Here is a 144,179-nt window from a genome sequence, read left to right on the forward strand (position 1 = left end):
ACTAAAACTTAGCCTCCTTTGCCTTATTTGCACAAGCCCAAATGCACAATTTTTCTGTGAGTCCCAAGGTGTTTTGTAATTTTAGTCAAATACTTTTTAATTTTCTTCAGTAAATCATTGTAAGAAAAAGAAAATGAACATGAGCCAGGCCCGTTGGCTCAGGCCTGCAATCCCAAGTATATGGGAGGCTGAGGCAAGAGCACCCCAAGTTCAATGTGTTATGGTCTACAGAGTGAGTTTAGGCCTAACTTAGACCACGCAGAAAATCCTATCTCAAAATAAGGGGTGGGGCATGTCTTAGTGGTTTAGGGCATGGTGAGGCCCCAGGTTCAATCCCCAGCACTACAGAAAGAAAAAGGAGCAACATGCATCCTTCAGGTCTGTGTGATTCTGCCTTCTGTCTGGGAAGAGGCCCAACCAATCCTGTCAGAGCAGGTTGACAGATGCGCTAGCGTCTGAGTTATATGTGATTCTTCCCAGCAGCCTGCTTGCCACTGCTTGAACATGACCTGCCTTGTACATGTTTCAGGTAGAGTAAATTAGATATTTCAGTGTATTAGCCTGTCGTACAGAAACTGTTTTCTGGTATTATAGGCTGGCAAGATAACTGAAGAAGCACATCAGATGTAAACACAACTCCCTATCTCTACAAACCTATTTGTATTTTAGTTTTAAAGTATACTTAGCCATCAGGTCCTAGGCATTTTTCTCAGCTTGTACCATCCAGGTTATCGTATTGTCAATGTGCACTAACTTTGGATAGAGGTAAACAGTATTGACAAGAACATCAGTATTGCTTCAGAGACAGAACTGTTTGTTCCTGCAGGTTCCCAGCCACCTCCTCATAGAACTTTTGTTGCTTTTATTGTAATTTGCCTTTTTTCTTGCAGACTTTGAGACACGATCTCACTTGTTGAAAAATCAGCACACATTTTGTTTCAAGGTAACAAAGCACAGGTGTTGAACTTGTACACAAACACATAAGAATGTGTAGAGCACATGACGCAGGTGTCCCTTCCCAGGTGGGACAAAGCAAACCCTTTGCCATTTTATTTTTATTCATGCTTAGGACACAGAGTAGAGTTCAGTTGAGTCAGATTCCTGCTGGAAGCTTTAAGAGACATTGTGAAGGTGAAGAAGTCATTTTCCCAAAGAAGCCTGCCATCTTGTATAACTGTGTGTCCCAGGTCGACTTCTCCCCAGAACTTTTCAAAAGCAAAGTGAGGCCAGGTTTGTTTATGAGATGTGTATTGTAAGGCTCGATTCCAGTGGCCACTGTGCTGTCCTTGAGCTCTGCCCATGGTTTTCATGAAATACCTGGTTATTTTTATATATTTTTACTTTGCAGATAAAGAGCTGAGCCTGATTCAAATGATTTTTTTCTGGTTTTGTCCTTGCCCTTTTTAGTGTTGGTGTTATAGATTATCTTAGCTTCTTAGTCACTTATGTGTGGACAATCAAGTAAAATGTGAAAGTAACCACTTTTTGACCAAACACCTTACTTTTTTTTTTTTTTTTAATTCTTTGCTTGAAATATTCAATACTTAAGTCACTGTGGCTTATTAGGTTTTTGTTTCCTAATATGAGTATAGAAATTTAGACAGCAGTTGGCAAGTGCAGCCTTTGGATGTTTCAGAAAATTACACTGATTTGGCCGTTACACTTGATCCTTGGAACCAGCACAGAAAAAAATTGTGTTTTATTAAATGCTGTTTGTGGATCCAAGCAGTTCCTGTTGAACGTGCCAGGCCTAGTGCAGTTATTTAATTCTTGTTTCACTATTTGCACTTTCCATTGAACAATGGTTTTACTCGCTATTCACATAGAGAATTTATGCAGTCAGGACAGCTACGGTGTGTTCTGTGTGTATTTCTCCTCTCCCTGTCCCCGAGGGTGAAGCATTAAAAGTGGGCATAGCCACAAAGCTGCGGCCAGGGATGGAGTGGGAGCTTCTGTGCCTTGGTTCTGCGTCATCACCTGGAGAGCAGCGAAGGGGAGCAGCAAACAAAGGCAGACAAGACCACTAGAAAGAACCCAGAGATTATGGGGGACACTGGAAGGTTCCAGATCCTCCATGGAGAACTGACAGGGCTCTGTATAAAAAAAAAAACGAGTTGTAAATTCTACCTTTGGGTTGAACTTGAAGTCCCTAAACTGCAAACTCTAGGGAATTGGATGGTTATGGAGTGTTTAGGTTAGCTGTGGCACCAATTCTCATTTAGTCCAACTTGTGTGTAGTTTCTCTCATTTTTCATTTTTGGCACTGGGAATGGTAAAAATAAAACATGTATTGAAATGCAGAGGAAGTGAAAATGGCTTGAGTGTCAGTTATATTCTCCCAGAATGTATTTTTCTTACCTCGGCATGTACTGTAGTCACTTAATATTTGTATATGTTGCTAGAATTTAGGCTGTTGAAAATAGTGAGATTCTAATGTGTTTTTAATAAATTATATATATGTGTGTGTGTGTGTGTGTGTGTGTGTGTGTGTTTCTCAGATTATTTGGATTAAAATAAAACAACCTTGACACCATACTCTATAGAATGCCAAATTTCTCTATGTTGGCAACAGTTGCATTTTATGGCCAATATTTTTCTCTTCTTGCTCTCTCCCTTCCCTGTGCCAGCTCCACCCTGCTCAAGCCTGACTCACTAACGTAGTGCATGTGCACAGCCCAGCTCCTTACAGCTGTGTAGTAGAAGGGAAACACCCTATGAACAAATAGTCACCTGGTGCCCAGCTGGACACTGCCAGTGAGCCGGCCTCACTATCAGATCCCAACCAATCAGCAACTGAGTCACCCGCCTGTTTACAAGCTGGTTTTCAGTATTTCGTTTACTCTTCTTCTGGTATTTCACTCTTTATATGTACTCTCTTTAGGGAGGCAGGTTGGGTGCAAGTAATATCAACACTTCCAATAATGCTTACCATTCAAAGGACAGTAATTCTTCACTGACTGAGGGTTCTGACAGTATTTGAATGTGCCCTCTTATCTACTGTTGTTTCCCTTCCCACTGTACTCACATTAGCCTTTGGTTGTGCATATTAACAGTTGAAAGGGCAAACTTGCCCCAACAGGGCTAGCCTTTGTTTGTCTCATCACTTTTCTCTCATGTACCTGAAATGCTTCATTGAAGGCTAAAATTAGTCATGTGAAATAGGATATTTTTCCCATACTCAAATCTTAAGGCTTTACTTGCATTGTTTTACTTTTCTAATTTGCTTCAAATAAACGTTTAAATTTAGTGAATACATTAAACTGGGAAAGTAAGTTTTCTCATTCTTGACCTTGATAACCTTTTTTTGAACAGTTCAACTGACATACACCTTTAATCCCAGCATTCTGGAGGCAGAGGCAGGTTCAACTTAGAGCACAAGGCCAGGCTGGACTACATAGTGGTTTCTAAGCCATCCAGAGCTACATAGTCCCTGTCTAAAAAAACTTTGTTGTGTTTTATTTGAAAAATAGTGCTGTAGGGCACAGTGGCACATAGCTGTAATCCCAGAATTTGGGCAGCTGAGGCAAGAGAACCAAGTTCAAGGCCATCCTAGGCTACATAGTAAGAACCTGTCTTCCCCCACCCCCCCCCCCCACCCCCCCCCCAAAAAAAAGCAAAATGTCAGGATGTTCATCAGGGTAAGAGTGCTTTTCTAGCATGTATAAAGCTATGGTTTCCTCCCTAACACAGCAGGTTATTAGTGGTTTAATTAATTGCAAGGGGACTTAATTAAACCACTACAAACACCATGGGCTTCCATAGCCAGTGTGTTCCAGTTTTCTGCACCTGACTCCCAGTCACATGCCCAGGAATACAAATCTTAATAAACATCTCAAAATGGCACAAGACTATCAGAACTAGTGAAGTCAACTAAATCGCCTAGAACTCTTCAGATGAAGGAACTACAAAAGGGCATATTAAAATAAAACACCAGCTTGTTTTAAAAACAACATAATCAAACTTTACATGTTTCCCTGATATCTTAACTAAAAGGTTTTTTGTTATTTTTCATAAATACATTCATAGAAATTAAGCTGGTGGTTATAAATCACCAGGCAGCAACAGACTTAATATACATAATTATTTGATAAGTTCAACATATTTAAAAATAAACTAAACTTCGCAGTACAAAAATAAAACTAATACTGTTTAGCATCATCTTTTCAATCTGTATGGTCAATCTTGAGTCAAGTTGATTACCATTTTTTTCTGTATAATGTTCATTAAAAAAAGCTGTTCGGCAGTCACATTGTGATAGGCATTCTGAAAAAGAAAATGAAATAGGATTGGCATCAGTCCTACTATCCAGACATTATCAAAGATACTCTGCATGGCAAAAGTTCCTCACAATAAGCTCAGATGTCAGTAACAATTTACATGGATTTTGCTCAAGAACTTCCCCTAAGTCTCACTTTCCACCTATATTTCACCTGGAATAGTGAACTTTTATAGAGAGACCAAAAACTTAAAGTCAGAATGTGCAATATAAGAGTAGCACCGCCTGGTGTGGTGGCACACGCCTTTAATCCCAGCACTCGGGAGGTGCAGGCAGGCGTATCGCTGTGAGTTCGAGGCCAACCTAATCTACAAAACAAGTCCAGGACAGCCAAGGCTACACAGAGAGACCCTGTCTCAAAAAACAAAACAAACAAACAAACAAACAAAAAAACAGAATTTCTTATAGCCTGGGTGGGATCACACTTTCTGTGTGACCCTCCTGCTTCCACGTTTAAAACAACAAATCTGAGCCTGACACGGTTGTGCAGTGCATACAATTCTAGCTGTTTGACAAGGAGAAGCAGGAGACTCACTGGTGAAGGCCAGCCTGGCTTACAAAAGGAGTCCCTGCCCCAAGATATGTTTGAAGAGGTCAGAGATGTTAGCTCAGTTGGAGGGCATTTGCTTAGCCTCCTGAATGCCTGAGTTCTGTTCCTCATACTGCAAAACTAGCGAGTCTGGAGCTGGGTGTGAGGCTTAGTAGTTGAGTGTCTGCCTGGCACCATACAGCACCACAAAAAAAATTTTTTTTTTAAATCTTTTCTCTTGATAACCCCAGGAAGTTGCTTCACTATACTGGTCTTGTTTTAATATTCCACAAGTGCTGTAGGAAATTAGAGCTAAAGAAAAAGCTCAAAATTCGTTCCAAGCTTAAACATTTGGTTTCATGTAAGAGGAACAAAAGACAGCAGTAAAATCCAACATGAATATCACCTCCCCAGCTCTGAGATATTCAGGGGTTATTTAACAGGACTGATTTCGTGAGCTATCGCCATATACTTTATAGCAAATCACTCATATGCCAAGGTTTTAAACATATTTTTGTGTCATTTATGGTATATCATTAGGGACTACAAAAGTAGGAGATTCTTTCACATTCAAAACTTGACTGTCAAGGTCAAGTCTACCAGTATCAGTGTCTGACCAAAAGGATCATGACCTTATAAAGAGGTCTGCTGCAGGCTGGAGAGTTGGCTCAGTGGATAAGAGCACGGGCTGCTCTTCCAGAGGTCCTGAGTTCAATTCCTAGCAACCACCTGGTGGCTCACAACGATCTATAATGCGATCTCATGTCCTCTTCTGGTCTGCGGGTGTACATGCAGATAGGACATTTATATGCATTATATAAATAAATAAAGTTTTTTAAAGTCAGCTGCATTGTCATCTTGAAGACTTTAGTAGGGTCACATGTCTCTAGACCACCTTGTCTACTTAACTAGAAATATGAACATAATTACCATGGCCATAGTGATGATTTGGTGAGTTCCTGTGTCTCAGACACAACAGTTAATTATATTAAATATTGTTTTAAAAAAAAGAAAGAAATCTAAAATAAGACTCAGTCTCTATTGTGGGTTGATAAAACAACAATCACCATGAGGCTATCCAAAGAATCTAAGACCCACAAGTTAGAAACTGCTTCTGTAAGTAAAACGGCCTCTGGACCAGAATCTTGGTTTTAGCCTTTGGGAGGTCAAGAGTGTGAAAACCCATAGGCAGCTAGAGACAAAATTCAGGTGGTAAAGGTATACGCAAAGACCCGAGTTCCACCTCCAGCACGTGTCTAAGAAGCTAGGCATGGTGACTGTGATCATACTTGTGATCCCAACACTGGACAGGTGATGACAGACTGATCTCTGGCTGGCCAGACAGCCTAGATGGCTTTGTCAATTCTGTACCAGTGAGAAACTGTTAAACAAGGTGAGGAGTAACACTTGACATTGACCTCTGGCCCCTAGACACCCACACATATATGCACCTACAAATGTGAACGCAGTACACATAATTTTAAAAGTAAGGGTTTTTTTTAAACTAACAGAACAATTACCTGGCTCATCAAAGACATGGTGGCATTCCCATAGTAGTGTAAAGGACTGTTTGGGCTGTGAACATTGTACTTGAAACCAGCGATGTGAACTTCACTGCATATGTGAAATGCCATTGTGATGGCAATGATTCCTGTCGTAGGGTGTTTGGGTTTCTAAGGAGAAAGGAGAAGCTTAGAAATACAAGTAAGCTGCATTCTTCCCAAACCTAGTTGGCTGGCCTAGTCTGATGAAAATGATTTCTAAAGATTAAAAAGAACAGAATTAAGCCATCATTGCACCCTAAGACTCAAGCCCCACATTACTCTGAAAAGGACATACACTATGGTTGATCTCGTGGAAGGCCTCTAAGATAAACTACAGCTGCAGCTTTAGATCAGAGGGCAGCTGTGAAGTGTACTATGCTGTGTTTGAACAAAAAAGAGACATCATGAATCCAGCTCCCATGGAAAAGACAAAACCTTTGGAGAATTGAGAATATCAACAAAAAGTCAGGACCCTCCTTTCAGTAACTTTCGGGCTCGTGATCTACATTTTTTTTTTTTTTTCCCTCTCCGTCTTTCCAGCCTTTGGAGGAGAGCACTCTAACACACTCCCACAGTGGTGTGTCACCTTCCAACATATGATAGGAACTTCCAAAGCTGAGCTAAGAAAGCCACTTCTTCATCAGCGGTATACCTCTGGCATTTCATACAGCATGAAGTTCACTAACACAGAGGGCCTGAAACACTTCTTTGTACACTGAAAAGTTCCATGCTTGCCCTGAAGCTATTCTGCACACAAGGCTGCTGACCAACCCACTGGTCATGGTGGCCTTGCTCTACAACACTGAAGACGAGGCACTAAGAAATGAATTATTGGGCATTTTGGGGAAAGAGCTTGTGAAGGTTGTACAAAGACAAATGAAACCCAAAGTACACACTTCGTGATTAAGGGCATGTCTTTTCCAACCCATCGAACATCAGATAATATCCATCTGGTGTCTAATTTCAGGAATTCATTTGTAGTCCTAAGAAAATACCATCTGAGCCATGGTCCTTAGCAGTCCCTGAAAGCTCTAATGTTCCTTTGTGCCCTTGGCTGGATCTTTAATTTGAAACAATGTGATGATACATACGTACCTCACCTTTGGGAAACTTTGTGGGAAATTGGAGCAGGTGGTAAGCTGCTTCTCTGGTAATGTATGGATCTAATATTCTGATTTGGTATCGTTTATAGATCAGGTTTAAGGCTGGTTTCTTCCAAAAACCATTAGTGTTCTGAAATAAAGGACATGGAAAATGGGACGCTGCGAATGTATTTTATTTTAAGGGGGAAAAATATTGAAAGCAATCTGAAGCTAAATAGTTTTGCAGACTTACTATGTTTTTACCTATCAGTATTTCCAACAGCCACCTTAAATCCTGTGGCTTAAAAACAATGAGGACCGCTGTAGTATTGGGATCGTTGTGAGTGGGGTCCGAAAAGACAGACTCTGGATAAAAAAGCCTGAAGGTTGTTCTTCTCCCAACTTCCTCCTCATGTCCTAACACAGGACCATTATTCATTCTGTGGGTATTAAGACGACAACATATACAGCGTGAGTGGAGTACAAGCCTTTTTCACCAAGTCCTGGGGCTTCAGAGTTGGACAGGCATCATCATTATTCCTGCACTCTGGAGCCCCAAGACAACTGATTAACATTTTGCAGTAATGACCAGGGAAATAATTCTTTTTCATAAGACAGTCATCTGTACTCAGAAACCAATTGTAACATTCATTCAGTCTGACCTGCACATGACTAAAAGAAATGAGAATACAGAACCACAGAATGATTACAGTTGAAAGAGACCATGGTGGATAACCCACCTTGGCTTTACTGCTAATACCCCTGAGGTCCTGAGGAAGTTATATGCCTACAGGCTACACAGCCCCAAAATAGGTGGATGTACACCTACATGACTGATCGCATGAAGAATCACATCTGAGCCTAGCATGAAAACCCATTGAAATTGTGTTCTGGGCTGGATAGATGGCTCAGTGGTTAAGAGCATTTGGTGTTCTTCCAGAAGACTAAAGTTTAGTTCCCAGCACCCACGTGCTGGCCCACAACCAACCCTAACTCTGGTTCTAGCGGATCCCAGTGCCCTCTTCTGGTATCCATAGGGACCAGACATATACACTGTGTGTGTGTACATACATGCAGGCAAATACTCATAAAATAAAAGTAAATCCTTATTTTATTTGTCTTTAAGTATTCTGAAATTAACCCCATTAAAAAAAAAAAAATATGTACCACTCAGCACAAATAGATGAATGCCTTTTGCAACTGAACTAAAAACACTGCAAAAGATCTACTGCTGGGTTAGTGTAAGTTTATGGCCAAGGTTAGACACTCACTGTGCACACACTCTAAAAAATTGCTTTGTTTCTAAAACAATGTCCCCCTGGGAGGATAAATACTGTTTTACCCTTTTGCCACCAACTCTATGTAATGCAAGACACCCGAAGGGGCTTTCTTTCAGAATGGACTCATGGTATTTCCTTACGAAGACTTACCGAGGTTCTAAAATTTCTCAGAGTTAAACGTCTGTACGTGAGGAAATGAATAAATCCGATTGTTTTATACATTACTACAGCTTCTTCAAAAGAGTAATAAAGCAAAAGTAGGATGACCTTGCTATGCGGAAGTCAGCTTATGACCCAAGCAACCTCCAGACACACCGCAAGGCCTTCCCAGTGTACACTAGTACAATGGCTGCTTAAAGCTACTTCTAACGCGCACACATGTGCGTGTATACACACACACACACACGAGGGAGAGGGGGAGAGCTGGAAAGGGAGACTATTACCCAGAGTAGAACCTTATTTCTCTTCCATTCAGACAATAGAGGTAGGAGAGGTATTCCCTCCACACTCTGTATCAGACTGTAGCTCTAGCCATAGTCATAGGTCTCCTTCCCATTGCAGAAAATGAATCACCCTGGAGCTTTTACTCCTATGGCCTCTTTTTTTTATTCTTTTTATTAAATATTTTTACACATACATTTATATTATCACACACACACATACACACACATACACACACATACACACACACACACATATATACATATATAAAATAAACTACCTACATCAAGAAGAACCATGAAACGATCAGGAATTATATAAATGTTACATTCTTAGTGTTTTGGCTCTTTGTATTTGGCAGCCTTGAAGAAAACATCTTTCCTATCTTGGTGAGTCTAAAATTCTGAATGTAAATCAATATCTATCATATCTCTTCTTTATCAACTTAAAACATCCATCTAGACCTAAAAACATCTTAACCCCTAAAAAACTAAGCTTCATTGTAAAACTAACCTATCTGGTCTTCCACCCCAGAGACTTGAGAAGGAATAAACCTATTATCTGAGTAAACAGGAAGTGCAGGTTAGCAGCTTCCCTAGTGAGAAGATGACAGAGACAGTTTGCTATCTGAACAGTGACCCAAAATCACTATAACATTGGAGCATCATCTTCAGCCTTCAGGCTCAATATATCTGACAGACATATTTGTGAGGCAGAAACTAGTGAGGACTTGCTTAGCCTTGTCAAGAGTTTGACCATTGACTCTGCCTGCATCCAAGCTTGCCCTTTTTTAGGCAGAATTCTGTGGTAGAAATGAGGACATTTTGCCCAGTGGCTGGTTTGCTATGGCCTCTTTTTATTATACCAGGCTCACTATTCATTTCAATCGCTTTAACTGTATGCCTTCTTAGATTCTGTAACCACCTCCAAGGCCCAGCTCATTTTTAAACTACTCAGAACATTTCTCAGTTGTTGACTATAGTGGTTTGTCCCTCTCTTTTTCTGTCATTCTTTCCTCAATCCATTCCAGCTGGGCTTCTGGCTGTACAGGTTGATAATCCAGCTGAGCCTCTTCTGCCCTTGCATGATTTTTTATCATAATTACGACCCAGCTGATATCGCTTGTAAAACACTCAGCCCTCTTGTTGGCAACTGGGGTCACCTCATTTTCTTCATCCTTCACTGGTGGAGCATGCTTTTTTCTTGTTCTACCTCTAAGTCTTAAGAACGCTGGGCTGAAGAGATGTCTCAGAGGTTAAGAGCACTGACTGCTCTTCCAGAGGTCCTGAGTTCAATTCCCAGCAACCACATGGTGGCTCACAACCATCTGTAATGAGATCCGATGCCCTCTTCTGGCCTGCAGGCACACATGCAGGCAGAACACTGTAAACATAATAAATAAATAAATCTTTAAAAAAAAAAAAAGAGCTCCAAACCTTAGTGCCAGGCTGTGTCTCTCTGTCTCTCCCTGGGAAATATCACGAAGCCATTGACTGAAATAAAACTCATAGGCCACTCACTATTGAAGTTTAACTTTTTTATGTGACTGCCCACTTACCTACTACATATCTCAAAAACATCTCAAAGCTAATGTCATAATATTTTTTTTTTTTTTTAATTTTCTGGGGCTGGAGAGATGTCTCAGAGGTTAAGAGCACTGACTGCTCTTCCAGAGGTCCTGAGTTCAATTCCCAGCAACCACATGGTGGCTCACAACCATCTGTAATGTGATCTGGTGCCCTCTTCTAGCTTACAGGTGTACATGCAGGCAGGACACTATATACATAATAAATAAATAAAATTAAAAGAAAAAAAAAAAAAAGAAATTTTTACTTTCCTCTGAGCCTGAACCTGAGCTTAAACCTGTCTCTCACAAACTTGTTAAAGGATTCTGTAACCCTAGCCGATCGACGGGGCTGAAAACCTACAGGGGTGCCCTTTGCTTCCTTTATTTGCAGTACTTGTCACATCTAATAAAGCAGCAAATCCTGACACCCCTTTGTAACCTAGCTTCAGTCTGTCCACTCCCCCTCCTCTTCCATGACAACTCTGCCCAAGCAACTACACCCTAAATACCGCAACTTCCTTTGATGCCTCGTACCCTGCCTTGTCCCTCATGTTCCACTGTCTACTGCAGCCAGGATGCTTTCCAGACAGAACCATATCTCATTAACCTCCTACCTAGAAGGCTTCCAAAGCTCCTAACGGCCTTCACATTAAAATGTAATCTTCTAATCTTCAAAGTCCCACATAGCCTGTTCTTTGCCCGCATCCTCAGCCTCTGCTTAGACCGCTGTCCTAAGCTTGGGCTATCTGAGTCTCCGCCTCACGACAGCCCGCAGTACATATTCTCTCTGTCCTGACCACTCCTCCACTGTCTTCATATAGTTAGTCCTATATGGGCCCCTTGGTCCAGCTTAAACCTCTCCTCTACATGGTACCCTTTCCCAAGTAGTCATTTGATAATTCCTTATCATCTCTTTTGTCTATATTAAAGACATCTTCCTAAGTGTTTAATCAGTTTTTCCCTTTTCCTTTAGAATGTAAACACCCCAAGGTACAGGAATACGCTTATCACTCCCTGGTCTCCCCGGTGGCGAGATTTGTCCCTGGCATATTAACTGGACTTATTAGATATTTGCTAAATCAGTGACCTGAAATCTAATTTATTGGAGTCAGCAACCAAGGCAGAAAGCTGTACAATCAGCTGCACAAAATGGTCATTTTTGAAACACAGCTGGCCTAGAGCAGGAAGCTACATTGTTTTCAAGCAATTCTAGGTTAGCAAATAGGAGATAATTTTACCTTATTACTACATCATAAGAGTCGATTGTTGCTCCTAACGTCTTGTTCTTCAGTACTCCACCATTACCAACCACCACACATCTTTTACACGGCTGTCTGTTGGGCAAATAGATAAGTGAAAGATTGAGTAATGACATTTATGAAATGGAGTGATTACAAAACAATGTTCCTGCTTTCTGGGACTAAGTTAAATTTCACTGGACATCTAAGAAGAAGAAGAAGAACCAGCTGTGCCTCGGTCCAGAGATTCAAGAAAAACTGTCACGACCCCTCCAGTGGAATCTGTGTGACAAATGTTACCATAGAACCCGAGGCGATGACCCCTACCCAAGGGAGAGCCTCCTGGAAACGGGTCTGATGCCCCTGCCAGGAGTAACTGATTGCAGCTTTTTTTTTTTTTCATTGTTTTGGAACATCCTGGCTGTTTTCTCTTTCTGCCTTTGTTTTTACTTTCTTATCAAGGACTTTTCTGACATAACTGTGTTGCTAGGAGACCCTTAACTTGAAAATGCAGCCAAGGGCCATTCAGACAAGTTTATCACTAAGTTCCATCCCACTTATTAATAAAAATGTAGCTAAGAATTAATCATAGTTCATATTATGACTTACAAATAAAGTGTTTAAGTAAACTCCAGATAGTAGCGGAAGAGCTAAGGAAAAAAAAACTGTCTTGACTCACAGATGTTTGGCATAATAAGAGAATATTGGCCTTTGATAAAGAGGGCACATGCACTGATACCAATCTAATGACTTACGAATGATTTTTCAAGATTGATGATGACATTATTACTCTGCATCCTGTATTTTGAATTGTATGGACAAAAAAATGTAACCATGAAAAAACACTCCCGTTTCAAAATGTGTATAAAAACCTAGCTCGTTTGCCTGCAAAATACACTCAGATTCAAACAGCACCTCTGTTTGTCACTCGCCTATCTTCTGCCCACTGATGCTTCAAGAACTCCTGACCTGAAGAACCTATACCTGACTGAGCAGGTCCATGGCAATTATGCTACTGGGGAAAGTTTATCACTTTCATATTAACCCTTAGTGGCTCTTGCACATGTATATTTCCTTTTGGGACCCTTAGAATCACCAGTTTAAAGAGAAGCCTGATTATCTCCTGACAGACAAATGAAGAAATACATTTGCAAGAAAAAACAAGAACAACAACAAAGACAAAACAACAACAACAAAAAACATACGTAGCATTCAAAGTCCAAACTGCAATCAGGTGGAGCTAGCGTTGGGTTCCAAACTTCCAGGGTACCAAGATGTTCCATCAGCACGCGCTTGCGGGTACAAGCACAGCTCACATTACTTCGCTATCTACGTTTTAAGCCAGTACTCCCCACTCCTTATCTAGCCCTGGCTTTCTCTTGCATCACACAAGTGTGGAAATGGCCAGTTTGGAATGTGGTAGAGGAGGAGCAGCTCTCTGTACCCTGCCTGAGCTCACTTCACAGTCTCAAACACAGACTGCTTCTTGATGTTTCACCTGAACACGATGCTTGCTTACCCTGCTTCTGAAAGCCTTAAGGGGAGCACAAAGGGGACTTCTTTCTGCAGGCCACAGTCAACACACACACACACACACCGCCCCGGGGAACACAGAATGGACCCTCAGCTAATGCAACCCTGGCCTGGGGTTTTTCTTGCTCTGACCACTGTCCATTAGGCCCAGGAAATAAGGAACCTTCGCTAGGAGACAAGGCTGCAAAGAAGAGTCTGAAGGGCCCCTCCCTAGTCCTCACAGCAGGCCAAGTCTAAGAGACAAATTTGTTTCTCAAGACAGCAGCAGACTAGTCAACCTCAAAAGTTTTAAGGTTTTTTTTTTAATGTGTAGCAAAACTGTACAAATGGAGAGTAATAATTAAACGCAGAGAATGTCGGAGTTGGGAAACATTTTAAAAGAACCAGCCTGGGCTAAGAAATGATGTATGCGTTCTGTAATAGAATTCTCTCTCTCTCTCCCCCCTCCGCCCCCTCACCCTGTGCCCCGCTCTCTCCCTATCCCCCCACATGTGTGGTGGTAGTCGGGCACAAATATGATCAGAGGACAATTTATGGGGGGGGGGTCTCCCTCTCCATCATGTGGGTGCTGATGATTGAACACAGGTCACCATGATTGGCAGTGAGCACCTTTACCCAATAAGCCATCTCACCAGTCCCTCTCTCATGAACACCCTTAACACACTCTATCAGTTCTGCCTGCACCAGTGTCTGCCTCAGTAGATAAGAACAAGCAACAGCAAGTGGTTTGTTTGTTTTCAAATGGCTGTCGGACAGGGGACATTGCCCAATTTGTAAAAATTGTGCCCACAAAACGTCACATCATGGGTACTCTACAATATGTTCTGAAGGTGTCTTTTCCGTCTGTATGTTTTAAGAATGTAACCTGCCTCTAGAGGATTATATAAACAAGTATGACCTTAATAGAAACTGCAGGAAGCCCAGCTTACCAAAGTTCTCCTTTTCCCTGCTTGAAGGGGGGCCACCACTGGATATTCAAACACCTCCCCTCCATCAACCCCCTCCCCCCGCTTATCCCCAGGAGCTCCATCCCATAAATGCCCTCCACAGGGAGCAATCCCCTCTTGAGGACCTCAGGGTCAGTTTTTTCCCAGGCTGACCTGGTGAGGCTGGCTCTACCTCCCCGCTGGAAGTCCTAAGCAAGGCTGTGTGCCAAGAGGATGGCTCAGAACAGAGAGGGTAGGAACAACAGCTGTTTCCATGAGACAGCCTGAATGGAGGTGAGGAGGAGCATCTATCAGCAGCAGCCTAAGCCCTCTGCCTTCATGGAAGACCAGAAGCCACTTGCAACTCTGCTTCGATCCAGGGAAGAACCTCTTCCCTTTAGGTTCAGGGATAAACCGTTGGACTCCATCTTTTTGTTGTTCTTGTTGTTTGTTTGTTTTGTTTTTTAAGACAAGGTGTCACTGTGTAGCCTTGGCTGTCCTGGACTCGCTTTGTAGACAAGGCTGGCCTCGAACTCACAGCGATCAGTCTGCCTCTGCCTCCAGAGTGCTGGGATTAAAGGTGTGCACCCAGCGGGGGCACTCCAGCTTTTACCGTGGCCTGGAGTCCCTATCTGGTACCAGACTACCAGGCTTCACTGTACCACACACACAAGGGCAAGGGCTGCTGGAAGTGGAGGCTACCAGCATGGCCCTTGGGACTTACACTGGGGTCTCTACAAAGGATTCTTTCCTAGCTAATGAGCCCTAGCTCTGAAGCTGATTCCTAGAAGAGGTAACTTGGCTCAATCCCAAACTGGGCTAGCTCCATGGTGCTACAACACACTGACAAGTTGAATCGTAGTATGCCCAGAGGCTACCTTCTTATCTGACGAGATTATCAGTGGCATCATGACCTATGGATTAAAGATGGCCACCAGCTGTCATGCCACCCCGCAGTGGTTGCCCCTCAAAGTCCAAGTCCTGGACCTCCCACAGACCTACCATGTCACACCAAGAGAGCAAGGGATATGGGGTTCAGACAGATCTCTTCTACAGGATCCTCTATAGCTCCCTACAAAGTGGGGTCCCTGCTCATCACACTTCAGTGTGAAATGCATGTAGGAATTTCCACCTTCTGTTTTCTTCTTGGTCGGCTTTACAGGAGACAGAGGTAGAAAGGGCCTTGATTGGAGGAATAGCTTTTGAAGCCTTTCAAGGGAAAGTCGGTCAACTGGAATCCCACTTTTCCTCAACAGAAAGAATACCACAGAGACCCACATATTTTTATGAAGCTCACTCAAGCTACAGGGTATTTAGCATGGTCCTAGCATGGCTCTTTTCTGGTAGCAGCTTATGCACGGCTCCACCGCAGTACTGGCCGGTAGAAAATGGTACAGACTTTCCAAATCACTCATCTCAGAATTCATTTCTCCCAAACAGATGCTTATGTTCTATAAATGAACTGATACTTCCCACTTTTCCTGATGAACTTGACTTTGGAATATGGCTGCCCTGGCTCCTTAAATATAAGCAATGATTTCCAGAATCCTCTGGTGACTGCATGCGTAACTTCTTCCTGGTTACTTAACACCATCTTCACGCACAAGTGGCTCCAGTGAATTCTGAGCGCCTAAAGGAAAGAATTGTGTCATTTCTACCTCCTGTCATCGACTAAACTGCTCCTCACCTCCAAGTGTTTTCAAAAACACTTTGGTTCTCAAGGCTGGAGAGACAGCTCAGAGGTTAAGAGCACTGACAACTCCTCCAGAGGTCCTGAGTTCAATTCCCAGCAACCACATGGTGGCTCACAGCCAAATATAATGTGATCTGATGCCCACTTCTGGCATGCAAGTGTACATACAGGCAGAGCACTGTATACATAATACATAAATAAATAAATGCACTTTGATACTCACTTTAAGTGTGTGAAGCAGGTTTCTGTTACTCTACCCTGGGAGGAAAAAAGTACGGAAATACACAGGCCCCCAAGCCTCTTAACCACAAAGTCAAGTAACTGCAGAGTGTCTGAACTTGTTACCAAAAAAACCTAAACAGCTGCTGAGGAAATGGGGCTAAGAGTCACTTCCCCCAGATGAAAAGCTTGCTTTGTCTCAAATCAGGCAAAACCAACAGTCACTATTCAGGGAGGAAGCAAAACCACTGGCAGAGTCACTACCCAGTGCAGTACAGAGAAACTGCAGCTGCTGCTACTTCAAACCACCGTGGTTTAGGTATTCTCTTTTCACCATGGCAACATAATACATCAAAACACATCACTCTATCTTCAGTGTAAGAATCTATGGCAGACCCTACTGGTCACACTCCCAATAACCCAGGAGCCTACAATAAACTTTTGTAAGCCTACAATGGAGCTCATTATCCTTGACAATGACTGGGCTGTCATCTATGACCAATGAGATAGTAGGGGAGTCTGTCATATGCCTTCAGAAAGATTCTGCCCCTGTAAAGGGGATGGTATAAGTAAAACAATATTTTTGATCTGCCCCTTCCTTTCAGCTTAAGACATTGACACTGGGTGGCATAAGGTCGGAGGGGCTGCAGCCATCTTATACTTAAAGAGAAAAGAACCAGAGAGAGTCCGTCCTGGATCCTAACATCACTGAACCACTAATTCAACTGTCAACCAGACACACAGACAGAAGATGCTAAGACTCTGTATAGTCTAAGCCAATGGCTCTCAACTTTCCTAATGCTGCAACCCTTTAATACAGTTCCTCTTAAGTGTGTGGTGACCTCCACGGATAAAATTATTTCATTGCTACTTCATACCTTATAATTTTGCTGTGGTTATCATAATGTAAGTCCCCGATATCCAGGATATCTGATATATGACTCCTATGGGGGTCGTGACCCACAGGTTGAGAACTATTGATCTAAATTCAGGAAACCTGATTCAGACAGTTTCGGGTGTAAACTGGCACTCCTTAGGGTTGTACTCTTTACACTCTGTGATGCCATAGGCTGTCCACCCTACAGGAGGAAGCACAAAGCTGCAGATCAAAAACTGCACGAGCATTCAGTCAGTCAGCCTTGCAGCTAAACTCTAAGCCAATGTGCAAGAGACTGGAGATGGAGACAGGTTCTGGAGTTGTGCTTCCCCCAAAACCTCAAGGAACTTGGCTTGGTGATCTGACCTCTCATTTCCGTTTTTTTCCATTGTGTGAACTACAGAAATCACTGTCTCCCATGTTGCTCCATCAGACAGGGCCCTTTCCTCCAGCCTGCGTGGCCCCAGCTCTTCTATCTTTACTCAACATCTGCCCAGAGATAATAGAAAACAGGTGGTGGAGTGGTTGCACTGCACTCTTCCCACAAATGACCCATCTGTTGAGGCAGAATCGCTGCTTCCTCTTGCCCTCAGTTCCCTCCACCCTACAAAGGTTTTGAGGTAAACAACCTTTTCACTCAGCAGAATATGGAGTGTGGATGGGAGGCAGCTCCTGCCCTGCCTCCACTAATGGCCAATCCAACCCAGTTCTGTTGAGCTGACGTAATAGATTCCACTTCAGTGAGCAGCAAGGCAGCCTTTACAACTCTTCCCCCCATTTAGTTGCCAACCAACTTACACAGGTGCTTCCCTTAGAAAGCTATTTATAGGTAGTAGTTACTGTGTAACTACCTATGCTGCAGGACAAAGGCATTCTTTATCTCACGGGGCAGGGTGAGAAGCTAGTTTGTGCACTTTAAGTAGGAGCTGCAGTTCAGCATGTCAAGGTTTCTGGTGCTCCTCCTTGCTGGGGAGGGATGAAATTCCACTCGAGAGACAGCAATATCCCTGGGACCAGGCCCAAGTTAGAGCAAGGGAGTGACCTCAGCAGCAAGGAAGTCATCATCTCAGAATAGAATATGGGCTTGTCTTAAGTGTCCCTTACAATCGTCCTGAAATGATCATCTTTAGGGAACCTCACTGAGTACAGAAGCATGATGCTCACTGGGCTTGGGGCAAGAGAGAGACCTAAATCTGTGAGAAAGCAACAGAAGCAGCACAGAGGAGCTTGGCTGGGCTATTTGGCCTAGTTGCCTTCAGAATCCTCCATGACACACAAACACTTGGGGAACCAAAGAAATGACAGAGAAAGCTACTACAAAGAACCATCACCATGCTACCCTTGTCCCTTAAAATGGGACAGGCATAGTTCACTACATTTGTTTACTCTGTGCAATAGATAGCACTGGATTGTCTCTTTTCACCATATGGAGTCTGGAGATTGAAATCCAGGATGTAAGGCTTGGCAGCAAACACCCATATCTGCTGAGCCATCTTACCAGCCCTAGGACTCGCTGTTTTTAACAGTGAGCACACAATAACCTAAACAACAGGCAACATCTCCCATCACTTTTCCAGCCAGGTATGGCCGGGTGCCTGAGTTGACCCAGTGGGATGTCATCAGTGGTTGCTAGTAAGTGTTTAATGATCAATTTTGAGGGAGGGAGAAGGAAAGGACAGCCTGAGAAGCTCTGGCTTGTGAGACTTGCCAATTCCCATGATTATAAATAATGGTTCCATGGGAGATAACAAGCGCTTCCAGCCAAGGCTGCTAAATTTGGAGCTGGCAAGAGATACAGCTCTCCTCTGTTGGCACCCCTGGCCCTAGCTCCTCACTAGGTACATGAAACATTTTGTATGGCTTCTTGAGACATCCTTTAAAAATAAAAAGGCAAACCTCAAGGAGTGGCGCATGCCTTTCTCCCATTCTTCCCCTCTTCTGGCATTCTGGCAGGAATAAAGAGGTGATGGGGTGAGCTCCAGCTATCCTGTTGGACCCTAAGGAAGAATCCATGTACAGAGGAACAGCAGGGTCCAACACAAAGGCCCTGCTGACCACAGAATTGCTGGGACAGACTTCACACTTGTAAGAGAGAAAGGGGAATGGGGGAGGGGAAGGTTTACAAACTTAAGTGACACATCCATGCTTTTTTCCTTCCCAGCAGAATAAACCAAAGCATCAGGGATGAAGCTTGATGAAGTTGTCTGAGCCAAACTAACAGAGTCTTAAAGGGCTTACATTTGAAACAGCAACAAAAAGGCTATTTCCCCCCACCCCATGGAAATTGGAACGAGAACAGAGAGAGGATAAAATGAAGGAGAAAGGTTCATGTGGGTGACTCAGGCAGAGGCTGCTGGGAGTGGGAACATTTACAGCAATGAAGAGGAGACAGTGCAGACAGCAGACCAAGTCAGTAAAAAAGAACACACTCTAGCTAAGGCACAGACTAATAGCTGAAGACCTCTCTTTCCCAGAGATACCCTAGGAAAGCAACTGAATGCAACCGTCTGGTGGTTACGTTAAAAGCAGAGAAAAACCTGTCAAATGTCAGTTTGCATCTGCAGAGCTATTCTCAGATCCCTGCTGCAAACCCTATGGGGTCTATTACTGCGCTTCGCTCAGACATCAGGACACTGGAGTCAAGCTACCTGGGTACTTACCCTCACTCTGCCCTTTTCCAGCTATGCCAAGTTGTCTGTCCAGCCTAACTTTCCCCATTTGCAAAATCAAAGAAAACCAACCCAAAACACTTAGGCCAACCATCTTCACAAATCAGAACTCTAAAAAGAAAGCTATGTAAAAGTGAGGTGGTGGGGGGGGGGGGGTGGGGGAATGGAGAGATGGCTCAACAGTTCAGAGCATGGGCTGCTCGTTCAAAGGACCAGGGTTCAAATCCCAGCAACCACATGGCAGTTCATTACTGTCTCTAATTCTAGTTCCAGGGAATCTGACACCCTCACACACACATATATGGAGGCAGAATAGCACGTAATTTTTTTTAAGTGAGGTGTGTGTGTGTCTGTGTGTGTGTGTGTGTGTGTGTGTGTGTGTGTGTGTGTGTGTGTAAAATACTTGATATGCTCTGGCCAGTGATGGCACACACCTTTAATTCCAGCACTCAGGAAGCAGAGACAGGCTGATCTCTGAGTTTGATGCCAACCTGGTGTACAGAGAGTTCCAGGTCATCCAGGGCTACACAGATAAACCCCATCTCCAAAAACAAAAACCAGCCAAACAAACAACTCTTGCTATACAAAGTTGAAACTGATCAAGGCGGGGGGGAGGGGGGGGAGTATGGTTTTGAATTACAAATTATAGCAAGTGGCAGTACAGCAACATACCGTACATACTCCATACCCCCAAGTAGCACCACTGTGCTTTCGGACAAGAAGGGAATTCTACCATCTTAAGAATAGGTTTGATCTCCCTAGACCATCTTCATTTTTATACTGCCCCATTGTCCAAAGTCTAAATATTACCTTCAAATGTTTTTAAAAAGCTGGGCGGTGGTGGTGGCGCACACCTTTGATCCCAGCACTTGGGAGGCAGAGGCAGGCAGATCTCTGTGAGTTCGAGGCCAGCCTGGTCTACAGAGTGAGTTAAGGACAGTCAAGGCTACACAGAGAAGCTCTGTCTCAGGAAAAAAAAAAAAGGAAGAATTTGAAAATAATCCCACCTTTGTAAAAGTAAGCCTGTCTACTAGAACACCTAATTTTAGCAATGTGATTTCAATGGATTTTCTTGTCAAGGAAGTTTTCTACATGCTAAATTACATTTGTACTTAGAAAATATATACCTCAGTAAGACATCAGCTACATTCAGATGTAATTCCCAACAACAAAAAAGGAATGAAACTGTTTCCAAAGTCCAACAGTCAATATTTTAAATAAGAAACAGAGAAACACTATTGGGAATCTGTTGGACATGCACAGAAAGGACCCCACCATGGATGGAGGCTCTGTGCTGATAAACAGCGCAAGTGATTTCTTTCTTTACTAAAGACAACTTAGAGATGATTAAGATGGATTAAAAATGTCACAGGCAGGGGCTGGAGAGATGGCTCAGAGGTTAAGAGTCTATTCTTCCAAAGGTCCTAAGTTCAATTCCTGGCAACCACATGGTGGCTAACAACCATCTATAATGGGATCTGGTGCCCTCTTCTGAAGGGCAGGCATATGTGGGCAGAATACTGTATAAATAATAAATAGAATAAATAAATCTTTTTTTTTTTTTTAATGCCACAGGCAGGAACTAGAGTTTTAACAACACACACATCCAGTGGAATCATCCAGAGTAAGTACACTTTGCTTTTCTTGAGGCAAACACTTTGAGTCACTTTATATAAAGCTAAAAGTCAAGAGAGAAGGAAACGCACTCACTTGTCAAACTCGTTAAAGAGCTCACAATTCGGCAGGTTGGAAAGGGCGAATCGAAAATATCCCTCTGGAAAACAAAGAGTGTTAGGAGTAAAAGGAGAACCGCCCCTTCTTGGAGACAAGGAGTCACCCAGCTCCTCCACTTTCCAAGCCCTTCTTAAGCATGAAGGCCACATTGGAGTTAATCAGTGAAAGATTAACAACTTATCTACAGTTTGGTCACAGTACTCAAAAAAAGCCACTCAAGATAATAAAAGCTCTGAAGTTGCCTCCCAAGAGTGATGGTCAATACAAAAGCAGTCATAAGTAGTAATAAAAATTAGTAATATCACATGATTCTGAAACTTGCCATAAAATAGAACTCAGTGAATTTAAATCAATTAGTCAAAATCTCTGATACATACATACAAAATCTCCACTGTATGCATACAATTGTATATATACATATATGTGTATATATGTATACACATATATGTATAAATACACACACACACAAACACACACATATATATATAAAGAAAGAAACAGAGAGTCTCATGCATTGGCCTTGATGTGTATGTAGCTAAGGATGCCCTAAAACTTCTGATCTCCTCACCTCTACCTCTCGAGTGCCAGAATTATAGGTCTGGACTACAATACTTGGTTTATGTAAAGCTAGGACCTGAACCCAGGATTTCAACCCATGCTAGGCAAGCTCTGTCCCAACTAAATCGCATCCCTAGCCTTTGGCAAAATATAGATTCATAAACGTGAAACCTTCTAAAGCAAGATTGGTTGAAATAGTAAAACTGTAACAAATCATAATTCTGTAACCACTTACGTTTTTAACATCTCCCCAAAATCCAGGCTTCAGGGCTGGAGAGATGGCTCAGAGGTTAAGAGCGTCGCCTGCTCTTGCAAAGGTCCTGAGTTCAATTCCCAGCAACCACATGGTGGCTCACAACCATCTATAATGTGATCTGATGCCCTCTTCTGTCCTGCAGGTGTACATGCAGATGAAACACTGTATACGTAATAATTAATAAATAAATCTTTTTTTTTTTTTTTTAAATCTAGACCTCAAAGCTTTATAAGCCCTGAAAGCTCTCAGTGAACAGCGGGAAGATTGGTGTATTGTTAAGAAGTTGAATAAGTCCCTCTCAACTTCTTTTTGGTTGGTTGGTTAGTTTTTGTGGGGGTTTGTTTTGTTTGTTTGTTTGTTTCTTCAAGACAGGGTTTCTCTGTGTAGCCTTAACTGTGCTGGACTTGCTTTGTAGACCAGGCTGGCCTCAAATTCACAGAGATCCCCGAGTGATGGCATTACAGGTATACACAGGTCTCTCAACTTAATGAAAATAAAATCTACTGATGAAATTAAAATACTAAGGATCTAGATAAATGGTTCTCAACCTGTGGGTCACAATCCCTTAGGGGGTCAAACAACCCTTTCACGGGGTCGGAGGGATTACCTAAGACCACCAGAAATCAGGTATTTTCATTATTACTCATAACAGTAGCAAAAGTATACAATTATGAAGTAGCAACGAAGTAATTTTATGGCTGGGGGAATCACCACAAGAGATGTATTAAATGGTCGCAGTATTAGGAAGGGCAAGAACCACTAATCTAGACCTTGCTGATGAGACAGACAAGTAAAAGGAGAAATGGGCGTGGATCTATGTCTCAGTCAGTAGAGCCGTTGGTTTGCAAGTAGGAGAAGCTAAGGTCAATCCTGAAACCCATGTAAATAAAAGGGTGGCCTGTGCTTGCAACCAGAGCCCCGGGCAGGCTGTGACAGGAGGAGACAGGCAGCTCCCCATGGCTCACTGGCCTGTCACTCTAGCCTACTAGCTGACTTCCAGGCCAGAGGTTGTCCTTCGCCTTTCACATGTTCATATGTCCATGTACACATGTACCTGTGTACACATAAACACACATGTCTACCCATGCACACATGAACACACAAGGCACACACACAAAGGTGAAATGAAAGGATAGGCAAGAAACTATCCGTTAGGGCATCCTGCCAATTCTAATCTGGAATAAAGTTGGGCATGTGAGCCCAGCTAAGGCCCACTGTGACAGAATAAAAGCAAAAATAAAAAATAAAAAATAAAAAATAAAAAAAAAGAAGAAGAAGAAAAGAAAGAATTATTCCCTGAAGCTACACTGCCTCTAAAAGATCCTCCAATGCCACCCAAATTATCAGGCAGGATAAGAACCGTGTGACTGACCTGTTGCCTTTATCCCATAGGGCAAAACAAAATTATTGGTACCGTAGTCAGAAGTAACCTTTTCATAATCAGCTGCACACAGAAATGGGTAAAGCTGAGGATACCTGGAAGAAAATGATAAAGAAAATGATCTTGTCAAATGCCTCCTGTGCTTTTAGCCACCTGTGATCACAACGGAGACTCATGATAGGTATCCTTCCTCGGGTGTCCTGGCTTTCCTCTCTCGGAGAAGTTGGCATGCTCAGGGGAACGTCCTCAGAGAATACTGTCCAAGTGACACACACATCCTATCTGTCCCTTTAACTGTGACCTTAGATAACTGCAATCTCAGATACTCCCTTAGCAGTCTTGAACAAATAATATAAACCCTAGGGGACAAGAATCTCAAGAAAGTTGTGTTCTGCAGCTAATCATGCCTGAGTTTGTCACTGCTTTTGTTACCTACAAGTGTATGGCCCAGCCAACTACCAAAGTGGCAGTGCATGGGGACAGAAATGAATGGAGATGGAAGAGTAAGCTACAATATCTGGCAGCCATAACGATCACTCACTATTCACATTACATGTAGATCACTCATTTGCATTTTATGCAGCTCTATAAAAGTGAAGGACAATTTCTAATAAAAAATTCTAATTCTAAATTAGAATAAGAAATTCTAATGAGAGTCAAAAATAGAATGGGAGAAAAGGGAGTGGGGAGAGCTCAAGTTTTGGTTTTTTGTTTGTTTGTTTTTCTGATCAAATGCAAATAGGCCTCATCAGACTCACACATGTGAAAAGAATATCAGCTTCCTTAAAATATACCCAGAGTTCTTCCTGACTAAAGGCACAACAGCAGGCTATTCAAACTCATTGCACACTTTCTTACACATAGTGTCTACCCCGTACCAAGATTTGCATGAAAAGAGTAAATAGTGTGGAAAATGACCACAAACACATTCTGCAAATGCTGCATGGCCACAGTTTTGTTTTGTTTTGGGGGAAAGGGTCTATTTTTACCTCAGGAGAGAGATGAAAGCTGGCTGTTGTTTACAATTCTTGATGTTGTTTTTCTTCATTATTTCCAGAGGTAAGACCCTAGGAGAAATAGCAGCCATAAAAAACTAGAACAAGGAATCCTGTCCAAGGAGGTCCATGTACCTCCTGCCTTGGAGGCAAAGGACAAAGGCACGCCCACATGCTCACACACAGCCCTGATGCTTAACACAGCCTTCTCCAAATCCTCAGCAAGCTTAGAAATTTATGAGTGAAAAGCAAGGGAGAACGGAAAAGGCATCGTGACCTTTGGGGTTGGGGAAAGAATCAGTGAGTGATTCACAGGGAACTCTGGGCAGGATTACCTCACAGTGGAAACTAAAGCCAAACTCTAGGGTTTTGGCAGTGTGGGGAGGGGGTGTTTGTTTGTTTGTTTTTGGGTTTTCCGAGACAGGGTTTCTTTGTATAGCCTTGGCTGTCCTAGACTTGCTTTGTAGACCAGGCTGGCCTTGAACTCACAGAGATCCACCTGCCTCTGCCTCACGAGTGCTGGGATTAAAGGCGTGTGCCACCATGCCTGGCACCACACTCTAGTTTTAGTAGCCTTTAAAGGCTGGCAAAACCAAACACAGGACAACTGCACAGGCCTTTCATATGTGGGAGCACCTAGTGACAGCTAACGGTGGAAACACCTGACTGAGCAACCGCAATAGACCGTTGTCTTGAGGGTGTCACAAGCCACACCACTGAGATCCATTATCTCTGTCCTAGGTTCTTGGTGCCACGTTCCTGCGTGAAGTACTCGTGTCTATGACTTGAAGGGTTTTGTGAAACCCAGCCAGGAAAGTAAGTTGGGGGCAGGGATGGGTGATGGGAGGAAATAGCTGGGGAAGAAGAAAACAACTTCACACAAGAACTCATTGGTCATTGAGTATATGAAAAACCAATGCTTTAAAAATTAATTTAAATGACTGAATGAAAAGAGTAAAAAAAAAGTAATCATTTTTTCTACTATCAATAGGAATCAAGATGAATAGCCTGAACCTTTTATAGACAAATAATTTTCATTTATTTTTATAGTGGGAAATTTCTATAATTAGAACTAGTAAGCTATTGGATTCAGTAGATGTAAGTTCTTATAAAATGAGATATTCTGAGAATACTGCAAGAGCAAGGGCCTCTTGGTTTATACATAAAGATAACACACAGATGTGGTGGACCAGCACAGCTAAGCCACAAACCCTACATTATATTAAATGAGTCTGTTACTTCATTTATAAGGTTAGAAACCTAGAAGCAACACAAAAAGAAAATAAACATCTGTTTTAGAATATTATGAAGACAAATTTTAGGTGGATTTGAAAATGAAGACAATCACCTGTATTATTTTTTTCCTTTTTATGTGTATGTATCGTGTGCATGTCACATACATGTGGATGCACCATACATGTGTGCACATATGAGTGGAGGTCTGAGGTTGCTATTGGGAATCTCCCTTGATCATTCTTACTCTTTTGAGGCAGAGTCCCTCAGATAAACCCGAATTTCACTAAATGGCAGTCTTGTGATCCCAGCTTGCTCTGTCTTACAGGTGAGCTCCCACACCCTCTGTGCATTCTGGGAACCCAAATTCTGGCCCTCTTGCTTGAATGGCAAGTGTTTTAACTGCTGCGCTATCTTCCATTGGTTTTGTTGTATTTGTGTTGGTGTGGGCCAAAAGACAACATGGGTATGGTTCGCCTACCTTGCTGTCTCAATCTCTCACTGAGAACTGAAGTCTACAGATTAGGCTAGGCCCACTGGCCAATATGCACTACCACACCTGGCTGTTTATGTGGGAACCAGGGACCAAACTTGGGTCTTTGTATTTCTATGGAAAATATTTACCAGTTGAACCATCTTCCCCACCCCTGTTAACTGTCTCCTGAGTATAGGGAATGAAGGAAGCCCTGAATGAATCCTGAAGTCCCCAGTGAAAGTATGTTGTTGATATGGACACAGCCATATACCAAGGACCCCACAGCAAAGCTTTCCTTGCGGGACTGATTCTGAGTGTCGATGGGATATGTAGAAAATGTCCACCATGGCTTTCTCCCACTGTGTTTGGCCTGAAGACTGTTCGCCTACAGAGACTGCTCCTACCGAGATTAGCTTAACCTATCACTTTGATCCAGCTGTATATCATAAACCCTGCCTCCTGGCTTATGTGTATATATAACCCTGCCTTCTTTTCTAGCTGCACGCAATAACTTGGCCTCTCATTCCAACTGTGTATGCTAAACATGCTGTGTGTCCTTAGCACCTAAGAATACTCTGGCACCTACACCTAGGGTTCTAAGGCTTCTCTAGAAAAAAGCCCAGAGTACCCACCCAATCCAGGTGTCCATCTGTCTGTCTTGTCTTTGTCCCCTTGTTAACCCCATCAGGTCCATCCCTGAAGGCTATGTAAGACATTTCTGTTTCTTTAAGAAACACAGACATATTCTAAGAATATGTTTTCATCCCAGGTGTGGGGATGTATGGGGCTGTTTAGCAGCAGCTGACTATGATTTGCCTCGTGCTCTGTAGCAGAAGCATAGTTTTGCCAGCTGCACACAGTCTCTGCAACTGTGTGATGTTGTGAAATTCTGGAAACTTTTCAGAGGGTATGTGTATAATATGTGTGTGTGTGTGTGTGTGTGTGTGTGTGTATGCTAGAACCCTGAGAGACAGGCTTGGTGGTTGGTGGTCATTTAGGCGGTTGGCTAGGGCTTAAGAGTAGTCGTGCTCAAAGAAGAAACTAGATTCACAGATCTCTACCTTCACCTCATCCTTCTTTCTCTACTATCTAGTGATAGGTGGCGAAATGGGGGAGGGGGAACAAAGGGTGGGGGGAAACCCACAAAATAGCTAAATCCAAGTCAGTTCCCACAGACACATTGGGTGGCTCTCAACCATCTGTAACTTCAGCTCCAGGACCTCCAACACCTTCTTCTAGCTTCTACTGGGTATTTACACACGCATGCACATAATCACACAGAAATACACACACACACACACAATTTTTTTTTAAAGAAACAGGGCTCTTTAACAGGGCCCTTTAACAGGGCTCTTTAAAAAAAACAAAAAACAAAAAAAAACAAAACCAAAAACTCTTGTGTGTGCATTTGTGTGTCTATGTTTCTGTGTGTTTGTGTATGTGTGTGTGTGTGTGTGTGTGTGTGTGTGTCTTGCAGCTCTACCACTCTTCCCTTGGTTCTTTTTTTTTTTTAATTAGGCATATTTTATTGAATAACCGAAGTTATGGCAATGGTTAAGTAGTAATGTATACACATTCTGAAAAAATAACACATACACCAAATAAAATTAATTTCCAGGATAGATGAATAATGCACTATGTAAGGAAATTCATACGACTTAAAAAAACCCTGAGTCCCCACATTTAAAACTGATGCGCTGTAATAAACACAAACACGGCTCATCACTCATCAAGTGCTGAAGAGGCTGATACCAACCACACAAACACCCACGATCAGGGCTGTACATATTTTCTCAGTTTTCTTTCATTCATTTCTCTTTGAGCATATTTTCTCTGTACCTCTAAGCCATTTTCATTATGTAAGACTCCTGGTTCTTTCGAGACAGTTTTTCACTAAACATGGAGCGGAACCGGATTTTTGCCATCACCAGCATCTTCCTGTTTCCAGTCCATGCCTGCTCCCCAGTGTCGGGGTCACACACGCACAGGGCCATGCCTGGTTTCCACATGGGTTCTAGCAATCAACACCCAGGTCCTCGGTCCTCATACAAGTTCAGCAAGCACCCACCGAGCCATCTCCCCAGACAGCAGTCTATAGCACATTGGAATAGTAAAATCCCAGTGTCCAGTGAAAAGGTAGACAATAGCCAACATGCTACACTGTTACTCTGGAAGATTCTTTAAGGCAATGAGTGGAAGACTGGCTTGAAAGTCATGGTTGAGTGGTGAAAGTGAAACTTACCCATAGCCGTTTGTCCCCCACAGGATACAGTGTAGCACATAGTACAGGAAGATGGAACTCAAGATTATGGCCACCAGGTACGCTCTCATGGCTGGCCTGCCTGAAACGGGGTCCAAAGAGAGAGGACAGAATTACGCAGAGGTTTTTCACAATGGCTCAGATAGATGAATTAGTAAATAAATCTATAAGCGGAAAATGGCATGGATCTATAACATTGAAAATGCTGGCTGAACATACAGAAAGAACACTTCTGTTTAGTGTCTTAGTAAAAAAAAAAATGGCTGAGAACCATCGAAAGCATTTGAAATATATTTGCATGGTACCTCTGTTCTTTGCTTCAAAGACAGACATAAAAATCGCCTACTTTACTATGTGATTAAATGCAGAAGGCAGAGAATAAGTCGTTCTATAATGCATCTTTTTTTTTTTTTTTAATTTCAGTGCATTTGACTTTAAACTGGTATACTGTTGCTCTGCTTCCCTTACCAAGGCCCCAGATGATCTACACTGCACGTGGTAACCATTCCTTCCTTTCTTATCAATGTGTAGCAACCTCAATCCAAGCACCTGAGTATACAAAGTGAGGTCGGGCTGGAATTATTTGCAGTTCCTTCTAGGAGGAAAATAAGTTAAAGTGAAAAGGCTTTGTATTTAAATTTTGTGTACGTGTGTGTGTGCATGTGTGTGTGTGTGTGTGCTTGTGTATGTGTATGTATGTGCGCGCTCATGTGTGTATATGTGTGTGCTTGTGTATGTGTATGTGTGTGAGGATGCACGTGTGTGTGTGCATGTGTGTGTGTGCTTGTGTATGTGTATGTATGTGCACGCACGTGTGTATATGTGTGTGCTTGTGTATGTGTATGTGAGCATGCACGTGTGTGTGCATGTGTGTGTGTGCTTGTGTATGTGTGTGTATGTGCACGCACGTGTGTATATGTGTGTGCTTGTGTATGTGTATGTGTGTGAGCATGCATGTGTGTGTGTGTGTGTGTGTGTGTGTGTGTGTGTGTGTGTGTGTGTCCCTCTTTATTTTTTTGGCAGTGTCTAGGCTAGCTGGTCAGACAGCCCCAGCGACCTTCCAGTCCCTGCCAGCCCAGCACTAGAATCATAAATGTGTGCTACCATGCCCAGCTTCTTCACACGGATTCTGAGAGTGGAATTCCTGTCCTCATGCCTGTATAACAAGCCCTTTACTGACTAAGCTCACATGTCTATAAGCAAAAGCACACCCTCAGTGTCTGAGGATTGTCACACTGTCCTGGAAAGCGAATGACCACAGTCCGAGGTTGTCACCAAATATCTTACTTCAGTGCTCAAAATAAGCATTTAAATTTCCACTCAGAATAACACGCTTCATATAAATATCTAATGAAGATATAACTTACCAGCAAAAATAAGAGTTTTAAAAATAGTTGCACATGAGGGTCTAGAAAGAGCTGTCAGTATTTAGCATTCAGCATGCACACCTAGCCCTTAAAACATACCATTGGGGATAATTTTATAAAGCATGGCACTAGGTGTAACTGAGAATCTTGTTATTGTCTTGTTTTTCACTCACTAACATGTGGTTTAACTGAAAACAAAGAAGTATTTTTAAAACTTTCTTTTTCTTTTTTTTTTTTTTTTTTTTTTTTGCTTAAAAAAAAGTAAAATAAACCTGTCTTTGAAGAGGTGTTGTACACAGCACCTGAAAAAAAAAAATGAGGAAGTTTAGGTAGTTTCTAGAGTTTCGCGGCCAACGTAAAGCTTTGATATTCAAGGTGCAAAGTAGGCCAGGGCCAACTACGATATCCTGGCAATAAACATGTATGGTCCCTCTGTTTTTTGGGTTTTTTCCCCCCCATGGGAAAGAGCTTCCACAAATAGAATAATTCTCTAATTGTAATCCCATAAATGGAATGACTGTGTTGCTTTGAGCAAAAGTATTCAAAGGAAACCAGCCAAGATTTTATAGAGGACATGTGGCTTAAAAAAGCCATAAGGGTCTAGAATACAACTCTCAAGTGCCCTTCAAACCAGGGTGTCACAAAGCCACCACTACTTTAACATGTGGGCTGGGGCCTATGAGGGAGTTAGAGGGCACAAGCTGATCTTTTTTCAGTGCATAAATAATTTTCAAGTACCAAGTTAAGCTTAAACATGACAATAGTTTGTCTGGGAGAAGGGTTCACTCTGTAAAGTGCTTGCTATGCAAGCATGAGAGTTCAGACCTCCAAAAATGCTGGGTGTGGGTGTGTGTTTTCTGTAACTTCCGGGGGGGGGATGTTGGGGGAGTCCCTGGAGCCAGTATAGCCAAACAGCTGAACTCCAGGCTCAGTGAAAGACCTGGTCTTTAAAAATAAGGAGGATGCCAGGGCATGGTGGCATACACTTTTAATCCCACCACTTGGGAGGCAGAGGCAAGCAGATCTCTGTGAGTTCAGCCAGCCTGGTCTACAAAGTGAGTCCAAGACAGCCAGGGCTCTATTTACACAGAGAAACCTTGTCTCGAAAAACAAAAAGACAAAAATAAAAATAAGGAGGATGGGCTGAAGAGATGACTCAGTGGTTAAGAGCACTGGCTGCTCATCCAGAGGTCCTGAGTTCAATTCCCAGCAACCACATGGTGGCTCATAACCATCTGCAATGGAATCTGATGCCCTCTTCTGTCATGTAGGCATACATGCAAATGGAGTATGTATGTATGTGTGTGTGTGTGTGTGTGTGTGTGTGTATATATATATATATATACATACACACTTACACACACATATATACATATATAATAAATCTTTTTCAAAAACAGAGGAAAGCAATTGATAAAGACGTCTTTTAAAAAAAAAAAGACAAGACACCCAATGTTGATCTCTGCCCTAATCTACACACAGGACTAACACACACACACACACACACACACACACACACACACACACACACACACACTCTCTCTCTCTCTCTCTCTCTCTCTCTCTCTCTCTCTCTCTCTCTCTCTCCCCCTGCCCCCCCCCTTTCCTCTCTCACACAGTTTTTTAAGACAACAGCTTTCCTCTTCAGGAACTAATGAATGCACTGTTTGCATTGAGCTTCTAAATTCACAAACAGCCCATAAGTCTAGCATTTCCTTTAAGGATCACAATAAGCTTGATGATTGAGGAAAATAAAGGTTGTCTCCGTCCATACAATTTAAGAGACAGGAAGAGTTTAGCCTGCCCCTTAGAGATCTAGTCCAGTGTCACCCTGTCATCTCAAGATAAAAGGCAAGAGGAGAACCCAAGGGTGACAATGGTGATCTGAGTCTTGCACGGGGTGCTTTGCTGACCTTATTTTGGAAGTGCAGATAACACTCGAGGGGAGCTATCACTAGGGCAGAGACCAAGAGTCAGCCAGGCTGAGATGGGAGCCACATTAACAAGTTACCACCCTGCTAAGGTGACATTTGAACATCGCTGCTCTGGGATTCACTATAGAAACACGAGATAGAAAAAGAATATTATTGGTTCAGGTGGTAAAGTAAGTGTCCCCAACATGGCTTTAGGTGACTTGAAAGCAGGTGCTTCCTTTCTTATTTTACTCCTAGCACAGGACCTGTCACACAGACTTTGGTTGTTGGATGTACTTACAGGTATCAGAACTCAATGCCCTGTACTAAGTTTTCCCTGAAGTGCCTAGCATCTGGCGCATGCCCAAGAGATAATGACGGCACCCATTCACTGGAAAGTGAGCACTGGCATGTGCCAAATCATCAGGGAAAGGGTTCCGATGTATCACGGCTTATTGCTCTCACAAAGACCCTGAGAGGAAGTGGTAACCTTATACAGTTCCTATGTTAGAGATGAGAAAACGGAAGCACTGAGAGATGCTTTCCCCCTGACATGTAACAGAGCCATGACTCAAACCGTATCTGTCTCACAGAGTCCCTGAGAGGAAATGGTAACCTTACACAATTCCTATGTTAGAGATGAGAAAACAGAAGCACTGAGAGATGCTTCCCCCCCTGACTCAAACTCTATCTGTCATACCAGCACCCTTATACCCACTACCTCTCCCAGGGGCACCCCTTCGCAGAGAAGCATTTCTGTACTTTTGACCCCAGATTAAACAGTACACTATGTTTCCTCTGATTTTCAGTTCTACCCAGTTCTTCAGCAGAATTAGTTCAATGTCAGCTAGTAAAATGGAAAGTTCACAGTCTCTGACACAGATTCTGCTGGAATAAAACCCTATTATTCTCAACCCAGTTCCTTCCAACCCGCCCCTCCCCCTATGCTAGTATTGTTTGCAGAAACAAAGCTAACCCTAGAAAATGGCACTGGAAAATGACTTTAGTTTTCTTTTGGGGGGGTGGGGGGGAATCCTAATGTTTTCTCCAACCCAAGGGAGCTTCCTGGCGAATCTAAACAGTCATATAGAAGAAAGCATGTTCAACAACACGAGTTAGAACTCCCCAAGAACAAAAAAAAAACCCATGGATCTTGAAACCAATGTCAGCCAACAGCAGGGCAGAAACAGCCAGTGGTGGTGTTTACTTTTTTCAATGCTGGGCATTCAGACCCCTGCTGTCTGGTTTCTATGACCTCATTTCCTCTTGGCTTTTCTCCAGGGCCCTTTGAATGTCCATTTGTAGGCTAAGCCACCCAAGATCTAGTGCTGGTGTTGGTTCAGGGAAAGACCGCCTACAGAGCCCTGGGCTAGCAGCTCAACGGTTTGTCCAGGTTCCTGCAGATAGCATCTGTTTGCCAAAGCTGGTTCCCACATTAGATTCCTACATTAGATCACCCGGTTCCTAATATCTGAATTCATTTATTCATAGTCTCTCTAACTGACCTCTCCCCTCCCCTCCCCTCCCCCACCCCCCAACCCCTGCCGCAGCAGCTTGGCAGCTGAACTTTATTTTCTATTTTTGTAAGTTACTAAGGTACTAAGCTGTGTCCCCATGCTGAGGCAAAGCTTTCTTGTGCTTCCTGTTTGCTCAGTGATACATGACTTAACTGTGCACACTAGGCCTGATCTCATACCCAATGTTCTGCTGTTAAGACCTTACATGTACCTGCGGAAGTTAGAAAAGGACACCCCACTAGCTCCACACACATCCTTGTGGGCCCCCAGTATCTATGATTTTCAGCCCCGCTAGGCTTCAGCTATGACTTTCCTCTTACTCACCTGTGCCCATGGTTCAGCTCTACATACTGACATGGAAGCGCTGCTAACACCTGTGTCCATACAGCCAGCCCTTCCTCCACTCAGGCCTCTGCTCATCCTCAGCTCACACCAACACATGTGGACCCCACTTTGACAGAGGGAAAAACCTCAGTCTTCTTCAACTCGCAACCTCCTTATGAAGAACAGTCCTCACTTCTTCACCTGATGGTCCTGATGTGCACGGATGGCCCACTTACATACTTAGGCACTCGATCTGCTGGACACCTCAGCCATGTAATTGACAGCACAGTGTATTATACACATACTAAATGCATAGCATGGTATTAAGCAATTTTGTACATAATAGTTAAGTCAAGAGTTTTAAAATACTCAGTGAATTTGTTTAGTACTCAAGACAGTGGTTAGACTTCAAACTGCCAATTATCTGATATCATAGCCCACAGTTTTAAACTATATACTAAGTAAAACTATAATAATGACATTTAACTGTAACACTATGAGCTATAATAACTGTATTTTTAACTTTAACACTATGAACTTGGTGGCACATTTTAAAGTTAAAACAAAGAAACTGGGGTGTAGCTCAGTAGCAGAGCATGTGTTTAGCATGTATAAGGCCCTAGATCCAATTTCCAAGGCTAAACAAATAAAAAATAATGTTATGATACACATTAAGTATGGGTTTATTAAAATTTACCGTCTTAGAAACACTAATCTGTCTCACAAAGGGACAGTTTAAGGCACTGATGAAACTTCCTGCTATAAACACCTAAATTTTTTCAATATTTCACAATTAAAGAACTAAAGCACATGAACTCTGGTGTCCCATATTTGACCACATCCCCTGGGTGGGGAGGCCTGGTGGCACTCAGAGGAAGGATAAGCAGGCTACCAGGATGAGACCAGATAGGCTGTGACCATATGGTGGGGGAGGAGGTCCCCTTCTGTCACAGACGTAGGGGAGGGGAATAGGGTGAAAGAGGGAGTCAGGGAGGAACAGGAGGATACAAGTGAGGGGATAATAATTGAGATGTAATCTAAACAAATTAATAAAAAAAGAACTAAAGCACACACACACATGTAAATGTGCCGTTTATGCCAAAAGAAGCTATCAGTTTGTGAAGTTATTAGATACTGATGTTTAATTCAAAATATTAAGATGGGAAAAACACCTGCAAACAAACCGAAAGAAAAGTATAACTTGATTTTTCTCCCCTCCAAAATATAATTTTGAATTGTCTTAACAAGCTGTCCCCAACTACATAAATTCTGGCCAACTTCTAAAGCCACAGCTGTTTTTCCTCCTTTGGGCAGAAAGGCAACATCGCGTCTAAGTTTTTGTCTCCTGTCTACCCACCGGTTGTTTGGATGATGCGTTAGTCTTCAGCCACACATACTGCTCTCCTTCAATCTGTGCAGAACCAGTGCTTTGCCAGAGAGATTTCGTCATGTGCATATGTAGAGGGCTTGTTTCATCTACTTGAATGTAGGCTGTCCTTGCCACAGCAGCTGAGCAAATGCCCACACTCCCCCGCCCCTATCTACAGGGGACATGCTCATGGCAGACATGAGATGCACAGAGATTACCATCAGCAGAACCTTTATATTTAACAGCACAGCTGGACACGAAAACTACTCAGCTAACAGCAACTGTGCTAAAAATAAGTGGACTAAAGTTTCTGTTTTTAGATCCTCTCACTGGACGCTCCGCTACACTCACTGCACATACACAAGGAAGATTTTAGGAGGCTTCTTATGCTCCCTCTAGGTACTCCTGCTCTCTCTCAGGGCCTGTCTCTCCTCTCATCTCTCGTCTCTCTCAGTCTTTCTCTGTCTCTCTCCGCCCCCCTCTGCCCCCCGCCTCTCCCTCTCTCTCCTGTCTGTCTGTCTCTGTCTTCCGTGCCCCCTCGCCACCCTCAGGGACTTATCCTCCCATCCCTCTCTCTCACATTTTGTTTTTGTTTTGTTTACACAGGGTCTCTCTGTGTAGCCCTGGCTATCCTGTCTGTTGACCAGGCTGGCCTCAAACTCAGAGATCTACCTGCCTCTGCCTTTCGAGTGCTGGGATTAAAGGCAATGTGCCACCAATGTCCAGCTATCCACTTGTATTAGAGTGGAATTGTTTTTTTCTTTTTGAGACAGGGTTTCATTTAGCCCAGGCTGGCTTCAATTTTACTATTATAGCAGAGGTTAAACTTGAACACCTGGTTCTCCTGTCTTCACCTCACAAGTGCTGGGATTACTAGCCTGAGCCATCACAGCTGGCCTGCTTTCCTGTTTTAATATTCTATTGGGAAGATACTAGCTGCAAAAAGTATTTGATAATATAAATGTGTAAGTACTATGCTTAATTTTTAAAAATAGCTTTATTATAATGGAAATTACATACTCTAATCTGATTTGTTTGATTGTACAATTGGATGAGGTTTGGCGAATGTAGCCAATCCTGTCACAATCGCCAATGTGAGGATACCAAACATTTTCAGCAAACCCCAAATTTCCTCTGTTGCAGTCAGTTCCCTGGCCCTTTTTCCTGATCTCGGGCAACTTGACGACACCACTATAGTTTCTATACATCTCTAGAATATGCACATACACTCATATATATCACTATATAATTCCATAGATATGCAGCCACACCGGGTGAATCTTATTTATGCTAATATAATGCCTTAAAATCGCATGCACTGTAGCTGCTTGTACCAAGTTTCTATTGCTAGGTAGTATTCCACTGTGGCTAGGTATACAGGAATTGATTTACATTTCCCTGGAAAGAGATGTTTGACTTCTCTGCAGATCTTTGTTTACTGCAAATAAACTAGAGTGAACATTCAAATATAGCTCTTTGGGTAGGGACATGTTTTCATGGACAGTGTATGTGCTAGTTGGTTTTTGTCAACTTGACACAAACTAGGGTCACCCGTGAAGAGGGAAACTTAAACGAATTAACTTCATCAGACTGGTTTCTGGGCATGTCTGTGAGGCATTTTCTTGATTGCTGATTAAAGTGGAAGGGCCTGGCCCACTGTGGTTCTGGGTTATATAAGATGTCAAGCTGAGGAAGCATGTGTGATGGCTAGTGTTATGCCCCCCACCCCCACTGGATTGGCCTGTGGGTGAGTCTGTACGGCATTTTCTTAATTGATGATTGATTGCGGGAGAGCCCAGCCCACTGAAGGTAGTACTGAGCAAGCCATGGGGGGGCAAGGCCATAAGCAGTGTTCCTCCATAGTCTCTTCAGTTGCTGAAACTGTGATTTCTGTCTGCATTTCCTTCCTTGGGTTCCTTCAGTGACTGACTGAACCTATCAGCCAAACAAACCTTTGCTCCCCATGTTTGTTTTGGTCAGTGTTTTAACACAGTATAGCAAATATGTTTTAACTTTATACAAAGACTTTATATTTCATTCTGATAGCTATTTTTTTAAACAACATATTTGCTTCAATCAGATAAAGAGGAAAATATACATAATTGCTTTAAGTTAATGGTGCTACTGAATAAGACAAAAATCAGTGAACAAAGAAGCTCTAAATGCATTAATGATGATAATACATTGATTATGTACATACAGTTAAACATGATGCATATGTACCCAAAGATATGGAAAACAACACTCAGTGTGGTATTGGAATTAAACTATACAAGTTCAAAGATCATGTTGGTGATCTGTTACTGCTAAAGAAAAAAAAATTCATTTCCCTGGCACTCCAGTGTGGTCCACAGTACCCATCACCCTGGCACTCCAATGTGGTCCACAGCACACATCACCCTGGTACTCCAATGTGGTCCACAGTACACATCACCCTGGTACTCCAATGTGGTCCACAGTACACATCACCCTGGTACTCCAATGTGGTCCACAGTACACATCACCCTGGTACACTAATGTGATCCACAGTACACATCACCCTGGTACTCCAATGTGGTCCACAGTACACATCACCCTGGTACTCCAATGTGGTCCACAGTACACATCACCCTGGTACTCCAATGTGGTCCACAGCACACATCACCCTGGTACTCCAATGTGGTCCACAGTACACATCACCCTGGTACTCCAATGTGGTCCACAGTACACATCACCCTGGTACTCCAATGTGGTCCACAGTACACATCACCCTGGTACTCCAATGTGGTCCACAGCACACATCACCCTGGCACTGCAGTGTGGTCCACAGTACACATTACTCTGACACTCCAGGGTGGTCGAGAGTGCACATCACCAGGAGGAAGGTAACAGAAATGCACACTCTTGTCCTCTCTGATCCTCTGAGTTGGCATCTGGACTTCTGCAGATGCCTGGGTGATGTGTGCTTACAAAACACTGCTGGAAGTCAGAGGAAAGGGAACAGGACCCCCAATGAGAGGGTCAGGCCTTCATGCAAACTAGGTGTTTTAAGGTTTTAGAAGTTCCTCCAACTCCCATGCTTCAGCCTTTAGGTGTCTTTCAAAATAGCAAATGAGCAAAACTTTTTCAGAAGCCAAAAAAAAAAAAAAAAGACATACCCTTTGAGAATAAGAGGGATGGAAGAAAAGACCTGCTCGCCACAGCAAGAAGGGAACGTCTGGTTTATTTATAAATGCACCAGACACAGTTGTTCCTACATAGTAGACAGATCTATCCCCTACCCACTACCACTATCCCATAATACTACTCATGCTTTGGGGAGGAAATACATAGAACCCTCTTGAACCTGAGTTCAATCCTCAAGACCCACATGGTGAAAGGAGAGAACCAACCTCCACAAGCTGTCCTTTGGCCACTTGTCTAACGTCCCCCCCGCCTACACACACACACAGACACACACACACACACAGACACAAACACACTAATAGACACACACAGAGAGAGAGAGACAGAGACAGAGACTAAACAAACAGATAAATAAATGAAAATATAATTTAAAAGTGTTTTTTAAGTGCCAAACACATCACTATTCAAATGTGACAACAGCACTTCCAGTTACTGCTATGTACAACTGGATCCAGGAATTTCAATCTTAGAGCTAGGATGGGTTCAAAAGTTTAGGACACTCACTTAGACAGAATGAGGCCTTAGACATAAAACCACAGTAGAGACAGCCAGGATTGTAATATACTAAACCACAGTAGAGATAGCCAGGACTGTAAAACAAAACAAAACAGAACAAAACAAAAGCAAAACAAAAACCTTTAAAACCTGACAAAAGTGTTTAGCCTTAAATAAGCGCTGAGGCATAGCATAGCATCTTTATGTGGATTAAAACTCCACCCCTTAGCACAACTCCTATTTCATAGTGAAGGTCAAGTAGTGCTTCCTTATTCAAGAATAAATAACTCAATAAGAAAAGAATGATACTGGTGGCATCACTAGTCTGTCTTTTTTTCTTTTTCTTTTTTTTTTTTTTTTCTCTCCACCCCCAAGACAGGGTTTCTCTGTGTAGCCTTGGCTGTCCTGGACTCACTTTGTTTTGTAGACCAGGCTGGCCTTGAACTCACAGAGGTCCGCCTGCCTCTGCCTCCCTAGTGCTGGGATCAAAGGCGTGAGCCACCACGCCCAGCCGCCCAGTGGTCCTTCTTTTGTCCCGGTGTCTAATCTCTCAGGTGTTCACATCTGGCCACTTCTATCTGGTTGGTGCGGAGAGAGCCTTGGTTTCATGTCACTCCTCTGCCTGTGCTGCTGGATCTCCACGCCCACCTCTGCCCATCTAGGCTCAGGCTTCCAGGCTGCTGTCTCCATCCTCTTTCCCAAACCTACATTCTCATTTCTGTCTCACGATCCGTCTTAAGGATCTCTAATCTTCTCTTTAGACCAGCTCACAAGTTAAAACTGACATAAAACTCTCAAAGTGCATTCCCCATCTTGGAACGCACCTACATTGAAACTCTCACTGGCTATCTGCCAAGTGCACATGAAACCAGGAGGCCCAGAACTCTAGGCGTCTATAGTTTGGCCCTTTTAATTCCTCCTCTTCTTCATGCAATTTACAGTTTGTAGGCAGCAGTGTAACTGGGTGGTAAGATTACCTGTGTGGCAACTTAGCCTCTTAGGTTTGAGTCGCGGCAATTCCGCTGACTCCTCAAAATACCCTGGAGATGCCTTAGCTTCTTTTTTTTTTTTTTTTTTTTTTAATGTGTGACTTTTTTTTTTTTTTTTTTTTTTACTAATTTATTCTTGTTATATCTCAATGGTTATCCCATCTCTTGTGTCCTCCCATTCTTCCCTCCCTCCCATTTTCCCCTTATTACCCTCCCTATGACTGTTCCTGAGGGGGATTACCTCCCCCTGTATATGCTCATAGGGTATCAAGTCTCTTCTTGGTAACCTGCTGTCCTTCCTCTGAGTGCCTCCAGGTCTCCCTCTCCAGGGGACATGGTCAAATGTGAGGCACCAGAGTACGTGAGAAAGTCATATCCCACTCTCCACTCAACTGTGGAGAATGTTCTGACCATTGGCCTTAGCTTCTTTATGTCTCATTTTCCTCTGCAAAATGGGGAATAATGATGCTACATAACAGAAGTATTATTAAGTAATAAGTGTAATTTAAGCATCTCGCAAACTGTAAGGACTTTTAAAATCTTACTTTAATTTTTCTTTTAGAATTAGTGAAACTGTCCATACACCAAGTCTTTACCCAAAACTATATGGAAACACAGAACGTAAAGATCTTACAGAACACAAGACTAATGATAATAATAGCTTCAAAAAGTGAGGTTTCCATTACCACAATAACTACTATGTCTATACACTAATTTGACATTTCTAAGTGTCTATTGACCACGCGCTTCTGAATGTAAAATTAAAGGCATTCCCTACATTAGTAGTAAATCTTTGGCCATATTCAAATTTAAATCCTCCTTTTTATGCTCTTCATAATAAAATCACACAAATACTGAGGGGGGAAAAAGATGGGCGTGGTGGCGCACACCTTTAATCCCAAGACTCAGGAGGCAGAGGAAGGAGGATCTACAAAGTGAGTCCAGGACAATCAGGGTGACACAGAGAAACCCTGTCTCAAAAAAAAAAAAAAAAAAAAAAAAATAGGGCTGGGGGTGATGGCCCATGCCTTTAATCCCAGCACTCGGGAGGCAGAGGCAGGCGGATCGATGTGAGTTCGAGGCCAGCCTGATCCACAAAACAAGTCCAGGACACACAAGGCTTCGCAGAGAAGCCCTGTCTCAAAAAAACCAAAACAAACAAACAAAAACAGAAGGAAGGAACCCAGAAGCAGGAGCTGAAACAGAATCTATGGAAGAATGCTGTTTCCTGGTTTGCTCCCCACAGCTTTTTCATATGACTCAGAACTACCTGCCCTAAAGCAGCACAGCCCACAATGGGCTGGACCTGCCCACAGGTGGAGGCCATTTTCTCAGCTGAGCTTTCCTCTTCCCAAACTACCCTAGCCTGTCAGGTTGACCACAACCCACTAGCACACTGTGTAACTGAGGACAATAAATGGCTAAAACTTACCAAACCCTTAACTGGCAAAACTGTTCTGAACAGTTTAGATATGGAAATCTTCAGTCATCAAAATCACCCCCTAAAAAGGTTTTTTTTTCATCCCTCTCATAGGGATGGAGACACCACCCAGAGAGGGTAACACCAGCCCCGGGACACTACAATGTCTGCAGCAGAAATGCAACTTGAACTGATGTTTTCCATTATTATGAGGACTCTCAAAATCTTATCTCCTTGGTGCCAGAAAAATGTAAAGAGTAACAGGAAGGCAAAAATCAACATTACAGGCCATACTCCATTAAGAGGTTGCCAGCAGGAAAAAACTGAGGATTTATTTATTTATTTATTTATTTATTTATTTATTTATTTATTTTTCCAGACAAGGTTTCACTGTGTAACTGCCAAGGCTGTCCTAGACCAGAGCTTTGTAGACTAGGCTGGTCTTAAACTCACAGAGATCCACCTGCCTCTGCTTTCCAAGTGCTGGGATTAAAGGCGTACGCCACCACGCCTGGCTGACACTGAGGATCGTATCTCATCCTCCTAATTCCTCTAAATTCAAGATAGTCAAGTGTAGTTTAAGTCTAGTGACCTAGGGGTATCCTGGTGTCAGGGGTGGGACTATGAAACACCGTAAATAATCTCAGGATTAATAAACAAGAAACTATCAAGAACCAAATCCTAAAACCACAGTGAATATTTAAATGGTCAGTGCTGCTAAACCATAATATTTTCTATCAAGACGTGTCCTGCACAAAAAGACCTCAAAGAAGACGGTATACTGTTGGGCCAGCAAGATGGCTTAGTGCAGTGGTTCTCGACCAATAGGACTTGACCTCTTTGGGAAGTCATATCCTGCATATCAGATATTTACATTATGATTCATAACAGTAGCAAAATTACTTATGGAATAACAACCAAAATAATTATATGGTTGGGGGGGTCACTACAATATTAGGAACTATATTAAAAGGCTGTGGCATTAGGACGGTTGAAAACCACTGGCTTAGGAGGTAAAGGTGCTTGCCACAACGGCTGACATCCAGCATTTTATCTTTAGGACCCACGTGGTAAAAGGAGAGAACTTGCTCCTGCCAAGTAGCCCCCTGTCCTCCACACATGGCATTTGTATGCTGGCATACAAGCACTCACAATCACTCTCGGGAGCACAGAAACACACTTTAACAAAACTTAGTATTTTTAAAGGCCGTACTGTAATGCATTTGCTAGTAGAATAATCCTTTCGTGATGAATCTTAATGGATCCAAGACTACAAGAGCTCATGGGGGGGGAGGGGGTTTGTCTCTTTTTAAGTGGATAATTCCTGATGGATATTTTTGTTTTAAAGCTTTCTCTGAATAAGTGATGAGGCGGTTACGAAATGTGTGCAAATAGTGGGGAGACTAGGATTAAAATTTTCATTAGGGTGGTGTAAAGATATCACTATTAATTCTGTCTTTAAAGACAGAGGGAAATAGAATCTATCCAGAAAACCAGGCACAGGATGAGTAGGCCTCTTGCCCAAGGTTTGTTAACCATGACATCTCTCAATATTTGTCAAGAACATAATGTCCTACTTTGACCTCTAGAGTTTTCTTCTTCCTCCTTTCCACATTGACTTTAAATCAGCTCCAAAGAAAGCACATTCAGGTTGGCTATAAAAATTAGCTTCCAAGCCTCCACAGTTTGACTTCTGGATACGCTGAAGAGGAACCAATTGGGTTAAGGCTCCTAGGCCTTTTGGTCACATGCTGAACTTGAAAGAAGGAAAACAGCTTGAAGCTGGAAACAGACCACCTGCACCACATTTCCGGTGTTGAAATTCACATCTAAGGAACCTGAGCCAAGACTGGGTTGCCTCCACTGCCCACCAACCTGTGCTTTTAAGGTGTTTCGAGAAGGCCCTCTCTTCCTGAGGGGAGGTGGAGGAGGATGGTACGCCTCAGGAGCCTACTGCCGACATGTGGAGGTCTTGATACAGGAAGCAATCCAAGATGAGGGGGTATGCTGTGGCTTCACTTGTGAGTGCTGAAACAAAACACAACGATGTGATGTTTAGAAAATGGTTAAGCCACAAGAAGCTGAAGGTATTAAAAAAATATATACTAAGAACACTGTACTAGCCAACTCAGTTGTGATTCCCTAAAAGTTGCTTTGTGGGGTATTTAGATGAGATTACCAAACACAAAATATAAATGAAATAAACACAAAAACCCAACAGCCAAAAACACAAACAAACAAGTCTCAACAGCCAAGCAAGCCTCACATGACATTCCTCTCCTTCCAGACTGGCTCTCCAAAGGATCCAGCTCAATCTCTTTCAAAAATAACATACCCAGCTAAACTAACCGAAAGCAATCTGAAAGTGAAAAGGCCACTGTCTCACCTGTTGGGTTACACTCACACAGCTTCACTGTTAAATGCAAAAATGAGAGGAGAAGCTACAAGCTGTCAAAGCCTTAGGAAGTTAGGAGGAGAAGAAAGGAAAATGGGAAGGGGGTGGGAATAAAAACAGAGGAGAATGAGCAGGACAGAATCATGGCACAATACAACAACAACCAGCAGCCAGTGTCAGAATGTGCCATGGGCCTCTTCCTAAAACAGAGAGGAAAAAGGCTGCAAAGAAAATTTGTGGCTGCTCCTCATACAAATTTTCTTATACAAAGTTAACTGGATCTCTTCAAAAACAGATATACAAGGCCAAAATAGAATGATGTTTATTTCTGAAGTCAAGGCAAATAACTATCTTGTTATCAAATCATGGAGTGCCAGGCAAAGATAGATTACCACAGGGTGGTGGTGACACATGCCTTTAATCAGAGCACTTGGGAGGCATAGGCAGTCAGATCTCTGAGTTCTAGGCCAGCCTGGTCTACAGAATTTTCCTCCATGAATATATAGGACATGGAGTTTCTGGATCTCTGTCACCTACCACCAACTACTACTCAAGACTGACTGGAGTAAAAAAAATCCAGATTGCAATGTTGGAAAGGCTCCTTAAGGTTATTTAGTCTGAAAAGATCATAAAGAAAAGGCGAAAAGGCCGACAATGTCCTACCATAACTAGATGGGAGATGGATATGTAGGTACACCCAGAGAAAATAAGCCAGAAGAAAAAAGAGCCCAGCCTTATTATGTTCAAAGGATCCTCAGAAGAAGAACTCCATGATTTAAAAGCTATTCACAGAGATAGCTCCTTCTTAGGAAAAATGTCCTGAGATTTTGGATACCTAAAGATAATAACAGGCTTCATCACGGGTTATCAAGGATACTTATTCTGCTCTTTGGCAGGATTTGCAGAGAAGCACTTAAAACCCGTTGGCATCAGCTGGACACGCTCATTCTGAGGTCTGAAGCAAGACCCCATTGGTCTTCCTTCCAGCAGGCTCCCAGGTGACGCCAATGTCATTATTCCATGGCCCTACAGTTTTTGTAGAAAGAATAGACTATGCACAAGAACAAGTGTTTCCAAAATGTAGTCCTGTGCTATGGTTTTACACACACACACACACACACACACACACACACCCTCCTTTCCAGCCCTGATTTGCAGACAAATGATTAATATCAGGTTAAGAGGATTAACGAGGCCACACCAAGTTCCAGAAAACGTGTGACATCATGCTACCCTGAGGACCTTACTGTTGTATCTTGAGCAGTTATTACGCACAACTGCAAAGATGTCGTTCACTTCTATTTTTAAGAAATGGTGCTTTCATCCTGAGTTTAGAAGGTAACCACAGCCAGTAAGTTAGCAGCTTACAGTGAAACAGAATGTGAAAAAGAAGGCTCTAGAAGAATTCTGCTCATGACTTCTATAAAACTGTGTGGCCGTAAAAGGAAACGCAGTCTTTCAAAGCCACAGACTGTAATCCTTGTACAGGCTTTCTCTTCTTTTTCCCAGCCCTGACATTTCACTAATACTCACCTGGATCATCAGTTGGTCATATTTTGTTCTGCTCCTCAACCCACCTAAGTTGGGCTTTCCATCCGTTATTAACCTTTTGTGAAACCTTCCCTGGGGAAATATACAGATCTGAATGTAGCCCTTTCTCAAACCTTAAGCAACAGTTAGTTTCTCTTCTGGTGAAAATAATACTACAGCCAACAAGGGCCAAGCCGGACCTGCCGGTCCAGGTCTGTAGTCCTAGCTACTCAAGGGCAAAGCCAGCCAGCCTGGGCAACTTAGTAATATCCTGTTTCACCATAAACAAATAGCAATGGGGTTGGAGAGGAAGCGCACTAGGGGAAGTGTTTGCCTGGCACCTGTGAGGCCCCAAGGTGTTTCCCAGTACTGGGCGAAGAAATGACAAAAAAGATAGTGTTGCCTTCCTGAAGTTATAAACAGTAACATCTGATTCACAGAGGTCCCCTTTCAAGTCACCTATCCTGTCAGTATTGTTGTTGTTGTTTTCTGAGTGAGCCTAAGTCATTCTGTACCTTCTACCTCTTCTCTGTCAGCCTCTCTCTGCTCTTTGGCTACCTTTAAAATAAAGAAATGAATTGGGCTGAGGGAAAACAGAAATCAAACTGTAAGATTCCAGCGTTAGAAATTGTCCTGCTTTTCAGGCCAAATCCATGTGACAACATATCTACCACTGTCCTGTAGAAGGTCTCCTAACCCAAGTTACAAATGAGAGGCGGGTCTTAATTTGGAGTACTATCTATTTCATTATTATAAATAAACCTTTAGTTATCTGTTTTTATGAAACCATATATCTTAGATTTACATCCAAATGTCACTATACTAATAACCCTTGTAGCCAAGAGTGCTGACTAAAATCCAGTATCGGTAAAATTAACTCTCAGCATTGTTTCATTTCTAGTGATATTTTTGGTACCAAATAAACAAATAAACAAATTCCGACTGTCTACAGAACAGCACACATTGTTCTAGCCAGCAGGGATTCAGTGCCTCAGAGTCATACTACAGCACGCCACTTGTGAGCATTTATCTAATTATAGTTGAGAGCTGTCAGAACTAATCCAGGCAGGGAGAGGCAGGAAACACTTTCTGAAAGATGAGACTGAGTCTCATGAAACAGGCTAAGAAGGAAGAACATCCCAGACAGAGGATGAGAGCACCTGCAAATGTTCCAGTGGCAGCCTGAGAGCGTTCACCAAAAACAACATGATAGAAGGACAGAACTGAGTGCCACGACCTGGCTCTGACCTTCACACATGTGCAAGGCATGACCATGCATGTGCATGCAAACAGACACACACAAACAAAATCCATGAAAACAATCTTAAGGTAATAAATTCCTAATTTATAGTGTTAACAAAAAAGCATCCTAGATGGGCGGTGGTGGCGCGCGCCTTTAATTCCAACATTTGGGAGGCAGAGGCAGGCAGAGCTCTGTGAGTTTGAGGCCACTCTTGTCTACAAACTGAGTCCAGGACAGCCAAGGCTACACAGAGAAACTCTGCCTCGAAAAAAACAAAGAACAAAACAAAACAAAAAAAGGATTGTAGAGTGTGTTCTGTGCAGAGATAATGACTCAGTGAAATGTCTGAAAACTATTAACTACAGACAAGAACCTTATTTGCATTTGCTGCGTTTTTAGCTCAAAGACATTAGGATAAAGTATACGGACTGTCATGCATAAATTGAAGTCAGAACTACAAATACATTAAGACTCATCTGTGGGATTCCTGCACCTTCAACATTGTTTTTATAAACAAGCATCTGGGAAAAAAAATACCCATCCTCAAACATTAGATATTTCAAAATATATATAACTATTTACTAATGCCCACATTCTTCAAAAGAAGGGCCTTTGTCTTGGGAGGGTGGGGGCCAGGGGTGGGGAGGTGGAGTCGAGATGACTTACAATGAAATACAACATCTTCCCCAAAGAAAGGAAATAAAAAGTAATCTATGTTCCCAATGCAAGAAGTAATGCCAGCACATGGGAGTCTCCATGGAGTCCATCTATTTGGTGCCACTTTCACAACTACAAAAAAAAAAAAAAAAAAAAAAAGCTTTAGCACATTCCACAGACAAGGCCAGGAGATGGCGCCTCTGCTCAGTTCCTGGCGGAAGTCCAAAACATCCAGGCTGAGGAAAACCCTCCCAGCCTTCAGGAGACCCCTGGCCTAACTCAACTGAAATCCCTTTAGTAATTTGGTAAGAAAACTGGCCAGATCAAAGAGCTCTTACCATCTGTAGACTCACCCTTTCATCTTAGATTTACTATCCATCTATCAGGCACCACAGGATCTCGGGATGCAACGGTTGAGCTTAAATTGTGGTCAGCTGACAGGCAAATCCCTAGTCACACACTTAAGACAATCAACCATAACATAAACAGAACCTGTTGTTCCACTGATGACCTCTTAACTGCTTGTTCAAGGTAAGCTACTTTATAATTTGTTACAATAAATATGTATTTTCTGAAAGATAAGAGTAGACTAAAATTCCTTTTTCTCCAGGTACAAATGCCAAGAACTAGAAGCTGAAAGACTCAGTGGACTGAGAAATCACACACACACACACACACACACACACACACACACACACACACACACACACACACACACACACACACACACACACACACACACAACACACACACACACCCACACACACAAACACACCCCCCCCCCCCCCCCCCCCCCCCCCCAAGAAAACAAAATTAACATTACTTTGCTGGGGTTTGGTTTGGTTTGGTTTGGTTTTTCGAGACAGGGTTTCTCTGTGTAGCCTTGGCTGTCCTGGACTCACTTTGTAGACCAGGCTGGCCTCAACCTCACAGCGATCCACCTGCCTCTGCCTCCCAAGTGCTGGGATCAAAGGTGTGGGCCACCACACCCGGCTAAAATTAACATCACTTAAACTCCTGAAAGTTTTACATTTTTGGTTTTTAATTGCCCTGAAGATGTTCCCATAGCTACTGACAGCACAGACAGAGAAGGGAAGCTGGAGACTGCATCTCTACTCTGCAGCCACTCTAGACTAAACATATGAAAGGAGACTAAAATGCAGTCTGTGCTCAGAGCATGTAACAGAACTGCTGCCTGCTGATTCTCTAGGCCTGGAAACCAGGACACCAACACAGAGCACAGAAATTGGGCAGAGTCTGTGGACTCGCCCTGGGGATTTCAAAACAGTACCTTCCTTGTGATCACACTAGAAATTTAGACACAAATAAAAACTAGATCCAAGCCGGGCGTGGTGGCGCACGCCTTTGATCCCAGCACTCGGGAGGCAGAGGCAGGCGGATCGCTGTGAGTTCGAGGCCAGCCTGGTCTACAAAGTGAGTCCAGGATGGCCAAGGCTACACAGAGAAACCCTGTCTCGAAAAAACCAAAAAAAAAAAAAAAAAAAAAAAAAAAAAAAAAACTAGATCCAGTAGTAAGGCAGTTTAGGGAAAAAAAAAAAAATCAACCTTTGCTCAAAATAAAACATCCTGTAGACTCATAAGCCCTGCACAATTCCTTACTATCGAGAATCCCACTGTCAAGCTGTTTTTCAGCAGGTTATATTTTTCGCATATGAAAACCATTCTTCAATTTGCCCACGTGCAGCAGAATGAAGCATCTATTCGCAAGACAGCACAGCATTCAGGAAAACTGGGCCTTCATTTTAAAATACAACATGCTGGTTTTTGTTTTTGTTTTTCTTTCAAAGATTTTTTCTGGAGCGGAGAACTGGGAAAACTGCACCCCGCAATAAGGCTTCAGCCTGGGTCTGGGGAAAGGCCTGCTCAGAGAGGGCCAGATAAGTAAAAGGATTAATATTCAAGGTTCATCCTGTGTCTTAATCAGGACTTCAAGAGCTGAGTAGGGAAAAGGAAAAGTCACACGGCAGCACCAAACCCATCATCCCACGAGGCACTTTCACACCGGAAGGAGCAAGGGGCCAGAGAGCAAGCCTGGGGAGTCAGCTCACCGGGGGAACTTAGGCAGAGACAGCCTCTGCCTTCTCCGTGAGGCAGTCCTGAGACCCAAAGCGAGGTCAACGCCCGTGGTATCCAAAGAGAGGTAGCACATCAGTCCACTGCAGACCCTCTCTGTACAGTGTCTAGGGCTTCAGGAACTGGAGGGAGGTGGGAGGAGCTTCAAGCAATCAATAAATGCTGTCTCACACAGTTCCGAAGTCTGGAGGGAAGATGCTGGCAGGCCCCACGTTCCCTCCGGGAGTCAGTCGCTTCTCTCGCGCTCTGTGAGCTTTGCAGGTAACCTTACAGCACGCAGTGCCTTATACATTCATCCCGGAAGTCTCTACCTTCACCTGGTGTTTTCACCAGGCCTCCAGCATTACATCAATTAATTGTTTTAAGGGCCCATCCTATTCCAATATAACCTCATCATAATTACATCAGATTCAATTCTATTTCCAAATAAGATTACAGGCCTGGGCGAGGGTGGGGGTGGGAGAGGCTGGAGAGATGGCTCAGCAGTTAAAGAGCACTAACTGCTCTTCCAGAGGACCCCCGTTCAATTCCCAGAACCCACGTGGTGGTTCACTGCTGTCTGTAATTACAATTCCAGGGGATCTGACATCCTCACACCAATGCACATAAAATTAAAAAAAAAATTTTTTTTTTTAAAGAACCACAGGTTTGATCATGAGCTGCATGCTAGAGTTGACAAGAAGTGAGCAAATGACACCTTCAAAGGGAGGCCAGGCCCTCGTGCTCAGCCATAGACCCTGGTGCCATGGAACCTTCAGAATCCATAGGTCTGTGTGGCTATTCACACCAACTCAAGTGGCAGGACAGATACTTCCTTTGTAAACTGTGTAAACCTTCAAGACTTGCAAGTAAAACACACACACACACACACACACACACACACACACACACACACACACACACACACACACACACACATACACACACCCTTCAGTGGCTGGTCCACAAACAGACTTCCCTAACAAAAAGATCCCACCAATCACACATAATCCCTCCAATGCCAGCCCACCTGGAAAGCTCTGCCCTCCCCCTCGTCTCAAGAAGTCTGTGTTCCACCCAGTTCCCTGCTGTTTCTTGTGGGAGCAGAGGTAGCCAACCTTCTGGGGTTTTTCTCTCCCACTCCCTATAAATGGCTTGCATGAAGTTTGCTGCGTGGTGTGGCTTTATGGTATTACTTAGCTTCAGACTGCCAGGATACCTTTCCACCTGAGCTGTAATGCGTACAGTGCCAACAGCAATGCCAAAAGGATACAACCAAGACACTATCAACAATGATGAATGTCAGCACAAGGGTCTCATCTAAGGAAAGCAGAAGTGACTAACTAGGAGCAGGCAGTGCCCTCCTGACCTCAGGAACATTCTATTGCTTCTTCCAAGGCAGCCAACACTCTGTTAAAATTATAAATTAATTCCTGTTTTTTTTTTTTATTTTTTGAAACAGGATTTCTCTGCGTAGCCCTGGCTATCCTAAAACTCTCCCTGCAGACCAGGCTGGACTAGAACTCAAGAGATCCACTTGCCTGTCTTTGCCTCTAGATTGCTAGGATAAAAGGAGTGTGCCACCAGTGCTAGACATAATCCCTCCCCACGCCCGCCTTTTTTGTTTTTGTTTTTTTTCAGACAAGGTTTCTCTGTGTAGCAGCTCTGGCTGTCTTGGAACTCACTCTGTAGACATGGCTGGCCTCAAACTCACATGGATCTGCATGCCTCTGCCTCCCAAGTGCTGGGATTAAAGGCATGCACCACTACTGCCTGGCACACACGCATTCTCTCTCTCTCTCTCTCTCTCTCTCTCTCTCTCTCTCTCTCTCTCTCTCTCGATTTATTTACTTATTATATATACAGTGCTCTGCCTGCATGTACAACTGCAAGCCAGAACAGGGCACCAGATCACATTATAGATGGCTGTGAGCCACCATGTGGTTGCTGGGAACTGAACTCAGGATCTTTGGAAGAGCAGACAGTGCTCTTAACGTCTGAGCCATCTCTCCAGCCCCCATAATTTCACTTTCTAGTATGCATATTTGTTGTGGATGGTGCAAGCGTTGAACTCTATGGCTCGTGCATGCTAAGAAAGTCCTCTGCCAGTGAATCATATCCCTAGATAATTTTCAATATTTAAGCATAGTCAGCCATCCATAACAGGAGTTGGTCAACCTGTGACGTTTCTTATCCCCCAGCTTTGTCCTGACCCCACAGCAGCTCTGCTTTTCCTCTTCTTCCAGTCCAAGTTTCCTCCACTCTCTAGCAATCCACCCCACTCTGGCAGTTCTGACAGAGAACTTTTTGTACCCTGGGGCACTAACTTAGTAAGTGGTACCAAACAGGTATCTAGGAAACACCAGAATTATCAGTTGAAACTTGATAAGCAATGAAATTATGGCCTAAAAAAACTGCTTGCTTGCAGAGTGTGGGGTGGGAATGGAATTAAGGGGAGTTGAATCAAACTATGAATAAATAAACTTTCTGGGGGGGGGGCTTCATACATGTTATGTGACTCAACTTTTGAAACACGGACTCGTTAAGTTATCCATACTGGCCTTGAACTTTCACCTTTCCTGTTATCACCTTCCAGAGCAGCTGTGAGGAGAGCACTGAGTGACCAGGCCTGTTGTTGAGCTGTCTTATTCCTAAAGAGGCAATTACCTTTGCTGTTCATGTTGATGGCACACTCATTATTGCAGCCACAAACTTGACTAAGCCAACACAAATTATCACCAACTGGGAATTATGAAACTGTACTGAGAGTTTGCTGCACATGAAAACAAACATCAGAACACTCACCCGCTGGCATCTACACACCCATCTCTCCCAGCTAAGTACACCGTAATTTTCCAGAAAGAAAATGTATTATTCTCTACAGTTTTAGGTTTTTTGGGCTCCATATCCTTTGATGGATTGTTTTGTTTTCAGAGATGATTCTTTTATGTACCCCAAACTGTCCTCAAACCCCAGATCCTCTTGACCCCACATCACAAATTCAAGGGTTAGAAGTAGATGCAGCCAGAAGGGCATGGTGTCACACCCCTTAATCCCAGCACTCAGGAAGCAGCATTCACAGAGATCTCTGTGAGTTTGAGGCAAGACTTGTCTACAAAGCAAGTCCAGGACAGCCAAGGTTACACAGAGAAACCCTGAAAAACCAAAAGAAAAAGAGAAAAAGAAAAACCAGGGCTGGGTGTGGTGGTGCACGCCTTTAATCCCAGCACTCGGGAAAAGAGGAAGGGGGATTGTTGTGAGTTTGAGGCCAGCCTGGCCTACAAAGTGAGTCCAGGACAACCAAGACTACATAAGGAAACAAACAACAACAACAAAAAAAACCAAAGAAGTAGATGCAGCCACCATACCCAGCTTAGAGTTTCAACAAGCATGAACAAAGTATTGGGGATGAGCCTGTTTTCTCTAGTGGGAGGAGCTTTTCAAACAACACACCGGTGATCATAAAAACTACCAGGATGAATGCTGATATGTGACAGTTGTGTAACTGAGCTAATATATGAACATTAGCCATTGTCTAAGCATTAGATGGTGGACGGCTAATTTTGGTTATCAATTTGACACACCCAGGAAGAGGAAATCTCAATTGAGGAATTGCCACCATTAGCTCAGTTCGACCTGTGGACCTCAATTGTTAAATGACGTGAGAAGGCCCTGCCCACCTTGGAAGGTGGCATCCCTGGACAGGTGGGCTTGGCTGTATGGAACCAGGACCTGAGGGAGCCGAGGGAGGAGGCCGATAAGCTTCTTCCTCCAAGGTTTCTGTTTGAAGGTCCCTATTGAGTGTCCCCTCAATGGTGGACTATCAGGCAAATGAATCCTTTCCTTCCTGTGTTGCTTTCGATCATGGTGTTTATCACAGCAACATAAAGGAAACTAGAACAGTTGTGTTGTCTGCCGACCGTTTGCTACCTCTCGGTGTTGAACAGTCTGTTCTCGCAAACAGAAGTGAATTCTAGATTTTATGCCACTTAAATCAATTGAAAGAACAAGAATACAAAGCTGAGTACATGTACTCGAGAGGCTGTGGCAGAAAGTTCTGACCTACACAGCAAGACCCCATTTTAAAAGAAAAAAAATAGTGAAGAAAAAGAAAAAAGGCAAAAGTAAGCAGCTTATGGATAAGTGACGAGAAATAAACATATCAAAGAATCTCAAAAGCAGCTGGGCGTGGTGGTGCATGCAGAGGCACGCAGATCACAGTGAGTTCCAGGCCAGCCTTGTCTACAAATCGAGTCCAGGAAAGCCAAGGCTAGCACAGAGAGACCATGTCTCAAAAAAAAAAAAAAAAAAAAAAATCTCAAAAGCAATTTTCTCTCTAAAATCCAGGCCAGTCTTTTCCAGAGAGTAATATGCAGGTCACATGAGACCTCCTGGAATCAAAGAATAATTGAAGGTTTACAGGAGGTCTGAGCATCTCTGATAAGGCAGAAATAATAAATCCCAGATCCGTGTGCTACTCTCACATTTCCAAGATCAAGCCTAGAGAGAAATGAAGAGGAAACTGCCACAGGTATACTGTGTTCCCATGACAAACAGACAAGACTTCTGTACAAAGAAGCCATAAGACAAGCTACCAAGAGGGTAAGAAACAAGTTCAGGGAGGCCAAGACCTTTGTGTGATTTAGAATTGTGCCTCTCTCAGCAGCAGCCTGTCTTGCCTATTGTTTTCAGCCATGACTTAATTTAAATAGATAATTAACTTCTGGTATCCGGTTTCAGATACGACCAGCCAACCCGAAGGCTTCAGAGACACAAAACATTCAGTCCACAGAACAGTTGAGAGTAATGATAGAGTTTTATGCATGAACCTGAAATTAAGCAAATACGTGAGTTTTCTTCAGAGGCTCTGGGGAATCCAGGCAGGTTCTCTGCACCCTGCCTCTGTGTATACATATGCCTGGCACTGGATTGGAATGAAGGCAGAGCTCAGTGATTGGCAATGAGTAAGTCCCCCGGAGGCTGCAATTCTGTGCAGAGTGGGGCGTGATCTAGTGTTCACTGGCTAAAGGCGGCTCCAATTAAGTATACCCAGCAACTTTCCAGAGAGGTTTGATGGCACCCTAAAAAAATCTGCGGCCCCCCCTCCTTCTGCATCTTGAACTCCATCTCCCACTTCACTCTCTGCACTCTTCTAGAGCTACACATTACCCCATAATCTCCCCCATACTGACCTCTCCTTTCCCCAACACTCCAAATCCATGCATGTCCTTGAACCTTTGTAGTAGCTGTTTCCTCTTCCTGGAATAATGCCCTCCCTTCTGCCCTCCACAGCTCTTCCCTGGAACACCTCTTGTTATACAGGCATACTAAGTTAGCTTTATTGTGCGTAAAGAATATCCTACCTTGCCGGGTGTGGTGGCGCACGCCTTTAATCCCAGCACTCGGGAGGCAGAGGCAGGTGGACCGCTGTGAGTTCGAGGCCAGCCTGGTCTACAGAGCGAGTCAAGGACAGTCAAGGATAACACAGAGAGACCCTGCCTCGAAAAAAACAAAACAAAACAAAACAAAAAGAATATCCTACCTTATGGATGACAGCACAACAGGTCACCCAAGATTCACTGGAAGCTACTTTCCTCTGTTGCATCGCCTCTTAGGGCGGGCAGCTCCCTTCCCCTTCATACCACCAACTCCAGGTCTACTTCCTCAACGTGGAAGGCAAGAATGATCCTAAAGCGTTGGAGAAATCTCTAGCTTTCTTGCATCTCACCATGTTAAAACCTTAACCAGGCAGTGGTGGCACATGCCTTCAGTCCCAGCATTCGGAGAGACAGATGCAGGTGGATCTCTGTGAGTCTGAGGACAGTCCAGGACAGCCAAGGCTACAGGGCTATAAGGAGAAACAACAACTTCCATTCTCAAAGAGATAAAAAGCACATGAACAATTATAGAGTCTTCAAAGTGTTTACATGCTACTGAAAAAAATGACGTCATCTATATACTTTATCTTGGGCCACATATATGAGAAGGTGAGAGAAATGGAGAGAACAGGACTTTTTTTTTTTTTTTTTTTTAGTATTCATGATAAGGAAAACTTCCTAAGGGCCAGTTGCTTTCCTTCCACTTTTTCCCAACTTCCCACGAAAGGAAATCCCCTGGCAACCGATCAGAACGTGTAGCAAGGAAAGACAGCCTAGCAACTCTTATTCTATGACCAAGAAAAGGAATTCAGACACAGGGGAGAAAACAGATCCTCCTGCTCCTTACTCTCTCTAACTCTCACAGCTTCACACCCAGAATCTTCCTTAGCCTGAGGGGACCAGCAGTCAAGTTCTTGATCAACCCTGAAGTGATTACAATGGTAGGTGTCACCACCAGGAGAGCTCCTGCCACCCACAGAAAGTGAGACAACCCTGTTTCTAACACCTTGATACAGAACCATAAAAATTGACACATATAAAGCCTTTGTGGACTATTTTGTCCCACACACCAAGCTTGCTCCATGCCATAATTCAACTTTTGGGATTGGTCCTCACCTTCTACCATAATGGGTCCCATAAATCTCTCTTAGGCTTGATAGCAAACCTTTACCCATTGAGTCATCATCTCTCAGCCTCTGATTCTTTTTCAAATCCTACAAGTGTTAACTCAGAACTGTGAAGGATGCCAGTATCCACAGCAGTAGGCATGCACAAGAGCAAAAGTTCATTTTACAGCGGAGGATGAGGATGTGTCTCTGGAAGACTACACACAAGCGAGACAGAGCTGGCCTTGGAGGAAGTAGGAACTTCAGAAAAACTTTATCTTTAGGAAGTAAGGAAGTTTAGAATATAACCCAGGTCCCAAGGAAATCTTTACTTACCAGGAAAGTGGGACAGAGGGAAAGACTTCCTATTGGGACTCTAGGTGAGAGAATCAAGGAAGAATGGGGAAATAGAAGGACCCAGAGGGTCCTAGAAACCTACAAATAGATCATTATGATGGGCGGATCTGGGCCCAGGGGTCCTGCTCAAACTATGGCACCAGCCAAGGACAATACATGCAGAAAACTTCGAACCCCTACCCAGATCTAGGCAATGGACAGGACATTCTTCACAGTTGAGTGGAGAGTGGGATCTGACTTTCACACGAACTCTGGTACCCCATATTTGACCACATCCCCTGGATGAGAAGACCTGGTGGCACTCAGATGAAGGATAGCAGGCTACCAAGAAGAGACTTGATACCCTATGAGCACATACAGGGGGAAGAGGTCCCCCTCAGTCACAGTCATAGGGGAGGGGAGTAAGGGGAAAATGGGAGGGAGGGAGGAATGGGAGGATACAAGGGATGGGATAACAATTTAAATGTAATATGAATAAATTAATAAACTATGTTTTAAAAAGTAAAAATAAATAAGTCTAAAATAAATTTATACTTAAAAAAAAAAAAAAGAATATAACCCAGGGGAGACAGCGCGCTCCCTAGACTACCCAGATATCCTACATCCAACGGTGTATTAAAGCTCTGCAGTATATAGAAACAAAGTGAATGTCTGAAGGTGTCAAAGGGAAAGGACACCAAAACATACAAGATATCTCTCTAGGAAGTCTCTCTGGAATGAGTGGTAATTAGGAAGTCAGTAACAACCTGACCAATCTATAACTCTGTGTGTGTGTGTGTGTGTGTGTGTGTGTGTGTGTGTGTGTGTGTGTGTGTGAAGACATAAACAAAGAATATAAGGCTTCCATATCACAGGATTCTACTACAACTCAAGCTTAGGGGCGTCTTCACTTCTCATGGCTTTAAAATGAGGCTAAAACTTTTGTCCCGGCATTGCTGGGAATATTAAATGAAATGACTCGTGCGAACACACCAGGAATCAGCATGAGCACTCACACTCACTCCATGCAGCCATGCCCTTTGCAGTGGACGTGGCCATCCAGAAGCAGGTAAAGATTCCTAATTTCCACAAAAGCCGCCTGGACTCTGCATGCTGGGCTGACGAAGTTGATCATGGAAATGGAACCAGGGCAGTGTTCACCTGTGTTTCATGGACGTGGAACACAGAAATATCTCTGACAGAAGAAAAGGACTGTGCCACTGAGTTCCGGAGTGGGAAACTGGAGAATTTCAATTTTACAAAAGACAGCCTGGTGCATTTTGATTGCATTCTTCTGTCAGGTCATCTCCTCTTTGGTGCTCAACTTTTGGGGGGGGGGCGTAATTGATTTTGGACATGAGGGAAAAAGGTACCTGCCATAAGGCTACTAAAATATTTTCACAATGGCAGTCCCATTAAGTTGTACCACTAGTACATCAGGACACAATTGGATCTAAAAATAACACTCATGACTATGTTAGGACATTTTTTCGTGGAAAAAGGCAATTAGGCAATGAGTGACCACTCTGCCTTGTCTACATTAACCTTGGAGGCGCTTGGAAAAACAGATCAGATTCATACAAATAATTTCCTTGATCCAAAGCTGCCGTAATCTAAGGAAGCTCTGAAGCACATGTCCTTATTCAAAGTCAAACTAACCAGCTATAGTTTTGTTTCCTTCTGATCCTGGTTTGAAAAGCAATCCTTGGTGATTTCTAAAGGCGGCAACCGAAACTAATTAACAAACATCAAATCACCGTGCTCTTAGATGAAAAATAAGTGGGCACCTTGATCAGAGCCTCCCAAATATTTAACACCACCGTGTAAATAAAAAGATAGCTCCATGGTCGGTCAGGAGCTGGGAGAGAAAATTGGATTTGAAGACCCAGAAAGTCAAATAGTCAGTGGAGTCTAATAGAGGCACCCATGGCACTCTGAGGAAACGTTAGTGGCCTGAAGGTCAACAGGACAGGGCACGGCAGCAAGGAAGGATCTGCTGATCCATCCACTAATCATGGTGCTAAGGTGATCCTCCTAAAAACAAATTTGACTTCTGAATTTGGAATGTGTGGTTTCTAATAGGCTAGCACCTACCACGTCCTTCCCATCCCCACCCCCACACAATTTTTACATACTACCTTTAAAGAAAATTCTTCACCCCCAAGCCTGCCCTTCTCCTGGCTTCCTCTGGAGATCCTAAAGGGCGCTTCGAGTTTCTTCGGTTTCTAGAAATGGCTTTTTATAAATTTTCTTTTAACTCACCCAAAATAACAGCACATAAAAAGGGAGCTGAAGAAAGTCTATGGGAGCTCCCGAGGCAAAAACCGCAAAACAGCAAGTTGGTTTTCTCTCTCTCTCTCTCTCTCTCTCTCTCTCTCTCTCTCTCTCTCTCTCTCTCTCTCTCTCTCTTAAAAATTCACAGCAGCCAAAACTGCAGTTTTCTCACTGTAGCCCTTGGCTCCAAACAAACTGCCTTGGTATTTTGTTAGGTTTAGTTTTATTATGGCAAGGAGGATTTCTTGGGAAACTTTGTTGAAAAAAAAAAAAAGAACCTTCTAGACTCACTCGCCTCTCCACGCTTACAGACCCTTTAACAAACAATGGTGAGCTAGGAACCATGTACCCCTGTCGGCCTCCCAGCTCACAGATTCCGGGACGACCAAGGAGAGCAGTGTCCCCGCGCCCCTGGCCGCTACACTCCCGGGGTCCTCCATAGCAGCTCCAGGACCCTACAGGAGAGCCCCCGCACACCAGGTTGGCTAGAGGGTCTCGGGGGACCCTGTAGTTCCCGCACTGCTCTGGGGGAATGGCAGGGGACGAAGGGACCGAGAGCGCGCAGAGTATCTTTTTCTACTCTCAAGCGGTTGCAGAACCCCAGTATCTGGGCAGCACCCCACCAGCCTCCCGCTGGGCGGGGAGACTCCCCGCACCCCTAGCCAAGCCGACCCACAGCCAAGCGGCAGAGAGTTACCGGCCGAGGCCCGGGCGCGGCGACCGCAGAGGCATGTGCATGGCTCTCCGCAGCGCGCTTCTGTCTGTCCCGCGGCGTGTGCCGCATCGGGTCCCCGAGCCGGCTGCGAGCGAAAGCCTGAGCAAGGTGGCACGGACACGGGGGTAGCCGGGCAAAGCGGTGCAGGGCGCCGTGTCGCCGGGAGTCTGAGACAGCCACCAGTCCCCTCACTGCCCGCCGGCACCCGGCTCCGCGTCCCCGGCCGCTGCGTGCGACGCTGCGGGAAGCTCCTCCTTGTCGCTGGCGCCAGATGCACCGTGGCCGCCTCCCCCAAATTCGCGCCGAAAGTGCAGTCGGGAGACTGGAGAAGGGCTCCGAGACCCCCGGGGGCGGCAGGCGCGCTCCCAGGTTCCTACCTTTAGGGCGGGGCAGTCACCAGCCGCTCGCTCTCGCCTGGAGTCCAGGACAGGAAAATCACTGGTGACGGAGGGCCGGGAAAGTGAGGCGGGTAGCTTCAGGACAAGGTAGGAGGATTGACTTCCAGAGCCAAGAAGACACTCCCATCCCGCCCGGGTTTGTTTGGAAATCCACGGGAGCAAAAGCGGGAGGCTCTGAGGGATTCTCCTTCCTGGTGCTTACTGGAGGCAGAAATCAACACAGTTTGGTCGCAGCCCGGACTGTCTGTGACATCAGACACAGCGGGCATTTTGGTCCCCAGCAGAAAGGGAGGGGTGTTCACAAAGCTACACAATTTCCTGACTCTGGTCTTCAAAGACAAAAGTGTTAGTGTTAAAAGAAATAGCTGTAGACATGTAGTACATTTTTTTTATCTTTAAAGGGGTGGGGCTTCCTTCCTTTCCTCTCTACTTCCCTTCCTCTCTTCCTCCTTCCTTCCTTCCTTCCTTCCTCCCTCCCTCCCTTCCCCTCTTTTCTTTCTGTAGCTCTCCCTAGTAAGAAGTCTGTATGAATAATGCCCTCATACTTGCTTAACTCTGGATGCTTTTTAAATTTCAGTGTTTGTCAAATAACTCATTGTTTAGCATTCAACTCACAGCCCCAGCCTTTGGGCTCTGATCAAATAATCACATGCAATCAAATGACCCTCCCCCCCCCCCCAGGAGAGAAGAGCTCCAGACTAGGAAGAAAGGAGTTGAGTGTAATTCAAAGCTGACCATGCACCAAATCCTGTAACAAAGTCCCTCATCTCTGATGGAACCTCTGGTATTTTTCTTTTTTTTTTTTTTCTTAATTATACCAACAACACTAGGAAGTAGCACAGATCGTTTATAGTCTCTCCTCTTTCTACAAGTTGACTTTGACATAGATTTTGTAATTATAAGCTTGGCTCTTGGGACAGCAGGGTAGTCAAAAAGATTCCTGGAATTTGTCCATCTAGATAAAAATTTGTGGAGAATTCCCATATACTTTTAGCTTCTGTTGAGTTCCTTCTTGTTCTCTTCATGATCTTCAATATTAAAACCGAGTTGTGTTTTATCCCTTCTGATCCTCTAGGTTTTGTGTATTCAATTGGATTTTGACAGCACCTCCCTGTGTAATCTAGGCTGGTGGGGTCCCCTTTTTTACACTCTGAAGTACTGGGAGTACCCATCTATGTAGTGGTGGGATGCAGAGGGGCATGCCTAGACGTGTGTGTGTGTGTGTGTGTGTTGTGTGTGTGTTGTGTGTGTGTGTGTGTGTGTGTGTGTTGCTGCTGCTATACAGGGCCTTTAAAAAAAACAAACAACAACAACAACAACAACAACAAAAAACCAGGGCCTTTTTAATCTTGCTGTATAACCCAGGCTGGCTTCTCTGACTCATGACAATCCTGCCTTACCCTTCCAACTGCTGATACTGCATGAATGCTCCTAGTTTTTCTTGTGATTCACCATGTAGTTGCTGGGAATTGAACTTGAGACCTCTGGAAAAGCAGAGAGTTTTTTTAACTTCTGAGCCTTCTCTTCAGCCCCATATGGCTACTTTTTGTTGTTGTTGTGTTGTTTTGTTTTGTTTTGTTTTGTTTTTTTCCAAGACAGGGTTTCTCTGTGTAGCCTTGGCTGTCCTGGACTTGCTTTGTAGACCAGGCTGGCCTCGAACTCACAGCAATCCACCGGCCTGTGCCTCCCAAGTGCTGGGATTAAAGGCGTGTGCCACTAAGCCCGGCCCACTACATTTTTTAATCTGCAAAGAAAGATACTAAGGGAGAAGGCCACTAGCTGCTCTAGGTGGCACCATGACTTTTCATGTTCTGCGAAAGCTGGCAGGAACAGCTCCTCACCTACCTTGGAATGCTGCCTGCTGTGTGATGTTAGCTAGGTAGTTGCTCCCTTCACTTGCTTCCGTTTTGATTAACTGTGGAGTGAAACAATATAAACATTTTAGTGCACATTAAAACACAAGGGTGGGCCAAGCATGGTAACGCACACCTTTAATGCCAGCGCTCAGGAGGCACAGGTAGGCAGATCGCTGTGAGTTTGAGGCCAGCCTTGTCTACAGAGTGAGTCTAGGACCACCAGGGCAACACAGAGAAACCCTATCTTGAAAAAAAAAGAAAAGAAAAGAAAAGAAAAGAAAAAAGAAAAAAGAAAGAAAGAGAAAAAAGAATGAAAGAAACCCTTGGGCTAGAGAGATGGCTCAGTGGTTAAGAGCACTAACTGCTCTTCCAAAGGTCCTGAGTTCAATTCCCAGCAACCACATGGTGGCTCACAACCATCTATAATGTGATCTGATGCCCCCTTCTGGCCTTCAGGTGTACATGCAGACAGAGCACTATATACATAATATATAAACAAATCTTAAAAACAAAACAAAAACCCATAAGGGTGGAAGGAAGTCCAGACCCTGTGTCCTCTCCCAATCCTATACCTCAAAGCTTTCTTTTTTCTTTTATTGTTTCTATTTGTTTATTTATTTATATGTTTTATTTTATTATTTATTTGTTTGTTTATTTTGGTGTTTCTTTCTTCTTTTTCTTTTTTGGTTTTCCACAGGGTTTCTCTATGCAGCCTTGGCTGTCCTAGACTCACTTTGTAGATCAGGCTAGCCTGGAACTCACAGAAATCCACCTGCCTCTGCCTCCCAAGAGCTGGGACTAAAGGCGTGCGCCACCACACCTGGCTCTAAGCTGTTGACTTTTAAATACTATATCCTCCAAGGCTGAAACTGACTGGCCAAGCTGATTCTATTTCCATTTAATCCTTCCTTAGCTTAAGGGAAGATGCTGCCAGTTCCATCTTCTAACTGCCATGGAGTCTTATCTCCCATGAGCCCTAGTTTTGAGAGCAAGTGCTTCTCAGAAAGAGTAAGCCACAACGCCTTAACCATCTATATTATGACTTATAGCTATGACTACAATGTGGGAAAGCTATTACACTAGCAAAGAACTTAGGTTTTTATGGAAGCACCACACTTTCCCAAACCCTATCAGACCAGGGTCTTACCTGCATGGGTAAGTATCTGATGTAATGATTTTGCCAGTTTGAAGATTTCACACATACACACAAAAGGAATTTGAATCTATAGACATTTTTACTCCATAAATGAGAGTGTCATTGTATTGAACACTCCAACTACAGTTTTTAAGGTTATAAATAACTTAGTCTCAAGAACCAGATTTTTCCCTCCCTCTACAAACTAGAGAACAATTCCAACACTTCCCAGATCTGTAATATGTGGAATATCTGGTTGGTGGAAACTATAACTAATACAAACAGGAAACCATTGCTACTTAATAAGAAATAGGTTAATATCCAGGAAATACAAAGATTTCTTATGGATTCATAAAAAAAAATTAAACTCTTAAGACACAGCCTTCATAACAAGTAATTCAGATAATTAATAAAACGGTTCGCGAATGCATAAAATTCCCAATGTTCTTTTAATTACATTTATTTATTTTGTATGTGTGTGCAAGTACTGTACATGGGCATCAGAGAGCAGCTTGGGGAGTCAGTTCTGTCCTGCTATTACACAGACCTGACAATCAAGCTTGGACACAAATACCTTTACCTACTCAGCCATCTCGCCAGCCGTCTTGGGGTTCAATGCCCTCGGACTTGGATGGTTCTATAGGCTTTTTGAATGTCAATATTCATCAAACAACTCATTGTTTTGCATTCAACTCACAGCTCCAGCATTTAGGCTCTGGTCAAATAATCACAGGCAGCCAAATGACCTCCAGGAGAGAAGAGCTACAGGTTGAGCGGGGACAGATTGAATGTCATTCAAAGCTGACATGTGCCAAGTCCTGTAGCAAACTTCCTCATCTGTGATGGACCTTGTAGCATTTGTCTGAGTTATACCAACAGCCCTAGTGTTTTGCTTGTCTGTATGTATGTAAGTGCACTTCATATGTACATGGTGCCCAAGGAGACCAGAGAGGGCACTTAATCTTTCTGGAACTGGGCTTAAGATGGGTTGTAATTCACCATGTGGGTTCTGGGAACTGAACTGGGGTCTCTGAAAGAGCAACAATCGCTATTAATGACTGAACTGTCTCCTCTTTAAATTTCTTTTTTTCTTCTTTCTTTCTTTTTTTTTTTTTTTTTTGGTTTGTTTTTTGTTTTTTGTTTTTGTTTGAGACTGGGTTTCTCTATGTAGCCTTGGCTGTCCTAGACTTGCTTTGCAGACCAGGCTGGCCTCGAATTCACAGCGATCCGCCTGCCTCTACCTCTGCCTCTGCCTCTGCCTCTCGCCTCTGGCCTTTGCTGGGATTAAGGGCGTGCACCACCCAGTCCAGCTCCTTAATGGTCTTATATGCAAACAATGTTTAATTAAAAAGATGAACAACCAGAAATAAATTTTATAGACTCTATAGGATTTCTGAGGTCTAGTTTTGTCCAAAAGGTGTCAGGAAAAAAAATCCACATAACTACACAGTGGCACTTCCTTTTGAGAGAACCATTTGGTGATTGCTATCAAAATCACAATTTACTTCAGGTTGGATTTCAAATTCTCCCTTAAAGTGCCCCTTAGAAGACAGTTTGGCCTCAATTCAGTAGACAGGCTAGAATTGAGGAGGCGGGGGGGGGGGGGGGGGCAGGGGGAGAGCTTTGTCTCTAAGAGGGTGTCTAGCTACCCTGACCAACACAGGAACAAACTTTCTAGTTACTGTGCAGCTCTTCCTCACAAAAACTAGGAAATGCGAGGATCCCTTCCTAGGGTTGGAGGAGGGAGGCAATCCTCAAACCAGCAACACACAAGGTGCCTTGCTCAGAGCTTTTATTCAGTTACGAAAAAGGCATTCTTCAGGAGAGGGGAGGGAGGTGGTGGAGCCTCGCTCTGATTTCTACTTTGGTCCTATGGCCCATGTTCTTTTAAACTGTTACAAATGTGGCACTTGGGAGACAGAGGCAGGTGGATCACTGTGAGTTCGAGGCCAGCAACTCCAGGACAGCCAAGGTTACACTTAGAAACCCTGTGTCAAAAAAAAACAAAACCAAACAGAAAAAAAAGTGTTACAAATGCCTCCGTGTTGAATATTTACCTAGTTTGTTTGTTTGGTTGGTTGGTTGGTTTAGATTTTTCTAGACAGGGTTTCTCTGTGTGGCCTTGGCTGTTCTGGACTCACTTCGTAGACCAGCATGGCCTCAAACTCACCGAGATGACTTACCTCTGCCTCCCGAGTGCTGGGATTAAAGGCATGCACCATCATGCCTGGCCTTTACCTAGCTTGTTAATACTTAACAGTATTTGTCTATACCTTTCTTTATCTCTCATCATAAGTAGCTTACAAAGCTGGACTTACCCTATTTTATTTTTAAAAAAAATTTTTTTTTCTGGATATTTGAGTTTCACAATAAGTACCTATTAACTTTTATAACTGAAAAAGAAAGAGTTCTTTGTTTATTTACTCAAAAAGCATTTTTTCACTTTAGGTATCTAAGCATCCAAGTGCTTGGGAACATACCTAATGCAATTTTACTTGTGTTTATATTTTTTGTTTTGTTTTGTTTTGCTGTTGCTTCTGCAACCACTGGCAGCAGCTGCCTCCTTTTCCTCTTCTTCCTCTTCTCCCTCCTCGTCCTTCCCCTCTTTCTTCTCCTCTTCAACAGGGTCTCATGAAACCCAGTCTGGCCTCAAACTCAATATACAGCCAAAATTAGCCTTGAATTCCAAATTCTCTTTCCTCCACCCTCCAAGCCCTGGCATTACAGGTATGATGTAATCCACGGTCCCAAATCTGATTTTGTTGTTGTTGGTGGTGTTGTTAAGAAAGGGGAGTCACCTGTCAGAGAGAACTAGACATCAGCTGATGTAGTAAAGACCTGTGTGCAACATCATGGGAACTTTGACCACGTCAGCATTCAGGGCGTCTCCTGTATGAGTCTTAGGATCAGAGGGACTTACCCATATCTAAACCTGAAGTAAATTTTCACAATGCCTTGTATTTACCCCAGTATCCTTATATTTACTAAAAGGCCTCTTGACAGGCTGGGAGATGTTGACTAAATACAAAGTTGTTACTGGAGTATCTATCAGAAACTGCTCCTTGTGCATGCCTTGATCCCTCCGAGCTTTCTTCCATTTACCCCTTAAGATAAAAAGAGGAGGGGGCTGGAGAGATGGCTCAGCGGTTAAGAGCACTGTCTGTTCTTCCAGAGGCTCTGAGTTCAATTCCCAGCCACCACATGGTGGCTCATGACCATCTGTAATGGGATTTGATGCCTTCTTCTGTTATACATGCAAATAGAATACACACACACACACACACACACACACACACACATGTTTTTTCAAGACAGAGTTTCTCTGTGTACTCCTGGCTGTCCTGGACACACTTTGAAAACCAAACTGGCCTCGAACTCACAATGATCCGCCTGTCTCTGCCTCTCAAGTGCTGGATTAAAGGTATGCATCACTATAACCAGCCAAATAAATTTTTTTTAAAGATAAAAAGAGGGTGGTCAAAGAAGAAACAGCCAGTGGGGTTGGTTACAGGATACACTCAAATGTAAGCTAACATTTATTATATTCCTTTATGTAATGTTTTTGTTTTTGTTTTTCTGTGTAACAGCTCTGGCTATCCTGGACTCACTTTGTAGACCAAGCTGGCCTTGAAATCACAGAGATCTACCTGCCTCTGCCTTTTAGGATTAAAGGCATGTGCCACCACGCCTGGCTCTTTATGTACGTTATTACATGTAGAAATTTTGTAAGCTAACTACCACAATCCCCATTTTTCAGATGGTGAATTGGACATTCAGAGAACTTAAATAATTTACAGAAAGATCTGCAGCTAACATGTGTCACCAATGGGATGATACCAGGTTAAGTATTAAAAGCTCTTATTTCATACCTATGATACAATGTCTTATTGTTAAACCAGTGATTCATATGAGAAAAATTAGTGTCTGCCATTCTGGAGTACGACATTTCTGGTAAATATTTATAACTATGGATCCTGTAAAACTCAGATGAGCCTCTGGTATTGAGCAGAAGATTATAGAATAAAAAGGAATTAGTGATTTCTCGTTCCCATTGTTCTACAACCAACTCTCCTAACTCAGAATGTCTTCTCCAAGGATGAATAAAACATAGACTAATATAAGCATGTTTTCAGACTACCAGCCACCCCTCCTCATGGCAGGTCCAGTGCCATGACTACACTTTAGGCGTGGTTCCTGTTCTTAGGGTACAGCAGCAACTCAACCGCAGAGGAAGAGTCCAGGGCCTCCCCAGAAAGAGGAAGCCCAATGCTTGAGCATCTCTACTCCTTACCTGCAAGTGTTCACTGCACGATAAGACACGGCTAAGTGAACAGAGGAAGAGATACCCAGAAGCGTTTTTAATGGAATGTGCCGTGCCCCCGGCAGGTTCATGAGTTGAACCCTGAGTGTGAAGGTATTAAGAGGTATGGTTATTGATCTGCAATTGTGCAGTGAGGGTGGAGCCACCATGCATGAAAATTAATGTTCTTGTGAAAGGGGTCCCAGAAAACTTCCTCACCTCTACCATGAAAGGCCACTAGGCAGCTGACTGCAGCCAGGAAGAAGGCATTCAGAAGCTGGGCATGGTGGCGCTTGCCTTTAATCCCAGCACTTGGGAGACAGAGGCAAGTGGATCTCTGTGAGTTCGAGGCCAGCTTGGTCTACAAAGTAAGTCCAGGACAGCCAGGTTTATTACACAGAGAAAGCCTGTCTCAAAAAACCAAAAAAAAGAGCCGGGCGTGGTGGCGCACGCCTTTAATCCCAGCACTCGGGAGGCAGAGGCAGGTGGATCGCTGTGAGTTCGAGGCCAGCCTGGTCTACAAAGTGAGTCCAGGATGGCCAAGGCTACACAGAGAAACCCTGTCTCGAAAAACCAAAAAAACCAAAAACAAACAAAAAAAAAGAAACCAAAAAAAACAAAAAATAAATTTAAAAAGGGCATTCAGTAGGCCCTGTTTGTGATGTCTCCCTCAACTCAGACTTCTAGCTTCTGGAACTAAGTGTCAGTTGTCTGTAAATTACCCAGTTTGTGAGATGATGCTTTTCAATGGCATCCCAAACTGAGTACCCCACCAGGTGCAAAAATCTGAAGCATAAGTAAGTAGAAATCAGTCTGACAGCTGTTTACTAATGACAAAGGAGGAATCTGCTTCTTTTTATAAAGATTTATTTATTTGTTACTTATACAGTATTCTGCCTACATGTAGGCCAGAAAAGGGCACCAGATCTCACTACAGATGGTTGTGAGCCACCATGTGGTTGCTGGGAATTGAACTCAGGACCTTTGGAAGAACAACTAGTCTTAACCTCTGAGCTATCTCTCCAGCCCCCGGAATCTGTTTCTTAGTTTTAGCTTTTGGGGTATTGTTAACATTTTATTTTCTCTCTCTCTCTCTCTCTCTCTCTCTCTCTCTCTCTCTCTCTCTCTCTCTCTCTCTTTTTTTTAATAGCCATTGCACCCTAAGAAGGACAATTTCTGTAAATCCTGCATATTAGCAAAAGGACTGCAAACTGCCACAAGCCAATTAAGTAAGTGTTGGTGTACTGACATCCAACCAAAGGTCTGCCATGTGTCAGAACCTGCAAATACTAGTGGCTTTAACTTATGCCATTATTTTAGTATTGTCCCATAAAATGGAAGACCTTCTGTATGCTTGTCTAAGGGCCTAAAAAGAAGCCTATGCACTTGTGATTTTGCCTGCCAAAAGAAATGGGAGTAGTCAGAGTTTAATTATATGCCTCTGAGTTTATCACATGATAAATTAATGCCTTTTAACTAGGTCAACTATCGCTGAGATTTTTGTATGTTCCCTTTTGTATAACTGATAGAATATTTCTTTATACAGACTGTAGATGACAAAGGTAGTAAATATTCTGACTTTTCCTCTGCCCTTTAAAGCCAAGAGTCCTGCTATTACAATATCTCTCAATCGTAGGGACAAAATTTTAGGCTAGAAAGTAATAAAATGTCAATATTGGGTATTTAAAAGGCTCACTCATACATGGCTTAAGAAAAGAGGTGTGGGAGGCAGAGGCAGGCGGATCGCTGTGAGTTCGAGGCCAGCCTGGTCTACAAAGTGAGTCCAGGATGGCCAAGTCTACACAGAGAAACCCTGTCTCGAAAAACAAAAAAACAAAAAAAAAAAAGAGGTGTGTTATCTCCACTCACATTTTCTCTCTACCTGCCATCTCTTGGAAGGTGCACTTCCAGCCATAGGGACTACTTTGTTAACTAAATCTTCTGCATTCTGTTCAGTGTGTACTTAGCAGCAGCCTACTTGTTCTATGTGCTTTGCTGTGTCAACAAGTCTAAAGCCATCTCTTTAGCCTTCCTGCCCTGCCAGCCTTATAGTGCCAACTCTCCATCCACCTCACTCCTTACCTGTGAAATCTCTGGTCATCCTGGCTTTACCCTTCTTTCCCCAAGCCGCCGAATATTCATCCTTCGTGTCATTTGCACACTCCATACCTATGATATGTTTACCATGTGCCAGCTGTTTGCCAGACACAGGTGTGCTCAGTGCCAGGGCAGTTAGAGAAAGAGAGAATCCATTGCCTGCAGAACCTGTGGTCTAAGTGCTACTGGCTCCTGACTGAAGGAGCCTTCCAGCCTGCCCCTTGCTGATGGATGCCTTGTCTGCATTTCAACTGTGCTTTTTCTCACTTAGCATTCCTTTGCTTCCCCAAGGCTTCCCAGCTGAGATTCCAACCCTGGGGCTGATTAAGAGACTGACAATTTATCTTTCTACTGCTCAGCCTAAGGCCAACTTCTTCAACAGCCTGTTCTCTTCCCTATCCAACCCACCTTCCTTTCTTACCTTACCATTCTCTTGAACAACTTCCTGTTCCTGAACTCAACTCTCATTCTCACTAACCAGACCAAATGGTAGACCACGGTTCCAGACTCAATTCACCTGGCTTTCTTTTCGAGCTTTTAAACAAAAACACCACACATTGGGTTAACGTCCATATACCTGAAAACTTTTCTTTCGCTCTAACAAGAAGTCACTAGGCCACCAAAACAAGTGCAAAGTTTGCATTACTTCCTCGAGATGGAAAAATATTTACAGCAGTGGTAAGTGAAACAACATAAAGAGAGTTGAGGACTCTTCGTCATCTGACCACACATCTGTCTGCACAAGCCCAGTAAGAAAGAAGAAAAAGCCTCAGGCAGACAGACCTCAGGTGTCAGTCAAGCACTGGGTATGAGGGAGGAGACTTGGCAATAAGCCTGGCAGGTAGGTATGAGTGAGATAATACAAAACAACAAAAACAGTAATGGAGCCGAGATCGAGTTGGGCCAAAGCCACAGCACAAAACATCATGTGACAGTAGGTAGAGAAGGGGTGGGACGCTTCTCAGGGGGAAGCCCTCCGTGGACATGGGCTTTGTAGCGAAGAAAATTATTTACAGAATGTAAGTCAACAGGCAGTGATACAGCCATACCAAAAGGTTCTGATGACGGTGGGCAAACAGACAACCCTCAAAAAACATGCAAATCCAAAGCCACCCTGGAAGCATGTCACTGGAAAAAAGTCGCCACCAGCTGGCAGGATCCAGGTCCCCAAAGCCACATGTGTACCTCCTGAGCATCCTGTGCATGGGCTAGGTTGACTTATAAAGGGAATTCCTCCCATCCCCCTGCTCCTCTTTCCCTCATATGTCTCCAGAGACTGTCTATGCATTCCCTTCCCTAATAAACCTTTCACATGGATCTGCCATGTGGCATGATTTCTATTTCTCCCTACAGCCCCGCCACATACATTGTAATACAGAATTTTTAAGCTTCATAAAGTAATGACTTGCTTGTTTCTTTTTCATTTCAAACTAGCAGTTTTTCTTTCTTTCTTTCTTTCTTTCTTTCTTTCTTTCTTTCTTTCTTTCTTTTCCTTTTTGGCTGGTTACTCCTGGGAACAGCCTACTGCAGAAAACCATAGTCTGAGGCTTTTAGTTCAAGAAGGAATCAACACTTTAAGTAGCCTTTCCCACACTGTCCTATGAGAGTTACTAATTTTGAGTTCCAATAATAAAAGATTTTGGGAAAAAAAAAAAAAGATTTTGAAGTGGCTCTCACCTTTAATCTCAGCACTCAGGAGGCAAAGGCAGACAGATCTTTGTAAATTCGAGGCCAGCGTGGTCTACAAAGCAGTTCCAGGACAGCCAAGGCTACACAGAGAAATACTGTCACAAAAATAAATAAATAAATAAATAAATAAATAAATAAATAAATAATAAAGGATTTTGAGGCAAGAAAGATGAGAAGGCCTGGTTAACTAAATCTAGCCGACTCCCTGACAGGCTTTAGTTTCTTGTTAGCTCGGAGCAGGCCTGAGCCTCCATTCTTCAGTAATGAGCTCAGTGGTTACTGGGAATACCACAGATAACAGGCAGCCAATCAGGAATGGCCTAGCCACCTGGTCTGAGGAAGGTAAGGTTTCTCAAGGTTAGTTTACCGGCTAGAAATCTTTCGTCTTATGACTAACTCATGACAGCTGACTAAGGTTGCCCACACCTTTCCAGTCTTGTCCGAGCTTTTTCAGTTTGAGTGCTCCAATCATTTTAAAGGTCACCAAACCCTTCCTTGGAATTCCCCTGAGTGCCTTTAAAAACAGCCTGCGAGCTCAGCTTGGGGTGGCAATTTTGTCTAAATGGTGATCTCTGCACACTGAGCTTCTGCAGAAATAAAGGCCCCCTGCTTTTGCATATGGCTTGGGACTCCTGGTGGTCTTTGGGGATCTAGCCATAACAAAATATTGAGTTCTCACAGTGCCTCCAACCAGCACACACTGCTAGAAACATGCAATGAGTAAAATAATAAGTATTATAGTTATAGTAATACTGAAAAAGTGATAATATCTAGGGATCTTGGTCAGGTATATCTTCTCTGCCAGCTAAAGAATTAAAGGGGAAAGGTATTTATTGGGATGAGGAAACACACATTTGGCAGACACACAGAGAAGAAGACCTTCTGAAAGCAGAATGGGGATTCGGAAGGCCAAAGCATCCAGATTCTTCCAGAAGACAACTGATTTTAAAGCAACCGATGAATTTTCCTCTCCTAATTTAGGGCTGGCTAGTTAGAAGAAAGTCCGAACGGTTGGTTGACCCAGAACTGCTGGATAGCATGTCCTGAGCAGGCCTTGCACTTGTTAAGGCAGTTTGTGCACAGGGGGCCTGCTGGTGGGAGACCACAGTTTAAAAGCCTTTGGCTTAAGGGAGCAGTTCTCAACATGTTGGTCGAGACCCCCTCCGGTTCACATATCAGATATTTATATTGTGATTCTTTTTTGTTGTTGTTGTTGTTGATTTTCTTTTCTTCCAGGCAGTGTTTCTCTGTGTAGCCTTGGCTGTCCCGGACACGATTTGTAGACCAGGCCTGGAAATCATACCAATCTGCCTGGCTCTGCCTTCCGAATGCTGGGATTAAAGGTGTGTGCTACCACGCCCGGCTTACATTATGATTCCTAAGAGTAGATATATTAGTTACAAAGTAGCAATGAAATAACGTTATAGTTGGGGGTCAGCACAGCATGAGGAACTGTATGAAAGGGTCGCAGCACAGTTGAGAAGCACTGATGCAAGCTCTCAGGCTTTTGTCTCATGTCAGGAGGGTAAAGAAGAAGCCGGCCACCTTAGCCATGGCCCTTCCGCTTAGTAGGGAGCCTGGAACTCCCAGCACTCAATAGCAGCAATAGGAAAGACGTTGAACTCTACCTAAGAGTTAGACAAATCTAATTTTAACACGGTTGAAATTAGGGACATGTATGTTAGGTTTCTTTGTTTCTTTTTCAGAAACAAAGGTGGGTTTGCCCTTTTTATCCCGGGCAGGGACACACCTGTAGCTGGCAGGTGATGATGTCATAGGTTACTAGGCAGCCTGGGGGCAGGTATGCTAACACCTTGTCTCTATCTCCTAAGGACAGAAAATAAGCATGCATGCCAACACTGGGAAGGTAGAGGCAGGTGGATTTCTGTGAGTTTGAGGCCAGCTTGATCTACAAAGAGAGTTCCAGGACACCCAGGGCTATTACACCCTGTCTTGAAAGAAAAGAAAAGAAAAGAAAAGAAAAGAAAAGAAAAGAAAAGAAAAGAAAAGAAAAGATATGAAATAAAATATTTCTTAAAAAGTAAAAGAGAAAAAGAAAACAAAATTTCCCCAGATTTGGTTCTTTTTATATCCAATTAGAGAACCATGTGGTTTGGAATCTTCTTAAGAAATCAGCCAAGAATATAAAAAATTTCATATGAAAGTCACTTCCTGAGAAATATGTTTAGAAACACATTGCGTGGCAGACTTGCAGAGCCAAGTTCAATATCAACCATTATTTATTGTTCTTGGAAACGTGTATACTACCGTTCCCTAATATTTTATTGTGCCAAATGTTTACTATCATTGGTCATTATTTTAAATTGTTTTAGTTCAGAATTCATAGAATAGATTTTTGTCCCTGTTTAGGTTAGTGGCTGAAATGACCTTCTCTTTGCTAGCTAGCTTGTTCTCATTCTAGCATGTGCAAAACACTTTAACTTTTTTTTTCTCTGCGTAGCATTGGCTATTCTGGACACCCTTTGTAGACCTTTGTAGCCTTGGACTCATTTTGTAGACCAGGCTGGCCTTGAACTCACAGAGATTGTCATGCCCGTGCTTCCCAGAGTGCTGGGACTACAGGCCTGCCCCACCACACCTGGCTTAGCTTTTTTTTTTTTTTTTTTTTTAATAAACAAATTATTGCAACAGAAATTCTTTGGCACTTACCCAATTTTACTTATTCCCAGAGAAACTTTATAGTGTACGAAAATGTGCATTGGCTATGAGAAGGGAATTTGGTGTGTATATAATGGTTTAATTCACTTATGCATTTATATGAGAACCCATTGCACACCCAGCACACTGGTATACTGGGCACTGAACATACAGAATTCCAAATGTTGTTTTTTCTGCTTTGACAAGCAACATGGGATAAGAAGGTTCAGATTGCAGATGCTTGCTGAGATTCCATTTATGGCCTGTGATGTTACGTCTGCTTATCTGGAGGCCACAGTGGTGGTCTGTTCCTTGACTTTCCCAGATGAGAGACCATCTGCATTCCTCAGGTCACATCTTTTTATACCCCCAAAGCCAGAAGCATAGTACCTCTTGTGTCTGTCACTTTAAGAATACTCTGAAGGCATTGGTTCCACCTGGCTAACTATCTAGGTCTTAAACTTGAATTGCTTCTACAAAATTCTCTTGGCCATAAAAGGTAGTATATTCACTACTTCTAAGGATTAGGATATAGTCAGCTTTGGGGGACATTATTTTTCCACATATGCTGTTTTTTTAGCCAAAAAAAATTTTTTTTCAAGAATAATATGAACTCTTACTAGCATAGGTTGCCAACCAAAGCAAAATGCCTTCGCCTTTGTCAACACAAAACCACTGGTTCCAGGGATCTTTGGCACATAAACTTTAAGGCAGCCTGGGTTTTCCTCCAGACACTAAGTGTAAATCAGTGCCAACCTGAGCTATCCTGTGGTAATCATTGCCTTTGTCATCTGAGGTTAGGAATGGGCATGGGGAACAATTGCCAATGAAGCAGGAGAAGAAAACATTTGGGAAATGTTTTTCTTACCTCTTAAAAAGATAACCAGGGTCTAGTATGGGTAGACTGAGACCAGGGGGCTTCTGTGAGCTTCGGAAGCTAGCTTGGACTATACAGTGGACAACTATATCTAAATAAATAAATAGCACAAACGGGAAGTCAGGGGCCCTCTCCTCTTTTGCTGGTGTGAGATGTCAGTGGTCAAAGATTCTAATGCGTGAGTATAGCATTTTTTTGTGTTTATTTATTTATTTAGATGTGCTAGGGATGGAACAGAGGGCCTGTTGCATGCTGGCTGAGTGCTCTGTCACTAAGCTATCTCACTAGCTTGCACCCCTCCTACTCTTTTGAGACATATATAGCTCAGGCTGGCCTGGACCTCTATATGCAGGTGAGGTTTCTCTTTAACTAAAGGTCTTCATGCATCAACCTTCCCAATTCTGCAATTACAGGCATATGCTATCATACCAGACAATTTTTTTAATCAGAATATTTTAATTATATAAAATAATGGATTGGGTGTATTATTTTCATGTATCCATATTAAATACCTGATCAATTCACTCTCCATTCCCTCTTATCTTCAATCTCTTGCCTATTTATATGTCTTTTTTTTTTTTTCCTAAATTCCTTTTATGAGAGAAAACATGATATTTCTCTAAGAGACTGGTTTACTCTGTTTAATATGATGACAGCTAGTTTCATCTATTTTCTTACAAATGACATGCTTTCTTCTTTCTTGTGGCAGAATAATAATTGCATAGACACTGCATTTTCTTTTCTTTTCTCTTTTTCAAGACAGGGTTTCTCTGTGTATACTTGGCTGTTCTAGACTCACTTTGTAGACCAGGCTGGCCTTTAACTCAAAGAGATTTGCCTGCCTCTGTCTCCCGAGTGCTGGGATTAAAGACATGTGCCACCATGCCTGGCTTTACATTGCATTTTCTTTGCCCATTTATCACTGGTAGGCATTTGGGTGAGTCCATAGAAGCTACTGTGAATAATGCCATGGTAAACACAGTGTGTAGGTACCAGTATAGCTATTGTATGCTGCCTTGGTTCCTTTAACTGGATATCAGGAGCAGATGTTCAGTCTTTTGAAGAACTACCTATTTCCATAAGTACTATACTTACTATTGTTATTATAATTTTTGAAAGAGATTCTCTGTGCAATAGCCCTAGCTGCCCCAGAACTTGTTTTGTGGACCAGGCTGGCCTTGAACTCACAGATATCTGCCTGCCTCTGCCTCCTGCGTGCTGAGACTAAAGGTGTGCGCCACCACTGTCTGGCGATACTATACTAACTTAAATTCATTCTCACCAACAGTATATTGAGTGTCCTATCCCATCTCCACATCATTTTGTTTCCTCATTGATAGCCATTCTGGCTTTTTGGCTGGGGAGCGATTTGGGTTTGATTTGCATTTTACTGATGGCTGAGATGTTGCAGTAGTGTGCATCTTGAAACAGTCAAGGGCTATCTAGGATAAACCAACTTCTAAGTGATGATGGGCAAGAAGACAGAGATCTGGTTCTAACAAGCCTGAACATGGCAAACATGGCCCTGGTAGACCTTGCTTTTCCCCCATTCTCCCTATCTCGTTAAACTGTTAGATTGCATTCCTAAAGCTAGACATCTGATATTTGGCCACTTCCTCCTCCTGAGGCTGACCACCATGGTCCAACTATCCAAGTGTTGAAATCCAGTAATCAAGAGGCCCCCTTTGACTCACCTAATTAGCATGCTAAATCAAAGCAAACCAACTCATCCTAACACTGAGGTTTCCCCTTTCCCTTTTTATAAACTTCTGATTGCCTGTCTCCTCTCCAGAGGCAGTCCTGTGTTCCTGTGGTACAAACATCCCTGCTCCCTTCTCCTTTGTTTCTTTTTCCTTTTCCCTCATTCTCCGTCTATCTTTGGCCCTTATCCTCTGCCCTTTGTCCCTCTGGAGCAAATCTCCTTTGTGCTGAGAAGCTGGTCTTGCTGTTGTGTTCTGTGCCCATTCCTGTACTTTCAAACCATATGTGTAGAGGGGGTGAGGCAGTATCTGAAGAGTCTTCCCTCTGGGGTCCAAGGCTTAGCTCTTAGCTAATCAAAAGAAAACTACCGCTGTTAAGAAATGGAAACCAGCCAGGCGTGGTGGCACACGCCTTTAATCCCAGCACTCGGGGGTCAGAGGCAGGCAGATTGCTGTGAGTTCGAGGCCAGTCTGGTCTACAAAGTAAGTCCAGGACAACCAGGGCTACACAGAGAAACCTTGTTTTGGGGGGTGGGGGGGGGGAAGAAAGGGAAACTTTGTGGGAAGTTAATGAGTTGCTTGAGCAGAATTCACCTGAGAAGAGACAGATTGGAAAGCAATGACTCAAACCTCTTCGATAATACCTCCAAGTGACGACTAGCAGTTGACAATTCACTTCTTTCTAACTTTCCCCAAAAGCCAGGAGAAGGGCTGGTAATATCCCTCCCATCCACCCTGAACTATAAAATTCTTCATTCCATGTTGACTGACTACTCCCAAGCCACTATCACACACACACACACACACACACACACACACACACCAAATCAACAACAACAACAACAACAAAACCCTATCATTTTCTTTGGTATCATCACCAAAGGAGATGTTTTCAGAAAAATTTCACCAAGATACATGTTACTTGTGGATGAGCAAGAAGCTACTTATTCTTTGATTCTCTCTAAATATAAGCAGAAAGTGGATTTCTTTCCTTAACTGAATTTAAGACCAACGATTCATCATTCTGATAATGAAATAAACATCAGTCTTTATGTTGAGTGAGAATAAGGTGGCACGATGCTGTGTGAGCAGTTAGGCACACCCTATACCCCATTTTCTTGAGATCCTGAAGGACAATTGTAAAATGAGGCTCAGTGGCTACAGCATCTAAGAGGCCTAGGTTCAAATTTCTACAGGGTTTCAAACTAGCTGGGCCCTTGAACGAAATGCCTTCCTCCTACAGAAGAGTGCAGGTACTCTTCTTGATCTTGTGGTCTGCCATGAATGGTCATTCTTTTGTCTTTTTTAAAAAGATTTATTTATTTATTATTTATACAGTATTCTGCCTGCATGTGAGCCAGCAGGCCAGAAGAGGCCACCAGATATCTTTATAGATGGTTGAGAGCTACCATGTGGCTGCTGGGAATTGAACTCAGGACCTTTGGAAGAGCAGCCAGTGCTCTTAACCTCTGAGTCATCTCTCCAGCCCATGAATGGTCATTTAGGCCTGAGATTCAGTCTGTGATAATTGGAGACTTGTCCTTTCCATCTCATCCACTGCTAAGACCTATGATGCAATGAGGTGACAGCATTGGTTTGGATGGAAATGGCTCAGATTCTTGTACAGGTGGTCTCCAGTGGGTGGTGCAGTTTTATGGGGTGTAGAAGACTTGTCCTTGTTGGAGGAAGTGTCACTGGAGGCAGGCTTTGAGCACTTAAGGACTCACACTGATTCCATCTCTCTCTGATTCCTGCTTACAGTAAAGGGTGTGAGTTCCCAGCATCCTGCCTCAGCCTCCATGCCTGCCTCTTGCTTCTGTACAGTCCTTCTCGTTATGGACTCTACCCTTCTGGAACAGTGAGCCAAAATTACCTATTTCTTCTATAAGTTGCTGTGGTCATGGTGGTTTATCACAGAGGCAGAAAAGTAACTAGGGCGGTTGTCAACAACTGAAGGCCTTACAGCCCACGTATCCTCCTACTTAAAGCAAAGAAACCCACCACCTCTTTGTTATTGTACAATTTGCATGCAAACGCTACCATCTGTGGTTAGTGTTATTAAGTGACAAAAGTACCTTTAGTTTGCAGCTGGATTCACTGTTATTTGTACAAAATATCTCAGGTACAAAACTGAAGCCATCTTTGAACAAGAAATCTCTAGACAGAGAAAGAAAAATATGACCTTGTAGCCTGTGACTGTGATTAAAACGGGACCCGTATTTGTGGCTATAGTAAACAGAATCATAGATTGTTGACTAATCATAGCTAGGTGATTTCTAATAGTATAATTAACTTTAACAAGTATTTGTATTACATATGCATAACCTTTGGTCTGGCTATTAGCCCCAGGAGCCACAGGAACAAAACAAGCTAGAGTAGCTACACTATTAGATACCTAGCACACTCTAATACCACTGCTTTATAGCATACAGTTATTTTTGTTTGTTAATTGGTTGGTTGGGGGTTGTTGTTGTTGTTTTGTTTTTGCGAGACAGGGTCTCTCTGTGTAGCCTTGGCTGTCCTAGACTGAAGGAACCAGTCCCCTTAAAGACCCCCATTAAGGCCAAAGTCTAGAAAAAGTCAGCCTACCCAGTCCTCCCTTAAGGACCCCCATTAAGGCCAAAGCTTGTAAATTTCTAGAGGGTCCAGCTTGAGCCAAGGACGGACAGATATCAGAATCACTGTGTGTGTGTGTGTGTGTGTGTGTGTGTGTGTGTGTGTGTGTGTCAGGGACAGGAAAAACCTTGAAGAGCCCAACTTGACTCAAGGTCTCAGTCTGTGCTCAGGGTCCAGCTGGACTCAAGGACAACCAGCTGTGTTTAAAATTTCCACTACCCCTCTCCAACTAAAAAAGTTCCTAAATGCCCCCTGTGACTGCTTCAACCAATCTTTTCCATAGGTCAACTTGCCCCCCCACCCTTTATCCAACCATGAAATGCCAAAGCTTGTAACTCCCTGCTTGCAGCTTTTCTGCCCAAATGCCAACCAATCACATACTGTAAAACTCATTTCTTTGTCTAAAACCTATAAAAAGCCCATGCCTCTGCCTCTCAGGGTCTGCAGCTTGAAAGAGCTGGGCAGACTCCGTTGCATCAGCTCAATAAATTCCTATGCATTTGCATCAACAACCGACTCCATCTCTTAGTGGGGACTCCAGGAATAGACCTCTCTGGAGGTCTCAGTCTTACAGGACTGGCTTTGTAGACCAAGCTGGCCTCGAATTCACAGCAATCCGCCTGCCTCTACCTCCTGAGTGCTGGGATTACAGGCGTGCACCACCATGCCCAGCTTTAGCATAGAGCTATATAACACACACACACACACACACACACACACACACACACACACACATCAATACAATTTAGTCTACAATAGATCACATATGTGATGGTAGTCCCATAAAGCATTATAGCAGAGTTGAAATTTTTTATTGTTTTGCAGCATTGCAGCCATTGTAACACCTTGGACATTATATTTACTCCTGTGTTCATGTTGATGCAGGCAGATATAGCTAAACCCACTGCACTGCCAGACATCCAAAAATACAACATCCAAAAATATAGCACTATATCTTATCAATGCAGTATCCAGCATTCAAGAGTTTGAGGCAGGAGGATTCCAAGTTTGAAGGCAGTCTACAAACCTAGCAAGTTCCATCTCAAATTTGGAAATGAATTGGATTTTGCCTTAGGCTGTGTGAGGCCTTGGGTGTGGATCAACAGTAGATAATAAAGGAGGAAGGGGAAGAAGGGGGACAGAAGAGAAAGGGGGGGGAGTGCTCTGGGAGGTCAAGGATGATCTTCCCCTGGTCTTTTTAGGGCCTGGTCTGCACTGGCTGCAACCAGTGTAAGCTAGTCTGGTTTGCAACTGAGACCCAGGGAGTCATCCTTCTCCACCTCCCATGTTGTCTGGGTTGCAAAGCAAACACTTTAACAGTTGAGCTGTCTCCCCAGCCCTCTACTTATACTATAAGCTTAAGTGCTGTTATGAAATATGTTAATATGAAATACGCCCAAGTGTGGCAATACACTACCATTGATTTATAATTAGGAAAAATATTTTTTAAATGTTTGTCATTTATAAGGTTTGCCACAAGCCATAATATTGCCTTGGGCTTTGCTTTCGTGAACTGTCCTGTCATTTGGAGCATTCAGAGCAAGTTTGAGACCTGTATACTGTGTTCACAGGAAGTACCCTAGCCAGTACCTAGCACCATAATTTTATTGTGCCTTTCTAAGTGTAGGTGTGTTTAGAAAGAGAAATCCTTACTGTTGTGTTGTAGTTGCTACAGTACTTCATATGGTAACACACTGTACATGTTGGGAACCCGGAAGCAATAGCCTGTGCCATATGGCCTAGGTATGTTGTGGGCTTGGCTATCGAGTTTGCAAGCCTATAATCTCCTAACAACACCTTTATCAGAATGTAGCCCAGTTATTAATCATCATCTCAATAGTGTACCGATCATTTTATGGGAGAACAGATGGTTAAAGTTTAAAGCATTTATCTAAGACTTTACAGTAGGCTGACTAAAGATGAGCCTCCAGGTCACTCTTTCAGTGGAAAAAAGGGCCAGTTTGGAGAAAATGTAATGTTATGAAAGTGATGGGACAAGAAACTACTTAGAAAGTTGTAAGCAAAATGTTCACTTTACCAGGCAAAGTAAATTACAAGGGTCAGACTTCAGGCCATATGTGAAACTCTGGCTGTTTCAGACTTTCCTGGATTTTGATTCATCAGTAACTTTTGGACTTGGGTAAAATTGTGCACTATTTGTAAGTCTTTAACATAAAAACCAGGAATTGATATATTCTAGTGTCTATGTATGCTTTGTTTGGTTGGTTTGGTTTTTGTTTTTTGAGACAGGGTTTCTCTGTGTAGCCTTGGCCGTCCTGGACTCACTTTGTAGACCAGGCTGGCCTCGAACTCACAGTGATCTGCCTGCCTCTGCCTCCCGAGTACTGGGATTACAGGTGTACAATGCCATGCCCGGCTGTTTTTGTTTTTCAAGACACCATTTTTTTCTGTATAGCCCCGGACATCCTGGATCAGGCTGGCCTTAAACTCAGTGATTCTCCTTCCTCTGCCTCCCTAGTGCCCTCATGTAACATAAATTGTGTGCTTATGAAAATAAAATGTTTTATCAAATGACTTTGAAATAAAAATGTAATTTGTAGCTGGCTGTGGTGGTGCACTCCTTTAATCACAGCACCTGGGAGGCAGAGGCAAAGGCAGAGGCAGAGGCAGAGGCAGAGGCAGAGGCAGAGGCAGAGGAAGGCAAATCGCTGAGTTGAAGGCTAGCCTGGTATACAAAGTGAGTCCAGGACAGCCAAGGACACATAGAGAAACCCTAACTCAAAACAACAACAACAACAAAAAACAATTTGTCTATACCTTTGTACAAAGAAAATTAAAAGCCCTCCTGTTTAGATTTTATTCCTAATATAAATGAACAAAGAAATGGTGTTCTCTTTCTTAGATGAACATTGTGTTGCAAACTTCTATGTAAGTGTGGACTATGAAAGCCAAAAGTCCATAGTGTGCTCTTAGGTAATTCTTTTAGCATAATATCTAAATCATAGTATTTTCCTTATATGCAACTTGAAGTTTATGTCATGAACATCCTAGCATTTGCCATGCCCATAGTCAGGGCATGAGTGTTAGATAGGGGTTGCAGGCACACAGGATTCTATTCTGGATGCAAGTCATTTATTGTGTGTTCTTGTCAAGGTCCCAGATGTAATTTTGAGGGAGCCTCATTTTCTCTATCGAGGTATATGTGTCTCCTCTCTCTCTCTCTCTCTCTCTCTCTCTCTCTCTCTCTCTCTCTCCTCCTCTCCTCTCTCTCTCTCTCTCTCTCTCTCTCTCTCTCTCTCTCTCTCTCTCTCTCTCTCTCTCCCTTCTACCCTCCATATGTATGTGTGAAAGAGAAGAGAGAGGCATTGTAAAAGTGTGATATGAAATGTGGCAAGATCTCCACACGTGAGCTAGCTGGTCTTTGACTGCATGTTCAACCCTACAGGACAACTGCTCTGCAGCACCATAAGTGAATATGCTATTATTATCTCAAGAGAAAATCATAAACTCCTTTCTTTCTCAGTTACTAATCTGTGTGAGGCTAGACTTTCCTTTTATGTCTTAACCAGAACAGTATATGGTTAACCAATGAATTTACTCAGAGAGCAGATAGGAGATCTCATTTATCTATTAACCAAATAAATGACACTCTTCTCATTCTTTTCTTTGTTTTAGAAAAGCTCTCTAAAAATGCATTATTTAAACACATAATGAGCTTATTGTTATACTACATAGCCCAGGCTGGTATCAACCTCATGATTATTTTACCTCAGCCTCCCAATATAAACATTGTAAGGTGTAAGCCAGACACCGTGGTGGCGCACGCCTTTAATCCCAGCACTTGGAAGGCAGAGGCAGGCAGATCACTGTGAGTTCAAGGACAGCCTGGTCTCCAAAGTGAGTCCAAGACAGCCAAGGCTACACAGTGAAACTCTGTCTTGACAATCTAAAAGCAAAACCAAAACATTTTAAGATGTATGAAAAATCATAAGTAATATACCTGTCTTGACCACATCAGATAGAATAGTCAGTTGGGCCATTTTCACATTCTTTAGAAAAGCCCAGTTTTTGAAAGTGATTTTGGGAAAGATGTTTAACTCTACATACTACACCGAAAGGTAAACAAAGTAAGGACAATGGCACGTGTGTCTTCAGGAAAAAGAGAATTAGATAAGGTGCTAAGATGAAGATGTACTTGAAGATGATGATTCTCCACGATTCTAGAATTCTGTGGCAATTCTAATAAAAACTTACTGGATGCTTAGCCATTAAGATTCCATGACATGCTGGGCATGGTGGCAGATGCCTGTAATCCCAACACTCAGGAGGCAGAGGCAGGCAGATCTCTGTGAGTTCGAAGCTAGCCTGGTCTACACTGCAAGTCCAGCACAGCCAAGGCTAAACAGAGAAACCCTGTCTCAGGAAAAACAAAAAACAAAACAAAACAAAACAAACAAACAAACAAACAAAAACAAGAAAAAAGATTCCATGACACTAAACTGACTATAATCTTCTTTCTCAGAGTAATGAACCTCCCTCCCCACATTTCAGCTCACACCACAGGTGTCGTCCAGAAGGTAGGACCAAATATGCCTGCTAGGGTAAACACTACCTAGCTCACATGAGCACATCATGTGGACCTGGGGGAAAAAATATTTTTTATTGTAAAGGTTAAAAGCAGAAGCATAGGAATTGCTGTTACATAGAGTGAAATAATCCATGAAAGTAAGAAATGTATTCATTAATGCCAACTCCTGTGAACATTTTATCTGATGTTTAAAAATTAGATAAATGTTTACTCAAAGTCTAATTTGTGCTAAATACCAACTATATTATTTCTCCTAATAACACTCAAAGGAGACTGATTTAAATATTTCCTTCTGAAAAATACCTTTTTAGCAGAGAACTACATGTCCCCCCACACAAGCTTCTTCCCTCTTTTTCTTCTTTTTCTTTATTAACTCCTAGCAACAGTTTTTATATTGGTTTGGCTATAGGACCTGGTGCATGCTAGACAAGTGCTCTCCTACTACAGTATTGCCATATTTCCAGCCTTAATTTAACTTTAAAAAATATTTAAGTTTTTCAAGACAGAGTTTCTCCTATCTGACCCTTCTGAGAAGTTGGGATTACAGGCCTGAACCACCAGGCTGGGCTCCAACACTGATTTACTTTAATATGATTAACTCGGTAACATCTACCTGGGAGGCAATCTACCTACTTGGCAATCAAGTCTTTGTGATCTTCAAACGGTATAGATTCGTTCCATGACTTAGAATGCTCATAACATATATGGTTAATGTCCAAGCCCTGATCAGAGAGTTGCCGCAACGAAATTATAGGCGACTATCAAATGGCATAAACTATGCATAGCACAAGGGTGGAGGCATCTCTTAGGCCTGGGTGATATATGCTGAGATCCAGAAGAAGGAGAAAGGGCCTTGTGGACTTGACCCTGAGCTAGGAGAAGGCAGTGGTGGGGATGTGGGAGAAGCACTCTGGGTACTGTTGTGAACTTGGCCTGGATTGTCCCTAGCTTGACTTTCTGTGATAGATTTTTCACACCAACCTATTCTTCTTCTTTTCTTTCTTTCTTTCTTTTCTTTCTTTCTTTTCTTTTCTTTTTCTTTCTTCTTTTCTTTCTTTTTTCTTTCTTTCTTTCTTTCTTTCTTGTGTGTGTGTGTGTGTGTTTTGGGTTTTTCCAAGACAGGATCTCTCTGTATAGCCTTGGCTGTTCTGGAACTCACTTTGTAGACCAGGCTGGCCTCATATTCACAGGGATCTGCCTGCTCCTGACTCTGTCACACCTTGCCCAGCTTGTTTCCATTTTTATGCTTTATAAATGTATGAAATTTGACTTTTACCAAAACCCAGCACTAATTCTTCTTTTACCTTTTGCCTGCGTTCTGTCCTATCTTACACCTCTATAATGTCAACACCTTCCATGTCCTCTCAATTTTTAGCATGCTTGCTTATTTTAAAGGATAATTGACTCTCTCACTTCTCCTACCTCTTGTCAGGTCCTCTGGTATTATATTTCAGTATACATTCCTGGAAACCCACTTGACTGCAACAGAGAGATATTCCATGGGTCAGTGGATGGACTGTTTGTCTGTTTATTTGTTTGTTTCTTTTAGATTTTTGTTTTGAGACAAGGTTTCTCTGTGTAGCCTTAGCTGTCCTGGACTCACTTAGTAGACCAGGCTGGCCTCAAACTCACAGAGATCCACCTGCCTCTGCCTCCCGAGTGCTGGGACTGCAGGCGTGCGCCACTATGCCCAGCTCAGTGGATGGACTTTTAAGACAGAGACAGCTTACCAGAACCTCTCCTCTTCTGATGGGGAAGGTAAGCTCCAGGCTGACTTGCATTTGGTATCACTTGGCAACCAGGCCCTTCCCAGCAGAGAGAGCTGGCTGAGGAGGTGCATATAGTTGTCAAAAGAGTTGAGTTTAGTGAAAAATGTGGATAGATGACAGGATTCTGTGTGGAAACCCCAGCCATTATGACTCCATCTTGTTGCTAGACTTCACCTTAGGCCTATCCTTAGGCCTGTCCTTAAGGTCACCCCAGTTACTGCAAAACCCCCAAACTATTCCAGGAAAAGAAACACCCTAGGCCTGAGCCAATCAGGAGACAGCAGGAGAGCACCAACCATCCCCAGATGTTAAGCATTTCGTGGTCAGGCTCGACCAAGCCTTTAGCACCAAGCCAACCTTGCTAAATGTCAACCCATCCTGTAACTGCCAAACTGTAAACTGTTCTTTGCCATAACCAGGATAAAAACCCTGCCTGAGGGTGGTTTGGGACTCTCCTACTAATCTGCTGTTTAGGTGAGGTTCAAGAACCCTTGGGACAGACCCTTTGTAGCTGGGTGTGGTGGTGCACACCTTTAATCCCATCATTCAAGAGGCAGAGGCAGGCGATCTCTGTGAGTTCAAGGCCAGCCTGGTCTACAAAGCAAGTCTAGGACAGCCAAGGCTACACAGAGATTCTCTCTCTCTCTCTCTCTCTCTCTCTCTCTTGATTTTTTTCAAGACAGGGTTTCTCTTCCTTCCCAAAGTTGGACTGTTTCATATCTAGCTAGTGTGCTCATCCCTTTCTTTAGCAAAAGGGTTCTGAAACAGAGACCATAGACAATCTCACGTTGTGAAGAGCAGTATTACGAAGTCACTGTCATGCCCCATATCCTTTTCTCTTTACATGGCAAATGGGAAAGACTCAGAAGAAATCCTTCCATCCTCCCTGTGAACCTTTGTGGCATGCTGCACTTCTTCGATATAAAACGCGTGGGGAACACTCCGTATTTTGAACACCCTAAAATGGGAATCATTTCCTCCACCCACAAAAGTCACTCCCACCTTGGACAGACGTTCTAACCGTCTGCATGAATTGAAAGTCAGGGCATTTGCTTCTTTTTATAAGATTCTAAGTTCTTCAGAATGACTAAGGACATGTTCACGCTTTAGGCATAGTGACTCAGCTTTTCCGTTTTTAGTAAATGTTAAAAAACCTTTCCCAAGGCTACATATCTCAAGTCCAATTTGACATGCAAAGGTGAAGGTGGGGGCTGTGAGTTCCTGAGTGCAGCCGTCCTATTTTGCTTCAGTCAGTTCTTCCCCAACCTTTAGCTCTTACAATCTTTCTGCTCCCTCTCCCTTGATGGGCCCTGATTGTATTTTGGTCCTCGTGGTGTTTTCTATGAAAAATGTTCCCCAAAGGCTTGGGTGCTTGAACATCAGATCTCCAGTTGGTGTGGCGGTGTTTGGAAAGGTTTTGGGGGAGGTGCAGCCTTGATGCAGGAAATACTTCATGAGAGGTAGGCGCTAAGAGTTGAAAGCCTCAAGCCACTTCCTGTTTGCTCTCTCTGCTTTGGGCCTGCAGCTAAAGATTCCTGTTCCTGCTCGCCATCTTACTTACTGTTTGTAGACTTGTCCTCCCACCAGGATGGAGCCTTAAGCCACAGGAAACACCTCCTTGAAGAAGTTGCCTGGGTCAACTTCACAACAACAGAAAACTAATACACTAGGAATATGTTCTACCTCTGACCTATGCTTTCAGCCTAATTCTTTTTTTTTTTTTTTTTTCTTTTGTTTTTTTGAGTCAGGGTTTCGCTGTGTAGCCCTGACTGTCCTGGACTTGCTTTGTAGACCAGGCTGGCCTTGAACAAACAGTGATCCACCTGCCTCTGCCTTCCTAGTGCTGGGATTAAAGGCATGCACCACCTTGCCAGGCTCAGTCTAATTCTTTTTTTTTTTTTTTTTTCTTGAGACAGGTTTTCTCTGTGTTGCCTTAGCTGTCCTGGACTCACTTTGTAGACCAGACTGGCCTCGAACTCACAGCAATCCACCTGCCTCTGCCTCCCGAGTGCTGGGAATAAAGGCATGTGCCACCACGCCATGTGACACAGTGTAAATCCCAAATTGGATTGTAAACTTGTTGATAGTGGTAATGACAACAGAAATGCTTCAAAGCATTTGCTGATTTGTAGAAAAGACAACAACAAAAAACCCTTTACAATTCTTTTGGGCTGAAAGATTACTGTCATTCTAACCCTGAAACTAGGAAGCTATGTGTCTTAAAGCATTTGGCAGCTTTTTGGGTCCTTATCATCACCTACATTTCCACGATGAAGGTGATGGTTTAACCACCTTGTCCACTATGGATCAGCTGGCGTATAAGGGAGTCAGAATGAAAAGCTAGGGCTGTACTTCTTCAAGTCTTTCCGCTTTATAATACAGTTTTATAAGTGTTATAAATTCATGTCTTATACACTTAGGGTTCATTAGATAATTTATTTTAAAATCTTCATTTTTTTCAATCATCTTTTTTTTTTTTTTTTGTCTCAGATATAACTCCCAAATGCAGCATTGGATTATTAAAGTGTTGTGTGGGGATATTAGTAACTTGCAATGGCATAAAGTAAAATAATCCAGGCAGGTGGTGGAGGCACACACCTTTAATCCCAGCACTTGGGAGGCAGAGGCAAGTGGATCTTTGTGAGTTCGAGGACAGCCTGGTCTACACAAAGAGCTCCAGGACAGCCAAAGCTGGTACACAGTGAAACCCTGTCTCAAAAAAAAAAAAAAAAAAAAAAGAAAAGAAAAAAGGTAAAATAATCCTTCTTTGTTCACAGTAATGAAAATTAAGCTAAAGCATTTCTCTTCTTTTTTGCAGGTGTTTGGAATGAGGTGGAAGAAAGAGCTATCATGAAGCGTCAGCCTGTACATGGCCTTGGCCTGGTCATTCGGACATAGGAATGGATGCTTTCTTGTTCAAGGATGCTGTGTCTCCTAGCACCGATCCAGAGGGCACAGGGAGGCTGACAGGTTCTCTGTGTATACTGTTCTCTGAAGTAGGCTCATGTTTCAACTACCAGACTGGCAGGGCCTTTCAGTGAATATGACAGCTGCTTAGCATAGTTGTCTATTTGGCTCTAGTATGGAGTCCTTAGGGAAAGTGTGTACATCCCTACCTTCCTTCCAGGGCGAGCCCCACCCACCACAGGCAGGAAGGATAAGGGTGTCAGGTGGGAGAGGAGAGGGCCCGACATGGAAAAGACATGGTGTTGTTGGGTAACCAGGATAACTTTTGGAACGTATCCCAGAATGGGCTGAGGAAGCATATCTCAGTGGGCTGGAAACTGTTCAGGGATTTTGTAATCAAGTGCCTTAGCTTCTGCACGGGGGAGGGAGAAGGTGAGAGCAGCGAGGCAATCAGGGCGGCAGTGTCTGCCAGGAACTCTAAGTGAGCGAGCTTCCAGTGTGCTTGAGAAGAGTTCGAGGAATTACTCCTTCCATCTTAGTCTTCCTTCCTTTCTTCCTTTTTTTCCCCACTTACCTTTGACACTCAAAAAAAAATTTTTTTTTATGTCATCTTTAGAACAAAGGGGCTATGATTGCCATTTGCTTGAGGGCCCAGACTAAACTGCCAGAAGAAATGTAACATTTATTTACAAACATTTTCATGCATAGTCCACAGAATATCCTACTGGAAAAGGGAGTTTGTTTTGCTATGTGAGTCAAGCCAAGAGCTTTTTATAGTTGACTAATGTGAGGAACTACATTTAGCTAAACTTCCTGAGAAACGCCCCTCCCCCCAAAAGTGCTTAATTTTGTGGGCTAGATACTCAGAGGCAACTACCGGAAGAGCTGATGAAAGCTTATACAGATCAGAGTCAGCTTGATGAAAAATTATAAAAACAGGATGTTAGCCTGACCTCAGCATGGCTACCTATGCAAACTGAGTGACTGCTGAGTGTAGCTCTAGTTCATTTCAATAAATTTGAATATCTTGACTATCTGCCATGGCTTTGTAGCCACTTGTTGGCTACAAGCAGGAATTCGAGTATCTTTGTCTTGTTTGATTTCCGTATTATAGGTTTACCCCTTCCTTTGATGATCATTTCCTGTTGCCCCTAGTAGCATTTAATATATGATTCTCTGTATTGCAACCATATGTTCAGAGTCCCTCTTCTATAGTTTACCAGCATAAATGTGAAGAGAATCTTACCATTTCCTACTTGCAGTTTTGCTATTTGTGAAATTTGAATGGTAGTAGCTACCTCTGGCATCGTGCTAAGGTTTAGAAAGTAAGGCCCGGCATGATGGCGCACGCCTTTATTCCCAGCACTCAGGAGGCGGAGGCAGGCAGATCTCTGTAAGTTCAAGGCCAGCCTGGTGTACAAAGCAAGTCCCAGACACCTAAGGCTACACAGAGAAGCACTGTCACAAAACAAAACAAAGCAAAACAAAACAAAACGAAATAGCTGCTAAAACCTGTGTCCGTCCCACACAGCCAGGCATTCCATGATGAAAAGGCTATCTGTGGTTTGGAGTACAGAACACATCACCATTTGAAAATTAAAAAAAAAAAAAAAAAAAACTATTATGAAACATATGCAGGAAATATTAAGTGTAATGGGGACTGTAAATGTGATAATTTTAAGGCATAACTGCTGTATTTGCATAGGTTTTTATGGAATGTGGGTACAGCTACCCAGCAAGCAGTCAGGTGCCAATCCAGGGTGCTAAAGAGTTGTGTGTGTGGCGAGGAAGGGCTGTGATTTTCTGGAAGAATACTTGCATGAACCTCTCTTCTCCATCCTTAGCACTGCATGTAATTCCAGCATTCTGGAGGTAGAGACAAAAGGATCAAGGGTTCAAGGCTCAAGGCTGGCCTGCACAACATAGCAAGTTTGAGGCCAATCTAGGTTGCACACAACACTTCTCAAGAACAACAACAAAGAAGACTGGGTGGCAGCTCTGTCTTCGGAAACTTTGAGTTGCTCCAGGAAAACTGTAAACTGTCCTCCGTGTGTCTTGGCTGGTTTTAAAAACCATTTTCTATTACATAAAGATGAATGTGTCCTGGCTGACTTGGAAAACATAGAAACTTTTAAATTAATTACTTTGTTATCTAGCGTCTATCTATCTATGATCTACTTACATATTTATTGTGACAGGGTTTCTCTGTGTAGCTCTCTGTTTTGGAACTCACTCTGTAGACCAGGCCTGCCTCAAACTCAGAGATCCTCCTGCCTCTGCCTCCCAAGTGCTGGGACTAAAGACTTGTGCAACCACAACCACTGCCCAGCTAAATTTAATTTCTTTCTTTCTTTCTTTTTTGTTTTGTTTTGTTTTTTTGTCTTTTCGAGACAGGGCTTCTGTATGTTATCTTAGCCATCCTGGACTCGCTTTGTAGACCAGGCTGGCCTCAAACTCAGTGATCCATCTGCCTCTGCCTCTGCCTCCCGAGTGCTAGGATTACAGGCGTGTGCCACCACTTCCGGCTAAATGTAATTAATTTTGTCCTTAAGTTTTCTACTTTTCAAATCTGTAAATTGGAAAAATAAATCTTAAAATTAAGCTATTGAATCTTAGCGTAATCAATAACCGATGTGATTTGACACTAATTAATAGCACTTGGAAAATGCTTTAACTATGTGTCAGACACAGTGATCGCTGCCATGAAAATCCATAAAATGGATGCAGCTGCCTTTTGATCATCTCAATTTGGATTTAATCGTTGACTGTGACACAGAAATATTATACCAAAATAATGATGCATAGCCTTCACTAATTTGTCAATTGTAGATGGTTTTTTGTTTTCTCTTACCCAATATCATATCTCTTCATTGATCTATCTATCTCCTGTCTTTATGAAAGCAATTAAGTCAATAACCATAACTAGTCTGTGAGCAGTTTTCCTAGCCAAGGCATTACTAACCATAAATATCACTAATGCTAAAGTTCTTTATGACTCCTTTAGTGCATTCTCTCTTATTTTTGTTTTGTTTTTTGACTCAGGGTTTCTCTGTGTAGCCTTGGCTGTCCTGGACTCATTTTGTAGACCAGGCTGGCCTCGAACTCACAGCAATCTGCCTGCCTCTGCCTCCCGAGTGCTGAGATTAAAGGCATGTGCCATCACATCCAGCTCAATTTTCTCTTATTTTTGATAACCTATACAGTCGTAAGATCTTGGCAGCATATTGCCCAAATCCTTCTTTTACTGATCAGAAAACAAAGACAGAAGAAATTATGGGTTATGGGCTAAGACACAAGAAAGGGATCAAAGACACACAATGATGAATGGAGGCTATATTACAACCTACCTGACTACCAGCCTTAAGCTCTTATAAGATGAATATTGAGGTCATTAAAAATGCAATAGCAGCCACTTTTCCTACTTAGCCTTTATGGGCTTTGGATTTTCTTTAGTTATTATTAATTTATTTTAGACAGGGCCTCTCCATGAAGACCTATCTAGAACTCACTATGTAGACCAGGCTGGCCTTGAACTTACAGAGTCCATTTAGTGTTGCTTACATATAAATGACTTCAAGGTTGAGTACTTGGCATTGGATAAGGGCTCTTCTCTGGCAAAGACTACTTCTCTCTCAATAGTCCCTTTGTTTTCCCATGGGTTCAGTGCCCCAGCCCGCCAGGGTTCGACTAATGCTCAGGAGGAAAATTTTCCTGTATAGAAACAGAACACACAACACGAAGAAGGGGGCAAGTCTGGATTCTGATCAAACCCCGTTATTGAGAAATTTCACAGAGTTTTTATAAGGCAGAGGGCAGGGAAGCATAATGCTATGGCAACCCAGCAGTAGGCTATCTCAAGATGCGAGGAATTCCAAGCAGGTCACAACATCCTGCCACACCGAATATTTTGCTATCTTTATCTAATCTAACTGTTAAACTACAACAGGGTGGCTCCATCAAAATCTTATCTTTAGTCTAACTGCTGAACCACAACAGGGTCAGTTGGTGTCTAGTAGATGGCAGACTGCTGGAGAAATAAGAATCTAGGCTCTGACAAGATGACTGAACATTGGCTATATAGCCTGTCCCCTACAGTTCAGAGCATGAGACTCAGGTCCCCAAGCTGGCAAGGCAAGCACTTTGCCACATGAGCTCTCACCAACCCCTGCCACTCCGTCATCTTCTTTCCTATTTCTTTGGCTTTTCCTTCATGTCCTTTTCACTTTTGTCCCTTTTCCACTTTGACCTTCTTTAACCTCTTCCATTCTTTTCCCCCTCATCATTTTCTTTAAAGACTTCTTTGCTGGAGCTGGAGAGATGGCTCAGAGGTTAAGAGCACTGACTGCAGCCAGGTGTGGTGGCGCACACCTTTAATCCCAGGACTCCGGAGGCAGAGGCAGGTGGATCGCTGTGAGTTCGAGGCCAGCCTGGTCTACAAAGTGAGTCTAGAACAGCCAAGGCTACACAGAGAAACCCTGTCTTGAAAAAACAAAAACAAAACCACAAAAAAATACCAAAAAACAAAAAAAGCAACAAAATTTCTAGATTATATAGTGAAGGGGAAGGAAAAGTTCTGCCCTGAAAGTTAAAGGTGGAGGGCAGGCTATGTCAGCCATGTTCTGCGGCAGATAAGGACAGAGGAGTGCTGGGGGAACCTGGAATTGTTTGTCCTGGCCTGGAGCACACCATTTCAGCCTTTTGCAAATGGATAAGGGGTGAAGTAATCTTAACTACTTCCTGCTGACAGTAGGGCAGCAATAGGGGGTTTAAAAAGGCTGAAATGTTGGCCAGATTCCAGAAGAACAGGCTGTTGCATTTGCTGTCAAGGGTCTGAGAACATCTGCATCTGGGAAGGGCAATATAGGTCCAGCTAGGAGGAATAATGCAGGTCCAGCTAGGAGGAGCAATGCAGGTCCAGCTAGGAGGAGCAATGCAGGTCCAGCTAGGAGGAGCAATGCAGGTCCAGCTGGCAGGATCTGTGAGGTTGGACAGGAGCACTTGTGAGTAGCTTTGATGATGACCCAGATGTAGGAAGTCTGACAGGATATTGGAACATGTGTGTGGGCAGAAGACAAAGTTAGTAGGTTGGGGAAAAAATCTCGTTTAGGGGTACATTTGAAACTCTTGGGCGAGCAAAGAGAAAAGGCAGGACACAATGCTGACAATGTATGAACATTTTGGGAGAGCAAAGGAAAGGTCTGGATATAGGTAACTTCCTTCCATTTTACCCTAGGAAAGGCTTGAACATGGGAAAGCAAAGAAAAGGTCTGGATATAGGGAGCTTCCTTCTATTTTACTCGACTGTTGGCAATAATCAAAATGGTTTAGTTTTGGATCCATCTAAGTTTGGTTGCAGAGGCATGTAAGCTTAGAAGCCCTTACTGTGGGATTTGAAATTCTCAGAAGGCATCCCAGAGGAGCCTGGAGAAGTACCAGATGGACTATTTTTCATGGGGCAGTGGAGTCAGTAATATTGTTTTTTAAATGACATGTATTATCTATAGGCCCAGCTAGCAATCAAACAAGACACAGACATATTGTTATATTTTAAAATAGCTTTAGTTAACCTGGGGTAGGGCAGATATCAATCCTCTAAACTACCTCCCATAGTGGGACCGGCATGGGATCACTGCCTCAATCCCATGCCATCTGCTTCTAATAACCTCTATCAGCTACCTCCAATCTAAAATCACAAATACTTGCTCATGTTCTTCATCTGGGCCGGATTCTCCATCCACGCAGGCCATGTGCTTCTCCTCCACCTAACCCATGGTGGCCTTCCTCTCTTCACTTCAGGTCTCTCTCCTTTCTCCTCCTGGCCCTCTTTCTTCTTCCCAGGATTTCTTTCTCTCTAAGCCCCACCTATCTCCTTTGCCCTGCCCAGGTGGTATGGCTTTTTATTAAGCAAAAGGTGGGTCACAGACAGCAAGCAGCAATTAGCATCAAAATACATCAGACCATCCCCCAACACAGTAATCCATTAGGGCATTCAAAAAAAAAAAACCAACCAACCGAAACAAAACAAAAAAACCAAACCGGACAGTGACCCAAGGGACAGGTACAGACTGGTCAGTGGCTCTTCATCCCTGATCAGTGACCAAGAGTGCAGCTCGATGGAGGATTGAGCTGGCCTGGAGATGTAACCACCCAGTGCACTGGGATTTGGGCAGCGGCTACAGACGGCAAGGACAGCTTCAGGAAGGAAGCTACCTCTGAAAGCTCATACGATGTGAACGAACCTGGTTGTAGGTCAGCGAAGAGGTTTGGGGTTGGGTCCCTCTGCTCCCAGTGAACCAAAGAGGTATTGATGGTCTCTTGAACAAAAGTAAATGTTTATGGAACTAGGAAGGGGGAATTTAGCTGATGTTGGGTGCAGAAAGGTGGCAATCAGGTAGTTAGGGAGAGGGGAGTCCCAAAACCACTGAAAAAGGGAAGGAATCCCACTCTTAGATATAGGCGATAGGTGAGAAACTTAGGCTTTGGTTTGACGGTACTTATCTGGATTCCATTTGACCTGAGAGGTGGATTTTTTTTTTTTTTTTTTGTAGCTTACAAGAATCATAAGTTCAAAAAGGGAGATAAATTTAGCATCATCACTGTTTGAAATCTGCAGTGAAATACATATGATTAGATATGAACACATTGTAGGGAAAGGCAGTAGACATAAAGTGTAGCAGAGGCTTGGGAAAAGACCTTTGTGTTAAAAGCACAAATGGTCTGAGGTAAGCTTAGGGAAGGCAGAAGCCTTTCTGGCCTCTGTGGAACAGTAACATGGGGAGGACAGAAACCTCCTGAGAGCAGAAGGCAAAAGCTCACTTTAGCATTAGTACATATCATGAAAAGAGAGGCTTCTTCCCTGTAGAAGACTGGAGGAATATAGTGGTGAGCACAGCTGCCTTCCAAGCAGTTGACTGAGGCCAATGCACCAGTTTTATGATTAATAAAAAGACAGTAAGAGAAGGTAATAAGGTATATAATTTTAGTACAATGAGAGACATTTTAACAAAAAGACAATTGAAAAGAAATTTAAAATCTTGGAACTATGATAGGATCGTTTAGTGGAATGTTTTACAATAGTTAGATTACTAAACTAGAGCACCATTGATCAGTGTGCACACTCTGAATAGTTAATACAACAATAGCATAGCAACAGGATGAATAAAACATCTTTTTAGACATTTTAATATCCGTAACTTGTATTTGCCAACTTAAAACATGTTCTTAAAACACCTTCTTGGAAGCTTTAAGTGAAATTGCTGTACGTAGTCACTGTCCTTTAGCTAAAAGAACGGGAAGGCATCCGAAGCCTGATTATCTTTAACCTGAGGTCGGTAAGACAAACCTGTTTGCCCTTTTAAATAAGAGATCTAGATCTAATAGTCTTAACTAGCTAATGAGTTGACTAGCTATCAAGCTAACATCAGCTTAGCCGTCAATGTGATCAGAGACCTGAGAAAGATAAATTGTATCCTGAAGGAATCTACGATTAATAAACATGACAGAGATGACTAGTTAGTCATATCCCGGTAAATAGACAGTTGCCCCAGTTGTCTCCTGTGGCAGCATGGGCAGAGCCAGTCTTGCATTAGGCATAGAGGACAAGAGGCTGTTTCTGTGGAAGGTAAACATGAACATGGAAGAGTCTGACCTCACCTGTGTTCAGCAACGTGAGACAATGACTCTCTGGGTGTCCTCGGGTTGATCCATAGCAGATGTTGAGGGCAGTTTTGCTCCATGGCCAGAAACCACAATCCATGTTTGAAGTCACCTGCCCTTGTGTCCAAGTCTTCTGAGACCTTGGGGAACTACTCTTATGATCTGGGAATCTCTGTTTTGTTTTGTTTTGTTTTGTTTTTTTGGTTTTTCGAGACAGGGTTTCTCTATGTAGCCTTGGCCATCCTGGACTCACTTTGTAGACCAGGCTGGCCTCGAACTCACAGCGATCCGCCTGCCTCTGCCTCCCGAGTGCTGGGATTAAAGGCGTGCGCCACCACACCCGGCTTTGTTTTTTTTTTTAATAACAAATTTACACATGTTAAATGCCATATTCAGCAGATACCTGACAAGTTTGAGGTTTAGGATATCTGAGCTAAGCGCTTTTTTCTTCTTTTTTTCTTCAAGACAGGGTTTCTCTGTGTAGCCTTGGCTGTTCTGGACTCACTTTGTAGACCAGGCTGGCCTCGAACTCACAGAGATCTGCCAGCCTCTGCCTCCCAAGTGCTAGGATTAAAGGTGTGCACCACTATGCCCAGCTTTACTTTGTAAACATAAAATGGAATGTTATGATCTCATTCTATGTTTGACCTTGAAAATATAATTAATTACATTGGTTGACTAAACTACATTTTTGAACGTGTTAAAGGACTTGATCATTTATAAGACCTTAATTAAAGCTAGGAGTTACATAGAGAATAGAACAGTTTCCTGTATGATTAATAACATTACATTTAGAATTTTAGGGTAAACATGTTTTAAGGCATGTTTTGATCCCAGCACTTGGGAGGCAGATGCAAGTGGGTCATTGTGAGTTCGAGGGCGGGCTGGTCTACAAAGCAAGTCCAGGATATCCAAGGCTACAAAGAGAAACCTTGTTTCAAGAACCAAAATATAAATAAATAAATAAAATTTAACATTGTAAACAAATGAATGTTAACACAGCAGATCATTATACAATCAGTTGACCAGAAAGCTTGCAGGAGCCTTGTGGGAGAAACAGCATTTATCTTGTTAATTTGAATAGACCTTTATAACTTTGAAATAAGAAACATTTAGAACCAGGATACAATACTGACTTAGCACAGCTGCTAGTCACTGGTCACCGCGTGGAGAAGGTTAACTCCTCCCCTGGCCCACCTGGCCGGCCTTGGGCAGGCTGGGCTCAGGGAGTAGGGGCCATGCATATGCATAAACACTGAATCTCCAGCATACCTGTGGTGGGAAGGGGGAGGGGCCAGGGCAGAGACAGGAAGCAAGTGACGGTCACCTTTATGGTTGCCCACAAAGATGGTGGCTAGCCATGTGGTAGTCCTTAAAGACAGAAGCGAGCCATGTGGTTGCCCCTAACAAAGACGGCAGCTTAGTGACCTGGTAGGCAGTGGCTAGCCATGTGATTGCTCCTAACAAAGATGGTGGCCAGTCACGTGGCTGGTGCGGAGAGCAAGCACCTCTTCCACATAGCGACTGTAACAGCAGGCAGATTTAAAATGCTAGCAGGCTGCCACAGATGCTCAGCTGTTGTAGCTGCCAGCGCAGGGGCATGGTTGCACAGCTGACTGCACAGTGGTTCTGCCGACCCCGTTCCGTCCCATCCTGTCTGGAGGCTCGGCTCTGTGTAGCCCTCCTGAAAGCTTCAGAGCCGGAAGCTAGTATCCCAGAACAGCAGCCTCAGTGATGGCCGGGCTGCGATCAAGATCCATCAGGTGGCTGAAGGAGCAGCTGGCAAAGCATGGCCAGCCCAAAGTTGCTTCCCCAGAGGGACCCAAAACTGGTAGTCGACACCGAGGTTCACCTCGAATAGCACCCTTGGGGGTGGGTGCCATGTGTCACAGTGAACTACCTTTCTGCTCTGGGTCCCGGGAGAAAGCGAAGCAACAGGAATTTGTCTCAGCTTAGAATCATGGTCTGAAGGCAAGAGTGGTGATGGGTTAAGACCAGAATGAATGGAGATTTAGAATGAAATTTGGAACAATGGAGTTTGATATAAAGGATTCCCTGCATGGGCCACCAATTTTGTAGTTAATAATTAAAGCAGTAAGATATAAGGTAAGATAAGGTAATGAAGGTACCAGATGCCAGATATTATGTTGTAGAAGAGTTTATGAAATGAGCTTGAGGAGAGAAGGAAAGGGGGACGGGGTACCCCAGAGAGAGAGAGAGAGAGAGACAGAGACAGAGGAAGAAAGGGGAGAGAGAGAAAGAGGAAGAGAGGGAGAAAGAGACCTCCTGGAGGGTCTGTTCTTTTATATGGCCCTGGGCAGGGCCACGCCCCTGCGGCAGGTAAGCAATGATGTCACAGGTAGTGGGGACTGAAGCAGAATCCTAACAGTGACCTTATCCCTCCAACTTAACTCAAGTTTTTGCATAATTTGATTACCCTATCCCCAGTCTCAGCCCTTCCTTAGCCCAGGCAGCCACCGTTCTACTCCCAGTTTCTCTGAGCCTGGGTTTTCAAATTTTCACCTATAAGCAAGATCGCGTGCTACAAATTCTTCTGTGAATGGATTCTTTTGCTCAACATAGCGTCCGCCACATGAATCCATGCCACTAAGCTGCCCATCCTCTTACTGTCTAGGTAGTCTTTTGTTGGACCCCGCTGCTAAGGTCGAAGCCTAGCATTACCTGATAACCTGAGCTTAGTGGGCGGGGGGCGGGGGGGGGGGGGGGGGCAGGCATGGCGGTGCACTCCTTTAATACCAGCACTCTGGAGATGGATTCCTGTGAGTTCCGGGCCAGCTTGGTCTACAAAGTGAGTCCAGGATAGCCAGGGATACACACAGAGAAACCCTGCCTCAAAAAACAAAAATAAGGACTCTCTTTGTCAGCAGGGTTCTCCCCTTCTCAGCCTGGGGAGCCGAATCCCCACATTCTCTACCTGAAGAAGGCCATATAGTCTTTAGAGGAAAAAACAGGTTCAACTCCCTTTCTCCGGGTAGAACCTGTTCAGCAAGCACCTGGAATTCCTGGGATTCCATCCTATCACAATACCCTATGGTCCCAGCCAATCAAATGCATTACCCTTCAAAACCTTCCCACTGCCGGAGGTTTATAAGTCCCCGTTTCACATGAAATAAATGGGCCAGCATCATCTATTTCATCAAAGATCTGATACTCATCATTTATCCTAGAGAAGGAAGGACTCCCTTTCTTCCTCAAGAACTCATTGCTGGATCTCTGGCTTGACTACTGGTCAGGCAGCCGTGCACTGCTAGCTGCTGCAAGCTTCTGACTTGACCCCCCGTGCAATGTCTGCACAGATCACTGCCACCATCTTTCTTGCCTTGCTCCACCCACACCAGTGCCCATTGGCAGAAGCAAGAGGCTGGCTGTTCTTGAAGCAGCCATTCTGTCTGCCCTAATAAAACCCGGCTCCTGTCTCAATAAAATAGCCACAGACTCAGACTTGCTGTGTCCCCTCCAACAAACAAACAAATAAAAAACAAAAACATATGCCTTTAAATGCAGATGTTTGACATTGGTAGTTCATGAAATAGTTGAATTTAATTTTTTGTCTTGTAAAAAAGAAATCTAGTATCTATTGAAAACAGAGTGTGTGGCCATACTTAGTCTAGGCATTTCATGCTTTTTAGCAAATTACCTATTTGAGCAACACAAAGAACACCAAACTTAAATGAAATCTTGACCACAATCATTAAAAATAATTTTTGCTGTTGTCGTTGTTTTGTTTTTCGAGACAGGGTTTCTCTGTGCAGCCTTGGCTGTCCTGGACATGCTCTGTAGACCAGGCTAGGTTTGAACTCACAGTGATACACCTGCCTTTGCCAAGGCTACACAGAGAAACCCTGTCTTGGGGGGGGGGTAGGGGAAAAAAGAAGAAGAAAAAGAAAAACCAAACTAAAACAAAACAAAACAAAAAGAAACAAACAAACAAAAAAACCCAGAATTTGTTGACACTTTACCTGGTCTATCATGTCAATTTTAGTAAATGTTTATATGTCTATAAAAGAGTGTATATTCAGTTGTTTTGTTATTATGTTTTATGTCATTTAAACGAACACTACTGTCTTGCTTAAGCAGTTAGCACATAGCAGTTAAACACTTGTACATATTCTTGTAAGGACAATGATTACACATATGTACGAATTGTCACAGGACTGTAATACCATCAACCTGGAAGCACAAATGCTCACCATGTAAGAAAGAATAAATACAATATGTCACATTTAAACAATGGAGAATCTTCAGGGTGAGTGTGAATAAACTGCTGCATGCAAGACAGATTATATTTTACAACATAATTGTAATTGAAAGAAACAGGTACAAGCTGGGCATGGTGGCACATGCCTTCAATCCCAGCACTCGGGAGGCAGAGGCAGGTGGACCTCTGTGAATTTAAGGCCAGCCTGATCTACAAAGTGAGTCCAGGACAGCCAAGGCTATACAGACAAACCCAGTCTTGAAAAATAAAACAAAAACCAAACAAACAAAAAACCTCACATCCTATCTCACCTCCTTTTCCTCCCTCCAAACATGCTTCTCCATCTCAAATCATGGCTCTTTTTCTTTCTTTCTTTCTTTTAATCTCTGTGGGTTTTTTTTTTACATATACATTTATATTATTACACATGTATACAATAGATTACCTATAGAAAGAAGAACCATGACACAATCCGGAATTATATAAATGTTACATTCTTAGTGGTTTGGCTATTTGTATTTGACAGCCTTGGAGGAGACATCTTTCCTATCTTGGTGCATCTAAATTTCTGAATGTAAATCAATCTCCATCACATATTGTCATTATCAACTTAGAACACCTATCTTGATCTAAAAACACCATAACCCCTAAACAATTAAGCTTCATTATAAACTAAGCTACCTGGTCTTCAACTCCCTCAGACACTTGAGAAGGAATAAACTTGATTACCTGAGTATGCCAGGAGTGCAGGTTAGTAGCTTTCCAAATGAGAAGATGACAGAGACAGTTTTCTATCTGAATAGTCACCCAAAACTCTCTATAATGTTGGAGCATCTTCTTCAGCTTTCTGGCCCAATATATCTGACAGACGTGTTTGTGAGGCAGGAACTATTGAGGACTTGCTTACCCTGTCTTGGCAGAGTTTGGCTATCAACTCTGCCTGCATCCAAGCTTGCCCTTTTTTAGGCAGAATTCTGTCTGTGGTAGAAAAGAGGACCTTTTGCCCAGCAGCCGGTTTGCTACATTTGAAGCCATCTCCATAAGGAGATTCATTGATGTCCATCATCCTCTTTGAGGTAGGCTGAGCGTTGCCAGGAGTTAACCTGTCTCATTGTCAATGAATCTTTAAAGTAATAAAATGCTTCTTGTTGACTACTGAACCCCTATGAATTACTATTAGAGGCCTTTCTTCATATGGCATGAATGAAGATTTACAGATGTCTTCTTTTCCTGCTCATACAAAGAGCAGAAATCCAGCCTTAATTGTTCTGTGCACCATGCACACCTTATACACTTATAATTTTAGGACTGTGTAATGCTTGTAAGAAATTATATGCTTTCAGAACAAAAGAACCAGACACAGACATTGGATCAGACCTGACAGGACGAATTCCTTGCAGCATATTGGACATTGGCATCCTGTTTGAGAAAGTGGTTGAAAAGAAAGAAGGGGGAATATAGAAATATATAGGGAAGATAGAACAAAAAGTAGATTAGTGAATTGTCACTCACAAGGTATTTTTAATTCACTGGTATAGAATTTTGTATATTGATGCAAAATAAGTTTAATTCTAGATACAATGGTATAGAATTCAATTTTTGTTTGTTTGTTTGTTTGTGACAGGGTTTCTCTGTGTAGCCTTGACTATCCTGGACTTGCTTTGTAGACCAGGCTGACCTTGAACTCACATCAATCCTCCTGTCTCTGCCTCCCAAGTGCTGGGATTAAAGATATCGCTGTGAGTTCGAGGCCAGCCTGGTCTACAAAGTGAGTCCAGGATGGCCAAGGCTACACAGAGAAACCCTGTCTTGAAAAACCAAAAAAAAAAAAAAAAAAAAAAAAAAAAGAAGAAAAAAAAAGGTATAAGATTATTCTTCACACACATTATATATATATGTGTATGTATTTATATGTTTACATGTATATATGTATATATATATATATCTACTCTAATATAAGTTATTGTACCCATATAACTCAGTTATAATACACTATTTACTTCCAATGCTTTGGAAGTGCTATAGCAAGCTGTTTAGGAGAAATAAGTTATACAAATTAAATGTTAGTAGATTAAATCATGGTCATGTCGATTGCTAGTCTACTTTTATCACAAGAATATACATTTTAGGTGCAGCAGATAGATATAACTCTATAGGGTCTTCAAGCCAGGTGTGGTGGCTCATGCCTTTAATCCTAGCACTCTGGAGGCAGAGGCAGGTGGATCACTGTGAGTTCGAGGACAGCCTGGTCCACAAAGTGAGTCTAGGACAGCCAAGACTACACAGAGAAACCCTGTCTCAAAAAAAAAAACAAAACAAAACACCAAAGTACAAAAAAAAAAAAAAAAAAAAAAAAAAAAAGGATAAGGTCTTAAAAAAACTCCCAGAGACATACAGAATATGGTTCTTTTTCTTTAATATTATCATTACAAATCTATTATCTATCTGTCTATCTATCTATGTCTATCTATCTATCTATCTATCATCTATCATGTATCTGTCTAATCTGAGAGTAAAATATGGGGGCTAGAGAGATGGCTCAGAGGTTAAGAGCACTGGCTGCTCATCCAGAGGTCCTGAGTTCAATTCCCAACAACCACATGGTGGCTCCCAACCATCTGTAATGAGATCTCGTGCCTTCTTCAGGAGTGCAAGCACACATGCAGGCAGGACATTGTATACATAATAAATAAATAAATAAATCTTTTTTTTTTTTTTTTTTTTAAGAGTGACACATGGTGGCACATGCCTGTAATCTCAACACTCTGGAGGTAGAGGCAAAAAGATCAGAGTTCACAGTCAGCCTTGGCTACATAGCAAGTCTGAGGCCAGCCTGAGTTACAGGAGATCCTATTTAACCGCTCCTTCCCTAGAAGAAAAGAAACAACACACACACACACACACACACACACACACGATAAATGATAAGTATAGACAATTTCTGGAACAAAGGGGATGTTGGTACACTGTTAGTAAGAAAACAGTCAGGATAGCCATTGTGAAAACCAACACTGAGTTTTTATTTAAGTTATTTATTCAGATTTTATCTCATTTGTTATGCCCTCACTTGTATCTTCCCGTTCCCCCTCCCTCACTCTTTCATCCTATTCCCTTCCTGAGGTCTGTGACAGAAGGGCATCTTGTCCCCCATTATAAGATTACAGCAGATCAGATCTCTTCCTGGTAGCCTGCTTACTCTTCCTCTGAGTGTCACCAGGTCTCCCCACCAAGGGGAAGTGTCAAATAGGGGGCACCAGAGTTCATGTCTGAGTCAGTCCAACACTGAGTTTTCAAAAAGTCAGGAATCAATCCCACGACTGGCTTTGTGTGCAGAGGAAATGGAATCAGTATTCTGGAGAAAGCCTTGAGCACCCCTGTTTGTTGAAGCATTATAACAGCTGTGTCCACAGGAGGATGACCTAAGAAACACATACACACACTCACTCACTCACACATTTTTTTTTTCTCGAGACAGGGTTTCTCTGTGTACCCTGTAGCCTTGGCTGTCCTGGGCTCCCTTTGTAGACCAGGCTGACCTGGAACTCAAAGTGATTTGTCTGCCTTTGCCTCCCGAGTGCTGGAATTAAAGGTGTGCACCACCACGCCCGGCTAACACAAGTATTGTTTAAGCTTTCTAAAGAAGGAAGTGTTTGTTTGCCACACAGGTATGAACTGGAGGACTTATCCTGAGGGAGATGTATCAGACACAGAAGATGGGCATAAGCTTTCAGGGAAGCTATACCACATTTTCTAAACCATTAAAACAGGGCAAAACATTACATACACCCTTTCCTCTAATAGACAGGTGTATAGTTAATCTACTGGCCTTTGCTTGGCTCATGATAGACTATGTGAAGGCCTTTTCACAAGATATTAAAGTACCACAGCCAAACAGGTTTTTAAATTGCCGCTCCTTTCTTTTTTAATCTCCGAAAACCTTTTGTCTCCTCGGGAAATCTTTCTTGTTCATGTACCGGTCTGTTATATGTGTTACATCCAGAAAGGGGTTAGGAACAGAGCAACCCCCTTGCACTTTCTGGATAAAGACCCTGACTCCACAAAGTTCTCCTCGGGACTGTTGTTCCCCGCACTTGTTTTCTCCTTATCTGTGAGGTGTTGCAACTGATGAAAATTTTGTTCCAATCTAAAGTTAACAAATTATGCTGATTCATGTGCAGAATTATGTACAAGTATATGTAAAATGTTCTTGAAACAAAATCTTATTTTAGTCCAGGTTGACCTGGAACTAACTATTATAGCCCAGGCTAGCCACAAACTTGTGGCATTCCTTCCCGAATATTGAAATTATAGGAAAACACCACCACACTTGACTTTTTAAAAAAGTTGATGCTTTCCCATTTCTGGCACAGAAGGCATCATAATTTATTTCAGTTTTCATTTCTTCCCATGAAGGCAATTGTCCTTTTATGTTACTTATGGCAGCTAATCCTCCCTGCAAGCCAGAAAGCCCCATCACTTTAATGTAGTGCCTGCAGCATGGCGGTGCCAGCTTACTGATGCGCTGAGGACATAAACAGAAAGAAGGGATGGTGTCATTAGGCCCCCGAGGCCAATGAATGCCACTTCAAAGTAAAGCTGCAAATAAACTGCTATAGAGGTTACCTGACTAGAAAGGAAATAGACTGATTTGCTATTGTCACTCATTTTACTAAGTTACAAGTCATGAAGGAATATTTTTTAATTTAAGCTCATTTTTGTTTTGTTTTGTGTGTTTTTCACCCCAGAGTTTCTCTGTGTAGCCATGGCTGGCTTGGAACTTGCTCTGTAGACCAGGCTGGCCTCAAACTCAGAGTCCACCGGCATCTGTCTCCAGAGTGCTGTGATTAAAGGCACATCAAGGCATTTTAAATCAAAATAAAAGTTATAATTAAAAATATCCGTCCATGCTGGGCGTGGTGGCGCATGCCTTTAATCTCAGCACTTGGGAGGCAGAATTAGGTGGATCTCTGTGAGTTCGAGGCCAGCTTGGTCTACAAAGTGAGTTCCAGGACAGCCAAGTCTACAAAAGAAATCCTGTCTCAAAAAAAAAAAAAAAAAAAAAAAAATTTAGTCCTATGTAGTGCCTCCGTTACAACTTACATGTCTTGTTAGATCTGAGTAGGGGAGCGGCAAGGTAGAAGATATGATGGGGGACAAGATCAAGAAAGTTCTTTTCTTTAAACAAAGAGCACTTCCCTGAAATACTGCTGAGCCAGTTACTGCATTTGGCTGAGGGTACTGGCTCAGTTCTTCATGTTTTACATTCTTTCCTTGGAAAAATTGGCTGCTCTCATTTTCTAAAAATATACTGTCACCACAAACCTTACATTTTTTGTTTTGTTTTGTTCTCTGAATCTCATCCCTCAGTGCTTCTAAGGACATGGCAATATAGACCACACAAGCTACATAGCAGGCAGCCTGGCTGGGTCGTGGGCCCAGGCTTGGTCACTATGCTTAGAATATGAACTAATGGCAAAGAGTGGGACTAGGCGACTTCCACATGAAGAAACAAAACCAAAACCAAACCAAACCAATAGCAACAACAAGAAAACTATTGCCAGCAGAGAAAGTAGAACCAATTCGTAACAATTGGTAGATATTAGTATTTAATGCTGAGACTGCTGCCACCCACAGAGAAATTGTTTGACAGAATATAATGAACAGATTAAGGAAGGCAAATGGGGCATGAGGTTCTAAGTTACAAAGAAAGTCTTCTGGATAAATATACTGGGCTGTATGTTGACCCTTCCCCAAAATTCAAACTTCTGCAGTGTGCCTGGAGTTGAACTGAATTAAATGAGAATATCCTTATACAAGATCGTGCTGGTTTGAATAGCTTTGGGCCCCCTAGATAGGTGTTTGAATGCTTGGCCATTGGGAGTGACACTATTAGGAGGTGCAGCCTTGTTGGAGGAACTGTGTCACTGTGGGGGGCAGACTATGAGGTCCCCTGTGCTTAAGCTATGCCCAGTGTGGCACATAGTCTCCTTCTGCTGCTGGTGGCTCAAGACTTAGAACTCTCAGCTCCTTCACTAGCACCATGTCTGCCCGCGTGCTGCCACGTTTCATACCATGATGATAGACTAGACCTCTAAACCTGCCCCAATTATGGTAAATACTGTCTTTATGAGAACTGCCACGGTCATGGTGTCTCTTCAAAACAACAAAACCCTAACTAAGAGAAAGATGGAAGAGGAGAAGCGAGGAGAAAAGACAAGAGGACAAAGGTAGGGGTCGAAGAGAGGTTTCTACTAGCCCAGGAACACCGAGTATCACAAGAGCTATGGGACTCTGAGAGTAATGTCTTTCTTGGCCAGAACTCCCTGCCCACCTGTCTCCCAAAGGAACCAGCCTTGCAGACACTTTGAACTTAGAAATCTAGGGTCCAAAATGTGGAAAGTAAATTTTTCTTTTTTCTTTCTTTCTTTCTTTTTTTTTTTTTTTTTTTGTTTGTTTGTTTGTTTGAGACAGGGTAGCCTTGGTTGTCCTGGACTTGCTTTGTAGATCAGGCTGGCCTCTAACTCACAGCAGAAAAAAATTAATTTCTGTTTTATTTATTTAGTTAGTTAGTTAGTTTCGAGACAGGGTTTCTCTGTGTAGCCTAGGCTGTCCTGGACTCACTTTATAGACCAGACTGGCCTTGAACTCACAGTGATTCACCTGCCTGTGCCTCCCAAGTGCTGGGATTAAAGGTGTGTTCCACCACACTCAGCTGGCTATTTCTGTTGCCTGAAGTTCATTGATGTGTAGTCATTTTGTTGTGTCTATTTTAGGGGGAAAGCTTAGCGATTTCTGCCATGGGTCCATGCAAAGTCTACGTTTGTTGCTCCACAGAAGAGTATAAGTGAGAGCCGGGCGTGCACATCTTTTTTTTTTTAATTGTTTATTATTTATACAGTATTCTGCCTGCATGCCAGAAGAGGGCACCAGCTCTCATTACAGATGATTGTGAGCCACCATGTGTTTGCCGGGAATTGAACTCAGGACCTTTGGAAGAAAAGACAGTGCTCTTAACCTCTGAGTCATCTCTCCAGCCCCCTGGCACACATCTTTAATCTCAGCAATCAGGAGGCAGAGGCAGGCGGGTCTCTGTGAGTTTGAGGCCAGCCTGGTCTACAAAGCGAGTCCAAGACAGGCAAGGCTACACAGAGAGACCCTATCTTGAAACACCAAAAAAAAAAAAAAAAAAAAAAAAAGTTTTGTTCTTCAATAATAAGACAGAATGTATCTAGTTTAGTGTGGATAATGTTGCATTTCTAATGCATATAGATTTGTATGTGCAAAGGACTTTAGAACACTGAGCCTATCTATCAATCTTAGATAGAAAAGACATCTTTCAGCTGCCTGAGAGGCTGGTCAAACAAATCGATATTCCTCCTCCCAATCATCTTGATGATGTCGACCAACATATAAATGATCAGGAAATCCTGGGTGGGAGACCCCCCTGAGATCCTTTTTCTTCTCTTACAGATGAGGCGTCTTTGGATAATATCCTTTGGGATGCTGTTGAGAGGCCAGAAGGTGATCTCCAATCAAGAGGACAACCCTCATCAACCGGTATTACAAACCTGGTCTGTGTTGTCAACACTGGGAGATACTGTCTGGTCTATGGACCTGGTGGCCAGAACTAACCCCAGATATTTGTAAACTTGTAGCCAGACTTGCTACTTGGGACATTCCTAGTCATGAGGATAATTTAAGCCCTCCAGCTGAAAAAACTTGTGTCCCAAATGGGGTGGAGGCTCCTATGGATGCTCTGGACAATTTTATAGAGCCAACCTCCGAGCACCCCAGTTCTATGTCTGTCCAGGACAGAGCCTTATGAAGACCCAACTACATAAATGTGGGGGAACATCTGATTATTATTGTAAAGCCTGGGGATGTGAGACCACAGGTGATACTTACTGGAAGCCCACTTCATCCTGGGACCTAATCACTGTAAAACATAACAGCTCTATGACCCTGCAAACTCAGACCCTTGACTCTGGTTGTGCTTTGGCCAACAGTCCCTCAGGACCTTGTAAGACAAATTCTGCAACCCCATCATTATTAAATTTACTAAAAAAGGCAAACTAAATAGAGACCAGTTCGGAGGAAATACTTGGGGATTACGTATTTATTGGAGAGGAGGTTCCCATCCAGCCTTACTTTTTACAATCAAATTAAGAGTAAGTACGTCTTCTATGGCTCTGGGCCCTAATCCAGGGCTGGCACCCCAGACCTTTGACTCTAATCATAAGAAGGTCGCCACAGCTCCTTCCTTCACTATCTCCTCCACGGAAACTCCACTCCAGAGGTTAGGGTTGATAAACACTCATGATTTGCTACTGAATATCATTAACTTCACTTACTTGACTTTAAATCATTCTTGCCCTGAGCTAACTGATTCGTGTTGGTTATGCTATGACTCCAGCCCTCCTTTTTATGAAGGAATTGCAGTAATTTGGAACATCTCCAATTCCTCTGACCATTCTCAATGCCGATGGGCCCAACTAGATAACGCCAAGCTAACCTTGAGTTCCCTATCAGGCTCCGGGTTATGTATAGGTAAAGTTATTCCCTCCTCCTATCAAGATCTCTGTAATATAACCATCACAGAGATATTTTCCCTTTCTGATTATATCTTTCCCAGTAATAACACTTGGTGGGCCTGTAACGATGGCCTCACTCCCTGCATATACTCCCTCCATTTAAAGAACAGTAAGACCACCTTTTGCATCCTTATTCAATTAGTCCTCCACTTAATATATTACCCTGAAGAACAATTTTCCCACTGCTGAGATCTTGTTACTGAACAAGCCCTACTTAGAACCAAACGTGAGCCTATAACTGCAATTACCCGGGCTGTCCTCCTCGGATTGGGTGCTACAGGTACTGGGGTGGGCATAACCTCTCTTGTTCTCTCCAACAAACATTATTCAGATCTTTGCGTGTCAATTGATGAAGAGTTGGAGCGGATGGAAACTGCCATATCCCACCTTGAAAAATCCTTGTCCTCCCTTGCTGAGGTCATTCTACAAAATAGGAGAGGGCTAGACTTGCTGCATCTTCAGTAAGGGGGACTTTGTGTTGCCCTCAAAGAAGAGTGTTGCTTTTATATGGACCACTCTGGGGTAGTCAAAGATAGCATGGCCAAGGTTAGAGAAGGCTTAGAAAAGAGAAAAAGACAACAAGAACAGGAACAAAGTTAGTTCCATAACTTGTTCTCCACCTCCCCTTGGCTTACTACCTTGTTGCCCTCCATTCTGGGCCCCCTGATAGGATTTCTCCTCCTTATCTCTTTTGGCCCCTGGGCTTTTAGATGCCTCACTGCCTTTGTAAAACAGCAGCTAGGTGCTCGAGATGCTCGAGCAATACAGGTGCATTATCATAAACTTGACTTAACAGACCAAGGCCATGATGAGCTTGAGCACTAATGTGCCTCCGTTCCCCCTTCCTTGGCACGGTGAAAATGGCATATACTCAGATACTGCCTGCAATAAGGCATGGGCACCTGCAAGGAGTGTGGGACAAGGTACCACAGGGGGAGGACCTGATTGTCCAACTCTGAGTCCCCTGAGAAGTAAACCTGATTGCATAGAGGTTAATGTCAAAAACTGTCTTGTTCACTGTATGTTGGGGACGTCCACAGATCAGGACTTCCCTCTCCTCCTCAAAAAGACATCTTGACAAGCCAATCTGGCCCTAGGAGGATCAGGTCAATGCTTCCCCCCTCTGGTTAATGCCTGCTCCCTCCAGGGACCAACGTGGATCCATCTGCCTCCTCTTTTAATTTTAAGAGAGGGAGGAGCTAGTGATAGAACGTCCTACAAAGAGTTAGCCTAATAAACACATGCCAAACTTAGAGCTATCCAAGAAACACAAACACACTAAAGTGAAGCACTTAGAATCATGTACTGAGGAAGTGATGGCTGTTGCCAATATGAACCCCAGGGAGAAAATGGCTTTTAAAGAGTATTACACTTTGGCCATTACTTTGTGCTTATAAAGGAATCGTGCACTAAGTGCCCTTCATATGTGCCAGTAATTTCTGCTCGGTAATGGGGTAGCTAGAAAATGAGGCAGAAAAGAAGGTTTCAAGTCGTCTGGGAACCCATTCACTGTCTGCACTGCTCTGTCCTCAAGGGGGACAAGAAACCACATCCTTATTCCCAGAAAAGACTGAAGCACCGCAAAAAGTCTAAAGACTGAATCTTGGAAATCGGACATCTCTGTAAGCACATGGGGATGAGTATTACTGTGCTGACTGTTGTCATAGAGTCTGTGAAAGAGACGTGGAGACACAGGCAAACAATGAATGATAAGACAAACCAACATTCCTCTGCCCAGAACCAGATTTTTTTTTTTTTTTTGGTTTTTTGGTTTTTCGAGACAGGGTCTCTCTGTGTAGCCTTGGCTGTCCTGGACTCACTTTGTAGACCAGGCTGGCCTCGAACTCACAGCGATCCGCCTGCCTCTGCCTCCCGAGTGCTGGGATTAAAGGCGTGCGCCACCACGCCCGGCCCAGAACCAGATTTTAAGGAATCCAAAGAGTCTATTAGAACCCACCCCCACTCTCCTCCTCCTCCTCCTCCTCCTCTTCTTGTTCGTCTTCTTCTTGAGGCAGGGTTTCTCTGTGTAGCCTTGCCTGTTGTGGAACTCACTCTGTAGACCAGGCTGGTGTAGAACTCATAACTCTGGCTGCCTCTGCCTCTTGCATGCTGGGATTAAAGGCATGTGCCACCTCTGCCCAGCTACTATAGCTTTTATTATATTATTTTTGAGATGCTAAGGATGAACCTAGGGCCCCACTCATGCTAGGTAAATGCTCTACCACTCAGCTGTATCCTCAGCTCTAGGGCTTTGTTTTTGTTTCTTATAGAATTTGCTGAATGAAAAATTTCACAATGTATTGTTCTTTCACTATTTATCATATGGCATATTCCCCAAAGTTGAAAATTTCCCTTATTAATTATTCACTTGTATATGTTAGTGGTACATGAGCATGACATTTATGAACATCTATGTATGAGTATGTGCACATGTGCCTGTTAGGAGGCTAGAAGAGGGCTTTGGGTTACAGGTATGCTTGGAATTGTAGGAAGTGTTGGTGCTTGGACTTTGGGCTTAGGCCCTCATGCCTGAGCAGTGAGCATTCTTACACGCTGAGCTATCTCCTTAGAGCCACACTATTTGGTTACTTTAAGGTGGCCTATATAGACAAGGAAAGGTTAAACCCTTGATAGTTTTCCTTTATTTATTGGTCTTTCTTTCTTTCTTTCTTCCTTCCTTCCTTTCTTTTTTCTCAAGACAGGGTTTCTCTGTGTAGCCTTGCCTGTCCTAGACTTGCTTTGTAGACCAGGCTGGCCTTGAACTCACAGAGATCTGCCTGGCTCTGCCTCCCAAGTGCTGGGATTAAAGGCGTGTACACCAGCCCTGGCTACCGTTCAAATTTTTATATTAACACATATCTCTATCTATCTTTCGATCGATCAATCTTTATTTCCATGTAAAGTTCAGATCTAAATAGTTCATGTATCCTACTTCCTTTTGTGTTTTATCTTAAAATTACTAAATATAATTTCGAGGTGAAGATAATGTTTTGTTTTTTGTTTTTTTCGAGACAGGGTTTCTCTGTGTAGCCTTGACTGTTCTGGATTCTCTTTGTAGACCAGGCTGGCCTCAGACTTACAGTGATCCACCTGCCTCTGCCTTCCCAGTGCTGGGATTAACGGTATGCACCACCACTGCTGGGCTAAGACACTGATTTTTTTTTTTTTTTCTGACATTTTCTTTCACAAATATCCTTCCTTCAATGTGTGGCTGATGTCATAACTGTCACTCTTCTGGAATCTTGTAGTACATTGCTCAGGAGTGAACGCCTCCAGTGTGGTGAGCACCCCTATTAAGAAAGACATCAGTGTTGATGAGAAAGAGAATTACTCTGAATAATGACTAATTGATTTTCACAAGTTTGATTTTTTTCCCTTTCCACAGAATTAGATAAGACCAAACTCAGCTCCTAAATGTTCATTTTGTCTGGGCAGTGAGAGCACACACCTTTAGTTCTAGCACTTGAGAGGCAGATGTAGGGGGATCTCTGTGAACTCAAGGCCAGCTGATATTGGGCATAAGTTCAGAAGAGGCCAAGTAATTAGTAGTGTTGCCATAACAAAGTTTATTTTATTCCAATCCACTGAGCTTAGCCAAAGTGCTAAGGAACTGTTTTATTTTGGCAATCAGTAATTTTTTTGTTTTGTTGAGACAGGTTTTCTCAGTGTAGCCCCGGCTGTCCTGAAGTTCACTCTCTAGACCAGTCTGGCCTCAAACTCAGAAAGACTGCCTGCCTCTGCCTCCTGAGTGCTGGAATTAAATTACCATGTCCAGCTAAGAAAGTTATTTTCTCTTTCTTTCTTTCTTTCTTTTTTTTCCAAGACAGGGTTTCTCTATGTAGCCTTGCCTGTCTTGGATTCACTTTGTAGACCAGGCTGTCCTTGAACTCATAGTGGTCCACCTCCTTCTGCCTCCTGAGTGCTGGGATTAAAAATGTGTGCCACCACACCCAACTCTAAGAAAATTATTTTCTCCCCTCCATCCACACCGAGACAGGGTTTCTCTGTGTAACGGCCCTGGCTGTCCTGGACTCACTTTGTAGACCAGGCTGGCCTCGAACTCAGAGATCCACCTGCCTCTGCCTTCTCAGTGCTGGGATTAAAGGTGTGCACCACCATGCCTGGCTTAAGAAAGTTATTTTCTCATAGGGTATCAAGTCTCTTCTTGGTTGCCTGCTATCCTTCCTCTGAGTGCCACCAGGCCTCTACACATCCAGGAGATGTGGTCAAATATGGGGCACCAGAAAGGGGGGGTTTCGTGTGAAAGTCAGACCCCACTCTCCACTCAATTGTGGAGAATGTCCTGTCCATTGGCTAGATTTGGGTAGGGGTTTGAAGTTTACTACACGTATTGTCCTTGGCTGGTACCTTGGTTTGAACAGGACCCCTGGGCTCAGATCTGCCTATCATAATGTTCTTCTTGTAGGTTTCTAGGACCCTCTGGATCCTTCTATTTCCCCATTTTCCCATGCTTCTCTCACCTAGAGTCCCAATAGGATGCCCTCCTCTCTGTCCCACTTTCCTGGTAAGTGAAGACTTTCATGGGACATATCCCTTGGGCTAGTGTCCAGATATAAGTGAGTATTCTGCTTCTGGGTTAACTCACTCATTATGATCATACACAGGGGGAGGAGGTCCCCCTCAGTCACAGTCATAGGGGAGGGGAGTAAGGGGAAAATGGGAGGGAGGGAGGAATGGGAGGATACAAGAAATGAGATAACAATTGAGATGTAATATGAATAAATTAATAAAACATTAAAAAGGGAAGTTATTTTCAACAAATTGCTTTTATATTTAATTTTTATGCTTATGAGTCTAAATAATTTTTGTTTTGGTCAACTATTTATAGTTTGTAAAGAAATTTAACCTAGAATAAAAATTGCAACTTAAAGTTTTTGTTCATACATTTTATCTTTATATTATAAACAATTCTAGTTATTCTCTCCTAACTTTATTTCTATATCCTCTTTTAATTTCTTTATATATATAGTATTATTTAAACTGTTATGTTCCTACCTATTCAGCACTCTAGAGGTATAGTTCTCTTTCTAGGAAGAAATTGCTGAAAATCTCAGAAAATACCTACACAGACTGTCCAGAACCTTAGACTTAGCAGTCAGGGAAGCCTTCTAACATACTAAAACCTTTTTGACTATTGATTGTTTCACACTAATCTGTTTTTCCTTAGGAACCTCTTCTGAATTTCTGAGGCAGTAGAACTGAGCCACAATTCCTGTGGGTACCACAGAAAATGATGCCATTAGTTTGCAAAGTATCCTGGACCAGCTTCCATCATATTATACCCTAGTGAACTCTCTTATTGTCAGTGGAGACTGCATTGCTCATGTGGTTGGAAGGGAAAACCTTTAATGCCAAATAATGATGAACAAGTTAACACTGGTTGTCATTACTACAGACTAATAGACAATCAGTGTCAATAACCACCACCAAAAAAGTTTATGAATAAATTCCTGTAATGCAGAAGGTAACAGATCTAGTAGGGAACATGGCCAGAAATTTGGCCAACTCAGATGACAGTGGCATATTTAGACTGCCTTTCAGGAAACTATGACTGTTATTAGCAGAGTTTCAATGCTAGGTATCCACAGCTCAAGCCGTCAGGCAAGTTCTACCTCGAGCCTACCATTGTTCTTCAACTGTGTGATGTAAATGCCACCTTTCTACCCTTTATTGACATAGACACTACTCTATCTGCAAAAATGATTTCCTGCAAGAGAGAATATGAATAATTACTTTTTAAACTTCAGAACATGAAAGGTTCTGGGCTTTGTGAAAATTTTCTATAAATTTTGTCAGAAACGAGAGTTAACTTTGCATGTGCTCCACTCTCAGTTAAACCAAAGATCAGTTTTTATATTTTTTGTTTGTTTTGTTTTTCGAGATAGGGTCTCTCTGTGTAGCCTTGGCTGCCTGAGACGCTCTTTGTAGACCAGGCTGTCCTTGAACTCACTGTGATCTGCCTGCCTCTGCCTCCCGAGTGCTGGCATTAAAGGCATGTGCCACCATGCCCAGCTCAGTTTTTGTATTTTTATTTATTTATTTTCAGTTTTTTGAGGAAGGATTTCTCTGTATAGCCATGGCTGTCCTGGACTCACTTTGTAGACCACACTGGCCTTGAACTCACAGCAATCCACCTACCTCTGCCTCTCTGAGTGCTGCGATTAAAGGTGTGCACCACCACGCCAGCCAGCTTTGAATTTTTATATAAGAGAAAATTAATAGCACATCACTATGCATTTACATTTTATTGGATCTATTCAAAAGAATAAGATGACATTTTATTTCAAAATGTCAATTTGTACACTTGAAAACTGTGTTCTTCACAGTTAATAAACATTCAAATACTGACTGAAATATGTGATGATACATATAACCTCCTGAGGTTAGTTTGCTCATGTAACAGTAAGAAGAAAGAATAACGCAATGATATTGGCTGAATCCTACAGTTTCCCTCAATACTCCTTATAAATAAGTAATGTACAATTCACTTTAATGTGCATGATAGATCAGCCCCGTGGTCTGACTACCTTTTTATTTTAGACAGGGCCTCATTTTATAGTCCTCCTTGTCCTCAAACTTACCATCTTACTGCCTCAGCCTCTCAAGTGCTGGTAGTACAGATGTTCAACAGCACACTGGGTTCTGACTACTGCCTGGTGAGCAGCTCAAACTGAACGGTCCTGTGGTGTTGAATGGTACTGTCCGGTAAGGTAATGTTAAGGCAGCTGCTACCTTCCTTCACACTGGATCCTAAGTGCCCTTGCTTTGTGCTGAAGGAAAACAAATATTTTCAAAGTGGAACACAAAATAAAACCATAAAACTGTAAAAGGTTTATTTTTATTTTTTTATCTTTTTTATTGAAAAATAAAAATCATTGCTATCCCATCCCGTGCATCCTCCCATTCCTCCCTCCCTCCCGCTTTCACCCCATTCCCCTTCCCTATGACTGTGACTGATGGGGAAGGTTTTTTTTTTTTTAAATAAAAACAATATTGTACCCATATTTTACTGTTAACGAATCCCAGGCTCTTACTTATTATACCCAGACAATGACTTTTAAGTTTGTCCTTTCCTATCCACTCCACTGCCAATATTACAGCACTCACCTTCATCATTTTCTCAGTAGCTCATTTCTGCTTCTTAGTAGGTCGTGCATAATTTGTGAGCGCTGGCTCTTACACGTGCTAGGTAAGCGCTCTACACAGAACTGAATATTCCAGGTGTTTGCTAGTGTTTGAACTTGACTGCCAGTGGCTGGCCATCATCAGCTCCTGTGCTTCCTCACCTAAGTTGTAAATAATGTCATGTCTCTTCTCCATCCCTCTATTCCCTCCCCATTTCCTTTCTTCATTCTTTCTTTCCCTTCTAGGTGAGGTCTGAGTCTGTTGCTCAGACTCAGTTTCAACCTGAGATCCTCCTGCCTCAGCATTCAGAGGCTGTGTACTTCCACGCCTGGCTCAAGTTACAGTTCTAACCCTCTTTGCATTGCCCTCCCGTGTCTCGAAGAACAAGGCTCTAGCATGCTAGTGTGCACAAAAGAGACTTTATGGGAGACCCTAGTATCTGTTCTCTCCTTCCCCAACCATTGGCCAGTGAACCAGTCATTGATGCCCAACTTGGAAAACCAACTTGGAAAACTTTTTATCCCTTGAACCCCTCAGAAACACTGCACAGTGGTCACTATGCTAGATGCTCCCCTCTGCTTCTCACCCCTTCGCCACGTTTATCCTGTGGAGTTCTGCTTGGCGCACATGCTTCTCATTCTATTATGCATATCTTGAAGATAAGACCCATCTTTGATTCTCACATCGAGGTGAGGCTCATGCATGATGACAACACGAAACTTACACCATGGCATAGTGGCACATGCCTTTAGTCCCAGCACTAGAGAGGCAAAGGCAGACAGAACTTTGTGAGTTTGGGGCCAGCCTGGTCTACACAGTGAATTTCAGGACAGCTAGGTATGCATGCAGTGACCTTGAGTCAAGAAAAAAAAAAAAAAAAAGATGCTCAGTAAATACTTGATTAACTGAATTGACTTGGTGTGAAAAACAGCATTCAACAATTTTGGTTGTCATGTATAATAAGCTGTCTCCCTGGTATTTTAAAGGGACTTACTTTCTACATATAACATTACATTATTGCAAACTGAGGAGAGGCCCCAATTGTGGTTCTTGTATATTTTAGGATTAAAACAAGCACAATGCTTATCATATCAGGAGTGTCTGTGAGCATCAGCAAGCCTTCATGTGATGACCTAACAGTATTTTGGAAATAGGAAAATCCAGTCTAACATGAAGGTGTTGCATTGTAATAGTTTCTCTCTTAACGGGACTCAGGGCAACAGTATATTCACTCCTACCACTTCCCCAAGTTTTAAAGGAATAAAAAAAATAAATCTGGAATAAGGGGAAAATGGGAGGGAGGGAAGAATGGGAGGATACAAGGGACGGGATAAACATTGAGATGTAACAAGAATAAATTAATAAAATAATTTTAAAAAATTTAAAAAAAATAAAGTATTTGCAAATAAAATTAAAAAAAATCTACAACAGAATGCACTAGGCAAATGTAAGAAAGACTGAAATTAAAATATATGCTTATAGTTTGTATCTGTTGCCTGAAGACTCTCCTTGTAACTAGAACAAACCAGTTGATTTTGTGGTTCTGGAAAAGAAAGAGATTGCATAAGGGAAGCCATGCTTTTTTATTCTTTTTTATTTTATTTTATTTTTTTGTTTTTTTGCTTTTCGAGACAGGGTCTCTGTGTTAGCCTGGGCTGTCCTGGCCTCACTTTGTAGACCAGGCTGGCCTCAAACTCACAGGGATCCGCCAGCCTCTGCCTCTCAAGTGCTGGGATTAAAGGCGTGCACCACCACTGCCCGGCAAGCTATGCTTTTTTGTTTTTTAGCAAGGATTGTTTTCCTGGTTCCTATGGGAAGTTTTTGCAGATAGCTAGACCTCACACCCCTACCCCAGATATAATTATAACTATGGGAAGAGAAAGCGAAGAGACAAACAGCTCAGTTTCCCTCCTTTGTCTAATAACAACCTGCACACAGGCGCTGCCACTTTTTCTCCACTCTCCCTCCTTTTTTTCTCTTTCCATATTTATATTTATAGTCAGTATTTTGTTTAGGGGTGTATGGCTTAGCTTTTTAAAGAATTTCCTGTAGGAGCCAGGAAAATAAGCCTTTCTAAGACATCATGGCCTTCTTTATGCAGGATTACTTTTCTGGAATCCCCCCACACTTAGGAAGCATAAAATTCATTGCCTGTGCTTATGGTATCTGCTATACAAGGCTGTCTCTCTTATATTTCTCTTCCTGTGGGTTTCTGGGTGATCTCTGTCCCTCTGTCTCCTCTCTCTCTCTCTCTCTCTCTCTCTCTCTCTCTCTCTGTATGTAAATGCAGCAGTTCGGGTGTAGAAAGCTATAAAAAGCCATGAGTACATCTCAGAATGAGATGCACAATGGGTTTAGAAAGGGCAGATACCAGAAATTAAGAATAAATACTTACTTTCACTATTAAAAGTAAATATCTACTCCCAGAAGAATGAGCCCCAGTCCCCAGTGAGAGCTCCTGTAACTGGAGAATGGAGGTGCAACAGGAGAGAAAGGCAGACAAGAGGTAGAACATTTGGGCATGAGAGGACATGTAGGGAGGGGACACACTCAAGAAAACAGCACCTGTAAAAGAAAGGCATGCTGGAGTATACAGGGAACGGGATCTGCTGGTGAATCTGGCTTCTTCAGGGAAGGATGGAAGAACTGTAGAGGTGTAGAACTGGTGAGCAGAGAGAGCTTTTGTGAACAAGATCCGAAGTTGAGGGGAGGTTTGGCACCAGCAGTGACATATGCCCTACATTGGAGCTGAGAACCTGGAAAACCAATGGCCTCTTGTACAGCCTCATTCTAATTAAGAAAATTCCCAACTCATTTCAATCTTATTAACAAAATAATTGCATAATTAGGAGCTACAAACAAAGATATATTAAAGAAGAATAGCGTGAAAAGAATTTAAAGCTAAAAAAAAAAAAAAAACCCCAAAAAACCCAACTCAAACCAACTCAAACCAACCCAACCCAAACCAAACCAAACAAAAAACCCCAACAAAACAAAAGAAAAACTTCCTTGCCAAGTAACAGGTGCTAGAGAAATATTTATTCAAAGCAGAGGATGGGCATAACATGATATCCAAACATGAATAAAAGATAAATAAGTTAATGATGTATTTGAACCTAGAAAGGACCACAATGAAAATATAAACAGAACCTCAGGAAACACAGCCAAAATCCACTAGGATGGTCAACTCACAGGAGACAATGAGCCGGGCGTGGTGGCACACACCTTTAATCCCAGCACTTGGGAGGCAGAGTCAGGCAGCCTGGTCTACAAAGCAAGTCCTGGACAGCCAAGGCTACACATAGAAATCCTGTCTTGAAAAATGAAAAACGAAGAAAGATTTGAAAAAAAAAAGGGGGGGGGGGCACAAGACAATGGTCATAAAAACCAGGATGTGAAATGGTTGCTTGTAAAAAGTTATGGGAGAGATGGCGAAAACAATGATTTTACAAGCAAAAACCAAATTATAAGGTGCATGGGGGTTGGGATGGGAAACCACAGGATCCACTATGGGATGCTCATTCTACTCTCATGGGAAAAGTGGAAGAACATGAAAGAGAGAAGCAGGCAGAGGCAGGTGGATCGCTGTGAGTTCGAGGCCAGCCTGTTCTACAAAGTGAGTCCAGGAGGGCCAAGGCTAACAGAGAGACCCTGTCTTGAAAAACAAAACAAAACAAAAACAAAAAACAAAATGAGAGAGAGAGAGAGAGAAGCAAAAATACTTGGAAAACAGAATAAGTTGAAAGCTTTAAAAAAGAAAAGGAGAAAAGACTCCAAATTATGAATACTGCTACTTTTTTCACTCAGAGAAAAACTGAAAAACAATGGAGAACAAACACTAGAATGTCTTATGGCTGTGCTGAAACTTACTGTATAGATGAAACTGGTCTCAAATTCAGGGAGATCTACCTGCCTCTGCCTCCCAAGCACTGGGATTAAGGGCAGGTACCACTTTGCCCTGTTTAGAGTGTGTTCTTGAAGCAAGACTAGGTTGAACAGTCCACCCAAACTCTGGATAAATTCTCCTAGAATGGCCAGCATCAAGATCAGTATCAGGAGCCAGGAGCTGTGTCTATTAATAATAAGCTAGATCATCTTGCTTGCACTAGTCACAGCTAGGCAGCCAGGCCAAGAACACTGTGACATTTGTAGAAATGGAAGGCTAAGTTGACATAGCCAGAGTCAACACCAACAGAAACAGAACCTTCTGTCTGACACTCAGGGAGTAGCCAATTGAAACTGTCGTGCAAGTGTCAAGGTTTCAGGCTTGTATTTTTTTTTTCATATTCAAAGACTCAGAGGAGTATTATTCCCATGGCTTACAGAAGCATGTCCCTGAGGATTAGGGACTTGTTAGTAAATGGACTGGGGTGAGCTCTTTAACAATAGATCTAGGCTAGAACTGACTGACGACAAGTTACAAAGTAAAGTACAGGTATGACGATTGCATTTGTATAACTCTCATTATGGAATCTTTCTTATTGAAATTACACTTATGATGTTTTTATTCAAGTGACTGATTTTACAATTAAAATCAGCCAGGTGGTGGTGGCGCTTGGCTCTAATCTCAGCACTTGGGAGGCAGAGGCAGGTGGAGCTCTGTGAGTTTGAGGCCAGCCTGGTCTACAATGAGAGTCCAAGACATCCAGGGCTCTGTTGCACAGAGAAACCATGTCTCAGAAAAACTAAAAACTAAAACCTTAAAAAAAAAAAAAAAAAAAAGGCGTGCATGAGAACCACAAATACCTTTTGTTCTGACAGTGGTAGTAGTAGATGAATTCTACGCTGGGTACCAGTGAATCAGTTTGGGGCTTCTCAAATCTCCCTCCCTTCCTTTCTCCAGATAATTTTTTTCCCATAGTAATCTTTACTACTTGCCATATTGTGTCCTTCCAAACTCACATGTTGGATTTTTAACAGCCAGTGCTCCAGAGTGCGGTGGCATTTGGGAGAGGGCCTTTAAGAAAGATGATCACACTATCCAGGCTCACTAGAGCCCTCATAGAAATTGGACATTTCTATGCAATAAGAGACACTAGAATCACGTGTACACAGAGAACCAGGAAATGAGAAGGCAGATATGAGGGAGTCAAGGAGAGAGGGCTCAAGGGAAATCCTGCCTAAGCCTTCAAAACTGTAGGAAAACATCTTTCTGTTCTTTTAGCCAGCCAATCTGTGGTGCTTTGTTTGTTTTTTCCAGACAGGGTTTCTCTGTCTAGCCTTGGCTGTCCTGGACTCACTTTGTAGACCAGGCTGGCCTCGAACTTACAGAGATCTGCCTACCTCTGCCTCCCAAGTGCTGGGATTACAGCGGTGGGCCATCATGCCTGGCTGTGTGGTGTGTTTTGTTTGTGAAGGACTCAGAAGTTGAATACAGAACATATTCTTGGTGCTCATCTGAGTGTTGAATTCTCCTGTATTTAATGCTGGTGCATAGACAGTAAACAGAAAGCAATATGACAAAATGTGCCTATGCAGTGGCCTCCCTGCGATGTAAAAAGAACTTCCATTTGCCTGTTTAAATTGTTGTTTCAGAGGCTTACTGTCTCCTTCTGCTAGCCTAGGCCTAGTCCTGGGAGCTTCCATCCTTTGTGCAATCTAACCTGGGCCTAGAATGTTTTCAGCTTCTGAAACTTACTGCTTAATAAGTCTCACCCTTTCTTGTTCTTTCTGAGCTCTGGGTTGGCTGGTTCAACTCAGCTGTTCTGGTTCAAATGCCTCTCCCAGCTGACTTATTCAATCTGGCTTCTCTCTTGGTGCCTAAATTGCTCTGCTTGGCCTCAAACTAACTCCAACAGTCTTTTCTAATCTTCTGGCTGCCTCTCCTTCTCCACCTCATTCCCTCTTCACCTGTGACTAGCTTGTTCTCTCATTCAACTCCCCCTGTAAAACTGTCCCAGGAAAACTGCACCTCTCCCCTGCACTGCCCTCTAAGTCACTTCCCTTTCCTCACTCCTCTGATACATCACTTTCCTTTTCTGCCACTCAATCAGCTATCACTTTCAAACATGGGTGCTTCTTTCTAAAAACCAACTTTACTTTTTTGGGATTAAAGGCGTGTACCACCGCTTCTGGACCTAAGCTTTTCTTTACCTGAAACTTTCTCAATACCAGGCTAGTCTTGAACTCAGCTTGCCTCTGTCTCCTGTGCTTAAAGGCGTGCACCGGCAGTGCCCAGATGAGACATTACTCTTAGTGAAAGGGTTGGGATATGAAGGAATGACAGAATGAACAGAGGTTCACCACAGTGAATCCACGATGAAGTAGGATAGTCTTTGGTGTGTTGCTATGCAGGGCTCAGGATTGGATTCACTTTCTCTACTAGCTAAAGAATTAGAAGAGGGGAAGGGAGGGGAGGGGAGATTTCACCTTAGCAGATGTCCACAGGGAAACATTCAGACTTAGCAGGCACAGTCAAATGGTGAAGAAAAGCTCTGATCCAAGGTGAAGAAGGCTGTGTGCACAGCAAAGCACACAGAGAGAAAGAACCAAGGCAGGGGGTGACTGAGGAAGCTGAAGGCTGAGGCTGGGGGCGGGGAGATCTTCTTCCCCTAATTTAGAGGCTTCTAAACAAAGGGATGCTGATAGGGCCACAACTTTTATGAGTCCTGCTCTGGCCTTGAATTTGTGGGATAGGTCAGCTGGCAAAAGGAAGAAGCAGGAAGTATGCTATCTTTATTATCTATCTATGACCCTTTGCCAGTTCCGTCTGACTCTTAGGATTTGACAACCGCCTGGTTCCCAAGGCATTGGTGTATTTGATAATGAATATTTGTACACTTAATCTTATCTACAACAGATAACCTCTTTCTCTTGCTTCCTTCCCTCCTTCTGCCAATAACTGCTGCTTGGAGTTTATCTAGCTTCGAGCTTGCAAAGGGTTTGCTGTTCTTCTCTTAATTTTCATCTTCTCTTAATTTTCACAGGAGATAACTGCTTTGTGAATGTTGTTCTATGAAACAATTTTTGGGAAGAGAAGTAGAAACATTACGTGCTCAGCAACTGACATAAAGTAAAAGACTTAAGGACCTTTTAAAAAATATATCAATTTAAATAAATTGGAGAGTTATGCCAATAAAATGTTAATGGCAGACACGTTGTTTTTAGACTGTAATGAAACCATCTCTGAGATTTTACCACATGTGGTGTTTGTTCCCTTTTTTACACGACTTTTCTTTTGTAGCTGGGGTTGTCCTAGGACTTTCTCTATAGACCAGGCTGGCCTGGAACTTAAAGACCTGCCTCCCAAGTGTGTGGCTGCAAGCATGTACCATCACCACCTGGCCAGTGTCTGTTCTTTTTGGTTTTTTGTTTTGTTTTGTTTTTGTTTTTTGAGACAGGGTTTCTCTGTGTAGCCTTGACTGTCCTGGACTCACTTTGTAGAGCAGGCTGGCCTCGAACTCACAGAGATCTGCCTGTCTCTGCCTCCCGAGTGCTGGGATTAAAGGTGTGCGCCACCACACCCGGCTAGTGTCTGTTCTTTATAAACACCCTTTAGCAGGTTTGACTTTCCATCTACACAGAGTTTACCAAGAACTGCTTGCCCACCCCCATGCCTGCATTCAGGTCTTGCTGTCTCACCATGTATTCCAGGCTAGCCCGGAACTCCGCGTCCTCTGCATATTCCAGGCTAGCCCAGAACTCCGTGTCCTCTGTCTTCACTTCTCAAGTGCTGGGATTACAGGGATACATGTCTCTTTTTTGTTTTGTTTTGGGTGTTGATTATCAAATGACTTATAAACCTGACCTCCAAAACCTCATCCTGCTATAAATTACCCTCTTGTTGAAAACACTATTCTTGATTTTTGTTTTATCCAGCAATATGGACTAGTTTCCACCCACTATCACAATCCTTTTTATGCTTAATTTTTGTATCATGATATTGTCTTAAAAATATTTTTTATTTGTCTTTTGGGAATTCTTTTTTCTCAGTAAAATATAGTAGTTATATGCTTCAATATTGGGATCTGGAAAACCAAAACTCAAGTAGTCACAAGAGAGCGCAGTAAAGCAAGATCTTTATTTGAATTAGGCACCAACCCCCCCCAAAAAAACAAAATAAAAAACAAAAAACAAACAAACAAACAAACCGGACCAGTCAGGGACAACAGCACAGACTCGAGAGCTGACTGTGTTTTTAAATGTTCATCTTAGTAAGTATTTAAGCTGATGACAAAATCTTATTGTACTTAGGCTACTAGTGATCAATCAGGGCTGCAGAACAGACTGCAGAGCTGAAGTTTGACCCCAAAGAGAAATTGTACAGCATTTTTAAAGGATGGAACCCCAAAGTGAGGTGGAGTGGAGCAGGCTGTAGCATTGTCCAATCATGTTTTGACAGAAGGGGTTGAGCAAGGTAATAAAACGTTGGTGACTGGGCCTTATCTGTGTCACCCACTTTCAAGGTCCTTGATACACAGTCAGATACCCTCCTGGACTTGTGGCCCAGAATTCAGAATGATAAGAGAACAAAGAGCGGACAAACTGCAATGTATTTATGACTTGTGTGACTTAGTTTAGAGAACTGGCAACTCCCTTCTTTACAGTCTTTACTGGTTAACAAATAAACGTGAAACACCTAGGGAAACAGGATAGGCGTTGGTTGGGAGGTCTGGAAACATGGACTCAGTTTTGACCCTGCCAAGAAGATGGAGGTTGTTCCTAAGATGGACGGACTGCTCAGGCACCTGCTTCCTAACAATAAAATATAGTAGTTCTGATCACTTATAATTGCCCAGTCTTCAAATTCACATTAATGTATTTATGTTAGGTCCTTTTATTTTATTTTATTTTTAAAGATTTATTTATTTATTATTTACACAATATTCTGCCCATGTGTCTGCCTACATGCCAGAAGAGGACACCAGATCTCATTATAGATGGTTATGAGCTACCACATGGTTGCTGGAAGTTGAACTCAGGACCTTTGGAAGATCAGCCAGTGTTCTTAACCTCTGAGCTATCTCTCCAGCCCTATTAGTTCCTTTTAAACTCTTCTCAACTGTTGGGCTTCAGACCCAGGACAAGTGGCTGAGGTGCACATTTAATGTACCAAAGTGGATCTGTCCTCCAGGTTCTCCCAGCATCCTCTAGTCCCTACCTGTTCCAGGGCATGGCCGGCATACCCTGCCCTCTCCTCTCAACTTTCTAGGCCGAGGCGCTGGGCTTCCCTATGTAATCCAGAGACTTCGGCACCCTCCCTCTCGATGCATTTTCTCTCTCCCTGCGTGCACACACTTTCTCTTCTCCCTCTTTTCTCTCTCCCTCCCCACTGCAACTTTCCTGGCCTTGGTCCTTGGGTCCAGTGAACTCTGCACCCAATTAACTTGCTTTTATCCTTTAATTGGATTTGAATTGGCTTATTTTGTCATCAGAGAAAACCTATTATTAACTAGTTTTTCTATGTAATTAATTGTGGGATATAGTTTTGCTGTCTTAGGACAATAGAAGTCTCTCCCCTCTGACTGAATTTTGGTGCCCACTGCCCGTCTTTTCACAGCTATCACTCTCACAGGCTCCCTTGAAGCACTAGTGGCTCCTGTTTCCTTCCTTCCTTTCTTCTTCCATCTTGTCTTCCTATCAGCCTTCCTTTTAGAAGTATAAGCAAGAGAAAAGGGTTTTTTATTTTTACCTATTCTAATATTTTTCTGTACATAATATCAAGGTTTTCCATCTTGTTTTTTTGATCAGTTTTGGTATTTTGTGTGTTATTTATTTTTTCTTATTAAAAGTTATTTATTGCCCTCTAGTTTCAAATTTACATTCATAACATGGCTCACAATTTCATTTTAACGTTAAAAAAAAATTAGCTAGCAGAGATGGTACATGCCTTTACTCTCAGCACTTGAAAGGCAGAGAGAGGCAGGCAGATCTCTGTGAGATCCAGGACAGCCAGGACTATACAAAGAGAAAACCTGTCTTGAAAACCAAAACGCAAAAAGAAACAACAACAACAACAAAATTCTTGTCTGTGTAGTTACACCCCCCTTTTTCTTTATAAAACTGTTTATACATGACTTTGTTTTGTTTTTCTTATAATCATTCAAAAGATTCACTTGTTCTCTTATAGAAAAGGAGTTTTAAAATGTGGACAGGTGTCCTGCCTTTTCGGTTGCATTTTACATTATTGGCAGCCATTGTCAGAGTCCTTTAGCCATGGCCACCAGAGAAGCACAGAACTGCATGATTTGTTTTTGCTATTAGTCCAGCAAGGAAGGGTGCTCTCAGCAGGAAACTGCAGGCAGAGCTGGGTGGCTAAATTTACTGAACATGTTACCATTTACTGGGTGATCTGGAGAGTGGGACTTGCCTCAGGATTGGACACTGGTTTTTCGAGACAGGGCTTCTCTATGTAGCCTTGGCTGTCCTGGACTCACTTTGTAGACCAAACTGGCCTCAGCCTCACAGAGGTCCGCCTCCCTCTGCCTCCTGAGCTCTGGTGTGTGCCACCATGCCAGGTTGTAGTCTTTATTTCTATGTACTCAACTCGCTTTGTTTCCACAAATGGATGACAGTATGTCATTTGTCTTTCTCACCTGGTTTACTTTACCTAGCATAATGCCTTCTGGCTATATTCATAGTCCCATAAATGATAAGCTTTTGTAAACAGCATTTCACTATGTGCGTGTATATACCACACTATTCATCTCTTAATACCACAGTTGATGCCATATCCTGGCTACTATAAGTAGTGTGGAAATAAATACGGGCATGCATGTATCTCTTTGATATGTTTATTTCATTTATTTTAGATATATGACTTCATAGTGCGATTGTGGGATAACATGCTTATTTCGTGTTCAACTTTTATAGGAGCCTTTATATTGTTTTCCATAATTGTTGTGCTAATTTGCATTCATGCCTTAGGCAACAACAACCTGCATGGCATTGGGATTGATCTGACTGGGGTGATAGGGAGTGAAGGGATGAGACACATCTACAGAAAAAGACGCTGGGATCAGCTAGGCAGTGAGCTCTAATGGAGATGCAGTAGCAACCACGAAAGCTCAGGACATTTACTACACCTCACTGAAGAAGGAGTTGGGTTTATTACATACAGTTGAATGAGGAGGTGGGTTAGCTAACCTTGGTAGGGAGCCTGTGTAGGGGGCAGGCCTGTGCTCCAGTCATGGAAGCTGCATTTGATACTTTCTGCATATTCTGTCAATTTCTGTGTGTGGACCTGGGAAAAAAGACCTTACCATTGGCATGAGTCTGAGGCACTGGGGTCCTTGACAGGCCATGTTTATATCAGCCATGCACACTCACTTGGGACTTATTTCATCTACTCCCCCCACACAGCCGTTTGTAAGACTTTCCCCGTCTCTGCATCTTTCCCAGCACTTGCTATTTTTGTGATAGATTATAGCAGGCAATAGATGCTATGCCATTGTGGTTCTGATCTACACCACCACTGAGTGGTGGTTCCTGATGTGAGCTGCTATTATCTTATTCACACAGAGATCAGCCTAGAACAAGTATAAAGTTATGTTTGTGGCACTTGTTCTGTGGATTGCTTAAACAAAATTATCAAGTGTGGGTTTCTTTTATTTCATGGAGACCCTAGAGTGACCTTTTCTGATGCTGTTATGCCGAGATAGTATTTCATTGTGCAGAAACTGGGTATCCCAGGCTATATCTCACTCAACAGTTTTGGGTAGAAGTATAGACCAGTTCCTGGCATCCAGGTTAAATCTTTTAAATGTTTAAATTTATGGTCAGATTAAAATTTACCGAAAGGGCTGGGCATGTTGGCACACACCTTTAATCCCAGCACTTGGGAGGCAGAGGCAGGCGGATCGCTGGTGTGAGGTAGGAATGTGCTGTAATTCTGATTTCTATGTCCTCAATATTTTAGGTTTTTTTTTTCCCATGGCAGGGTCTCTCTGTGTAGCCTTGGCTGTCCTGGACTCTCTTTGTAGGCCAGGCTGACTTCAAACTCACAGTAATCCACCTGCCTCTGCCTCCCAAGTGCTGGGATTACAGGTGTGGGCAACCATGCCCCGTTTTTTGTTGTTTGTTTTGTTTTGTTTTTTCCAAGACAAGATTTCTCTGTGTATCCTTAGCTGTTGTGGAATCACTCTGTAGACCAGGTTGGCCTCAAACTCAGAGATCCATCTGCCTCTGCCTCCCAAGTGCTGCAACTAAGGTGTGTGTCACCACCACCCAGCTATAGACATGTTTTCTAGAGTGAGAAGATTCACCCTGAGTTTCCTCCTCTGACCAAGGTCAGACTACCCTGCCCCTGCAGCTTAGCTCCTTCTGACCTACTATCCACCCTCCTGTCCAAATGTATTCACTTCTGTGGGTCAGAGTTCAAATCCTCCTCTCCCTTCTCCTGTATTCATAGTGCTTGTTGACATGGACGATGGTAAGGGGTTTAGAGATGTAAAATTACCCTGCCTTCTGCTGGCTAAGCAGAAAGACTTGATCTAAAATCCTCACTCAGCATGTCCTCCATCTTGCACCGTCAGTGAGGGAGGGAAACACAGGGGTACCATCTCCAGTGTCTGCCTGTTGTGCATGATGACTCAGGATTCTCACCTATTTTTTCAAAGTGATGGCTGAGGTATCATCTGTGGTTTGTTAACTGAACTTCCCATGGGACACAGGGGCTGTGCTACCTTAAATGTTCCAGAGGGCTTATTGATAGCTAAAATTTCAGTGGCTGTGGAGGGTTAGAATGTTGGTGTAGCTCCAGAGTCAAATCATCTTGGGCCATTTTAGCCCCGTCAGTGTGGAGAGCGGATGAAGTCCTCAGGAAGCGGCAATGACCATGTCAAATACCTCGCTGTCTCAGGCCTGTGGGAGGTTCAGAATGACAGGGAAGCCTTCCTTAGATCTGAGCATGACTGTTGACAGTGTGTGTGGAAAATGAACACCATAGCTTTCTGGCCCCGGATGCTTACAGAGTGAAGACTGCTTGTTTATAGAAATGGCTCCTACTAAGATTAGCTACACCTGCACCTTTGTTCACCTGTATATAATAACAAGCCACGCTTCTGGGTGCTTCCGGGCTTTTCTGTCCGTGTGTCCACATATCTGTGTGTTTGTCCTTTCTTCATTCCCTGGCTGCTGTAGGTAGGCCAAACAGTGGCACTGTGAAGAGCACAGCACATAGATGTTACTTATTGCCTATCTCTATGTATGTGACCAAATGTGCTTGTGACTTGGGTAAACCCTCTTGCAATGTACAGACAGCTAGTTTCCTCCAAAAAGTTCTAGAGGGGCTGGAGAGATGGCTCAGCCATTAAGAGCACTGACCGCTCTTCTAGAGGACCTGGGTTTAAAAAAAAAAAAAGTTCCATTGTCTGGGACCTATGATAGAAGTTTTCCACAAGGCGCCAGGTTCCATCCTCTGCACTACATAAAACTGGCAGTAATGTCATAAGCCTGCTTGCTAGACCAGCACTTATGAGGTGGAGACAGCAAAAATCTTTTTAAAATGTTGAGGTTGATTGAGATGTTTTAGAAAAATACTGGGTAGAATGAGAGAGAGAGAGAGAGAGAAGGGGATAGTAGGGATAGATAGGTAGATACATAGATAGATAGATAGATAGATAGATAGACAGACAGATACAGAGAGATACAGAGACAGTTATTGTCTTTCTCCTCCTGCCTCTTATTTTGAGCCACTGTCTTACTACTTAGCCCAAGCTAATCTAAAACCCTAAATCCTCCTGCCTCATCCTCTTAGTTGGCATCACAGGTCCATGTTGCCACACCTGGCTCTTACTCTTAATTTTTTGGTTTTGTTTCAAGACAGGGTTTCTCTGTGTAGCCTTGGCTGACCTAGGCTCACTGTTGTAGACCAGGCTGGCCTCCAACTCACAGCGCTACTCTTGAGTTTTAAATTAATGTACATGCCTTAACATTAAAAGGTATGGGCTGGGTGGTGGTGGCACACACCTTTAACCCCAGCACTTGGGAGGCAGAGGCAGGTGGGTTTCTGTGAGTTTAAGGACAGCCTGGTCTACAAAGCAAGTCCAGGACAGCCAGGGTTACACAGAGAAACCTTGTCTCGAAAAACCAAAAGAAAAAAAGAAAAAAAAAAAAGAGTTTGAGATTCAATAGAAGCTAATAAGTATAAAGATGAGGCCTTGCGTCAAGAGTGACTTGCAAACTAGTGAAAACCAGTGATCTGTAAGGGTGCTGGAAGTGGACCGTGACAGAAGCAAAGAAGGATTAGAGAAAAGATGTGAATGGAAAATACGCAAAACTCACCACAGGATGCCACTGCTGACGGGCACACCCTTCCTCCTGATAGTTATTGACAGAGGAAGTTCTCTGTATTGTTGGCTGCTATCTGCAGGTCTTGTGGGACTTACATGCTAAACTCGTGCCTTTAAACAATGGTACTCTTCACTGAACTTCTGTTGACTGTTAGCTTCTGCAAATCTTTCTCACCCTGCATGTTTGCATAGCTTTATTCTGACTCTTTGCTGTCACTTTTTACCATCTACATTTAAAAAAAAAATTTTTTTTTCCTATTCACTCTAGTTTTTATGAGAAAGGCACTTCCAGTATTTCCTGGGGTGCTTTTTATGACCAATGAGCTACATTTTCTATGGATTTTTTTCTTTCAATTTCTATTTCCTTCTGAATGTCTAAGTAGATTTTTCTTTTTGAAAAAAAAATATTTTATTTTATGTATATGAGTCCTCTGTTTTCATGCACACATGAAGAGGGCATGAGATCTTATTATAGATGGTTGTGAGCCACCATGTGGTTGCTGGGAATTGAACTCAGGACCTCTGGAAGAGCAGATAGTAAGTGCTCTTAACTGCTGAGCCATCTTCCAGCCCCTAGATTTTTCTTCTGTAATTATTTGTTCATATTTTAAACATCTTTTCACTCCTAGTACTCAGAAGGCAGAAATAGGAGGATCTTTGTGAATTCAAGGCCAGCCTGCTCTACCAATAGCGTCCAGGACAGCCAAGACTATACAGAGAAACCCTGTCTCAGAGAACCAAACCAAAACAACAAAAACAAAACAAAAAAGAAAATCTTTGGCTGATTTTTATACCCATGTTTTCTTGTTCTAACAAAATTTGCCTTTTTCTTAAGATAGTCCCCCAGTCTTCCCTGTGCAGTTTCTTACCAGAAGTATTTCTTAGATAGCAGTTTCCTCTGTGTTTGTAAGTAGTAGCATGTCGACAGGACACATAACCTGGACAGGGGCTATTCTAAGCAGTTTTCATGTATCAGTGTATACCTTATGAAAAACTAGCGTCATTTTATAGGTTAAACTGAGACAATAAAGAGGTAAAAGCTTGTGCATGGCTAGTAAGCTTTGGGGATGCGATACAATCAGCCCTAAAGAGGTTCTCGCTTGCTCTCAGGTGGCAGTAGCTAGCCACATCAGCCCTAAAATGTTTATCCTGCTCTCCCCACATCAGCGTCGAGAGATCCATCCTGGACTAGCCACATCTTCCCAGAGAAGTCTATCTTAAACTTGCCGTATCAGCCTTGAGAGGTTTATCCCGCACATCAGTCCTGAGAAGTCCGACCTAAGCTTGCATCTTCATTGTTTGCTCCTGAAAATAATTATTGCAGTAGCTGCTGCCTGTCTCGTAGAGGAAGTCAGGCACCAGACTGTAGTGAATTAATTACACCTGTATAATCCCAGCCATATCTACCACTGCTTTGAGAAAGCAGCTGGCACCGTTAGCCATTTGCTTTATGCCCTTAAGGTAACGGGCACCTTTCTGCATGAAAACGCTCTTTGAAATCTTCACTTAATGTGAAGAAAACCCCCACTTTCCAAGCTTAAAACATGTACACAAATGAGGGCAGAGTGTTCAGATTTATAGTCTCACCACTTATTCTATTGAATTCCCCTGTGACTGAATTTACCCAATTTTTTTATTCTTTGAGAATTTCAAATAAGACATTTTCAGCTGGGTGGGTGATGGTGGCGCATGCCTTTAATCCCAGCACTCGGAGGCAGAAGCAGTTGGATCTCTGTGAGTTTGAGGCCACCTTGGTCTACAAAGGGAGTCCAGGACAGTCAGGTCTGCACAGAGAGACCCTGTGTTGAAAAACCAAGACGGGGAAAAAGACATTTTCATCAGGATTAATCTAGTCATGACTGCTATGGAGTGTTTGTGAACCATAGGACAGGGTAGGAGATACCTTTTAAAATGTCTTGTATACTACCTAATTCTCAGGAAGTCTGTGTACAGTGACCTTTTTATGGATAAGTACAATGCAAAATACATTTATTTTCACCTATGAGAACTAGGAAGATGAAAAGGAAAGCAATCTTCAGGCAAGTAAAAGTGACAAAGACGTTAAGTGACTGACTCTAGGAACTGCACTAGAAAGGCTGCTCTTGTTTGCTGCCATTCAGTTATCTCCTCAGCAGCTTCCATGGTGGGCCTTAGAGACTTGTTTCATCTTCCTTCTCCTGCTGAGCCTGCTCACCTCTCTCTTCCAGCACAGCAATTTCCTGTGCCAAAAACTTTTCATTCTTTTTCTGTGTAGGCATTAGCTCTCTCACGAAGTTTAATGTCTACATAAATAGAACAGAAAAGGACTCTGGTTAAAGACTATTCGTATTGAGAGGCAGTTGATCCAAATCTTAGCCCATGAAACAGCGGTGCCCAGACCATAGCAGCAAAACATCTTCCAGCTCTATCAAACCAACTAAATCAATACCTGCATCTTCAAAAAAGGCACCAGGTGATTCATATATACCTTGAGGTCCCAGAGAACAGACCAAAGACATATAAAACCTCTAGGTAGCTGTAAGCAGCCCCTGCGAGTCATATCGAGGCTGTACATCACTTTAAGGAATGATGTTCTTCTGTCAGGCTTTTCAGTCTGTTTACTTGGAGACTGACTAGATACCCAGAACCATTTTTCAAAGACTTAGATATGAGTGCTGTGGCACGAGGCCCAGCCGTTGGCATCTCCTTGGTGCCCTCCATGAATACAGTGTCTAACTGGGATGGAGGACTCTTGTGCTGCGGCATTTTCTTCATTGTGACTTTCTGAGGCACTCTGGGCTTAGTGAGGGAAGGTCCATTTTGAGCCAGCATGCTCCCAAGGTTTAGGAAGGGATCCTAGGGTATCAGAACGAGTTAGCAACTTACATCCATATCCCTAATCTTAAGGGCTGTGGCATGCAGACCTTTCAGGATCTTGGTTAATTCTTTTTCCATGTTTAGAACACTCGTCAAACACTGGATGCGTCCCTGGTTGTCTATTGCAGGCATCTGTTGGAAATGAACAGGAAGTAAATTTCCTACCTCAGGTAATTTCTATGTGAGATGAGGAATAGGTTTGCAAGTGAGATGGCTCTCAAGCTTTGTATAGTGTAGTAGAGTCAGCTGAGAGTCTCAATGACTGATTCTTGGCTAACCTGAAGTCATTCTGATTAATTGATATGGACCTCAGGACGGTAAAGAGACCCTTGACAAATTCAGTTGCTGTATAGCAAGGTTACTGAGGGCAAATAGCACAGGTTAAAAATTATTCCATTGGCGTTGAAATTCTATAATGGTGGTTTGATTTTGCTGTGTAGCAGATACGTACTTCATTCATAAAAATGCACCTAAAACATTACAGATAAATGGATGCAACAGTGTTTGGGTAGCCCTGGCTGTCCTGGAGCTTGCTCTTTAGTCCAAGCTGACCTCAAACTCACAGATCTGCTTGTCTCTGCCTCCTGAATGCTGGAACTGAAGGTGTGCGGCACCGCTGCAGCCACCACCACCAATCGAGCTAGGATACAATAGTCTTAACAGAAGATTAGACAGTTTCTGTGGAGTGTTGGCATCCAGGGAGAACAATGTAGTTCTAGACACTGATGAGACAGCCATAATGCATGCTTGAGGGTCCACCTAGAGTTTCTGTGAACTGAGAAAGGATGCTACCAGCTCTGGGGAGAACTCGTGGGCACTTGCTTCATTTTTTTTTGTTTGTTTGTTTTGTTTTTTGAGACAGGGTTTCTCTGTGTAGCCTTAGCTGTCCTGGACTCACTTTGTAGACCAGGCTGGCCTAGAACCCATAGAGATCCACCTGCCTGTGCCTCCTAAGTGCTGGGATTAAAGGTGTGTGCCACCACACCTGGCTTTTTAAAAAAAAAAATATTTAATATATATATATTTATTTATTATTTATACAGTATTCTGCCTACATGCATGCCTGCACACCAGAAGAGGACTGAGATCACATTATAGATGGTTGTGAGCCACCATGTGGTTGTTGGGAATTGAATTTAGGACCATTTGGAAGAACTGACAGTGCTCTTAACCTCTGAGCCATCTCTCCAGCCCAGCACTTGCTTCTAAGCTCTGCAGAGCATTCGGAGCATCTGAGGAGACTGTTAAGATACTGATTCTTAAGCCGGACGTGGTAGCATACACCTTTAATCCCAGGCTTGGGAGGCAGAGGCAGGCGGATCTCTGTGAGTTCAAGGCCAGCCTGATCTACAAAAGGAGTCCAGGATAGCTAAGGCTACACAGAGAAACCCTGTCTCAAAAAACAAAACAAAACAAAAAAGACTGATTCTTAGCCCCACTCACAAACAGGTTCCTTGAGGCAGGGTGAGGGTCACAAATTTGCCATTTCTCACCATCCTCATATGGAGCTGGAGCTGACGATGCAGAGGTCTGTATGGCTGGCTCACAGAGAAAAGCTCAACAGGTATTAAGTGGCCAACTTTTAGCCCCAAAGATATTGACTCCTGTTCAGTTACTAAGAACACCACCAATAACCTAACTAGGAAGTTTAAGTAGCAAGCAATTATATTCTAGATCTAGTAAAAAAGCTCTGGTAGAAATTGTCATAGTGGGATTACAGTCACCTGGACACTTGGAATGCAGACCTGACTACCTCTTGTTGTGATGTATCTCAGGATGGTTTTGGCATCAAACCATCTCAGCACAGCCTTGTCTTGAACGCATGCTCCAAAGCCGGTCATTGCCACCTCATCCTTATAATAGCAAGCCTAGGACGGAGGTGAGAATTCGAGGAAAGGGAGGGGGATAAGAAAAGTTAGATTTTCAGCTAGGAATCTCATAAAAATAGTTTCCTGTCTCAGTGGTCATCTAGAAAAGGTCTTTGGTGTTCCTGGGTAGCTTGTTTGTCCTTTGAACTCCAGAAGCTTATGTCTTCCTGCTCCAAAGAGCTGCAACCCATAACTACACCCTAATATTTCTACTACATGGCTTTTCTATGGATCAGATCTGTTAACACACACACACACACACACACACACACACACACACACACACACACACACTACCAATTTCATTCATTAAGTGAATAGATCCAGGACAGAAGCCTAGTACAAATGAACTAAAAAGTGAAGAGTAGATTTATCCTCCTAAGCCTAACACATTGGTGGCGAGTATAAAATTGCACTTAGCTGTAAAAAGGTTTATTTTGTTACCCATGACTATTGCTTGGGAACCCAACTGAAGAACTGGTTCTTCCTCTCTTAGCCTGTAGTTTGCTGTCACGGTTCTAAATCGGCATAAGCCTCACTACTGAACTGCTGTCTCATCTAGTGTTAGACGTCAAGATAACAAGTTAGCAAGTCTCCCCGCCCCCGCCCCCCTCCGCCCCCTCCCACAGTTGCCCAAAAGCCCCACTCACCAAGAAATAATAAGCATCACTGAGACACATCTGGGCACAGGCGACTTGATGAATAATAGCTAAAGACGCTTCGGGAATGGCCTCTGCTTTCTTACGCGCCATTTCAGCAAAAAGAAACTCAGCCTCCCACGTTCCTGGAAAGCCTTTTAAAGAGGAGTGGACACAACCCACTCCTTCCAATGAGATAAAAATCACAGCCACCTGAGACTGCAGCTGCTGATCTACCAACAAGGATATTGTGAAGATGTATTGGAAGGGGATGCAGGGCTTCGTCTTGTAATTTTCTCAATGGTCCAGTCCTTCTTGCCTTCGGTTTGAGAAGGCAGGTATATTTCCTGAAAGGTAATGTGAATTATCTTTAATTTCTCAGTCTCTTTGAAATGATGACAGCATAGCGTGCTCGATATAATGGGATCTAAGAAGCCTGTTGAGCGCACATGCCTATAGGAAACGCTACAACCTGTTTCCTCCCCGGACGTAACTGAGCTTACAGTGTAGTGTGGTCAAGTTTTGAAATACCATAGCCCAGCTAGAGGAGTCGTACAGAATTGGTTGGTAAACTGGCAATTTAAGTTGGCCTTGTAAGCAGGAGAACGATGGAAAAGTGAAAATCAAAGAAAGGCATTGCAGCTGCAGCGCTACTAAGCACGCACAGCTGTGGCTACAAGAGGAAACGGAAGTCTCTCAGCTCCCCAGTAGGCACCGCGTTGACTCCTTCCTTCTCGTTTCTTTCAAAGGTGTCTTTGTGGCTCCGCATGTACCTGTTTCACTATCCTTATGGCCGATTATGGGGTGCTTGTAGGAATGTACCCAGTCATGGTTGATTAGATGAAAATGTATTTGACCTGCAAATAAAGCTTAAAATTCAAGGGCTGGAAAGATGACTCAGCAGCTGCGAGCACTTACTGCTCTTTCTGAGGCCCCGGGTTCAATTCCCAGCACCCACATGGGAGCCTACACTGTAGCTCCAGTTCCAAGGAACCCAACACCCTCATACAGACATACATGCAGGCAAAAATAAATAAAAATAAAATTCTTTTTTTTTTTTTTAAAATAAAATTCCTATACGACTTTGAGCTAACCGTTCCCTGTCTGCTTGAACTGAATGGAAATAAACAACCACTGTCTAGGCAGATGCTAGCCTGTAACGCCTGCTGCTCTGGGGCATGAGCAGCAAATGTCTTGATGTGTGAGACAGTTTTAAAGAAAATGCGTCTCTGTGGGGAGGTGAAGAGGAAGGAGCCGCTGTGAGAGAGAACACACGCTAAGGGAAGGAGCCAGACCTTCAACCTTGGACAGATCCAACAAGATCGTCTTAAAGAAAGATAATTACAAAAATGTCCTTTTCTATCTTTTAAAAAAGATGTATTTATTTATTATTATGTATACAGTGTTCTGACTGCATGTACATCTGCATGCCAGAAGAGGGCATCAGATCCCAGAATAGACGGTTGCTGGGGATTGAACTCAGAACCTCTGGGAGAAAAAACAAACAAACAAACAAACAAACAAACAAACAAACAAAAAACCCTCTTAACCTCTGAGCCACCTCTCTAGCCCTTCTTGTTTCCTGACCCACCACTGCCTCTGTCTCCAGCTGGGTCTGAGATTACTCCTAGAACAGAGAGATGATTTAAAACAGCCGCTTGGGCTGGAGAGATGGCTCAGTGAATCAGAGCACTATCTGCTCTTCCAGAGGTCCTGAGTTCAAATCCTAGCAACCACATGGTGGCTCATGGCCGTCAATACTGGAATCTGATGCCCTTTTCTCTCAGGTGGGTGTACATGCAGATAGAGCATTCATACATAAAATAAAATAAATAAAATCTTAAAAAATAAAAATAAAACAGGTGCTTCCCAAAATATAGTTTGCATAGGAGTCACTTGGAACTTTTGTTCAAATGCAAAACTGTGATTGATGGATCCAGAGGTGTTGGATTTCTAACCTGCTTCCAGGTACTGCCTGTCCAGGAACACACCTTGAAGAGAAAGAAAGGTTTTAAGAACAGTCCTAAAAAGCTTTCAGTGAATGTTTTGTAGGGCAGCCATGGCACCACTGGGGATCTTTGAGTACGGAGGGCGAGGGAGGTATTCTCTAGAGACCACTGTGCTGGCCTGACATGTCCAAGCTGTCAGGTCCTCCATGGCAGCATCCTGAAGAGGCAGATGTGCTAGGACATACTATAATAGCTGGACTCTAGAATTTAGAGCAGGCCAAGAATATGGCACCTGTGCAGATTGTTCACCATGTTTTATATTTTCTTTATTTTTTGTTTTTGTTTTTCTGTGTAGTCTCAGCTGTCCTGGACTCGATTTGTAGACCAGGCTGGCCTCGAACTCACATTGATCAGCCTGTCTCTGCTTCCTGAGTGCTGGGATTAAAGTGTATGCAGCCTGGGCTGGAGAGATGGCTCAGTCCTTAAGAGCACTGTCTGCTCTTCCGGAGGTCCTGAGTTCAATTCTCAGCAACCACATGATGGCTCATGATCATCTATAATAGGATGTGATGCCCTCTTCTGTCATGCATGCAACTAAAACACTCACATAAATAAATATTTAAAGTGTATGCAGCCCTTGGCTGGTGCCTTAGTTTGAGCGGGACCCCTGGGCCCAAATCTGCCTATCATGATGTTCTACTTGTAGGTTTCTAGGACCCTCTGGATCCTTCTACTTTGCTATTCTCCCATGCTTCTCTCATCTAGAGTCCCAATAGGATGTCCTCCCCTCTGTCCCAGTTTCCTGGTAAGGGAAGGCTTTCGTGGGACATGCCCCTTGGGCTAGTATGCAGATATAAGTGAGTATATATCCTTTGAGTCTTTCTGCTTCTGGGTTAACTCACTCATTATGATCATTTCTAGCTCAATCCATTTATCCACAAATTTCGGGAATTCCTTGTTTTTAATAGCTGAGTAGTATTCCATAGTGTATATGTACCACAGTTTCTTTATCCATTCTTCTACTGAGGGACACTTAGGCTGTTTCCGTGTTCTGGCTATTATGAATAAGGCTGCAAGGACAATACAGGCGGTAAACTTTAAACCCCTACCCAGATCTAGCCAATGGTCAGAACATTCTCCACAGTTGAGTGGAGAGTGGGATTTGACTTTCTCACGTATTCTGGTGCCTCACATTTGACCATGTCCCCTGGAGGGGGAGACCTGGTGGCACTCAGAGGAAGGACAGCAGGTTACCAAGAAGAGACTTGATACCCTATGAGCATATACAGGGGGAGGTAATTCCCCTCAGGAACAGTCATAGGGGAGGGGAATAAGGGGAAAATGAGAGGGAGGGAAGAATGGGAGGATACAAAAGATGGGATAACCATTGAGATGTAACAAGAATAAATTAATAAAAAAATAAATAAATAACGTGTATGCAGCCATGCCCGGCTTACCATGTTTTTTTTTTTTGTTTTGCTTTGTTTTTGTTTTTTAAGATTTACTCATTATGTATATAGTATTCTGCCTGCTTATATGCCTGCAGATCAGAAGAGGACACCAGATCTCATTTTAGATGGTCCTGAGCCACCATGTGGTTGCTGGGAATTAAACTTAGGACCTCTAGAAGAGCAGACTGTGCTCTTAACCTTTGAGCCATCTCCCCAGCCCATCCACCATGCTTTTTAATGATGTATTTGATTTTGTTTCAGTGTATGACTGTTTGCTTGTATATATGTATGTATACCATGTGTGTGCCTAGCCTGTAGAGCTCAGAAGGTCACAAGAGACCATTGGAGCCCATGAAATTCTAGCCACAGTGGTTGTGAGGCACTGTGTGGGTGCTGGGAACAGAACTGAGGTCTTCTGCAAGAGCAGCAAGTACTCTTAAGCACTGAACAATCTTCAGGCCCCTGTCCAGCTTTTCCTTATGTGATATGTGACCTCAATTCTTCTCACACCCTGTGGTTCTTTTTAGATCAGCATTTTGTGGGCAACAATGACAAGTTTATACTATCCAACCTACAAGTTAGTAAATCTGAAATTCATAGATTTGTTACTGGAATAGTTTTGAGACTTTGCATATTTCTGCGTAGTTTTAAAGATCTTCCCATGGCTGGGCGTTGGTGGCACATGCCTTTAATCCCAGCACTTGGGAGGCAGAGGCAGGCGGATCACTGTGAGTTCGAGGACAGCCTTGTCTACAAAGCAAGTCCAGGACAGCCAAGGCTACACAGAGAAACCCTGTCTCAAAAAAACAAAACAAATAAAAATCTTCCCATGTAAATATTCCATGATTCTACTACATAGTCACAACAGAGAACGGAATATATATATAGTTGTTGTTTGTTTGTTTTGGTTTTGTTTTTCAAGACAGGGTTTCTCTCTGTAGCTTTGACTGTCCTGGACTCACTTTGTAGACCAGGCTGACCTCAAACTCATAGAGATCTCCCTGCTTCTGCCTCCTGAGTGCTGGGATTAAAGGCATATGCCACCACACCTAGCTCTGAATGTATATTTAAAAAGAGTTTTGTTCTTTTAATTAGATATTACTAAGGATTTTGCGATCTAAAAACCACACACACACACACACACACACACACACACACGTAAGAATGGAAACACACATCTTCAGTGATTATTGTGCAAGTATGGCAGATTTACAATGAGTTTTCTTTTTTTCTTTTTCTACTTAAACCTTTTATTACAATTATTCATTTGTGCAAGTGTGTGTGTGTGTGTGTGTGTATGCATGGACTTATATGTACATGCCATGAAATGTCAGAAGACAGTGTGAGAGAGTCAGTTTTTCCTTCCACCTTGAGGGTCCCAGGGCTCAAACTCACATCATCAGGCTTGGCAGCAAGGGCCTTTGCCATTCCCATAGCCCTTTTAAATTTTTATAATTATATTTAAAAATTTTGGCACATAAACATATACATATATGTAGTGTGTGTGTGTATGTGTGTGTGTGTGAGTGTGTTGACATGCATGTACAGTGGTATACCTGTGGAGACCAATCTCAGCTGTCAGTCCTTCCCTTCTACTTTGTTTGAGATGGGATCCCTCCTCTTCACTGCTGCTTATGCCAGACTAGTGGCCTCCCAGCTTCCGGCCTTCCTGCTTCCCATCCGCTGGTAGGACAATGGTGGCTCCTTACATGCTTGTGATACTGTGTGTGGAATGGGGCTCAGAACTCAGCATGTCAGGCCTGTGTGGGAAGCGCTTTACCCATCGGGCCATCTACTCAGCTTTACTTACTATTTTTAATTAGCTCATACTTAAATACACACATTCACGGAGCAGCACGTGTGATATTTTGCCACAGGTGTACAAGAATCATCATTAGACTGTGGACTATTTGACTATAATATGTTACAAAGAGAAGCTTCTTTGTTTGAGTCTGATGGGCTCTTTGAACTTCCTAAGTCTTGGTGTCTTGCTCTTTCCCAAGACTGGGAAAGGGTAGAATATTCTTCTCGTAAGTTCTGTGTTTCTTACTCTGAAATTTACTGCAGCTCAGTGTTTTTTTCACTGGGTTCTCAGAGGTCTGGTAGATATCCTTCAATTTTCCTTATCGTTCTCTTTCCTGCTTTTTTCCTTTTTCCCTTTTTTGTTTGTTTGACTGCATGCCTGCAAAAGACCTAGCCCGGGGCTCAGAAAATAATTCTTCTGCTTGACTTCGTCTGTTATTGAAGTTTTCAACTTTCTGTTTGGAAATTTTTTATTTATCAATTGCTTAACTCTTGGGTTTCTGTTGGTGGTATATAACTCTCTTGGATTTCTCATACAGGACACGAATCTTACTACATCTTAAATGCATTTTATGTACTGTGTGATTTTGTTGTTGTTGTTGTTGTTTTTGGTTTTTCGAGACAGGGTTTCTCTGTGGAGCCTTGCCTGTCCTGGACTTGCTTTGTAGAACAGGCTGGCCTCTGCTTCCCTGAGTGCTCCGATTACAGGCATGGGCCACGGTGCCCTGGGTTACGTACTGTGTTTTAAATGAATCCATTTAAAAGTCACAATGACTATTAGAAGCAGGTGTTATTTGTAACTTTTTCTGATGAATGAGAAAACTAGGCTCAGAGAGGTAAAAGTAATTTCCTAAGTTGACAGATGGGAAAGCCAAGTTCAGGGTGACATTCAAGCTGTATGAGCCAACTTCAGAATCATGCTTTTATGCAGAGAACTAAAATGCAGATTCACCTGCCCCTCCACAACCTGAAACTATTCTCTTGTTTAAAAAAAAAAATGTGTATATGTATATACCATGATTCTTTCACACTAAGATTTGAGAACTAGTAGGTGTGCGCCCCCTAATGGTTACATACAAACATTGCACAATGGCTGTGCCTACTCCTATACTTCTGCAGATCTTTGTTTCCTTGTTTTGTCTGTTTTATAATTATACTTCTTATTTAAGAGCCAAGCTTTCCGATGCACACTCAGAGCTGTATCAGTAAACAGCATAGTTGATTTCCTGTAAATCACTGTAGAGGTACTATTTTGCTGACTTTGCTTTTATCACAAAAACTATACAGTGAATGCCAGATGACTGTCGCTGGGCCTTGGCTGTTCTTGGGAATTCAGATTCTGTATAGGAAGTCCTTGCTCCAACATATTTGCTGGGCAGGATGGAAATGTGTAGCCTTGGCATATTGCGGTGACAAGCAGGAAGCACCATAGCCACTCTGCAAGAGGCAGGCTTTCTCTCACACAGCTGCAATGACTTCACTACACCACTAGTCATCTTTAGCATGCAGCTTCTGTTCATATAGAGGGGTGACTTGCTCGTCATTTCCCCCTTTGTTATCTTTAATTGAGAGCCGGAAGGGAGAGAAGCAACTGTTTGCTGATGGGTGTTTTGTTTTGTTTCCGAGACAGGGTTCCTCTGTGTAGCCTGGCTGTCCTGGATTTGCTTTGTAGACCAGGCTGGCCTTGAACTCACAGCAATGCGCCTGCCTCTGCCTCCTCAGTGCTAACATTAAAGGCATGTGCCACCACGCCGGGCTCACTGTTTGCTGCTATGTGTATAAGTTTTCTGTCTTCCTAGGCTTTTATAACCAAAACAGAAAGCAATCTACTGTACTCCTTAGCTAGTTCTAAGTGCTTGTAACCAAACAGTACCCCCGACCACAGTGACTTAAACATGATTGGGTGTTGTTCTTTTTGAAACAAGTGTACAGATATAACAGTCCAAGGTGCACATTGCTCTTATTCAACATAGATTCCATATCTGGGTTCATGGTGGCTGATTTAATTCCCTCTTTTTTGACTTATTCCAGACAGGGTAGAAAAGGTCAGAGGAATGCAGAGCCGTGCCTCTAATGGTGGAACCCAGAAGTGGCACAACACAGATTTCTCTGCATCTCAATGGCCAATATTCAGTCAGAATCCTCAAAAGAGGGTGGAGTTAACAACATCAGAGAGGGACCCATTTGCTGCCATTGAAACCTAAAGTACTGTGGGTAAAGGGGAAGAAGTAATGGGCTCTAGGAAGAAACCTGCCTTTATCATAAGACATGCTGTATATTCTCATGTTTTAATGTGATTTTTTTGTTTGTTTTTGTTTTTCGAGGCAGGGTTTCTATGTGTAGTCTTAGCTGTCCTGGACTTGCTTTGTAGACAAGGCTGGCCTCGAACTCACAGAGATCCGCCTGCCTCTGCCTCCCAAGTGCTAGGATTAAAGATGTGTACCACCATGTTTGGCCCTGCAGTTCCCGTTAATGAAGTGATAGTGTTCTTTTGGGGGGGGGCAGGGGCATTTGTTTTTTTCAAGACAGTGTTTCTCTGTGTTAGCCTTGGCTGCCCTGGACTAACTTTGTAGACCAGGCTGGCCTTGAACTCACAGTGATCCTCCTGCCTCTGTCTCCTGAGTGATAGTGTTCTTTTAGAGGGGCTACTGATTCTTGTGAAGCCTTCATGGTGCTCGCTTGAGTAATTGTGAATCTAGATAATGAAAAGTAAATGGCAAATTGAAGTCCAAGTGGGTTAAAGAGCTCAACATAAAACCAGAGACGATAAGTCTGTTAGAAGAAAAAGTTGGGAAGAGCTCTGAGCTCATTGGCACAGGAGACAACTTCCTGAACAAAACACCAACAGCTCAGGCTCTAAAGTCAACAATTAATAAACGGGACCCCATGAAACTAAAAAAAACTTATGTAAGGTGAAGGACACTGTCAACAGAACAAATGACAGCCTACAAACTGGGAAAAGATCTTCACCAACCCTACATCTGACAAAGGGCTAATATCCAAAATACACAAAGAACTCAAGACATTAAACACCACCAAACCAAACAATCCAATTTAAAAAATGGGGGAACAGAACTAAACAGAATTCTCAGTAGAGGAATGGCTGAGAAACACTTAAAGAAATACTCAACATCCCTAGTTATCAGGGAAATGCAAATCAAACTGACTCTGAGATTCCATCTTACCTCTATCTAAATGGCTAAGATAAAAAATGCAGGTGACAGCACATGCTGGCGAGGATGTGGAGAAAGGGGAACACTCCTCCATTGCTGGTGGGAGTGTAAACTTGTACAACCACTTTGGAAATCAATCTGGTGCTTTCTCAGGAAATCTGGTGCTACCTCAGGACCCAGCCATACCACTCCTGGGAATATACCTGAAAGATACTCACCACACAAGAAGGACATTTGCTTAACTATGTTCATAGCAGCTTTATTTGCAATAGCCAGAATCTAGAAACAACCTAGATGTCCCTCAACTGAAGAATGGATAAAGAAACTGTGGTACACAATGGAATGCTATTCAGCTATTAAAAACACAAAGAAATCTTGAAATTTGCAGGCAAATGGATAGAACTAGAAGAGGTCATCCTGAGTGAGGTAACGCAGACCCAGGAAGACATTCATCATATATGCTTACTTATTAGTGGATATTAGCTACAATACTCAGAACTAAAGAGACTAAATAACAAGGAGGACCCTAGGGAGAATGCTTAATTCTCATTCAGAAGGACAAATAGAATAGACCCCAGAAGCAGTTGAAGAGAAGGAACAGGAAGGGAGCCTACCATAGAGGTCCTCTGAAAGACTCCACCCAGCAGGGGATCCAAGCATCTGCGGTGACAGCCAAACTTCAGGGTGGAGCACAGGGAGTGTTATAGAGGAGTTGGGGAATAGAAGGGCCTGGAGGGGTTAGGAACCCCACAAGGAGACCAATGGAGGCAACAAATCCGGGTGGAGGAGAGGAGATGCTGCTACAGAGACTGATGCACCAACCAAGGACCATGCACGGTGAGGACCTAAACCATCTGCTCAGAGGGAGTAGATAGGCAAGCACAGTCTCCATGTGAGTCCCCTAATATGGGGAGCAGAAACTACTTCTGACATGGACTTTGGTCCCCACATGTTGGTCACTTCCCCCTGGCAGGGTGGCCTTGTCAGGTCACAAAGGACCAGGATACAGGCAGTC

The 144,179-nt window shown here is 42.9% G+C and overlaps 1 protein-coding gene across 1 annotated transcript; it reads right to left on the reverse strand.

Moving 5' to 3' along the window:
- Nucleotides 1-3,883: 3,883 nt before the first annotated feature.
- On the reverse strand, nucleotides 3,884-59,735 carry St3gal6 (ST3 beta-galactoside alpha-2,3-sialyltransferase 6). The gene is made up of 11 exons (XM_051150097.1): nucleotides 59,410-59,735; nucleotides 43,201-43,353; nucleotides 28,749-28,848; nucleotides 24,793-24,870; nucleotides 23,795-23,898; nucleotides 21,585-21,648; nucleotides 11,958-12,053; nucleotides 7,685-7,871; nucleotides 7,445-7,582; nucleotides 6,326-6,478; nucleotides 3,884-4,263 (listed from the first exon to the last, which is right to left on the reverse strand). The coding sequence occupies exons 3-11, from the start codon at nucleotides 28,835-28,837 to the stop codon at nucleotides 4,177-4,179; spliced, it is 996 nt and encodes a 331-aa protein (XP_051006054.1). The 5' UTR covers nucleotides 28,838-28,848; nucleotides 43,201-43,353; nucleotides 59,410-59,735; the 3' UTR covers nucleotides 3,884-4,176.
- Between the last annotated feature and the right edge of the window lie 84,444 nt (nucleotides 59,736-144,179).

The sequence above is a fragment of the Acomys russatus genome, chromosome 8 (assembly GCF_903995435.1).
Source record: "Acomys russatus chromosome 8, mAcoRus1.1, whole genome shotgun sequence".
NCBI classification, from domain to species: domain Eukaryota; kingdom Metazoa; phylum Chordata; class Mammalia; order Rodentia; family Muridae; genus Acomys; species Acomys russatus.

What these genes read in the sequence shown, in the direction of transcription:
- St3gal6 (XM_051150097.1), bottom strand. Translation starts at nt 28,837, where the DNA reads ATGAGAGCGTACCTGGTGGCCATAATCTTGAGTTCCATCTTCCTGTAC. An exon ending in CTCTTTAACGAGTTTGACAA is followed by an intron (nt 12,054 to 21,584) that starts GTGAGTGCGTTT and finishes TTTGCCCAACAG; the next exon opens with ACAGCCGTGTAAAAGATGTG. An exon ending in TACTGATAGGTAAAAACATA is followed by an intron (nt 7,583 to 7,684) that starts GTAAGTCTGCAA and finishes CCTTTATTTCAG; the next exon opens with AACACTAATGGTTTTTGGAA.